We start from the raw sequence: 141,560 nt of genomic DNA, 5'->3' as shown, positions 1-141,560 counted from the left end.
CAGGTTTATCTATCATGTGCCAGACAGTGTCCTAGGGGCTGGGAATCCACATACGCCCTGTAGCTACCTGAGCTTCAGGCTGCACTGAGGTGGGGCGCCTCGCAGGCTCGGGGAGGAGCCGGCGAGTAACCCTTTCCCTTCCGCTCTCAGTGCTCTGCTACCTGCTTCCCAAGCCCACGGGGGCCTAGAAGTGGCTGTTTGGAAAGGCGGGAGAGAATTACTCCTGGACGTCTCTCCGACATTCACCTCCTCACCAGGTGAGTCAACGTAGAGGACAGTCGGCTGACCTGGGATCCCGTCTATTTAGCAGGTCCGTGCAAGGCAATCAGTTGACAGGGTGGAGACACCAAAATGACAAGAAGCTGATGAAAATGCCCATGGGGCAGGCGTAAGTAGTGGAAAGGCACACAGCCTAGGTGCATAGCAGGGAGGCTTAGTCATCGCAAGATGTTCACTCTCTTCTCTTTTTGCTGTTATTGAAGCAGTCACTTAAATACTATATACATATATATATATAAACACACATATTTTCTTAATCTCCAGACTGTTGGGATTTTTTTAAAGTGTTAATACATAAAGCAACAAGTCTTCAAACTTCTCCCCCCAAATGACTCATCTGCAGACAACTGAGGACAGCTGAATGGAGGCGTGAGCAACAGAACAGTTAGAAAACAATACACACAGGGCAGATTGTGTGGCTTTCACAGTCAGTGGCCTGGGAATTGAGAGAAGGGAGACGTGAATGTGGGCTGGGGCCAGGGAGAAGGTGGCAGGCATCAGGAGGTGACGGAGAAGAAGGGGTCACGACAGGGAAGGGGAGAACCACCGAGATGACGACGGCTGGGGTGCCCGCCCCGTCCGCTGCCCCGGAGGTCTGTGCAGGGGCAGGAAGGCCCTGCCGCTCCTCCTTGTCTGGGATCAGCCTGGGACAGGGCGGGCCCTGAGACACAGGCTGGGCCGCAGACCCCTAAGCAGAGCCAGGCACCCAGAGTCCAGGGGCGGAGTCTCGTCTGTCTCCTCACCTCCTTCCACCAGAGCCAGCTCTGCCATGTGGGCAGCTTACCAAGCGCAAGCCACACCGGGGTGACTGGGTGTGTGAGCCTCCTGGCTCCTTCAGCAGATATGATCTTGGAAAAAATGCAAGTCTGACCTTTGCATTACTTTCCTGCTTCAGAGCCTGCGGCGGCACAGAGCCGTAGCTCAGCACGCTGGGCGGATTCAGAGGCCAGGTGGCCTGGGTTCACAGCCTGGCCTTTATTCCGGGCCGGTTACCTAACTGTGCTGTGCCTCAGTTTCCCCACTTGTAAAAGGGGGATGATGATAGTAACCATACCCCCTCATAGGGTTGTTATGAGGATTCAGTGAGCCACTGTTGGTAAGTGCTTTGACCAGTGCTCCACCCGTGTTTGTAGAGAATCAACTCAAAATCCTGAAGGTGGCCCAGAGGCCCCCCGCGCCCCCACCCCCACTGCTCTCCAGTCTCACCACCTGGCCTGCCCTCCTCCTGTGCTTCGGCCCTCTTGAGCTTTGCCCCGCCTGCCCCTCCTCCCTCGTACCTTTACCTGGCTAATGACTCACCTCGCGAGTCTCAGGAGAAATGACACTGTCTCTTGGGGCTGTCCTTGGGCTCCCCTCGCCTGCCGGCTAAGTGAGCTCCCCCGTCCCATGCGCCGCCCCTGCTCCCCCCGCGCCCCACAGCAGGAAGCACATGATTGGTGGCAGCCACCAGGGCGGCAGGTCTGTGCCTCCGTGACTTGCCTGGGCAGCCCTGTGCTCAGTGCAGTGCTGGGTGGGTCAACTGGGCGCCAAGAGATGGACGACTGAATGGACAGAGAGACAAAGGGCAGATGGAGGAGTCACAGGCCAGCGCACAATGGCCACAGGACAGGGTGGACGGAGGCTGCTCCTCAGGATGGCTTCAGGCTCTGGCCGGGGTCCAGTCCCCAGCTGGCGGCACCCGTGACTGAGCTGGGAGGGGCTGGGAGCTCCAGGCAGCCCCTGATGGCCCTTCTTCCCCCGGTCCAGTCCAGCCCTATAAACAAGCTCTCCATTGCGCCAGAGGCCCGTGATTGAGAGGACCCAGTGAAGTAAGCTTTTGCAAAGGAAAGAGCCCTCTGAATGTGAACAATCCCCCGATTCATTTGGACCATTTCTCTTCGGGATTTCCTTCAACCCAGGATAAGCCCAGGTAAGAAATTTGGCAGCCTCATACACCTACACAAAAGAAATAAAAGTTTGTTCCATCAAAAGCCACCCCTGGACGAGAGGAGACGATGCCACCCTGCTCAGCTATTAATGTGTCATGAGGTGCCTGGGAACAGCGATGGCGCCAGCCACTGTTAATGAGCAAAGGGTCCCCAGCCACTGTCCCTGCTCCCAGATCTGAAACTCAGAGACAGGACTGGCCAGACTGATCACACAGCGCCACTTGACGCATCACACGCAGGTGAATTGCCGAAATGTGTTCAAACAGACGAAGTAGCAGCAGCTGCCACAGCTGCCACCCGAGCTTCCTGCCATAAAGGGGAAAAGGCAGCAGCTTGTCGCTTCTTGCGCCAGTGGATTTAGAACCCGGGACCAAACGAGAGATTAAAAAATATATACAGAAAACATTCAGGATGTCGATGAACCAGGAACCTAGCTCACTGGGCCAAAGTAGGCAGTCTTGGGTCTTTGATAGGCAGTTGTAGCTGCCAGCCAGGCAGTCCCTGCAGGGCCGGGGACAAGAGGGTCCATGTGAAGCTCAGCCTGGATGTGATGAGGAGGCAGGGACTCGGCAGCCCCTGCGTTCTCACAGGTCTGCCAGCCCAGACCCAGGGGTCCGCAGAGCTCCTGTGAGTAAAAGCACATCTAGCCAAATTAGCTAGTAGGTGCTCAGAAAATGCACGTTTCCCTTCCCCATCCTGAAGGCTAGGGACCCGGGTTGGTCAATTTCTACATGAGAGTCCCGATTTGCAAGTAACAGAAACTGATTCTAACTGACTTACCTATACGACCGTTACTTCTTACTGATTGTGAGGATAGCTGGTAAACCAGGTCGCCCACGCGGGCTGGCACTGGGGACGGTGTGCCACCCGAACTGCAACCAAAACCACACCACAGACTTCGCCGGGGCGGCCGGTCCCTGCTGCTTCTGCCGCTGGACTCCAGACATCGGTCCCAGCTCACTGGGTCCATGGGCACCGGACCCTGGACCCAGGACCCTGGACCCCGGACCCCGCGTTGGCTCCATAGTCTTTGGAACCCACAGCACCTTTGCCGCTGCCCCCAGAAAGTCTTCTTCACAACCCCTGCCTCTTGGAGTCACTTGCTCTAGATTCAAAGTCCCAAGCGGTGCCTGGCCAAGCCTGAGCCAGGGGCCAGGCCTTGCTACAAGGCCCGCTGGGGGCCGGTGTCTGGAAGGCACACTCCCCAGAGAGGAAGGGGGCTCCGCCTCCCTCTAAGACTCGCAGAGTAGGGAATTCCTCAGACAAACGCAGGGTGGGGGCTACAGGTGCAGGGCCTGAGGAGAGCCCATGCCCCCCACAGTTACACGTGGGCTTCCAGGCTGCGGGGCAGAGAAATGCAAAAGCCACGTAGGGGGCACGTGAAGGGTGAAGCCTGAGAAAAGCCTCGGCTTGGACCTCATCGTTCTCTCCCTGAGCAAAGGGTGGGGCTCACTGTCATGGACACCCGAACCTGGAAGTCTTGTTTCCACTTACCTGTGACCTCCTTCCAGACCCATGAATACCTCCCTCTTGTAGAAGACGCTGTTCCACCTCTTGATGGCATCGCGCTTTTAGACATAAATCACTTCATTTGTGTACATCTTGTGAAGCTCCCCCAGCATGGAAACAAAATCCTATTAATTAAATGGTTCACAAACATTTATTGAGTGTCTGTTAGACCTTGGGGAGGCTGAGGGGACGAGGCAGGGCCTGCGTCTTGGAGAAGAAGGGCATATCTGGTGCCCGGCATGCCTAGGTGTGGAGGCTTCCCAGAGGAGGTGGCCCTGTTTAAATGGGTCTCAAAGATTGAGATGGTCTTGGCCCGCGTGGGCGACCTGGTTTACCAGCTATCCTCACAATCAGTGACCCAGAGAGGGGATCGTGGGGACAGAGGCCAGGGGCATGAGAGGGCAGGATGTGTGTGCTAACAAAATGGGCAGGGCACTCGGCGTGTGTGTCTGTGTGTTGGGGGGGGGGGGGGGGCTCGGGCAAAAGAGGGACTACATTCCGAAGAGGCTTCAATGTCTTTTGAGGAGTGAGCGTTGGATTCTGAAATCATTGGAAATCATCAGACACTCTTTATTTTTGTTTTCTACTGTGGTAAAATAGACCTACAATTGACTGTTTTAACGAGCGCCCGGTTCAGCGGCATTAACTACATCCGCATCCGTGTACCCCCATCACCCCCATCCGCCTCCGAAGCCTTTTGATCTCCCCAGACCGGAGCTCTGCGCCCGTTAAGCAGCAACTAACACCCGCCCGTCCCCACAGCCCTGGCGACCGCCTTCTGTCTCTATCAACAGGTACTTTTAAGCAGGAGAAGGAGCTGATGGCATTTTCCAGAAGGCTCCCTCTGCCTACAATGCGAAGGATGGGTTAGAAAATTTGAGGTAGGAAGCGATTACAGAAAATTCCAGAAGAGCTGAGGAGGCCGACTCCAGGCAGTGGCGATCGTGGTGCTCCGGAGCGGGAGGGCTGAGAGAGTTTCAGAGAGACCGACTAGATGCATGAGTTCAGAGCTGCCCCAAATTACTCCAAGGCGTCTTTTTCTATTTTATTTTCTCTATATTGAGCCGCATGCCTCTGCTTGTATAAGGAAGACAGAAGATTTACTATCCTATACAACTGATTTTTTGATAATCCTCTGAGCCTATGGGCTCACAAATATTTCAAAATTACAGCTTATATAGACAGCAAGATACACCCCCACATCATTACTGTGGGATGTCAGAAATGACTGGGGCATAGATTGGAACATAACATTTTTCGATCCATTTTATAAAAGAGAAATAATTTACAAAGGTAGTTTATGGTCATTCAATGCACAGTGGCAATTCGGAACAGTTTCTGTGTGAGAAGAAATGATTGGAAGCCTGCGTTCGAAGGCCACTGACTACACCGAGGGGCTGGAGCGGATCCCGGCAAACCTGGGTCCCCACCCTGCCTGCCACGAGCAAGTCACTTAGCCCCCTGCGCCTCTGTGCGCTCCTCACCAAAGGGGCTGTTGATCCAGTGACCTGATCTGTGCGAAGCACGAGACGAGCGGGGGTGCTGAAGAGGGAGGGAGGAGTGGGAACACACACGATTGTAAACATATTTCATGTTTGCGGAAAGATCTGCAACTGGCATGTGACAGTCATTGAACCCACACTGTTTATCGGGCTTTGTCTGCATGTAACACATTTGTCCTCTGACACACCCATCAACCCTCTACCTCTTCCACTAACCAGTGGGGGCGTCAAGACACCCCACAGCCTAGGCCAGTTTTAGAGACGAGGAAGCTGACCTCAGACTGGTTAGTGTGAGGGCTGAGTCACCAGGCAGTTAGTGGCAGGACCAAGGCTAAAACCTGGGTCTCCAAATTTCCCAGGGCCGGGGCCCCACCCCCTCGCACTGGCTGTGCACGGCCAGCCCTTCGGGGCTGCCACGGCTGCTTATTCATGTAGGAACTGAAATGGGCTATGCAATGATACGCAGGGCAAAGAAATCCAGAATCTCGACTAAAGTTCAGAGAGTCCGTGAGACCCATGGCTTGTTGAGCAGACTCCCATTGTGGAAGCATGATTCTTCGTTTGGAAGAAAACGTGTTTGTGAGCGCAGGGGCCTCCTCCCAGGCTCCCGGGCAGCCCACTTCGAGGCGCCAGCCCATTGCTCAACAGCGGAGCCCGCTTGCGCACGACGCACCTGCAGGGGATTGACCTCTCTCCTGATTCTCCCATTGGCTCCGTGTCACTGAGTGAGCTCTTTCAGGCCCACACCTGTTCTTTTTCAAAGTCACCCTCAGACGCCATCGGTCCCATCAGCATTCTTGGCAGGTTGCGACCTTGTTGGTTTGCAGAGATAGTAAATATCGGGAGATTAGAGGCTGTGTGCTCCTGGCTTCTCTGGAATGTGCGGGGCCCTGCAACCAGGTGAGGGTTTCAGGGACAGAAGGAAGGGCTAGACAGTGGCTGGCGCTCGGGTAGGGTGCGTGAGAAGGCCATGCCTGGGCCAGTGGTCTCCGCTGGACAGCTTCATGCCTTGGACCCTCCTTAGCTGCTTTAATACCCGTCTCGCCTGCCGCCCGAGACTGTGACTGTCCCTTCCTGTCCCTCACCCATGCCTGTCCACCCCCACCCCGTCTTAGGCACCATCTTTTTACCTGGAAGCCAGCAGGCCGTCCCTCTGGCAGCCTGCGCGGGAGGCTTGGAGCCGGTCACGGATGCGCAGCCTTGCTGTGCGGGACAGTGGGAAGTGCCCACGTTTGAAGTCAGACTGACAAAACGCGAGTCTCAACTCTACGAGTTACTAGCTAGGTGACTTCGAGAAGGCCACCTGCCTCTTCTGAGCCCGGGTCATCACTATCCATTGTGGTGGCCACCTACTGCATGTGGCTAACACACTTGAGATGCGGCTGTCGGGACTGAGATGCACCGTGACCGCGAGATGCACGCGGGCTTTCCTTCCTCGCTGGGTCTCACAATAGCTGGGGACACTGGGCAGAGGGCCATTTTCCTGGCCGGCCCATTGCCCTCATGGGGACACAGATGTCAAGGAGGCCAGGCGGGTGCTGCACCTCCTCTGGCTACCGGCCTCACCCTGTACCCGGCGCACTTGTGGCGTGGCATGGGGACAGCGTTCCATCTGCCCACACTCGGCCCCGGGACCAGCGCTGGAGGGCAGCGGGCATAGACTGCACCGGCAGGAGTTCCAGCTCTGGCTCTGCCACCTGCATCCTGGGTGACCTTAGCCAGCTACCCCGTTGAAACCTGAACATCCCCCTCCCTGAAATGCGCTGGCCTCCGGAGCTGCTGGGCGTCACTCTCTGGGCTCCTTTTTCCCTTTTCTTGTTGGCATGGAGAGGCGCCGTTCCACTCTCTGCCTCTGCTGGCACATGGCCACCTTCTCCCTGGGAATTAGTCTTCACATGGCGTCCTTCCCTCTTATATGGATACGTGTCACATTGGATTAAGGGCCTGTCCTACCCCACGATAACCTAATTTTAATTAATTTTATCTAAAGTGACCCTCTTTCCAAATAAAGGCACATTCTGAGGTGCCGGGGGTTAGAGTTTCAACACATCTTTTCGGGCGACGTAATTCAACCCATAACACATCAAAGGAGCTGAGGTCAAGGTCTCCCGCTTGCCCCCTGGCGTGGCTGCTTCCCTCTGCCAGAAGCCACAGATTCCTCCTCTCTCAGCCGCTCTCTTCGAGGTTGGTAATCATTTTTTCCCTTTGTCCTGGAACTGCACCTATTTCTTACTGTTTTCTCTAATCCTTTGCCCACCCTTCTGTAAATAATTCTTGATTGAACTCTCCTCCCATTTCCCAACTTGTGTCTCTATTTCTGACACTGTACCTTGCTGTCCATCCGCCTATCCACCTGTCCGTCCATTCACCTATAGCCGTGCGCCCCCCCATCCGCCCATCTGCCCACCCATTCATCCATCCATTACCCGCTGATCCGTCCATTCATCCATTCATCCGCCCTCCCACTCACCCACTCATCCATTCATCATCCCTCCCTCCATCCACCTATCCATCTCCCCACTCATTCATCTGTCCATTCACTCTTCCGATCTGCGCGGTGCAGAGTTCATGGTGGGTGCTCGACACAGTCCGCCAACACTGAGCGTCTGCACTGTGGTCAGTGCTGAGTCCTGTGCCAGGAATGAAGTAAGTAAAACACAGTCCCTGTCCTCTCGAAGTTGGCGATATAATCCAGGGATAAAAATAAAGTACACACACCTCATTTCCTAAGAGCTCTCTGCTTCTAGTGGGAGAAAAAAAGGCTTGGAGAATTACTTGGAAAGATTTGGAGAGGACTTAGGAGGTGCATTTTGGGATCTGTTATTTTTAAAATTTGAAGTAGTTTGGGTCTGAAATGTTCTGTTTTTCTCCTAAGAGACAGAGACCAGAGTAAATAACCCACATGTCCCTCTGGAAGAGGCTTCCTAATGCCCAGCTGCCACCCAGTAATGTCCTGGGAGGGCAGGTCTCCCCGGGCCCCTGAGCCTGCCCTCTCTTCACTCTCTGGTCCACCCAGGAGGGAAGCAGTTCTGAGGTCACACACGGGAACAGGGGATGGGAGGCAGCCAGAGGCACTTTGCATTCATGGTGCAGCCCCTGCTATGGCTTCTTTGAACGGTCCCCCGGGTGACTTGTTAGGGGCTGAGCAGGTGGGACAGAGTCCCAGAAGCCCACCAAGGAGCTGAGCCTCCTCCCCAGAAGAGTCAAGTTGAGGCCCTTCAGTAGGCCTTGGCCAAGCGCCGACCCCCTGCCCCGCCCCAAGCAACAATTCACCCTGTCAGGCAAGGAGAGAAGACTCTAGCCCAGCCTAGCCTGGGTGCGGGAGGTGCACTGGCCGGTGGCCTCGTAACCCAGCTGTACTGAGAATGACGCACAGCAGGATCCAGGAGACTTGCCCAAGGTCCTGCAGCCAGTCAGCGGGCGTGAGCTGCAAGGTAGTGGTGAGATATGTTCAGTAAATAGATACATCAAGTGCCTACCATATGCCTGGAGGTCTCTGGGTGCTAGGTGCAATGGGTGGGGTGCAGAGAGGGAGCCTCTGACTTCAGAGACCTTCCCCTTGGGAGCAGGCAGTTGGAGGAAGGGTATCCAAAGACCCCCAGCTTCACCCTGCACAGGCTCCAAAAACTGCAAAAAACTGAGCTGGGTGTGTGCTCTCGCTGGGCACAGACCTTGCTCCATGATTCATTCCCTGTCCCTCTGGAGCCCAGCACAGTGAACTCTGCACCATCTAACGAATTCTGACCCGAAGATCCAGCCCTATAAAAATGGAGCTATGGGGAACAGCCTGCATGCAAAATGTTACAGCAATAAGCAATCAGCAAAACGACCCAGTAGAAAGGCAGCTAGCTCCCTCCCCGGTCCCTTCCTATCTCTATGGTGACCATTACCAGGACTGGTCAAGGTCAAACGGGTCAACTGAGCTACAATGAAATCTCCCAAGGACTTCGGCAGCTGCATCTTCGGTTTACACTACCGCGTGAAAATCTTTTGTATTTCAAATTATGAGTCTCTACGTACAATATCAAAGCTTTTCTGTTAATGCACAAATATAATAAAAACATTAACCACATTTTTGAGAAAGGAAAACAAACCATCCCTTTGCCATAAAACTGATTTAATTTTTGCCTCTTCCTTCCAGCCTTTGTCTATATGCATGAGCATTTTGAACTCGGTGGTAATCACAGGGAACATACAATTTTGTATTCTGCTTACAGAGCCTTTTTAAAAAAGCGTTTGTTCTTTCATATAGATTGTGTCCTTGGGGCCGATCTTTGTTGGCACATCAGTTTTCCTCTTAGGAGCACATCACTGAAAAGACAATGGGGGATGTTTTCATTGCTTGTGTTCGATGTCTGTGAAATGCTTTGTTTCTCAGAGCTCTGCAGACGACAGGGTGAGCACAAGAACAGAACAGAACAGACTTTTCATACAGATTATTTGTATTGTTATCTAAATGGAGTATTCTATCTGAACAGGAGGAAACCTCCCACATGAAGCGAATGGACACAGCGTTGTCGGTGAATCCAGCGCTTGTCTCTCCCTAGCTGTGTGACTGGCCTTGGGCCACTCACCTAATTCTCTAGTAGAGCAAGGAAAGCAGTGTCTATCCCATTGCACTGGGTGGGGCCACGTGAGATACAGACCGGACTCTGATCCTTAGCATGAGGTTTGCGTATATCACTGTGTATAACTGTAATGTGATATCCCCAGGTAATGCTGGGATTGACCTTGAACAAGTCTCTCTGAGCCTCAGTTTGTTCCTAAGTGCAATGGAGAATGAAATGAAACAATGAAATGGAACAACATGAATATCAAAGTGTTTTGTTAACTGAAATGTGTCTGTCCATCCACCCGGTCCTCATTCCCTCCATCTGCTGGTATCTGTTTGTCCTTGGCCCTAGAAGGAGAGGCGGGCACTCGGGGATGAGTTCTGGAGTATGTCCCACAGCTGGAACCACAGCAGCTACCAACAGCATGGGGCCAGCAGCTTCCAGGAACCCCCTCCCCAGCCCCAGCTCCAAGTGCTGGGGTCCTGCGCAGAGAGGCACCTCCCAGCCATCGCGGGGCCCTGCTCTCGTCCCAGGCCCTGTTCCCCAGGAGCTGGCGTGGACGGGCGGAGGGCTCCACCAACAGCCGGCATTTGGCAAAGCAGCAAGTGGGCGCACAGTGGGGTCCGGACACCGGTGAGGACAGCCCAGCCTAGCCTGGGTGCGGGAGGTGCACTGGCCACGGCTCTGCAAGTGTGGACCGGAGGTCACCTGCCCTGCCTCCTTCCTTTCCTCACCAAACTTTCACTTTCTTTCTTTCCTCCTCTCCCTCCCGTCTCTTCTGCCCTTCTTTCCTCCCTTATTTCACAATGTTTATTGCCACCAGACCCCATGGATACAACCTGCAAGCTACCCCCAGCCCCGCTCCCCACAGTCTGTAGCCTGGCGTAGGGGCTTGGTCCGCTTCACAATCCTAAAAGAGTTTTAGAAACTTGAAAAGAAAAAAAAAAAACAAACCTATAAAACAAAACAAAATCAATTGTCAAGTTTTGAGCCACCTCTCTTGCAAAAATGAACTTTTTATATGAATGGCGTCTGCTGGGAGAAGAAGCCAGGGGAAAGCCCACATTTACAGGTGGTCTCGGGCTTTGGAGAGAGAACCGCAGGTCTGAGCCCGGTCGCCTACCTGCTATCAACAGTAAACACAGCTCTCCGCCAGGCACACAGGCCCCTACCCCGTTGGGCTCGGCCCGGCCCCCACCTAGACAGCACCCACAGAGAGGCAGCCGGTGGCGCGCATCCCGTGGTCCCCTGGTCGGTAGTGGGTGGCCAGTGCCTTTCCCTTTAAAACCTTTCTCACTGAGGTGCCACCGAGACACTTCCAGCTGCCCCTCCTTTGTGACGCCCCCGGGCTCCCTGCTTCCCGGTGAGTGGGTGAGTGTCGGTTTCACGTTTCACGTTGGTGCAATTCCACACCTGCAGGCCTGGCTCCCCTCTGGGTCAGGCTCCTTGAAGGCAGGCACTGAGCAATGGGACGTAAAGAGACCTTGCCCTCGGCCGGTTCTGCCTCCATTCCCCCTTCTGCGGCAGCCTCTTAGGTTTGTGGGTCAAGATGCCCAGCCCTCCCCAAGCCCAACCCGTGGAAGCCCCTCCCCTGTTGTTTGCATGGGGGGCGTGGCAGAAATAAAACCGACTGGAGTGGGGGGGTTGTGAACAGCCTGTCCTTCGACTCCTCGGGGCCTGTCCTCCCTGAAGCTTGGTCTTTCAGCTCTTCCATCCGCTCTGGGAGGCACCGCACAGCTGAAGGGCGCTCCTGTTCCTTGCAGGCAAAGGCCCTCGACCGAGGGGCGGTGCCCCGTTCACCTCCATGGGAGCGGGTCCAGGACGCAGCCTGGCAAAAGCAGGGCTTGAGAATGTGGAACCTAGTGGAGTGGTGTTAACTCCCCCATGCAGTCTGGGAAGTGGGTGCCACACAGAGGGTCACCTGGGTGTCTTTGATGGAAGAAGCTTGCCACGGGCCCTCCCCAGTGCCCTGGGTCATAGACCTGCGGTTCCACATGAAGCTGCACAGAAACAAATAAGACCCTTGTAGCATTTTGAATGCTTGGCCCCTCCTTCCGATGAGGCATGGACCTAATCCCAAGGCCCCCTGGAATTCTGACCAAGCTTTCCCACTTCCAGTCTCCCCCAAAACACCATCTGCTTGATCTCCTGTCTGTCCGTTCAACTGCTTACCACCCAACTCTGCTCTCCTAGGCATACTCACAAACGCTAAGCAATACCGTTTGAGAATAGGAGCTGACAGAACGTACAGGCAGACTGGAAATCGGAAAGCACCTAGGGTTTTTTCAAACGGGGCTTTAGGAGGAAGGTCTTATGCAGGCAATGAAGCCATAGAGCCCCAACTGGGGGAGGCGGGAGGTCCCACACGATTTCTCCCTTTTCCATTGGAGATCCCTTTTCCATCAGCATTGATCCAGCCTTGCTCACGCATGAGCTGTTGACATTACCAGAGGAACACAAAACCTGTTTCCTTACTCGCAATCATCCCAACGCTTCTGGTGCCAGATGTGCCACCAACCAATTCTCCAACTCTCTGGACACCGAATGGGTGCCCTGCCGTTCAGCTCTGCATGGACTCTGTGCAGTGTGCGCTGACCCCACAGGGGAAGGGCTCCACCCGCACGAGACTGCCCCCGTGTCAGACATCTGTCTGACGTTGCTGCCAACAGGGGCTTCCCACAATCCTCTCCTCGGTGCGATCATTTTCAATAATGGCTCACAGAACTCAGGGAAACACGTGATCTGCTATATAACAGAGGACACAGATGAACAGACAGAAGAGGTACCTAGGGCAAGGTCCGGAAGGGTCCCAAATACAGGCACTGCTGTCCCCGTGGAGTCCGGGTGTGTCACCCTCCCAGAACATGGCTGGGTTCACCAAACAAGAAGCTGTCTGAATCCGAAGTTTAGGGATTTCTAGGGGTGCGTCACCATGTAGGAAGGATCTGTTATTAAAGGCCTCTTCTTCTCCCCAGAAGATGGGGGCGGGGTGCAAGGTTCTAATCATGACTCGGCCTTTCTGGTGACCAGCCCCTTATCTGAAGCCATCAGGGACCAACCAGGAGTCACCTCATTAGAACAAAAATGCTCCCGTCACCCAGGAGCCACCAAGGGACTTAGAGCCTTGTGTCCCGCGCTAGGGACAGAGACACCCATGCATGCACCCACACTTCACTGTCTTTTCTCCCAGGTTGTACCTTCTTCATTCCCTCACTTCTTCCTGAGACCTCCTCCCAAACAACCTGTACACAAACCTTTGTCACGGGCTCTTCTTCCGATGGAGCCCAAATAGACACCGCCCTCTTTCCCATCAATGGCGGCTAGTTTTGAGGTCTTCTTCTTTTTCTTTTTTGGCACGTCGGCCTCTCGGGCAGTACTGCGTGCTTTCTGTTGCACCATGTCTGTCACTGGGTGTGGCAGGAAGGGGACCTGCCAGTATTACACACCTCAGAATAGTAGAGGTCGACCTCGAGGGTTCAGCAGCCCCGCCCTGGCGTCTCCCTGTGCCCCTCTGCGGAGCCGCCTCCCTGCAGTCCTGCTCCACCAAGCCGAGCGTGTGGACCCCCCTGCAGGGAACACAGCGGTCCTTCAACAGCAGGGGGCGTGTCTGCCCCCCCCCCCTGCCACCCCGCCGTACGCGGCTCTCGAAGCAGCAGAAGTTGGTCCCCTTCAACCCTCCAGAGCCTGCATAGGTGAGTCATTTCTGCTGGGAGTGTGTACATGTTAAAGTCCTCACAGATGGAACACTTGGTATCACAAAAATAGAAGCTCATCAAAGGTGTGCTTTGCTCAGCTGGGTGGCTGTGAACCAATTCATATGAGGCTTAGCACCTTGTAATAGAAAAGCAGAGGGGAGTGTGTGGTGTGCAGGGGCGCGCGCGCACGCCCGTGTGTGTGTGTGTGTGTGTGTGTGTGTGTGTGTGTGTATGCTTGCGCGCACACCCAGGGCCTCTCCCCGTAGGTGGCAAAACTCACTACTTACTGGGTTTAATTCCCCTTCTGAGGAACCTTTCCCTTCTGGATTTCCACCGCCTACCCCCGCTATTTCCCCTCCTGCCTGAAGTGCCCCAGACGGAACATGTTAAGGCGGGAGGCGGCTTGAGCCATGAGGATGGCGTGGATTACGAGGGAGCAGACCCCACAGTGCACTGTGTGACCCTGCACCGGTCACCGGGCCACTGTGGGACCTATTTTTCTTATCGCGAAGTTGGGCATACTAAAAATATATGTCCTATATGCTTTGGCTTAACAAATCAAACAAGAGAACACATTAAGGAAAAAGAATATTGTAAACAGTCAATAAAGCCTTATAAAATGAAAGAGGGCATTTCTATGCTTCAGTGGGAATAGATTTTCACTTCTTCCTCGGAGAAGATTTGACAGAAAAAGAAAACAACAGAAGCAGACTCGGGCTGAAAGAAGATAAAAAGAGATTTATCGACCACACATTGAGTAGCTTTCAGACGAGCCAAGGGGCCGCCGAGCCAGGTGTGAAAATGGCCAGGGGTGACAAGCTCCGGGGCAGTGACGACAGTCATGGCCAAGGCCACACCACAGAACCGGGACACTGGCACCGCCACTTCTGAATGCTCTGCGGTGGCTTTGGCCCAGAAGGTTCCGCGGCCCCCAGCATCTGGTGCCTTCTGCCACCAGAGGGTTCTCAGCGCTTGCTGTGAACTGGGCTGGGGTGGGCATCTGCGAGGCAGGCCCCAGTCACCGCCTGGGCCCCCATGGGCTGGGGGAGGGTCCCGTACCCACGAGCAGGAGCAGCGGTGGATTGTGGGACTCCTGCAGACACTTGTCGAGGATCCACTGTGGCCCAGTGTCACGGTGGCGACTGGCAGCTAAGACACAGCTTCTGCTTTGAACCTAGAAAATATTGTATTTTGCTGTGTATAATGCACACCCATGTTTTTGGCCCACACTTTCAGGGAAAAAAATCGTTAATTTTTAAAATAAATTATTTATTTATATTTAGATACTTGTTTTTTGTATTATGAGGAAACTAGCATTTATTTTTGAACATATTATGGTACAAGAAATTTTATACAAAATGCAAGAACAGATACAAGGTATTTTAGGCACTACTCCTGTATAATGTGCATTGGGATTTTTCCCTCAAAAATGTGGGCAAAAAGCACACATTATTCACAGCAAAATACAGGTAAATCATGTAAATTATGGTATGCCACATGATGAAATAATTTGTAGCGACGATCTTTATAAAAAGGTGTGCGAATGCCTTTGGCATTCTGTTCATGAAAAGAAAAAGAAAAATACCGAATTGTTTGTATACTCAATTGCAAGAGTATAAAATTAGTCTGTGTATGGACTAATAGTCTGCGTAATACCAGAATGGAAAACGGCCGTTTCAGGATGAGGGTATTGGGATGATGGGTTTGTACGTATGCAGATGTCTATCTGGAGGGATCTTTTTGTCCTATATAAATAAAAACCTCCGTCTGGGTTCTCAGAAACACACATTCAAGGAGTGCCCCTGAATAGCTCAGTTGATGGCGTGGGTACAATTAATGGCAGCTAAATCCTCAGATCCCAATGCCAAGTCCAAAGGGCGAGAACCTCTGGAGGAATTGTTCAGGCAGGGGCATTCGTGGCTGCCACCTTCCGTGCTGGAGGGTGAGGAGGGCGAAGTCTGTGGGACGGGCCTTGCCGCGCCCTCGCTCAAGGCTGGTACACTTTGCTTTCCTGGGGTTGCTGCCAGCCTGCGTCGGACTGTCCGGTTTGATGGCAGACGGACAGGTCCTCCTTTGGGGCCATTAGCAAAACCTGAGGCTTCGGTGGAGGTCTTGAGACATCACCAGGCTGGGCTGCCTCCAGGTCACGGTGACTTGAGTCCAAGTGGCTTTTGATTTAGAAGGTGTAGATCTGACATGGCAATTAGCAAACGTGTACTGTCACGCCTCAACGGCTTTAACTCTCTAAGGTTTTATTTACTTGTGAATACAAAAGTAAATGTTTACTTAAAAAGTAAGCATTCTTTTAAAAAAAAGATTTTATTTACTTATTTTTAGAGAAAGGGGAAGGGAAGGAGAAAAAGAGGGAGAGAAACATCAGTGAGTGGTTGCCTCTCACATGTCCCCCACTGGGGACCTGGCCCACAACCCAGGCCTGTGCCTTGACTGGGAATGGAACTGGCAACCCCTTGGTTCACAGGCCCGCGCTCAGTCTACTGAGCCACACCAGCCAGGGCAAAAAGTAAACATTCTTATGCAGCTGAGTATACACTAAAAGAACATTCACAGAATTTTGAATGGTCCTGAAGACTCTGAAGTTGAAATGTCTTATTTTACAGAAGGAACTGTGAGGCGAAAGAAAGAAAGAAAGAAAGAAAGAAAGAAGGAAGGAAGGAAGGAAGGAAGGAAGGAAGGAAGGAAGGAAGGAAGGAAGGAAGGAAGGAAGGAAGGAAGGAAGGAAGGGGAGGGAGGGAAAGGAAGGAAGAAAGAAAGAAACTTTGAGCTCCTACGTGTGCTTCTGAGCCCCTCCGCCTAAGCCACCTGGACCCTCCGCCTCTGGGTGCCTGCTCACTGTGACGCCCCCTCCCACAGGCAGCCGCCCCGCCTTGCCCTGGCTCCCCGCTCAGCTTCCACGCCTTGACTTCAGATTTCTGACTCTTTCTGAGAGCGTCTCTCAAAGCCTCCTTGTTAGCACAGAGAGACACAAGTTTCCATGTTCTCGCCGTGACAGGTCTAAGGCACTGGGAGTCTTGAGTTAGAATTACTGCCCTGCCACTCTTTAATCCTTTGTAACACCCTCTGGGCAGCCCTAGCCTTGGGGACAGAGCCATTAGTTATTCTTTAGCCATGACACAAAGTAGCTGATGGGCTTCTCAGAGGCCCTGGCCATTTTTTTTTAAAGGACTGAGCACCATTGCAGCGGTCCAGCGAGTGGTCAACGCCACTACAGATGTTTGCTTCCAGAAGTGCCATTTCAGCGCAACTTCCCTAAAATGTGCTCATCGTATAAACTGAGGGACACAGGCATGTGGCACAGCGACCTGCGAAGGGCCTTCCTTAAGGACGGAGGAGAGAGGGCAGGGGCGGGCCTTTCATGGAGCCGCCTTAAGTATCTGAGTTTTGTTGAGAATACTTCATTCTTATCATTCAAATGCAATGAAATTATATTAACTCTGTAACTTGAGTTGGGGATGATCCGTTGATGTAATGTTATTGTTATGCTTTAATTTAATATTGAACCTCTTTGATTTTGTCATATGAATGAGTCAATATCATTTTTCTGGTTCAACCCATTTTTATGAAACCCTGGCGCTCCTGTCGACCCTTTGCCTGTGGGCCCCAACACACAAAATCGTCCCGCCTTTGGCCACAGTGACGACCTGGGCTTAGCGCTCAGCAGGTGTCCAAAGGCAGCCGGGAGAGCCTTTTAAGATCAGCACCGGGGGTGACAGACTATTTGAACTGAAAGTGCTCTTAAGGCCGATCACATCCAAGTCTCCAGTTTGGTAGGCAAGAGGGCTAAGGCCCAGAGGGAGCAGCGCCTTGCCATGTCATTGCTGCTGTCACCATTGTCACCAGCATCACCTACCATTCATCTAACACTGACCAAGGGCATGTATCTGGGGCTACAAAGAAGACGAGGCCTTGCCCTCAGAGTTCACAATCTGAGAGGCGGAGGGTCTCGCAAGGCGTTAGTGGCCCAGCTGCAACTAGAGCTCAGGTCCCTCTCCAGGCTCCCAGACCAGTGCTGGTCCCATTCCAGTGTGGCCTCTTCTATCATCACGGGCACGTGGAGGTGGCGTCCTTTGTGATCCAGCAGTTTGCACTACAGATCCTCATAGACAACGCGATGACAGCAATGATGGCCTTGGTTCAGCGGTCAGCACAGGTGTTGGGGTGCAGGTTTGGCTGGGTACCAGACAAGATGAGAAGAACACCTAGGGAAGGGCCTCAGAGGCCTGGCTTGGATCGAGTGTCCACATTTGGGCCAATCATCTGTGGCCAGGGGCGGAGTCAGCAAGAGCACGGAAGCTCCTGTAGGAATGAAGCGGTCGGTTGTGGTCAGAGGGGCAGTTTTCAAAAAGAGGGTGCTTTGCCTCAAAGGGGTAGAAGGTCCAAGCAGGCAAAGCAATACGCGTCCTCTACAATTGAAGAAGCTCATTCAAAAGGCACCAGGATGTTTGAAGAGGAGAGGGGTTCTGCCCTGGTGGGGATCAGGGCCAGCACCCTAGACGTGGCGTTCAGGACAGGAAGCAAAGGGGGTAGCGTTTGCAAAGGCCGAGGAGCAAGGAAGTGAAAGGCCAAGCGGCGACGGTGACGGGGAGGCAGTCCAGTGGGGCACCAGCGAGGGAGCCGGGAGCAGGGAAGGAGGCCGCCAGGTCCGAAGAGGAAGCCCAGGGGAGTGGATGCCGGGGTGTGAGCTTTCATTTGCGGCCACTGGCGGCCCCATACAGTACAGGGTGCCCCGCGAAATCTGAGTTCCAGATAAACAGCAAATAATATTTGCATGAACAGACACTGAACATTTTTCACCGGGTATCTGAAATTCCAATTTAACTGGGCATTTTGCATTTTTCTTTGCCAAATCTAGCGATCCTACCTGGGGAGCCAGCGGAGGGCTTTCAGCCAAGGCAAGCGTGAAGCTGTTGATTCAGTCCAAACTCCAGCACCTCTGCTGTCTAGAATCTTGGGCAATGGAAACTTAGGCTCTCTGCAGTGAGTCAGGCCCTGCCAGCCACTGAGTTCCCTTGAGTTCTCCTGGAAAAGCTGGCTCTCCGCTGTGGAGCGGAGCCGCCCTCCCTCCATGTCTTTGCGCTCTCGGCTCTGGCACATCCATCCTTTGTCACCGTGGTGACTCAGTTGGAGCCATAGAACTCGATTAGCCAGGTTCCCCACTCCCTGGAGGATGACTCAGGAGTCAGGCTCCCCGGGCTTGCTGACGTCACCCACGCTCCGGTCCCTCAGTTTGTACCAGGGGTATAAACACAGGCAGAGATTAACCAGAAAGAGTCACACATTAGCAAACGTGTCGCCTGCCCTTCTGTTGCCCACCCTTCCTCCGTGGCTGGGAGGTCCCAGGGCTGGCCTCAGGGAGCCGCGTGGCCCTCCGTGGCGGTGGGGGTGGGGCGAGCGAGGGAGTTCCTGGACAGCTGTGAAGAAAAATCTCATCAGCCTTCGCAGCCAGGCCCCTGGGGGAACTGTTAGGAGCACACCCAGGAGCACACACTCTCTCAGCAATTTTCACCTACCAGGGTATGGAGGCAGCTGGGAAAACACACCCTCTTCAAAGGCCTCGGCTTCTGGCTCCTTCTTCTCGGCCCTTCACACATTCCCCATCCTAGAAAAAATTTCTAAAAGCAAACCAAGGAGGAGATGGAATTTGGGATCTCGCTCAAACAATCCTAGAAGGTGCCAGAAGCAGCCAGAGGCTTCTTCCTCCACATGGACCGCGGCCTCAGCTGACTCCTCCTTCAGAACTCCTGCTGCCGGTGTGGGCAGCGGCCGTGCGCTCAGGCCCTGCCTGCAGCCATGCCCCTCCCTGCGGGCCACAGCCACTGAAGGTTCCTGGGGACCCCCAAGCACCCTACTTGCAGGTCGCCCTGCTCTGTACTCCTTCTTTCAGCCTGGGGTCCACCACCTGTCCCTACTGACCTTCAGACCTCAGCTCACGCATCAGCTCCTCCAAAAGGTGGGCTTCCTGCCCCCTTGCCTCCCCCTGGAAGGCCGTCCCCCCTTGGTCGCTCTTAGCACACTGTACCCAACCCGTTTATGTCCCTCTGTCTGAACTGTCTGAACTTGGGGCTGCTCCAGGTCAGTGCGTGTGACCTTTATCTCTGCTCTCGCAGAGCCTCGTAGAACGCGAAGTAGAAAACAGGCACTCAGCACCAACTGAGTAATTCCAGAAGGGTATAAAGTAAAAGATAAACATGCTCCCTCTTTCTTCTCAGCCCCACTCCTCAGAGGCGCTTCCGGACAGGTTCGCACACGTGCGCACAGGGCCCCGGGACCCGCCGTCCCAGGCTCCGCCTCTGTTCTTTGTCAGAGCCCCGGGGGACACCGCCTCCGGTCAGGCTGCGCAGCCCACCTGACCCTCCTGTCGGATGCACAATATACCGTCGTACAGGTACAGAGGGTGTATCTGTACGATCCTGCGTTCTTCAATGGTGAAACTCTCTTTTCCTTGGCATTTAAAACAAAGTCCCCCTTCTTACAGGCAGCTTTCTGTTCCTGTGCAGTCAGAATTGGAGGATGCATCCCTAGAAATGAAACTGTTAGGACACAGAAAAGATATTGCGACTTTGTCAAATGCTCTCCAAAAAGATGGCAACAAATTAAATTCCTATGTGTTAAATTCCAGTGTGTGTGAGCATGTTTTTCTAGAAGCCTGGGGAGTCCCCTCGGGCGGCCCTGCCGTTAGGCCTCGTCTGGGTCGGAGGCTGGAGGAATCTCTGGGACTGTGGCCAACGCCCAGGCCTCGGCATGTGGTAATACTGTGACCCCACAGGGCTCCTAGTTGTCCCTCACGGACGCCTCCTTCTCGGCCCACACAGGTCCTGGGCTGAGGCTGGCAATGGGGGAGAATGCCGCGTTCCTACATTCAAGCTGGGGCGAGGCAGCCCCCGGTGGGTGGGCGCCTGCCTAGGTCCGGCCGGCCCACCTGCCCCCACCACGGGGGGCTGCCTGCCGAGCTCTCCTCCTTCCCGGCGACCTCCCTCCTGCTCTGGTCGGCTCCAGCCACCCCTTCTTCATCTCCACAAGTGCTGTCACTCTGGTCTGAGCCCCCGCACCTGCCAGGGTCCCCCGCTCCTGCTGGCCAGACCTTCCCCAAGTGACCTGCCAATGACAATGCCGCACTGGGACTCTCCCCCAGATGTTGCCTGGCTCATACATTTTCTTCATGTGATGAAACTACCATTTAAGGAGCGTCTGCCATGTGCAAAACTCTGCTTGGAGCTTTCGCGTGTTATCTCCTTCATGAGTTACCAAGAAAGTTTTGAGAATGACACTGTACCCATGTACGGATGGTGACGCTGAGAGTCAGGGAGACTGAGTCAGCTGTCTGCGATTTCCTCGCCCTGAAGGAGTGGAGTCAGGACTCAGAGCCGATGGCTGTGCACCTGGACTCGCGAAGGCCCCTTCAGGCACAGAGCCCCACCTGCGAATGGCATTTCCTTCCAGAACCTGCTGTGGGCCTGCCCCCAGGAGCCAGGAGTTCAGGCTGCCTTTCCCAGCTCCCCCCGACACACAACAGTCCACAGCCACCCTGGATGCAGGGGACTTCCTTCGCCTCTGCCCCTACAGGTTTTACCAGTGTTGTCAACAAGGAGAGGGGAGAAGCAACTGGTTCTCCAGCCGCCCGCCCCAAAGTGGGAAAAGCCAGGCTGTTCGTCAGCCTGGAAAGAGAGGCTGCACCCCCGGGATGGGCACAACTGGGGAACCAGCTCTGTCCCCACCCCCTGCCCACCCCTGGGCCACCTGGCTCCTCCTGAAGGGACAAAAACAGGGAGATGCCAGAGACACGGGCCCAAGGAAGGGGACATTGCGCTGAGATAATGGGCTCTTTCCTTCTCTGTTTCATCTTAAAATACATCATTGATTGACATGCACGTGAAGGCGTTATCATAACGGATTCAAATACAGACATATGTAATAAACACTTGACGCTTCTAAGGAGAAACCATTAGTGGCATGGTATGCATCCTGTATATCACATATATTTTAACATAAATGTGATAATGTTGCATTACATAAAATATTATTGTCCCATAACTTTAAAATTTTTTAACGCATTAAATTTGACTTGGAAAAAATTCCATGTTGGAGTATACCGTTTTATTTCATTGTTTCTAATCGTTATGGCATATTTCATAGCAAGATTAACCATCATCTACAAAAACATAGATCAGCGCCTCTCAAGTTGTGGTCCTTGAACCCTTAAGGAGCCCCAAAACGCTTCAGGAGGTCCTTGAGGTCACAGCTGTTTTCATACTAATCCTGAGATGCTCTGCCTGTTTCTCCGCGCTGACGTCGTCCTGCCGTGCAGGAGGAAGGGTGGGTCGATGGCAGCCACGCTGCGACGGCCCCCGCCACCTGCACTCTCAGGGAGAAGCAAACAGCCAGCCTCACCCAGGGTTGCCGTGAGGAAGGGCAGGAGCAGCCCATCTCGTTAACCCCAGCCTTGAGCTACGGTGGCTGTCTGAAGACAGGCGCAGGTGTGGCCCAGGCGTCGGCTGAACTCGCTGCACTTCTTAGGGAACATCATTTTCACCTGTGAAGAACAACCAACGGGCAAGGGATGATTATTTGGACTTGGATACTTGACAAACTTTTCCACAAAAATGAGCAAGGTGAGCTTGTTGTTCCAAGGAAAACAACTCACAGTATGTGCTGCCGAGGAGAACATTCGAGTTTCCCAGGAAAAATTAGAATTTGGAAAGTTTGTATTTGCCACCTTAAGCTTGATCACCTCTCAGTACTTAAAGACTAATGAGATGTGTCTAAGATTAATGAGTGTGAGTTTTTAAAAAATATTGTATAATGAAATGTGTCAACATTCGGAAGGTCTGTATAACCCCGTGAACCAATATTTTCCAAACAACAAATGCATTATGTAATAAAATTGGGCATGGATAAAAGATCCATTCAGAGTACAAGATAGAACAATGCATTTTAATGTAACAGAATATAAAAAGTTTATTGCTAGGAATTCAGATTCCACATTGCAACTATCTTTGAGAAACTATCCCTTATCGAGGATTCAATTAACATCAAAGAAGAAAATCTCCAATTATCTGGAGAAGGGCTAATACAATGTTCCTCTCTCTTTAAACTACACCTGTGTGGGGTTAGCTGTCCTCTGGATACTTACCCCAAACTAGTGTGTCAAAAGGATGGGAAGCCGGGCGGTGGGAGAAGCCAGCTCCACTGTAAAACACTGATGCTCTGCTCCTTACGCTTTTTGAGTCTGAAATATATAATTAGTTTCCATAAAAATATACTATTTATGTTAACATGTAATAGGCAATTATTATTTTAAACTCATTAATACATAGATGTTTTATCAGTGTTAATTTCCAATCTACTGCATATCAATAGGACTAATCCACCTATTTAAAGCTCTGGGTCCTTGGATAATTTTTAAGAATGTTAATATGCCCTGAGACCGCAATGGCTGAAGTCTGATGCTGCAGATGGTGAGCTCTCAGACCTGGATTGGGGGCTAGCTGTCACCCTGGACCCCGCTTCGGCCAGAACAGGCGGCTCAAGGGTCGTTCAAGGACCAGCCGTCCATGTTCTCCGTGGCCCTGGGTTCGGCAGAGCCCGCCACTGCCCAGATACACACCTTCTCACCGGCTGTCTCTCAGGAAACCACATGAACAGGGTTGTTAAAATTAGATATAAAGTTCAGTCCCTAGGCTCTACATGAGGAGGGAAGAGAGCAGAGCACCTCAGTTTTGTAACACCCCTTTAAGTAACTCAGAAGCCCTGTTTTACGAACTTACATATTCCCCATGTTTTCTGGGGAGAAGCTTTCTCTAGCCTTGCGCCTCAGATCGGTGGTCCGTGGGCCCGGTGCAGGGCTGTTTCTGCAGCTTGTCAAACACGCAAAGTCACGCTCCTCACCCCAGGCCTATGACGCGAAAATATATGTTTTTAAGAAGATTCCCAGGTCATTTGTATGAAAGTTGTGAAGCACATTTTAGAATCTACAGTCTAAAATTCAAAAGGACTTCAAATTTCCAGAACGGTTGGCAGGTTATTGGGATCAATTCTCCTACTGACAGGAACTTTGATGTAAATAAGATGTATCTTCCTACAAGCAGTCCAGAGATTTCAAGACAGCAAGAAACCTCCACAATCAAAAAAAAGGGATCACTTGTTCACAGAGCTAAGCCTGAACTGCAGATCATTTTGCCCGAAGGTCATTTGCCAAGCCCAGAAAATTGTACTCCAGGTTTTGATCGATTCTTGTAGTGAGAGACACAGAATTAAAATCTGGAAGTGGAAAAGCCCCCATATCAGAAACTCTCAGGCTTTGAACTTAGTCACGTTCCCAGGTGCCTGAGGAAGGCATCTTTAGCGTGGAGAGCAAACTATTCCCACAAGGATTTTTCTAACCAGGGTGACCCGGACAGCCATAGGTAAGCCGGCTGTCACCGAAACGACCACGAGCAAGAAACACGCTGTGAGACAACTATGCGAACAATGTTAAACAAAATAAAGGCAGGTTTGACAATGTCCTCAGGGGACAGAGACCTATCAAGAGTCATACCGCCAGTTTGAAAAAGAACCTAATAGAACTTGTAGAAATTAAAAAAAAAACAAAACAATTAATTGAACTAAAAATCAAAAGGATGGGCTCCAGAGCAGAATGTAGGCAGCTGAGGAGAAAATCTGAGAATTGGAAGAGACGGTAGGAGACACTGTCTGGAATACAGTGTGGAAAGACGAAACGATGGGATATTCAGGTTGAAAAACATACGAGACAAAAAGTGAAAATGTCATATGTATATTTGGAACCCTAGAAAGAGAAGAGTAATACAATGTGGCAGAGGCAGTATTCGAAGAGTCAGTGGTTGAGCATTTTCGGGAACTAATAGAAGATACCAGTCTACAAATTTAAGAACCACAATGACTCCTGTGCTGGATAAATGAAATGGCATCTACATGTGGGGACAGTGTGGTGAGACTTCGCCACAAGTGATTGTCTTTAGCAGCTTGGGAGAGGGAAGTCACGTGAGCAAAGTGAGGTTGAGCGCAAAAGCCAGAAGACCATAGAATTCAAGATGCTGAAAATAATCGCCAACTTTGAATCCTACACTCCACAAAAATATCTTTCAAGAATCGGGACAGAGTGAAGGCAGTTTCAGACCAGGACAGACAGCGAACAGCCGGTCACACAAAGCCCTTTACTACAGGAAGTTCCAAAGGGTGCGCAGCGGGTGGAAGAAAGGTAATCCCAGCCGGAAAGGCTGAAGCCCAAGAAGAAAGGAGAAACAAAGAACCCAGAAAGGGCATGAATAAAGCTAAATGAACACAGGCTCTGTTAGGCAGTGACAGCGATGTCCTGCAGGGGTGAAAAAATAGAATTAAAACGCATGACAACAGTTGCATGTACGTTGAGAGCAAATAGAGTTCAAGGGAGGAGCAGGGCCCAGCACTGACGAACGCCGGTTGATCGGACACGGTTAAGCTAAGCGCATGTGGTCATTGCAAAAGTAAACTATGAATACATAAAACGGAAAGAGAGTATGTCACTGCGAAATGAATAGAGGAGAAGAATAAATGTCTGGGAAAGAACTCGTCTACAGGAAGGCAAGGCCTGAGAGGAGCAGCAGCAAAACGGGCAGGACAGTAGCCCTGAGAGAGGAGTGAACCGAGCTCTGCTGAGGGGACAGGCGAGTGCGGGAGGAGGGCCCAGGAAGCCCCGGCCGCCCGGGCGCCCCAGCTGGAGGCGGGTGAAGACAGGCCTCGAGGCGGAGGTCCGAGCATCGAGAGAGGAGCCCCTCCCGCACCTGGGGGCTTTCGTGAACCCAAGAAGGACAAGGCGTGGGGGTCCTGGGGCCGAGAGGTGGGGGGCCCAGAGGTGGTCCACCGAGAAGGTGGACCTCTGGGCCTCAGGCACAGGAGAGCGTGGGGGTCTTTAAAAGTGACGGCCAGAGTCGTGAGGCACCGCTCCAGAGTCCCCTAGCAAGTGACAGCTGGGAGACAGCAGGACAGGATGGTCATGTGGGTCCCCATGTCCCTGCCCTCAGGGTGCTTGCTCGGTGGGGTCTCTCCTGGCCAGGGGGCCCCGGGAGGGAGGCAGCCACGCGAGGAGGGGGCGCTCCGACGTTGGGCGCCTGCCGGGGGAAGGCGGTGAGTTCCGGCGCCCTTGATCCCCAGGAGCTCAGGCAGGCTCCGCGGCAGCCTCAGGACATGCAGACTGTCGGACTTTACCCTGCTCATTCCTGACGACAGAGAGGAATTTTGCGAAGGCCATACAGCCCCAGGGCATTTGGATTTTGTGATTCACCCAGACCTGTCCAGACCCACCTGGGAAAAGCCAGTGCGTCTGATCCCAGCCGATTCCTATCAGGAGCCCGGTGGTGCCACCAACCTCCTCACACAGCTGGGAAGGGCCACAGGGGCCTGAGCTGACGTATAGCCTCATTCCCACACAGACAGACAGGCGGACAGAAACATGGACACCAGCAAACTTAGGTCTCACACACAGACACACGAACACACAGATTTATGTGGGGCTTAGCCATGTAAGTACGTGCATGCTCACGTTTTAGTTTTACTCCCCACTCCCCATCCCCAACAGTCAGGTTTCAGCTACACTCAGACAGACAGACACACACACCCCAAGTTACGTGCACACACTCAAGCACACACCCTGCTGTTCCAACTCCCGGCCATCCAGGGGAGATGGGGGGCCAGCTAGGAGTGGCAGGCTCTGCTGACACCCAGGGAGGCGGGGGCCCTGAGCGGCAGGAGCGGCGGCTTCGCTGCTCCCCGCGGGCAGTCATGTGGAACAGACCGCGCTGAACCGCCCAGCAAGGAAGGCCTCCTCACCCCGGAGCTGTGCCCAGCCCGGGCCACGCCCAGCGGACGGGCAGCCGGCTGGTGCTGCCAAAGGTCAGGCTTAGGAGCTACAAGGACCAGGCCGCTGCCTGGAGCGGACGCTTCCCGCCCTCTCAGCCTCCGTCTCCTGGCCTGTAAAATGGGGCTGCCACCCCCACACGGTCGCTGTGAGGGTCCAGCGACGGGGCGTTCGTGAAGGCCAGGGCCCGGGGCGCGGTGGTTGTGCAACAGCTGCCGGCTCCCTTCCTTCCTGGCACCTGGCCTTCAAACTGCACCCTCTCGCCGGGGCCTTTAGGGCAAAGCATGGAGTCGAGGCCAGCAGGGGCCCCGCCTTTGACAAACAGGGGCTGACAGTCTTGTCACCCCCATCAGCTGTGTCTCCACGGGCTCCCCTCCCAGTCCCCTCCTGCGTTAGCCTCTGCGGTCCAGCTCAGAACGGCAGGGGCGGGGGGCCAGGCGCGGAGGCCAGAGGGGGCAGAGGCCAGCGCAGGCTGGTGTCTGGGAGGGGCAGACCAGCGGCAGGGCGCTGCAGGGCCCGCGCCCGGACGCCGAGAGACCCTGGCCTTGTCCCCCAGAGACCACGGGGTGGGGTGGACCTGCGGAATGAGGAGATGCCCGTGAGGCTCCGAGCCTGGGGCTCGAGAGACGCCGAACAAACAGCCGCTCCCGTCACTTCATTCCTTCTCTCTTCCTGACCCCTCGTGCCAGGGCTGTGACAGACTCAGGTGTCCCTTCTGCGACAAGGTCCTGGGACTGTTTCTTTCCATGTGACTTTTTTCTTTTAACCAAGGAAGAGCCTCCTGGAAGCTCTGCAGACCTTCTTCCATCCCTCAGTGGCCAGAACTGTGTCGCCGGCCCGCGCTGAGCAGCTGCAGGCCAGGGGAACGGAGTCGCTGCCGGCGTCCCGGTGTCCCGGTGCCGGGTGCTGACCACCGCCCCGAAGCCACACAGTCTGCCTCTGCCAGGAGGGAGGAGGAGGAGGTGCTGGCTGTTGGAAACAGGGTCTCCTAGCCACCCTGGACACCCTGTTCCTTCCAGAAAGCCCCCCAAGTTGGTGGCAGGCACGTTTATGTGTTGTCTCCATGGAATACCACGAAAAGCCCTAAACATCCGGATGTGAGGAATGGGCACCCCCCCAAAAAAGGAAGCTGCCAGTCTGCAGACCTCAGGCTTGTAAGCGATGAGCCCGAATCTGAGCCCAGGGCTGTCCCACCCGTGTGTCGGTGACGGTCCCCGCACCCCGCCACCACGCCCCCCAGGTGGGCGTGGCAGCCAGACAGGAGGCAGGCGGGCCAGACAGGGAGCCGGGACAGGATGGGCGAGGGGCCCGCGGGCCCGGGCCTGGGGCGGGCCCAGCTCTGCCACTCACCTGAAACGTCCCTCCTCTCAGCCTCAGTTTCCCCATCTGGAAAAAGGAGGGATTGGACTGTGAAATCCTTAATGTTCTTTCTGGCTCAAACATCCTTTCATCCAGTGCCTTCCACAAGAGCCTGGGCCCCAGGAAAAGAAAAAAAAAAAAAAAGCACTTCGGTGGCCTGTTCGCTTGGAGGCCCCGCGAGGACAGCTCAGAGCCTGGCTCCGCTATTTCGGGCTCATGAGTTCATCCCGAGGCCCGTGCCAGCCCCCGCGGCTTCTCATCTTTCCATCCCGGTCCCTGTGACAGAAGGACTAAAAATACCGAGCTCCCGCAGGCCCGCCACCCGGCGGCCGCCCTCCCTGGAACCTGTCCATTCGCCAGTTTTAGGTGCACCACGGATGAGAGCTGGAGACGAGCCACACTTGGCAGCCTGGGCTCCCAGCCGCCCGCTCCGGTTCATGGGTGCGGTCCAGTGGAAACAGCTCATTCCGGTTCTGCCACATCCATTCATTGTCCAGCACATTCCAGCCTTGTCGCCCTCCATCTGGCCTGTGAGGAGTGTCTGAGCCTCAGTTTCCTCATCGGGGAGACAAGGATGCTTCTCCCCAGTGTATCACTTTGCGAGCATGAAAGGGGAGGGCCTGGCCGGACAAGCCTGGCCCCGACCGCGGCCTGAGCGGCTCCTGCCCCTGCTTCCCCGGGGCCGCCCTCTCCGCTGGGCTCCTCCTGGTGACTCAGATCCCGTGGTCCTGCTGTCCCGCTCCGAGCCTGACCCAGTTTCACAGGGGCTGTGGAAAGAAAGCCCTTCCCCAGCTGGCTTCGTGACACAACCACAGATGACTCGTGCGTGGTCACCAAGGCGGGGGGCTCCCCTGGGCAGGATGGCAAGTCGCTGCTCAGTGCTCAGTGAAGGGCACACTCCCTCCCCGTTGTCCTTTCCCGCCGGAGCTGAAGGAAACTTTTCTTGAAGATTGGGTCTCCTGGAGCAGCCCGCCCCCACGGCAGACCCTAGGACAACAGCGAGCCTCACGCCAGCGAGGGCACAGAGAGGCTGCCGGTCACACCCTCCCCGAGGCAGCCTTGGCCCCGGCTGGCCTTGGCCCCCGGACTGCTTCCTGCGAGGGCCTGTCTCCTTTAGGGAGGGCGTTGGAGGGGAGGGTTTGATTTCAAATAGGGGTGTTAGAGAAGGTCGTGTTGAGAAGACGATGTTTGTGCAAAGACCAACGGTGATGAGGAGACTGAACGTTCTCACCACAGGGGCCCACGGGCCAGCGATGGAGCGCGACCGGCCACAGGGCGCCCGTCTGAGCAGGGGGTCACATGATCGGATGCGCGCATTACAGGCTCGTTCTGGCCCGTCTGCTGGGAGCAGCCTGGGGGTGGGGGTCGAGGGCAAAAGCAGGGAGACCAGGCAGGAGGTGTAACCCAGGCGGGAGCTGAGGGCGGCCTGGAAGTGGGGGTCAACTCCAGGTGCAAGTGGAAGGGCAGCCGACAGGGCTTGCTGATGGGCGCGGGGGGATAAGCTGGCCCTGTGCTAGACGGTTTGCAGACGCCCCTTTGTGATCCTGTGTCCGTCCTGTTTGACAGATGAGACACGGGCTCACGCAGTTTGACTGCTTGTCACGGGCTACACAGCAGGGCTTGTGAAGTGACCTCGGCCCAATTCCAGAGCCAAGTGCTCACCCTCGGCCCCTGGTCTCAGCCCTGCCAGCTTTCACATGCCAGGTAGATAAGAATTTAAAAAGACTGTTCATAAAACATATACACATACCTCCCCCGCAATACATGCACATGTACAAACCACACACCACATATATACATAATACATACACGCACCACATACCAATATACAACCATGGACACACACACCACATACCATATGCACAGCACACATACCTCACATCACATGCATATACACAACACGCACTAGACACTCACATCACTCGCCCGCACCGCACACGTGCACACCGCACACATCCGCGTAGTGTGAGCGTCTCGCAGGTGAACTTGGCATAGGATCTCGCGGTCCCAGCCCCATGTCTCGGCTCCCAGAAGCCACGGCCTTGGACTCACAGAAACCTGTTTGAACCCTGCCTCGGCCACGTGCCACCTGGGTGACCTGAGGCAAGTAATCAAGCCCCGCTGTGCTCCAGCTCCCTCCTGTGTAAAATGCGGCGACAACAGCCGCGCCAGGGCTGTGGCAGGGACGGGCGATGATGTCAAGGGCCAGAGGCTGCTCTTGGGCAGGTGCTGGCTTACACCTACCTCAGTTTCCCCATTTTGGGCCCTGACGACACCCCATGGGGGCTCTTCAGAAAGTCCCTGAGAACCCGGGGCCGATGTCAGGCCAGCCCACGAATCTGTCTGCGAGCTCCCAGGAGCTGTGTCTCCCTGTGAGACTCAGGCCCGTTCCCGCCCCTGAGGGTGGCCCTGGCTGCTGCCCTGTCCCCTCAGTCCTGGCCTGGACAAGGGACAAGGGCGCCCGTCAGACTCCGGGTCCCCAACCTCCCTTCCGAGCGGCCGCCGGGGCCAGAGCGACAACCCCTTTCATTGGGACCGTGCAGTGATTTTTCATCCCTTGGAGATGACTTGCTCAGCTTGAAAAGGAGATTAATTGGAAACACACATGTTTAGAGGACAAAGGTTTTGTTTAAAAACATTCCAGCTGAAAACCAGTTGTGGACAACGGTGGGAGCGCCCATTCCCCCTCGGCCGGGCAGCAGGTCCCGGCTGGCCGTGCCGGCCGGGTTTCTCCGGGCACGTTGGGCTTTCTCCTGCTCACACCTCAGGCGGGGTCTCCCGCGAGTCCAGCGGGGATGCTCATGAGCCCACACACGTGCACACGCACGTGCACACAGTGAGGTGAGTGCGCTTTTCCCGAACGCCTCAACACGCGTTTATTCGCTTGCAGGCGCACGCTCTCCGGCAGAAAGGGCGTTGGCCTCGCTGTACGAATATCTGATTTCAAATGTTTCCTCTGCCATGACATTTAAGGTCTCTGATAAGACAGTCGAATCCCTGTGCCTCCGTGTTGGCATTTAGCAAGTGACAATGGAGGGCTGTTCTAACTGTCAAATTGGACAAGCCATGCATGTGAGGACTTAGCCCAGACCAGGAGCAAATAAATAACTGCCCTGTTTGCATCTCTTCTGAGAAATGCATCAGCTAATAATCTTTTGGTTTGAGAATGTGTTTTGGAAACTGTTGGTCTAATGTATACTCGACACATCCACGCACAGATGTGTTCAGTAAACATTTACCCATCGCCTGCTCTGTGATGAGACACGACCTTGTGTGGAGGAGACAGGAGAGGCGCTGTCTCATGTTAGGGGGCTGGAGGTCTGGGGTGGCTGGGGGCAGACGAGGGAAGCACCTCCTGCTCAGCCCCCTGGTCCCACCCACCCACCCTTGGAGAGAGAGCCTGAGATGCCCTTCTGACCAGCCACCCCGCTTTACACTCCACATGGCCGCCTGTGCCTCACGGTAGAGCCCTGGCTGACCTCCGGCCCTGGGTGCTCTGGCCCATCGGCCCCTCCAGATCCACGTTTTACCTCTGCTTCCTCCCTGCTCCGTGCCCTCCAGCGAACCTTGCCTCTGGGACACACGCCCTCGTCTCTGCTCTCTGTCCCCTTTGTCTGAACTGCCCACCAGCTCGCAGACGGCCTGCTTGAACTCCTGCTGTCCTGCCTGTCCCCGTCCCTGAGACCCACCAGGAGGCACTGACGTCACCTTTGTTGCCAACACTTGTCTTGCCGGGAGGGCCCTCGGGGGCGGCGGCTGTATGTACTCCCTCCTGCAACCCCGGGGAGAGTCAGAGGCCGGGGCAGTCGCTCAAGAACTTCAAGTCGAATCGAGTATTTGTCCTAAGAAGTGTCCTTTGTTCATCGCTGACACATCTTACCAGTTTTGGTAAGAGAAACCATTCCCCAGAAACGCTGTGGAGGCAGGAGGACGCACATGGGGGCCCAGGATGAAGTCAGGCCCTCGGAGCCGCGGCGCCCTGGTGACCCCGGGCTGCCCAGAGCCAGGCCTGCGGGGCCCAAGTCGCCCACCCGGCCTCCTCTGCCCAGGTCCCCGGCCCTGCCTCTTCCAGTTCCACTTTTGTTTCTGCCTCTTGCTCATCGGGTCCTTTGGGCAAGTGCTCTCCATGATTTTGGAAAGAGGAAGGGGATCCGTTTCTGAAAGTGTGTCCTGATGTTCCCAGAGGTTTGCAGGCAGCGTCTCAGTGTTGTCTGAAACTTCCCAATGCAAAGGCTGCGGGGAAGCCTTTAATAAATGATAACAACAGCAGCCGTAATAAAAATGGTCAGCCACGGAGAGCCTCCTGGTGCGAGGCACAGGTGGGATCTCACACCCACCCGGCATTCGAGTTCCTACCCCCACCTTACGGTTGAGGAAACGGGGATGGCAGGGTTAAGGCCCAAAGTTATATAGTGTAGGGTCCCCAAGCATCGACGATGGGGCAGCCCCCACTGCTGCCCTGAAGTCCGCCTCCACGAGGCCACGAGCCCACGGCTGCCCCTCGCCAGCCTCTGAGCACGCAGGGGCGCCGGCGGCGGGAGAAGCAGGCCTCCTCGCCGGGCGGCTTCGGCTCGGGGTCCCCCACACACTGCGGAGCTCTCTCGGGGCCACACTGCACCCGCAGGGGTTGCCCCTCAGCCTCCCTCCTTCCCTCTCTGCTGACCCCAGGCTCGGACCTGCCTCCCCACCCCCATAGCTGTCCCTATAGCCCCAGCTCCTCTTTTCCTCACTGCCACTCCCTGAGACATCCCGTGCATGGCCCATCCCCCTCGGCTCCTGCTTCTGGAAGACCAGGGTGAACATAATCAGCGAGAACCCAGAGGCTGAGGGCCTGCTGGCTGCGTCCCGGGCTCAGCTCCATCCTCTCACTGGGACGTAACCCCAGTGGGCCCCTGGGACAGGCTCCAGTCCCAGACTCTTGCTCCCCTGGTGTTGGGCACGGTTTCTCCAGGCCACGAGGCCAGAGAAAGAAGCCGACAAATCCACTGATACACTGAGTTTATTAAGACATACAAGGCATGTCCTGGGTGGCAGGAAGATGTATAGATGTCATCATCACCATATGACCCCGAAGGGTCATGCAGGACAGGGCAGGACGGATAGGGGCTCTGGGGCGTGGTCCGCCCCTGATAAGGGGAAGGCGCCTAGCATGCTTGCCTGGGGCAGGCCAAGGGCTGGTTCCAGGAGCCGGTGAGTCTGGGCCTAGGGGAGGGTCGGCAGGTCTCAAAGGGGATCTAGGAGGCAATCTCTGTTCTGGCCCAGATTCAGCTGGATCCAGATCAAGGGTCCAGCTGCAGCCCAGCGGCATTCACGTCATGGAACAGCCTCCATGCCCGGGCATGGCCTCCGGCTAGGATCCGGCGATAGGATCTGAATGCGGGCGGTCTGAGGGGCTCCAGGGGTGTGCCCTGAATGGGAGGTGGGATGTGGTGGTCCATTGGGGACCCTGTGAGGCAGGTGACACCTTAGAGAGAGCCGAGCTATAGGACAGAAAGAGCCTGGGCCTCTGGCAGCTTTGCAGAACAGGGCCAAGCCTTCTGGGACTTGGACATGAGAGCCAGGACCTGTGTCCCATTTCAGTCGCTGTTACTTTGAGGGTCTGTTCCACTTACAGTTAAACCCAGTACCTGGACCGACTCAGCTTTCAGTCTAGGCTTTGTTGGCAGAGCTCTGGACATTAACAGGCCACTAGGGCCACATCACGGTGGAAGGCACCCGGCACGGCCTGGGGCCACGGACGGAAGGCAAGGAGCCCTGTGGGCGAGCGCCGAGGTGGAGGGGCCTCGCACGGCCCCCACCCCGAGAAGGCCTGAGGACGCAGCCGCTGTTGTTCCTATTGCTGTTGCCACTGTTTCACTGAGGCCGTTTAAGTGGGGACATGACAAGGCAAGCAGGTTCGCAGAGCCCCGTCTGCCACGGTCTGAGAGCCATGGGACAGCTTGCACCAGGGCAGAAAAATGCTTCCCTGAGCTGTGAGCACCAAGGGGACCAGATGGCAGGACAAAGCTCAGCCCCACATCGGCGTGGCGCGGGGGGGGGGGTGCTTCTGCAGCCCCACCGGAGAAGCCCTCCAGCCGGGTGGCGAGCACCACCCCGCCACGGCCCTGGAGGCCAGAAGGGACGCATTCTCGCGGCTGCCAGTCTCGTGGGAGGCATCATCCTGGGGGGCCCTGCCGACCCTGCTGCTGAGCCAGGAGAGCAGGATGGAAGCAGGGCCCCAGCCTGGTACTCAGGCAGCCCCCTTTCGACCCCTCCTGAGGGGCTCCTCACCGACCCCCAAGCCCTGCCGCTGTCACTGAGCTGTCCTCGCAGCCTTCCACCGCCCCCACTGCCAGCTCCTGCTCACGTAGCATACCAGCCCTTTGGCATCCGGTGCGGCTGGGCCTCCCCCACGGCCACCCCCGCGCGCTTCTGCCACTGCTGCCCTGGGGCCCGGCCCACAGGGCCTTCCCTAGACAGAAGGGAGCGCTCCGGTCTCCCGCAAAGTGCCTGCCTGCGGGGGCGGGGGGCGGGGGTGGTGACTTCCTCACGGGTGAACGGGGAGACTCAAGGCACTTGTCTGCCTGCCCCCTGTGAATGAAGGTGAGCGGCGCACCCACAGGCTCACGCAGAAAATGACAGGGAGTCATCCAGAGACACTCATGACAGAGGCGAGAACCGTCCCTGAGGAGAGGGGCTGCGGGGACCCCACTGACAGGTGACTTCGGGAAGCTGCGTGCCAGGAGGTGGCCCCGTCGACCGCGTCTGCTGTGACCGGGCGGAGCCTGCCTCTGGGACACAGTGTTATCGGCCCCGGCGCCCAGGGGGGCCTGTTACCTTAGCTAATGCTGCAGTGATTGTGCAGACGGGGAAACTGAGGCCCCAGGGCTGAAGAACTAAACCGTCCGGGTTCTAGGGGCAGAGTTTCTGGCTTCCTGCTCTGCCTTTCAAACTTTGCCACAAAACCGCATCCAAAGGATGTTAAAAAGGAAACATAAGCCCCCACTGAAGGCCATATAACTCCCCTCTGGCCCTCCCTCTCCTGCCCTTCAAGCCCTTCCTACCCAGGGGCTGGTACACTGTTTCTGTAAAGGGCCAGACAGTAAATATGCTTTGGGTGGTACATACAGCCTCTGTTGCCACTATTCAGCCCAGCGTTTGTATCGCAAGAGCCATCAGAGCCCAGAAGTAATGAATAGACAGGGCTGTGTTCCAATAAAACTTTATCAACACAACCAGGCAGGGGTCCATTTGGCAGGCGAGTTTGCTGCCTCTGGCCCTCCTAGTGCTAACGGGGTGACTGCCGGGTGATTAGACCCCAGGTCTCCGGCCTCCGGCTGTGTTTGCATTTGCTCACAACCATTAGTGAACACGCCCAGGAGCTGAGTCCTTGTTTGCCTACCGCCCTGTAGCCCCAGGCCTCCAGCCCCTGCCGGCCCACCCCAGAGTCCAAGGACAAGTTTCCTTGTCACCCAAACACTGCCCTTTCGGCCGCCGCAGACAAGAGGTTGGCCCACCCCTAGCCGGGCGCTGAGGATGCGATCACCCCACTCCTCCTCCAGCAATTGCCATGGCAACGTCTCTGCAGCCGCCTCCTCCTCCTCCGGCTCAGCGCTGAGGGGTGTGCTTGCTTGAAAATGAAGGCAGGGGGGCGAATCAATTTCACGAATCTTTAGAGCTGTCACTGGGCCCACGAGGCCGTGGAAGGAGTGGGAAGTAGCTCCAGGCCAATCATGATTATGCTAAAAGCAACACCGAGATCATTTCTTGGGTTTGCACGGAGCCCCCAGCCACCGCCTCAGCTTTTGTCTACTGTGTCGGGAACCGTTCCAGGTCCTGGGCTGTGACCGTGTGTGTTGAGTGACTGGACCCCACCTTAGACTCCCCTTCCCCTGGTAAAAATTTGCCCTTGTCGTCACCAGGGATGGCGGCCTCTCCATGACCCCCGCTGTCACCGCCACCGCCAGCCTGGGACCCCAGCCTCGGAGCCCTCGTGCCGCCCAGGGACCCTCCATTTCCCTCGATCAGCCGTCCTCCCGCTCCCCTCCGTGACTGCCTGAGACCTTCTCCTCCCCCCGAAACTCCACCGGCCCCTCCATCAGCCCCTCCCTCCCTCCCTCGCCCCCGCCCCCCGGCGTGGAGAACCCAGGAGCTCCAGGCCCCAGCCCCTCGCCCCGCACCGCCACCTCGTCCCCCTAAAAGACTCCCGCACTGGCATGCGCACATGCTGCCGCTTTTCAGATCCACACTCCGACCCAGCTTCGCCGCGTCCCTGAACTCCTGGCGCCTGTCCACTGTGTCCTCCCGAGCAGCACTTGGACGTCTAATGGGCATCTCGCCTTCGCCCTTCCAGGCCCCCACCCAGGCTCGCCTCGGGCCAGCAGCTGGGGTCCTCCCCGGCCCCCCCACTGCCACCCTCTGCCGTCACGTCCCTCCAGGAGAGCCGGTCACACAGGGGCCCAGGCCAAGGGCTGGCACTGGTGGCTGCTCTGCCAGCCCACCCACCCCTCCTTGGCGGAGGCACTGCCCCCTCAGCGGGCTTTTCCCAGCAGCCTCTGCAGCTGCGTCTCTGCCTGGCCCACGGTGCAGCCAGGCTTGAGGACCGCTGCGCTAGCCCCTGAGGGAAAGGCTCTGGGCCGAGTGACACACTTACTACAGTGAGAGTAGGTCTCACAGCTGCTCTTCAGACGCACGCTCAGTGCCCTTTCTAGCCCAGTGCTCTGCTGCCCCCACACTCCCCCCACAGGCCCCCTGGGAAGAGCCTGGCCCCCGGCCACATCACTGCGGTGCTAAGCATGGCGGGGGAACACATCACGCTCAGGAACACCTGGGGCAGAGTTCAGGCCAAACCGCCAGCAGGTTTGGAGTTCTGACGTCACCATGGCAGGATTCGCTAATTCCCAGACTTCGAAAGGCGTCATCACCCCGTTTGCCCCAGATCCTGCTGCCCACGTCCCGCACTGGCGAGGACGCTATCATCTCCACTAGGACGACCGGTCTGCAGGGCGTGTCGTGAGAGCACCACTGCGCACACGCTAAGGGAGGTCTCAGGACGGTGAGCAAGAGCAGCCTGCCCAGGTCGCAGGCCATGAGGGGGCGGGACCGGTCAGCTGAACCCAGGGCTGCTTCAAGCCCAAAGAGCGCGCTTCCTCCTGTTCCGCTCCCTTCTGGAGAGGCTCAGACCCTCAGCGTTTTGTCATCAGCCACTGTGTCCCCCACCTCGCCCCGGGCAGCCCTGGACATTCCTCTGGGGGCTTTGATCTTGCTCGCCCAGCAGCCATTGGCTGTGGCTGGATTGCGCTTCGGGGGCCCCCATAAGGTCTGTCCAGATCTGAGACTTGCGGCTGATCAACAACCAGCCTTGGTTCCAGAAATCTGCCTTCTTATCTCTGCAAGAGACTGGTCCAGCGGGAAGACTCTGGGTTTTAAAATCTTGACTTGCCTGGAGCCAAGCTCTGCTTTCATCATTGGGCAGAGAGTCATCGCTGAAGCTCCACACCAATGTTCTTCTCGAAATTGCATGTTTTACAAGAGCGGCTCTTGAAAACATATAATTCTGATGTTGTGAAACTGTTGCATCAACACCGAGTTTTGAAAACATGGAAAAGTTCACCCAGGGACCTGAGGGGGTTGTTATTGGAGGTGGTGACTGCCCAGAATACCATCTGCATGTGATGGAGAAGGAGACAGGCATTTGTGGGTTGATTTCTCAATAATATGGGAAGGCCGGTAATTGAAGGGTGGGACAGGGAGAAGAAAGGGAATCGATCTGGAGGCCCAGGTCACACCCGGCCACAGGCTGCTGAGCGGCGCAGGGCGACCTTCCGACTCACCAGCTTGGCCTCAGTGTTCTTGGCTGTAAAATGGGGGAGTCGGGCCAGATGTCCCCGCAGGGACCCAGGGTTACTGAGAGACCTGCCTGCTCTGGGCCCCCCTTTTCCCTCGTGGCTGAAGAAGGTATTGTTGAAGTAGACGGCTCAGGGCACAGCCGGTCTGGTCCTCAGGTGCCAGAACCCCGGGCCTTTTCTCGCTGCTGCTGGACAGTCCCCAGTCGGCAAGGGTGTGGCTGGGCATTCACCTCCAGTGCGGCACTCTTCCCGGCCAAGGGAGCAGGACTATTTCCTCGACTAACCGCACTCGGTGTGTGTCTTTCCGGTGCCAGAATAAAGAAGGATTTAAGGACGCTTCATTTTCTCCTTTCAGAGGCAGTCACGGTTTTACCACGTTATTCACCATAAACCAACTGAGCGATGGGGAAAGTGTGGGGCGCGGAGCAGGCTGGGTCGGATTCTTCCTCCTTTGCCTGAGAAAGAAGTGAGCCTGTGGGGTTCCCTGGGGCCGAGAGTCTGCCGGGCTGCCAGCTCTCTCCCCGCGCTGCTCCCAGCGACCTTCCTGTGCAGGCCGCAGCCGCTCTCGCCCTTCAGGCACCAGGCTATCTCGGGGACCCTGGGCCCCCCCGCAAACCAAGGCTCTCTCGTTTGGTTCCAGCCCAGCACAGGCTGACCGCCCCCGCCCGGGCTCCAGCGCCCTGGGTCTGCCGTGGAAGCAGCTTGCAGGGCAACCTCTGCCCCTTCACACAAGTCTGGGAATTGGTCCCAGCCAACAGTGTCCCTCCTGGTGTGGGCACAGGACTGGCCCTGCTGTGCACACACAGCCCATTCCTCGACCCCCTGCCTCTCCAGTGCCCGGCTTAGCGCCCTGGCCTCCAGGACCTGCCTCTGCCCTGCCCAGACTGGCAACTGGTCCCAAGCCCTCTCTGCGAACAGAGGCAGCCTTCTGCTGGGTAGCGTGGCTCCATGTTTTTCTACCGTGAGTGTTCTAACGTCTCCCTCCAGGGAGGCCAGGCCCTTCAGAGGGGGCACATGGCACATTCAGAAGAAGCTCCTCTGACCGCGGCTGGCCCCGGGCACCTTTTCTTGTCTGTGAGTCTTAGGATTAGTATCCTTCACTTTGGACCCTCCCAACCCTCTGCAGAAATCATTTATTTCTAAAGGGAAACAGGCATCTAGATGTACAAAATGCCTATGAATTACTGGATAAAAATGTATGACCAAACTGGCCAAAAGCTAGAAAAATGGTTAGAGGCTGAAAGTGAAGAAAGCAGAAACCCGGGGAGAAAACCCAAGGGCACGGAGGTGGGTTTGCCTGAACCGACCCTCCACGGCCTAGGATACTGGCCTTGCCTGGGTCGCAGAGCCAGGGCACTGGCCACACAGCCTGAGGCCCACTCAGGGAAGGGGGTTCACGTGGCTGAGGGTGGGTTGTGGTTCCCGTGATTCTGTGATTCCACACGTGTCCACGGCTCTACTCTGGGGCAGGCTGGGGACTGGGGTCCAAGCAGCTACAAATCTGGTAGGGAAGCCAGCTGTTTTCAACATCTGAAAACTTGCCTGGGTCCTTCTCTGGCTCGTGCCCGTTGACTGACAGCTGCCTTCTGTCCCCTCCTTTTGGCTGGAGCCTCCTGGCACGGCACTCCTGGCACGGCGCCCAGGCCCAGCGCTGCCTGGGGCCCCCCGTCAAGGCTGCCTCCCTGCGTCCCCTGGTTAGCTCAGGACACTCCCTCCGCCAGGGACGGCTGTCCCACGGCCCCATCCTTTCCTCCCCTTGGGACAGGGGGAAGGGGACTGGCAAAGGGGCCCAGGTAGGAGACAACACACATAAGTAACGGTTCTTCATATCTATTTCTCTTTTGATTTATTCATCAGGCCAGACTTTCACGCAGGCTTTATTACGCCCATTACCCAATAAACGAAGTCCCAGAGATTTGGGTAACTGGTTAGGATGATACAGGGAAAGAGGGTTCAAAACCAGAGGTCAGGCCCTGGTGACTCCGAAGTTCCGGGGCCTTCCCGCCCCACGTAGACTGGGAGCAGCTAAGTAAGAACGAGGGCCCGGAGGAAGGCGTCTTAGGAAGGGCCCCCTCGGGCACAGGGCAGAGGGACTGCCGAGGCCCTGCGGGGCACCTGGTCCGTCCAGCTCAGCCAGCCCACAGTGCAGAGCTGGACGATCTGCCTTTACGGAGCATTCAGCTAAAATGAAACGCGTGCAAAGAGAATGTAAAAGCTCCAGGACCACCCTCTCCCCGCCTTCCTCAGCAAACGTTTACTGAGCTGCGTCCTGGGCCCTGAGGCTGCCCACCCCAGTACCCGCCAGCTGCGGCGGAGGACGCAGCCCGGGAGCTGGGCTCCAGGCCAGGGTGGGACGGTGTCCGTAAAGACTGGGTGGAGAGGGGGACGGGACGGGTTCTTCAAAGGACACCATTGGGACAGTGCTGGTGGTGAAGGCTAATCTGGCTGAGGAGCCTGCTAAGGGCTGACCGCCGTGACCCGGGGGCGGTCGGCTCGCCTCAGAGATGCCAGCTGTGCTGCTCTGGGGTCAGTGGCGGGGGCGGGGGGTATCTAAGGGACCACTGGGGGCTGCTCTGTCCTTTCACCCACCAGCTGGCCTCCCCTTGACTCAGAGGACCTCTGCCCCCAGCCGTATCTGCACCGTGTCCGAGGTGACAGGCAGGCCTGTTTGCCCACAGCCGAGGCAGCCAGCCGGGCCTGAGCTCCAGGAGACCTGCCGTCTTTGTGAGGGGGGCGAGTTCTGCGGAAATTCGGGGCAGGGAGGGCGCATGTCCTCCCGAGACAAGGGGAAACCCCGGGGAGGCGGCTCCCGCAGGGAAGAGGCAATCCGCCAAGCTCTGGGCTTAGTGCTGAATGCGCTGCCCTTGAAGACAGAGCCTGGGACAGAGCTGAGCGGGGCCGTGGCTGACTCTTCTTCACCCCACACAGGTCCCGTTCCAGCTCCTGGGCTCCGCCCGGAGCCCCTGGAGAGGCTCTCAGTCAATGGGGTCACCGAGAACAAGAAACTTCAGGAAACAAGAACTTGAGCAACAGGGACGAGTCTGGTGCTACCACCCCCCAGCTGGGCAACCTCAGGCAAGTGTTTAAGGGCTCTGATCGCGAGCCTCCGCCCGAGTAGTGGGGCACCTCCCGGGGGAGCTGTGGGAATTGGACCGGACGATGCAAGTGGGGTGCCTTCTCAGACCCCCAGCCTCCGGGAAGCTGCCCATCGCACACAGGGAGGTACCCGCATACATCCACCGGGATGGCTCAGGTCAAAATGACTGACCCTCCAAAGCTGGCCAGGACGTGGGGCGAGTGGAAGCCTCCCACGTTGAATGGAGAAGGGGGGCTGCCACTTGGGAAGACAATGTAAGCAGTTAAACATCACCAGCCAAAACTCCACTTACAGAGAGTTCTCGGTAATGCAAACCAGTGTAGAGTGATGCGGGGGAAGGGAGGCGAGAGGGAAGGACACAGGGCAGGGGGAAGTTTGGGCTGATGGACACATAGGTGTAGACATATGTCAGACCTCAAATTGTGCCCTCTCTGCGCAGTTTATTGAATGTCATCTACATCTCAAAGATATTTAAAAAACAAAAAACTGTGGAGGCAATACAGAGCTGATTCTACACTGAAAAAGAAAAACCACAAACCAGAAAAAGGGCAGCATCTGGCCCACGCTGTTTGGTAGATGCTGATTGGTTGACACCATTCCTCGATTCTCACTACCTGCGTTCCTTCTTTCATCCCTCCCTCTCCGAGGAACTGGGGCAGAGGGGCCGCTCTCCAGGGATCCAGGGTTCGAGTCCTGGCGCCCACCTGCAGGAGCTCCCCTGAGGGCGGGAGCGCAGGGCGGGCCCTGCCCCCTGCCCCCGCCCCCTGCCAGCCTGGCTGCGCACAGCCTGACGGCCCTCCTCCCCGCCCCGGAAGAGCTGGCTCGGGCCTCCAGTTCGGTGCCCGGTGTGCCTCCCACAGCCGACTGGGAGCTCCTGGAAGGACGCTGCTCTGGTTCCTGGCTTCTCTCTGTATTCTGGGCACCCAGCACAGTGCCTGGCACAGAAGGGACGCTGAGAAAATGTATGGGGCCAGAAGTGAAAAAGAAACTGTGCTATGCTTGGTTCGTGTTATGGGTTGAACTGTGTCACCCCCCAAAAGATACATTATGAGCTAAATAGCGCTCCCACATGTATATGGTTAAGCCCCAACTCCTGGTATTTGGACACAGGGCCCTTAAAGAGGTGATTAAGTTGAAATGAGGCCGTTGCCGGGGGAGGTCCTACTCCGACCTGGCTGATGTCCCTATAAGAAGAGGAGATTAGGACACACAGAGAGCCACCAGGGATGGGTGCCCAGAGAAAAGACCAGGTGAGGACACAGGACGAGGAGGCCGTCTGCAAGCCAGGAAGAGAGGCCTTGGGAGAGTCCCAACCTGTCAGCCCTTTGATCTTGGACTTCCCACCTCCAGAACTGCGAGGCAATAAATGTCTATTGTCTGAGCCTCCCAGCCTGTGGAGTGTTGTTACTGCCGCCTGGGCAAACAAACAGAACGTTCCAGCACCTCCGTGTGTGACCTTCTGCGGAGATAGGGTCATTAGAGATGTTATTTGGTAAGAAGAGGTGATTAGGATGGGCGCTTTTGCCACAGGACTGGTGTCTTGACAAGAACGGGAAACCGGGACGCAGAGACATGCACTCAGGGAGGGCGCTGCGTCTGGGCGAGGCGAGGCCCTTCGTGGACTTCTGGCTTCCAGGACCCGGGACGACACATTTCTGTTGTTTCAAGCCGCCCAGTTCGTGGTGCTTTGTTACAGAAGCTCTGGAAAATCAATACAGTTGGGAAGATAAAAAAAATATTACTCGATAACAAATTTATCAAAGGCAGGGTGTTTCCGCCTGGGGCGGCACAAAGCTCTGGTGTCCCCAGGGGCTCCTGAGCCCCGGCTCTGCTCTCCCCCGTCTTTGTTCTCAGCAGCTACTGCCTCCCCCCCACACCCCCTGCCCCGGCTGCTGGCTGCCTCAGCTCTGCCCCTGCACTGGCCACTGCCCCAGAGCCATGCTCACCTGGGGACAGGTTCAGCAAGTGCTGCGGCTCCCCCCAAGTCCTCAGTCCGGGGCGGTGTCACCCAGACCCAGGCTGTACCCAGCCCTCAGCAGGTCCTGCGATGTCAAATTTTGGGCCCTTTCTGATATTTCTCAATTTGCCCACCCATAGGCGGCTTTCACTCTTTACCTCTGCTACTACCTGCTCAGCTCCACACCTGCTCAGACTGCAGCTGCCAGTGCGGAGAGGGCGAGGGCAGCGCAGAGGGCGTGAGCCCGACCCGGGCCTGCAGATGCTATGGCAGAGCCAGGGAGGGTAACCATGAGCCCCCTACTCCGGGCCCTGGGGAGGAGACGGGGACCGGCGGCTTGCCCACGGCCGCAGAGCTGCTTCCTGGCAGAGGGGCAGAGACAGGACTCACGCTCACACTGACCTTGTCTCCACAACAGTGCCTTTTCCCTTGTGGCCTCATGGTGACGTTCTCGAGCCAGTCACAGGCACGGGCCTAAAGTCTTGGGACTTGCACCAGGCCCCTGGTTCCTCCCCTCTGCAGCTGGTACAGGGGAACAGGGTGAACAACAGCAGACTCACAGCTACAGGGAAAGTGAAACCAACCTAGGTTTAAAATACAGCCCTGGCTGGTGTGGCTCAGTAGATTGAGTACTGGCCTGCAAATCAAAGGGTTCCTGGTTCGATTCCCGATTGGGGCACATGTTTGAGGGCCAGGTCCCCAGTAGTGGGCGCGTGAGAGGCAACCACACATTGATGTTTCCCTCTCTCTCTCCCTCCCTGCTCTCTAAAAATAAATACGGAAGTCTTTAAAAAAAAATAAAATACAGCACTTTGTTATCCCATTACCAACCTAAAGAACCTGTGCTCTGAAACCACCTTCATCAAGGCTGCCTGGTGCAGGGGGTCCCGGGGGGTCCCGGCGGGTCCTGGGGGGTCGGGAATCAGGGCAGGGAGAGTGGTCAGCAGAGCCCCTGGAAAAGAAGCAAGCAGGTCTGATCGCGTCCCTTCTGACCCCTGACCTGGCGTGTCTGCTCTTCTGAGACCCCTGCCACCTTCTACCCCTTACAAGACAGACCCATGCCCCACTGTCCTGACCAAAGGATAATTTTGTCCCCAGTATTTCAGGTTTGGGCTTGGGTGACTTCTCAGCCAGCCATTTAGGGCAAAAGGCGGCCATAGCTGTGAGCCACTCCTGCGGCTGAATGTGGGCATTTGCGTCAAAGAGGCGCCCTCCCCGCCAGTTCCAGGGGGGAACTGCAGGGACCCACAAGGCCTCCGTTTTGCGCCTGCAGCTCACAGCGCGCTCCCATGCGCGCGGCCTCGCCGGAAGGTCTGAGGGAGAACAGCTGACCGCAGCCTTCGTGTCAGAGACGGTGTCCTCGGGGTTCTCGGCATCAGCGGGGCCGCGGGCCCAGGGAGCAAGGCTTGCAACGCGTTCAGACTGGATCTGAGTTTTAATGACTCTCTTAGCTTACTGAAATACAACGTGTTGTGATGTGAGATCTAAGTCACAAACGTTATTACAGATTCTACCCCATTCTGTTGTGTTCCCCTCCCCCGATCCTGGCTAAGAGCTTGTCAGGGTTCAGCTATGGCCTTTCCATTAGAGGCCGAGGGAGGCCGGAGACTCATTGTCTCAATATCTGGAACTTTAGTAAAGCCTCAAACATAGATGGATAGAGGGATGAGAGAGAGAGAGAGAGAGAGAGAGAGAGAGAGAGATGATAAATTTTCCTTTTCCTAAAATTTTCTCCGTGTTCCTATTAACCTGATACTGTTTATTTTTAATTCGTTCATTCACCAAATGTACTCAGGTCCCATGTTGAGTGCGCAGTTAAAAGGCTCTGTCCGTCCTGTTCTGGGCACCCCCAGGCCAGGGGGGCTGCCAGGGCCCAGGCAGATGCCTAGCACATGACAGACTTCTGCAGTGACAGGGAAAGTGCAGAGACCCTGGAAGACGGGAGGAGGTCTGGGAGTGCAGAAGAGGGACACCCACTCCAGGCTGGGTGTAGCAGGGAAGGCTTCCTGGAGGAAGTGGCATCTACGTGAGAAGAGGAGAGAGGCAAGTGCAGGAGAGGAAAGCAGTCTGGGCAGCGCAGAGAGGCTGGAGTCAGGAGAGCACTGTGTAATCGAAGGAGGAGCTATTTGGTGAGCTGGCCCATAAGGCACACAGTGATGGCGGGGACAGGGAGCTTCCACCCTCTGCCGAGAGTCCTGTGTGGGAGCCACTGGGACTCTGAGCCGGGAGAACATTCTTATATTACCCATTACTTCTCCTAGGCACGAGTCACAGCTGTTATGAAACAATTACTGGTGTCGTTTGATATTTAGCATTTCCACTGAGACTAAGGTGTCTTCTTGTTCAATTCTATGATCCTCTAGGCTTAGAACAGAGCCTGGTCACAGCGTATGTTTAGAAAAAAGGGGGAAGGAAGGAAGGAAGGGAGGGAGGGAGGAAGGAAGTGAGGGAGGGAGGAAGGGATGGAGGAAGGAAGGGAAAAGCAGTGACAAGATCGGCTGTGTATTTGAGAAAAATCACTGTGGCACCAAATAGAGGAAAGATGGCAGAGGTTGTGGCTTGGGGTGGGAACTAGTTAGAATGCTATTGTCAACATCCAGGTGCAAAGTACGAGTGCTCTGAAGGAAGTAGCAGAGCGGGGAGGAAGGAACGCAGAGTTGAGAGGCCGAGGAGGTAAGATCCACGTGGCCTGGCGTCTGGGCGGGTGAGTGAGAAGCAGGGAATCACCGTGGGGCCCCTAACGCTCGGGCCCAGCGCTCAGTCTTCCTGAATCGGCCTGGTGGTACAGGAGACACGGGTCATTCCTAAAAGAACCCTCCTGTGCAGCCAGGACGAAGGACCGCAGACAGAGGAGGAGGGTTGGTGATGACGCCAAGGTGCTGGCTTTGGGAGCGAGAACACGGGAGGGAGAGACAGTTTGGGAGAGTCAGGAGAGAGAAGAAGTTCCTAAGACGACAAGCTGATGGTGTCGAAGGTACTCGAATTGAGAAAGAAAGATGTCAGGTGGTTCTTTGCTGTTTAAAGAGTAAAGGTGAGAAAAACAGAAAACCACTGGATGTTTATTGGGGAGTTAGAGAAAGGTACTGACTCTTTTGCTTCTGAAGAACGATTGTGTGGGACTAGGTTCAGAGGGGCCCTTTGGAAATTCTGTCTGCAAGGCAGCTCGCCCTCCGGCTGGGCACCAGGTGGTGGGAGGAGGGGCGTGGCATGAGCCGGGGTTTGCAGAAATTCACAGGCCATTTAGCAGGTGCTGGGGATGGAAACCCAGCCTCCTTTTGCCAAGTTTCTTCTCTGCACAACTGAACGATGCCCCAACTTCGTTTCATAGCAAATTTAATGGGCTCTGGCAGTGCTGATGCAACCTTTGTATTCTTCGTTCCTTGGACGATAAGCTTAGCCTGAGAGCCAAGGAGAAAGCCCGATGCTTGTTAAATACACCAGCACGGGCTGTCTGCTCCCCATCCTCCAGCCAGATGCTGCATTGAAGTCATCCAGCTCAGTAAGGCTGTCTGCGTCCAGACAATGGCAACTCACAGAAATCCAACCTCACACTGGCAGGGAGGGCCTTTGGTGGGCGACATTAATTGTGTTTGCACCGTGGACTGGGGTGCCTCTTTCATTCCTTTTGGAGAGCCTGGCTGAAGTTTCCCCCAGGCAGCATTTTCGGGGGGCTCCCAATACGGGAGGAGCCAGCCGTAATCTCAGCGGCTCCCTGGTCCAGCATCTGCACGCAGCGCACAGTCTGTCTTGTTTTTCCCAGCCTCCTGGCTCCAAGAGAATTGCAATGGTGGGCCAGCCTGAACTCTCACAGTGCTTCAAGCAGGCCGCTGGGCTGGATGCATGGGCCCCGGGACAGACAGAGCCCCACAACGGGAGGCTTCTGCCTGACTCTCCCCACCTCCTCAGGCTGGGATTTAAGGCTGTTGTTTTCCACTTGGAGTCCCGGGGATTGAGTTAATATTGCCAAAGACAGAGGAACAACGCACCAGAGAGCAACCCTGGATGTTTCCAGAAAGGTAGGCAGTGGGTATCTGGGCGGTGTGGTCCCAACATAGACGTCCCAGCCTGCTACTTCAGAAGACTTTGAGGGGTAGAGGCCTCTGGACACATCTCTCCCAGGCAACCTGGGTGGGCAGGAAAGGACCTTTAACTTTCAGGACTTGACTGTACCCTTTGGGAACAAAGCCCAAAGCCTTCAAGGGTCTCCATGACACCCGTTCAGTGAGGATGTCTAGTCTCAAACTTCCCAGTAAATTCGGTTCAACTCACATAAAATCGTCGAGGACCTGCTGGTGCCCGGTGGGAGGCGGGAGCGGGGAAAGGACGCATTCTGTCCCGTGGTCACTGACGTGCCAACCAGCCCTTGATTGAGTCCAGCTGTGTACCGGCTATTAGCTGGGGTCGAGGGTACAAAGAGGGACGGGGCGGTCCCTGCCTGCGGCTGCTCTCCTCCTGGGTAGGTAGACAGGGCTCCCAACTGAGCCACAGCCCATAGGGCGCTGGGGAGAGCGCTGGAGTGAGACTGGGTCAGGCCACCGGCCCTCAAAGCTTCACAGCGACCCGTTACCCTCAGCCAAAAGGCACGCGCTCCCCGGCCTGGCGCTTCAGCCCCGTGGCACGCCTACCCAGCCCCGACCTCGGTGCAGGCTCTCTCCGCACCCTCGCGAGCATCTCCTTAATGACATGGCCATCATCCCCATTTCATAGGTGAGGAAACTGAGGTACGAAGAGTTGGGAACTCACTTGTCTGCACATACAGCTAACGAAGGGCAGATCAAGGTCCAGCCCAGATGGTCTGACCACCCTCAGTTCAAAGCATGCCGGCCCCAGACCAGCAGCGGCAGCATTACCTGGGAGCTTGTTGGACATGCAGCAGCCCCGCCCCCGCCCCCCACACCTGCTGGACCAGGATGCGCATATAGACAAGGTGACCCTGAGCGGCACTGCGGACCCCAGGTCTCTCCTTCCCCGACCAGACCCAGCGCCTGCCAGCCCCGGGCGCCCACCCCTCTCGGCCTCCCCGTCCAGCTCTGAGGCATCACGTCCCCACGTCCCCACGTCCCCACGTCCCCACACTGCCTGCCTTCGGAGCCTGGGCTGCCCCCATTCAGGTCCTCAGTGCCTGGTTACTCACCAGCTTTGCCTTTTGTCTTTGTTTCTGACACTTCCCTCTTTGACTGATGGCCTGCAGGCAGCAGGGGTGAGGAGGGCCCCCCAGAGGAGCCAGCTGGTGCCCATTGTCACTGGCCACCCCTCACCCCAGTGCCGTTCAGGGTTGAGCCTGTGGGCAGAGCAGTGCCGGGAGCAGGGAGCAGACGGAGAGGGAGCAAGGCTGAGCCCTGTCCCTACACCATCCCCGGGACGTGACTTCCTTGTCTTCAGCTTCCTCCTCATCAGCTGGGGATCAGTGTGCAACCCACCAAGAGCTGTCGTGAACATGGGAGGAAATGCTGTGTGTCAGGAGAACTGAGCGTTTAGCCAGTTGATAATTCTGGACAGTCAGAGCCAGAACGTCCGTAAGAAACCGGTAACAGACGGGGACACTGAGGCCCGGCGGCACTATGTCCTGCACAAGGTCCCCCAGCCAGCTGTTGCAGAGCAAAGCGGACACCCCCGCTCCGGACGCTGTCCCTGGCCTCCCTACAGCTGCCAGGCTTCCTCAGGGAAACGGAGCCGGGTGACGCCCCCGGAGAATGGCTGCCGTGTTTGCGGATGAACCGTGGGCCCTGGGGGAGAACAAAGCGTGGCCAGGGGTTGCTGCATCCCCCACGGCGGGGACCTGACCTCCCGAGGAGAATGGGCCAGAGCCAGGCCACCTTCCTGTCGCTGGAGAAGGGCAGTAGAAGCAGCTGAGACTCTCGAATCCCTGACACCCACACAGGAGGACACACCCGCCGCCCGGACCTCTGGGGGAGACACACAGAGAGACAGAGAGACACGCACACCCGAAGAGGCACGGGCGCACAGATTCACGCCCACACACAGGACGCATGCGACAAACAATGATGCGTGGCTGGCAGGCTCCCAGGCCCCGGGGACCTGACTCAGAGGAGCGGGTCAGGCGTGGACACCTGTGCCTCCGCACACACACCTGTGCGTGCCGCTGCGGAGGCGTCTGTACACGCTGTCACTCTGGCCTGTGGGGAACAAGCAGGCACCTGGGTGAGCACGGAGTCTGGGCCTAAGGAGGTGCGTGGGTGCCCCCCACCCAAACGGGCAGCAGGAGAGCAAGGGACTGGCCTCCAGTTCGCTGAGCTCGGTGGTCCTGCGCGGGGGCGGTGCGTGTTGCCATGGAGATAGGAGCGGAGAGGCAGCGCTGGGAGGCCGGCTCCCGCGAGTGGGCGAGTGGGCGGTGGATGCACAGAACCCCAGACCCTGGGGAAGGAGGGAGGTCGCGCGCGTAGGCGGCTCTCCAGCGAAGGCCCGGTCCCTCCCCAGCTCGGGACCGGGGAAAGAGAAAGGGGAAAGCCTGGCGCCTGTGTCTCGGGTGGGCTGGGTCTGGCGGGAAGCGAAGGGCAGGAGCCCTGATCCTTCCCGGCTGGGCTGGGCTTTCCCAGTGGGGTCAGCCCGAAGCTGCTGCCCCTTCTTTGCCCAGCGAGCGCGTGAGGCGACGCTGGGACGGCTGGGTGCAGCTTTAAACCGGGCGGCAGCGAGAAGCCCGGCCAGAGCCACAGAAGGAGAAGGGCTGGCTCCGGGCTCCAAGGCCCTGGCACGCCGTTGCCATGGCAACCCCACGCCTTCCCTACGAAGCTAGAGTCCCTCGTGCGAGAACGATGTCAGAGATGCCAGGAAAGGGTAAACTCGGGAGGCTTCCTGGGCCGGGCCCTGGGGCAGCCAACAGGCCCCCCGGCAGGGCGAGGGAGCCATGTCCAACACTCCTGCCCTCCGTCGTTTATTCAACAGACTCTTCCCGGTCCTGCCAGGCCCTGGGCTGGGCCGTGGGGCTGCGGTACTTCACCGGGACGGTCCCCTCGGGGAGCTCCGAGTCGGGCCGGGGGGCAGCTGGAGACAGGGGCGTCAGCAATGACCCTTCGGAGGGTGAGGGTTTTCCCAGGGGAGCGGGAGCATGCTGCGCAGGTGCGGGGGCGGGGGCGGCTGGGGAGGCTTCCTAGAAGGGGGGGCATGCTTTCTGGCCTGAAGCAGGGAGGGCACTCCAGGCAAAGGAAACAGGCTCCTCCAGGCAGACAGGTGCCCAAGGGCCCCACTGGAGGTGAGGCAGGCCACGTGGGGCTGCTCAGGAGCCAGCTGCCTGCACTTAAACTGCAGCGGTGCCACTTCCAAGGCTGGTGACCTTGAACAGCAAGGCACGTCACTGCTTGGTGCCCAGTTTCTCACCTGGGAAATGGTGAGGAGAAAGAAGTGACAATGTATAAACCGTGCAGTTGTGCTGTTATTAATAAGAGCTGGTCCTCTTCCCACCCACCAAGGGCTCAGAGAAGGTGGCGGGGGGTGGTTGCCTGATCCTGGGGGCAGAGGGCCAGGGCAAGGAGAGGTGGGGCACGCGCCAGGCTCCTGCAGCCCAGTCCCCCGGCCCCTCCCGGTCTGCGGACGGAGCGCTGAGGCCCCAGGCGGGTGGTGCCTCTCCAGGACACAGCAGGCCGGGGCCGCGTGCCAGCGGGATCGATGCACATGAAATGAACGGCAGCTTGATGGCTGACCTGAATAAATAATTTATTTCTGGATGTTAATAATTTAAAAGCCTCCACTTCATCGTTGTCTCATCAAAAATAGAAACTGTCTTCTTTTTCATTCGAGATTTCTTTTTAAAGCCGTGTGCGGGAGCAGGGGCCGGAGCAAGGGCCTCTTACGGGTTTTGTGACAATGTCCCCCCGGGCAGGCCCAGAGCCTCTGGCTGGGGAAACTGCAAGTGGCTCTCACTTGGAGTCTCCTCCCTCCCTTCGCTTCGATCTGTGCTCAGCGGTCCCCGGAACCATGTGTGAGGGGACAGAAGCCACTGAGAGAGCTGGGCAAGACGCCCCAGACACAGTAGAAAGCAGGGGAGAGTCAGCATCTGCCCCTGCGCATCCACAGGCCTCCCTCCCCTCGCCCTCCTCACCATCCACATCCGGATGGCAGCCCCTCCTCTTGGACTTTTTGAGGGAATTCAACGAATCCATGTCCAGGGTGGTGCTGTCTGTGCCCAGACCTGACACACCGTCAGCCCATGACCTGTAGAAATGTCCACCCTTTGGCGACAAGCCCTAGAGAAAGGGGACGGAAGGGAAGAGCGCCAGGTGAGGGAAGCCTTCCCCCCGGGCAGCCTCGACTGGCTCCCTAAACCGGGGCCGCCAGGGCTGCCCCTCCCCTCCCCGCCCCCTTCCCTGCCACGGCCCCCACCTGTTCCTTTGTTATCTTCCAAAGACACAGCTTGCACGGGACTGGCTCCTTTTCCAGGGGACGCCCGCCAAGGAGAGGCCTCAGCCCTGGGTGGGAGCCCAGACGGACGGACGGACTCCCAGCCAGGCTCTCCCGCCCTCACCCAGTGTTTCCTGCGTGCCCGGCGACAGCTCGGGTTCTGGCCGCTCCCTGGAGCCTGCCCGCAGGGGAACCCGCCGCGCAGGGCCCCGCTCCCACACCGGAGAGTCCTCACATCAGGCCCACCCACGTCTCCCACCCTCGAAGCCCAGGCGCTGTCTTTAGCATCTGCATGTTCGTTGGGGCCAGTTACCTTGTCCTGAGCCTGTGTCTGGCCTTGAACCCATCAAGCTGTCCCGGCATGAGTCCCTGCTGCTTGTTCGGCTGTGTCTGCCATTACAAGAACCCCTCACAAAGCAACACCCCCCCCCAGCCCCCACCCAGGAGCTCTGCTGTCTTCAAAGCGCTCCTGAGCAAATGAGCCCCTGACTCCAAACAATTCTGGGAGGTAAATAATTAAGTAACCTACGCGAGACCACTGAGCTAGTCAGGGGCAGAACCAGGGAGGACAATGGAGGTGTGGGTCCCCACCAGGGGCTCCGCCCCCTTCCCACTGTCTCCTGCCTGCTTTGTCCTTAGACCTGGCAGCTCCGGGGAGGGGTTAGTTCCCCACTTTCTAGGCAAGAGAAGAGATGCACCCAAGGTTCTGGAACTAGGCATTGCCGTCCATGAGGGCTTCACGGTCATTCACTGGGGGCAAAGCCGTGGACACCCCTGTTTCTACCAGGAGAAGCCACGGCCAAGGCCGCCAGCCTGGCCCCAGGAAGTCACTTTCCCTACCCAAGAAGGCCCCACGCCCAGCACCTGCTGTATTCAGCTCCTTTAGGTTAAAGAAAAAAGAGGAAAAAAAAAAACCTCTCTCCTGAAAATGAGGTCAGGCTGTGAGTTGGTCTGAGTTTTCCTCCCCTGGACAGACGGCAGCACGGGAACCGGAGGCTCAACAACCAGGCAGTTTTACACCGAAGGCTGCAGCGCGTTGGCCCAAACTGGGATGCAGTTTGGATGCAGGGGTTGGATAAGAAGACAAGGGGCGTCGTTTCCAGTGTATTTAGGGGCACCAGCTGGCCCTTCCCCTGGGGGGCAGAACAGGAGAACTCAGAGAGGGAGGGGGCGGTCGGGCCGCAGGGGCGTACCTCCGAGAGCAGAGCGGAGCCAGGGCCCTGACGGAACCCCCAGCCTCAGAGCTCATGCCAGACAGGCAGGCAGGCGGAGGAGACCCCGGCGCCAGAGTGCGTTTCCCAGCCCCGGCCCGGCCGCTTTTCTCCGTCCTGCCACCTAGGGAGCCCTGCAGACTCCAGCTTTCCAGCACCTGGTGGACAGGGGAGGCCAGGGAAGGGGTGAGCCCAGGAGAGCGGGGACTCCTGGCCGATGACTCAGGCAGCCCCAGCACTATCCCCACTGCTGCGGGAGCCCACGCATGAGCCTCGCCCACCCATGGGGGTGACGGTCGCTGCGCTGGTTACTGTCACCAAGCCAGACCTGCAGTGATGCCAAACCCCTAAAAGGCAACCAGGCCTCCAGCCAAGTTCACATCCTGCGTTGCCAATAAGTGACGTGAACTTTGGACACGTTCGCTCTCCTGCCGGGCTTCCATTGCCTCATCTGCACAAAGAGGTGCGGTGCGTTCTCCTACTGGATCTGTAACAGCCCATTTCAAGCTCTCGGGCCACTCCTGTTGTTAGAAATAAGCAACCTCTTCCAATGGTGACATTCTCCCCGTTAAGCCTTCATAGGATCTAAAAGGAAAATCAGCCTGAAGAGCACGGAAATCCTGTTTTTACCAAATTTCCCCTGGGATATAAATAAGCAATTCTCAGCAGAAGGGGGCCCCCCGCACATGGCTTTGCCCTTCACACGGCAGCACACGTTTCTGTCCATAACGGATGTGACCCGCCAGGCAGGCAGTATTCCTGTTGACAGCTGTTGCCAAGGTAACGTCAAGCCAGGCTGCAAACAGGTAGAAACAGCTGGCTCTTCTTACGCACCTTGGAAATCACCAGGAAGCTGATGAGTTTTTCTTAGAATCACAGGTGGGAGCCGAGAAGGCTGACTCTTCTCTTCAAAGCTGCGCGCTGCCACGAATTGGCTGCATGGCTCAGGGCAGCCGCTTCCGCGGGTCCCCACCGCATCACAGGGCGGGAGCGGCAGGGCGGGGCGGGGCGGGGGTGGCGGCACAGGCCAGCTCTGTGTGGAAATCCCCGGGGCATTGGGGTGCTCCCCAGCGAAGAATGTCCTAAGCAGAATAGTGAATGTTAAAGAGAAATTAAAAACCAGGAGCAAGTGGTGGTAAAATCTTAACTCCCTTAAGTTAATCTATGAATTGATTGCTAAACTTTTAAAATCATGAATAGGTTTCTCTGGGGGCGTCACTGTCATCGTTTGAGGGTTTTGGTGTGAGTGTGGCACTGCTTTACACAAATAAAAATCCACGCAGGCAGAGAGTGAGGTGATTTTATGTGTTTCTTACAACCGCTCGTAGCACATAGAGATGGCCTTTATTGTTGAACACGTCGTTCTCTGGACTTGTCCAAGTTAAATAACAACTTAACAGTGGACCTTTTTCAAAATATAGTATTTATTGCATCTAATTCTAGAGGGTCCAATGAAGTAGATAGACTGTATTCATAATAATTACTTTTAAGTCACCTATATTTGAAGAACACTATTTAAAAAATTTTTTAATTATTTATTTTTAGATAGAAGGGAAGGGAGGGAGAAAAAGGAGAGGAACATCCATGTGTGGTTGTCTCTCACACGCCCTCTACTGGGGACCTGGCCCGCAATCCAGGCCTGCGCACCGACTGGGAATCGAACCGGTGACCCTCTGGTTCGCAAGCCAGCACTCAATCCACTGAGCCACACCAGGCAGGGCTGAAGAACACGATCTTAAGAAATACAATTTTATCAAACTTCAATAAATGAAAGTGTAGTATCAATTAAATGACTGTAATTAAACTAAACACATTAATCAAAATTACTTTTAAGAGAGAAAGGGGGCAACCGGCAGCTGTCTGGGCTGCAGGGCTGGCTGCTCTGCCCCCTCGAAGACGCCCCACACGACCGGCCGCTGAGCCCTCCCGGCTGGGGACCCGGTGACCCCAGGCCTCCGGGGCCTCCAGCCTCCGCCCAGGCTGCGCGTGGGTGAGAGGCCACTGGGGAGGAGCTGGAACTCACCCTGCCAGTGGGGCCCTCCCCGTTTTCTCACTTGTTGAGCTTCCTCTCCATGGGAAGAGCTGTTGACCTTTCTAGAAGGAGGTGGTCTGTTCCTTCTCCGGATCTTGGCCCTCTTCCTGTAGCTGAGGGGGCTGGAAGCCACCCTGCAACAAAAGGGACTGTCTGCCATTTTAGTCCCCAAAAAAGGTGGGGAGAGAGGAGCCCACTGTGATGGGGGGCAGTGAGCGGAGGAGACGGGAACCAGAAAGGCGCAAAGGGCTGGCGGTGGGAGGCAGGGCTCCACACAGAACGTGTCTGTGTGGCTCAGGAAGCTTCTCTGGGGAGAAGCGCAGAGAAGGGCTGAAGCTTCTGCGGGAGGACCACCCTGAGGCTCTTGGGAGCCGGGGAAGCTTGGCAGGGCCGTGAGCCTTCTCAGGCCTCGGAGCTGGGGGACCCCAGCCATGGGACCGTGCCTCCGGGGGGCCCTCCCGGCACCTGGTTCACACCCCCAAGAAGGTGGGCTGACGGTGGGTGCTCTCAGCGTGGCGAGGACAGAACTTCCGCCACCCCTCCAGGCCCCGTGGACATATCAAGCGGTTGCAGACCTCTGGGCCCCGGGGGAAGTGAGGACCCTCCCCAAGAGGGGAAATCCTGCCCCTCCCCGACGCCCCAGGATGGCTCCGCTGTTTCACGGCTGAACAGGGGTTTTCCTAATCCCTTCTGCACTGGGCCCTGCTTCCTCCTCAAAAACAAGTCACCAGACCAGCCCAGCTGTGGCCGGGCCCCACGTAACCTCACTGGAGGGCTGGCAAGCGTCCCAGTTAAAAATAACCTGCAGCGCCTCATGGGACAGGGCCAAGGGCCCCTCCCAGGGCAGGCTCCGCGCAGCCTGGCACCCCGGGAGCCCTCGGACGACAGGGAGCCTGATGGCTGTCACCCCCGGGCTCCCCAGGGCCGGAGGCTGCTCTCAGTCAACCCCGCGACAGCTCCGTGAGGGGCGCCGTCACCGCATCACTGTACAAAAGAGGAGGCTCCCACACATGGGCTCACCCACCCGCCCACGGCCGCACAGCAGAGCGGGGGGGGGGGGGGGGGGGGGGGCCAGACTCCACCTCCGAAGGCCTGGCCTCGTCTGTTGCCCCAGCTGTTGCCTCTCCTCCTTCAGAGCCAGGAAGTCGGTGAGGGGTTGGACTTCCCCTGGGCCAGGGACCTCTCAGCCTCGTCCTCCACACCTGCAAAGTCAGGTTAGAGGCCCAGGAGATGGAGGCGGGAGTGGCGATCCTTTGTGAAATCTAGTTTGTGAGCTTGACCTAAAGTTTTAAATGTTTAGCCCTGGCTGGTGTGGCTCAGTGGACTAAGCACTGGCCTGCAAACCAAAGGGTCGCCAGTTTGAGTCCCAGTCAGGGCACAGGCCTGGGTTGTGGGCCAGGTCTTCAGGAGGGGGCGTGTGAGAGGCCACCACATGTTGATGTTCCTCTCCTCTTTCTCCCTCCCTTCCCCTCTCTCAAAAAATAAATAAAATCTTTTTTAAAAACTTTTAAATATTTAGACACAGATTCAGGGGTCCTCCAGCTGCCTCGGGCCCTGCCGGCGCAGGGCGGGAACTGCCCAGGCATGTCGTCTGGAACCGGCGGCCCCAGGACGCGAGCAGCCGGTCCCCTTTGCCGGAGCGCCCCCCGCCAGCCGTCGGCCTGGCCAGCTCCGATTTCCCCATCAAGTCTCAGCTCAGAGTCCTGACACCTCTGGGCCGACGGGGGGCTTCAGGGGCCTCCGCACACCCTCCGCTCCCAGCACCAGCTGCTCGGCGTGGCTGGGACGGTGGAGACCTGGCTGACCGCGGGAGTCAGGAGGCTCTGACCCCGGTCGGCACCACTCCCCGCCCCGAATTCCCAGGTCCCGGCACCGGGAAGCCTCGGTGGGCACGGGCACCACCTGCTCTTCAATTGCCGCCTGAGACCCGTTGCTGAAGACACTCTGGCCTCTCGTACCGGGTTGCCCGCGAATCACCGGGGCTCCTGCCGCGGGCAGGTGCTGATGCTGCGGGGCTGGGGCGGGACCTGAGGGTCTGCACGGCCAGCTGGCTCTCTGCCCCGCTACCGCCCGTGATACCCACGCTGATGGTCACGATCCACACTCTTCAGTAGTGGGGCTTGAGAGTTCATCAGCTTCCCAGGAGACGAGTCCTGTAGATGTGTTGCCTGCAGCCTGCCCTAACACGTGACGCCTGAGCTCCCCCCGCGGAGCCCCCACCTCACTCTGGGGTCCTGGTCCCTTTCCTCCTCCATCTTTCCCCCTAAGCCGCGAGCTCTCAGAAACGGGCTCGCTCTCCCTTTCTGATCCCCAGCTCAGCCCCTGGCTCACAGTAAGTGCCTAACTGACTTAACACCCACAGGTTCCATTAGAAATGGGGGTGGGGTGGGAGTGGGTCGCGGGGTGTGCAAAGGGAAAGCGGTTCCAGATCTTGCCACCAGAGGGCAGTGCACACACTAGCTGGAGAAAGGGAAGTGGACGGCTCCCTGGGTGTCCCCTGTCCAGGCTGGAGACAGAGGAAGGCCAGGGGGAGCAGCTGGGCCCCTCCCCTGCCTCCTGCCCATTCCAGCCCAGCTCCAGGTCCTCCTTTCCTCTCCCTTCCCTCATCCTGCCTTCTCTCCTCCCACCCCCCCACACCCCCCACCCCCCCGCTCCCCTCCCAGCGCCCGGGGTCAACCTTGACTTTGCGCGACCCTGGGCCAGGCACCTTCCCTCTCCGCGCCCCGCTCTCCTCCTCTGCACAGCGGGAAGCGATGATGACGCCCTGCCCTCAGGCTCGCCCTGGCTGGGGACCTGGGGCCCCTGGTGAGGGCCACACTCCCCTCAGCAGGACCTTCCTGCTCTCAGGGAGGCGACCAGGCTGTGGCAGAGGCAGGCTCAGGTGCCTGCTCCACATGCGTCCTGCCCCGTCCGTGGGGGACGCGGCCTCCAGGCCGCCGGGTCCGTGGGCGGGGCGGGCTGGCTGGCCCGGCTGGCCTGGGGCGGCCGCTCCCTCTCTGGCCCGGCTGCTGCTGCAGCCGCTTGTGCTGGGATGTCCGCAGGACGTCAGCAGGGCCCACTCCGTTCACGAACAGGTGAGCAGGCGGCAGAGGAAGGACGGGTGGGTTCTGGAGGAAGGACATTCACGCATTTCTCCAGAGCCTGAGCAGCAAAGGGCTTTGTGTCCTCATTCCCAGGAGGACCCCGAAGCGCCCTGTGCCCTTGGAGCCTGGCTCCAGTCGCTCATTCGAGCGCCTGTCTTCCTCTGAGCCTCCTTGTGCATTTGGATTCCCCACGGGCCGTGGTCCTGAAAGACCCTGGCCCAGGCTGTCCTGGGGACCGGGGGTTAGGGTGCTGTGAGCAGCGGGGGCTTCTCCTCATGCCAGGTCATCTGCAGCGCTGGCCGCCCCACTCCAGAGCCAGCCAGAGGGGACGCTGAGATGCTCCAGACCCCAGGGAACTGAGGGCTATGTGACAACCACAGCCAGGCCACCAAGCTGGGGCCAGAGCCCAGGCACCTCCTAAGTTCCTCCCTCCTCTCAGGCTCTGCGGCCTCCGGAGAAAGGGTTTCTGGGCGGGCCGGAAATGGGGTGCGTCATGACCGTGGGTCTCAGTCCCCTGCCGAGCTCTGGGCTTTCTCACAGCGAGGCCAGTTCCCCTGACGCTGGCTTCCACCTGTGGGGACTTGCCCGTCCTGACCCAGATTTCCAGGCCACTCTGTCAACACCTCTGGGCAGGGCAGAGCACAGCTTCTCCAAAGCCCACACAGGACCCACGACCGAGCTCACAGGGACCCCACCTGCCGTGGGAGGACGTCCTCCTACACCAGAAGCCCAGCTGCACGTGGGCCCGAGGGCTGCGCTGGGGTCTGCCTCTGCCTGGTCCAGCCCGCCCCCCAAGGCTGGCCTCAGGGTCACGGTGATGGACCCGACACCGGACACTTGACACTCGGTGCCTCCGAAGGGGTGGAGGGTGGGCAGACCCCAATGGAGGGCGCACCCACGGGTCTGGGTCTTCTTTGTGACTCTGCCCCAGTCCCGGGCACTGCAAGCCCCGCCCCCAACCCCCACGTGGCCTCGACATCCTGCCCTGGCTGGGGCCCCAGTGGCTGGGCCTCCGCGAGGAGCTGCGGGCTCAGGAGCTGCCGAGGCCGTGGGGACCCACAGGCCTCAGAGCACAGGAGTGGGGCGAGATGACACATTGCCCTCGCCCGCCCTCCCGGAAATGTGGCCTCAGCTCCACTCCTGACGCCTCAGTTCCTTGGAAGAGACGGGAAAAGGGGGCTCAGGCACTGGGGAACCACCCTGGCTGGCGGCCCCCTGCAGGGCTTTCTCTGGGCGCTGTCAGTGTGGCGTCCGGCCGCAGGTGTAGAGAGCGCGCCTGGCGCACACGCCCCACGTAAGGGAGGGCTGATCGTAAAGGTCCTCAAAAATACAAGTTAACGTTCCCTCACCGGCGGACGGCGCGACTCCCAAGAGCCGAAAGCCTCCCAAACCGGCCTCAGACTCGCCCTGACCACGCCCCCCCCATGACTTTGGCCTTAATCATCTCCACCCTCCAGTAAATCCTACCTCGAGGACACTTGCGATCTGTGGGCGAGAATCGGGGGTGCTCTGGGGGCAGACAGGGACAGAGGCTGCCTGGACCGGCCAGCAACGCTGAGAGGGCAGGACCAGGCTGCCCAGCCCCAGGGCAGGGGAGGGGTAACCGGTGTCTCAGCCGGGGTGGCCCCCAGGGCTCTCTGGAAAGGCACAGAGCAAACCAGCAGCAACTGAAGTGGTCGCTGGGCGCCTGGCCACACCCACCGGGGGAGGCGGCTCACAGGGAGGGGCCGGGAAGACAGGCGAAGCTGAGAGGACAGGCCGTCACAGGGCTGAGTGGGGGGCGCAGGCCCACTCACATGTGTGTGCACACGCACGCCGCACGGTGACCCGGCTGTGTCCCCAGCTTCCCACCCCCTGTGGGTCTCCATTTGCTCTTCTTGCGTTATGACCACCTGTTCTCTGTGTATGAGCTTCTCATGGGCACAGGTGCGTCACTCAGTGACGAATCTCCTGGTGCGGTTCAGGTGCCCGTAGAAGCTCCCTGTGGGGGCAGGGGCGGGCGACGAGATGAGGGTGGGCCCAGTAGAGGCCGCGGTGGCCGCCTCTCTGACCCGGGCCAGGCCCCGTAGGGACACTCATCACAGTGGCTGGAAACAACTCTGTAACAGAAGCTTCGCGTCACCTCGTCGCTAGCAGAGCGACCAGGGTCAGGGACCTGCCTCCTCACTTCCAACTGGAGCATCGGGGAGACTGGGTTTGAATGTGTGGCAAGTGGGTTTCTTTTCCATCTCGGCGAACAATCTTGTGGTCTTTGCCACGCGGCAAGTTGCATGTTTATGTTTCAGAGTTCATGTAACTGAATTCCACAGCAGCTACCAGGGCCCCTGCCCCGACGTGGGGTGTCGGGGTGCCCATGTGTTTCCTTCCCTCACCTCCCCTTGCCCTCCGTGCAGAGCGAAGCAGCCGACCAGGAGGCCAGCATCTGGGGCTGGCCCGTCTGTTGGGGCGCCATGCGACCACGTCACTTGTCTCCCCCAGCCTCAGTTTTCCCTTCAGCTAACTATACCTGCCTCCCTGGGTTTTTGTGAGAATTAAATGAGTTTATGTTGGTTCCCACATTTCCAACTGTGAGAAAATTCAAAAATGTATTGAAGGCTGATGAAGCCACAGAATAAACACAGGCTTTCCCAAAGAGGCAAAGATTTGAAGAAATGTTTTTTTTGGGGGGGAGTGTATATGTGTTCTAACGATATTTTATTTACAGAAACAGGTGGTGAGCAGATTTGTTCTGTTTTCTGTAGTGCGCTGACCCCTGGCATCCACGAATCAATCTGGCCTATTTTCACAGAAGAAATATTAGTTCACATTAAAACAAACACAACATATAACAGAGATTATTTTAAAACCCAAGAATTTTAAAGATCGAAAATTGAGACTTCAGAGAAATTGTAAATCTGAAACGCGGCTTCAGGCTCCGGCCGTGAGCCCAGCGCAGCTCAGCTCCTTCCCTCTTGGGGGCTGAACTTGCCCCCCCCAAGGCGTGTGCTGGTCTTAACCCCTCACACCTGTGAATGAGGGCCGGGCTGTTGCTGGTGGGGTCGCATTACGATGAGGTCATTAGGGTGGGCCTGATCCAATACGCCTGGTGACCTTCTAAGGAGAGGAAAAGCCATTTGAAGACAGAAACGCATGGAGGGGGGGCGGGGGGCGGCACGAGGCCCAGGTTGGAGGGATGCATCTCAAAGCCACACCAGGAGCTGCAAGAGGAAAGAAGAGTCTCAGAGGAGGCCCTGCCAGCACCCTGACCTTGGACGCAGCCTCCAGAGCGGTGAGGGAGTAGGTGTCTGTTGTTTTAAGCCACCCAGTCCCTGGGACTTCATTACAACGGCCGTAGGAAGGGAACACACTGCCTGACTCACAAAGGCGGGAAGCCCTGTGGTTGGCTGGGGGAGCGGGGGGCAGCTCAGTCGGGCTTTGTCCTCGGGTGCCCGGCCGTGAGGCCGCAAGCGGCACGCAGCCCATGGGCTCAGAGCAGGTGCTGACTGGACTCAGGGCCTCCACGGCCCCAGCCACTGGGCCTGGAGCTAGAGGAGGGGGCTCCAGATCAGAGCAGGGAGGTGTCAGTGGCCGGAGGGAGATCTGAGAGAGGGGACACTAGGCATCAGGGGGAGCAGCGCCTGGGGGTGAGGGGGTATGTCTTCCACCCCCTCCTGATGGGGGCCCAAGGTGCTCTGAGACAGATGCCCCTCACCGCTGGGGCTGCTGGCCACGCGGGCCTCGCCCTGCCCTGCAGAAAGCTCTGGGAATGGCCGAGCACATCTGGGGCTCAGGCAGGAAGCCCCCCTGCCCGCTGGAGAAGGGCATGGAGCAGCTGGGTGCAGCCCTGTCCACACCGCCTCCCCTGGAGCAGCTGGGGGACTGAGGTGGGCACATGGCAGGACGGCGTGTCCACACCAGGGCCCCCGAGACACTTGGGGCGTGCTGGCCTCCCCACCCCTTGGTCGCCACCCTCTCAAAGGATACTGACCTTGTGCAGCTTAGGCAGATCTGGCAGCTCCCGGGTCAGGGCCACGTCCTGACTGAGCAGGAGGCTCCGGCGCTGTGGGAGGGGACCGCGCCCCCTGCCGCTGACCATCACCGGTGGCAAAGCACAGCACGAGTGTCGTGGCAAGGGCGTCCGGGGACCAGTGGGGAGCCCCCCCAGGCAGGGCTGAAGGCACATTCCTGGAGAGGACGCACAGCTGCCCTTCCAGCAAAGGACGTTCACAGACGCCGCTTCGTGAGCACCTGTTAAGTGCCAGCAGTTACTGTCCGTACCTCCAGGTCCTAGGGAACCTCCATGACATGCCTTACGCTCTTCTTAACCATGAAAACCTGAGGCCCCGGGAGATCAAGAGGGAGCCTGTGACGGCACAGCGGATCAGACGGACCCAGGACCCCTGACACCCAAGCTCGTCCCTGTCTCCTACCTCCCTGCACCTGGGCAGGGCAAAACGCAGCTACAGCCCCAGAGGGTGGGACCCAGGGACAGGGAGGGAGGAACGTAAGGGCCTGCAGGAGTGGGGCCCTGGGCGCCCCGGTGGCCTGTCCCGGGCCGGTGGGACGTCAAGACAGGAGGACTGGGACGGTGGGGGCTTCCCACCCAAGCTTTGGAATGGGCTGCAGCCAGACGGTCGGGCCGGCGTCCCGTGCGATGGAGGCCTGAGGCCACGAGGTGGCGCCCTCGCCCCTGCGTCGGGGCCAGCGCGGTGGCAGGGGATTCGCCGGGGGACTGGAGAGCCTGGAAGCTGACAGGGCTTCCACCAGGGGGCGCCCTGGTGCCCTTCCCAGCGTCGGGGCTCAGAAGCCCGGCGCAGGGGGAAGGACCCCCCCGCCGGGAGGGAGCCCCTGGGGAACCTGGGGGAGAGAAGGAGGGTTTGTGAGACAGTTCCCAACCCTGCTGGGCCCGGCCGGGTTTGGGAAAAGTCCTAGCGTGCATCTGTCGCCATGATAGCCCGTTCCTGTCGGTTCGCCCATCCCAACACTTCCGTCCAGGGAATACGCGTGGGGCCTGTGGGCCCCGCTGGAGGGAGAGGGTCCCGGGGAGGTGGGCCTCGCGTGCCCCGGGACGGAACTTGTTTAGCAGAGACAACGCAGGAGAGAAGCCGTGTCCTTGGCGGGGCCCCTGGGCAAGGAAGTGGAGCAGAGCGGGGTGTCACCAGAGAGGGCACCTGTGCTCTGTGCGCGGACGCCTCTGCCCGGGGTCTACACTGTCTGGCTCTTCGTCCTCCCCTGATGGCCGCACAAGGGCACCTTCTCCCAAACCAATGTCCTGCGCCACCCTTCACCCCAGGCTCAGTCTCCCTGTCCAAGTGCGGCCTCTCCAAGTCCCATCCTTCAAAGCTCTGCTGAGACTCGAGGTCGCAAGCCAGCCTGCACCACTGTATTAGCCGGCTGGGTGTGTTTACGCAGCGCTATACCTACGGTAACAGCAGGCATCTCAGCAGAGCCTTCTGCTTTCGGTGTCTTAGTCCAAAGGAGTGACCCATAGTGACATTTCAGGCAGGGTGGCGGGTGGGCCTCTCTGTGGGGGTGACCAAGTATGGGAGGCAGGAGCCTTCTCACATCATCTCAGAGAAATAGCGCCACTGCAAGACCCAGCGAGATCAGCTACCCCCAGCCCTGGACTCCTCCCTGGTTCCCATGGCCAGCTCCTGCGCGGTTCACAGGGACACCGCGCTGACCGGCTGGCCTAGAATGGGCACTTAGCTCAGCCCTGACCTAGATCCCTGCCAGCAGGTGGAAACCGGTTATAGTTTGAACCTTTACACATATCAAACATGTTCAACTCCAGTCATAGAAAGAGAAATACAAATTGCAACTACACTGAAACACCATTTTCACCCACTGGAATTGGCAAAAATGCAAAAGCTTGACCAGACGCTGCGTCGGAGAGGCTGCGGAAAAGCTGGCATTCTCACACGCCGCTGGCGGGGGTCGGCGCGGCGAAGCCCTCGGGGATGATGTGCCAAAACTGAACAAAACGAAATCTGTAGGTAGCTCCTGCCCCAGCAATCCCATTTCTAGGAATTTATCCCGAAGATGTATTTCCAACAATATGAAAGTACGTAGGCACCTGGTTGTTCACTGCCGCATCCGCGCCCATAATCAGAGACTTCATCAATTAGATGTGGGAAATCCACCAGCGGGGCACCAGGCAGCTGTGAGAAGAACGGGCGTGAACTCTGGGAACTGTTACGGAATGATTTCCAGGGCATATCATTAAGTAAAAGAGATAAAGTGCATATGTGGTATGCTATACTCTGTGTAAGAAATAGAAATAAAATATTACAAATGTGCTTATTTGGGGGAGGGGGGAAGAAACAAACACAAGAAGGGTAAACTTGAAACTCACAAAACCAATTACCTCAAAGTGTGAGTAGGAGTGGAGTGGAAGCGAAGGGAGAGAAGGTGTTTCTCTGACTGGGCCTTTTTCTGCAGCTTTGACCAGCTTGGAGCCTTGTGAACGTGTTCCATGTTCTGGGAATACAATGCAATAGTGTCTATGGGGAGCTCAACCCTAAAAGTGAATCAAGCCCGTACAGATGAACTGAGCTATGTGCCAAATGGATAACGTAAGTGCACTGGAAAAAAGAGGAAAAAAGAACGAATTCAGGTAGCTTTGGTTTGACTTTATTCCCTCAGTCTAAACGCAAAGAAACAAAACCCCTGCAAAAAAAGCGCTATAACTTTACTTCGCAATGTTGCGCGTGGTAGAGATACACATGTAACAATCCTGATACAATTTTTGTGAGTCGTAAGACTGAGAAAATGAGCAAACACAGGGATATTGTGAGCAGCCAGACTGGTCACCGCAGGAGCACGGAGACGTGAGTGAGAAGTGGGCACAGTGCGTGAGTCCGTTCCCCAGGGCGCCTGTAACGAAGCATCGCAGACTCGATGCCTTAAACAGCAGGAATGTGCTGTCTGGGTGCTGGAGGGTGTAAGTCCAAGAGCGAGGTGTCGGCAAGGTCGGCCCCCAAGGCCGGGAGGGAGCCTCTCTCCCAGGCTTCCCCCGGCTTCCGGTGGATCGCCAGCACCGCGACCCGGGCTTCCCTGAAGCCGGGCCCTCGTTTCTCCGTCTTCGCGTGGCACTCTCCCTGCCCCTGCGTCATAGTCCTCCCTGGGCAACTGAGGGTTCCCAGGGCTGGGAAAGGAGACGCACAAGATGAACCTGGGCCTTTCTCCTCAGCCTGAAAGTAAGGATGCAACACAGGGACGTGCCAACGGGACCAAGGACGCCGAGCAAGTCCACCTGAAGAGGGCAGTCCTGACCAAATCTGGGACAATTTACGCATCAAAAAAAAAATGATGGTAGTAATGGATTATAACACATTGACTCAAAAAGTATGCGTGAGCCATACTGAGTCTAACAATGAAGCAAACATACAAAGTAAGTTGGGAGACAAGAGAAACCTGTTCTTTACAATCAAGAGACAACAAATGTGGAAGGGATGAGGGTTAGAACACAAATGCTTTGCGACCATCATCGAACAACTGAGTCAAACAAAAATGCTGAAACCATCGAGTGAGAGATTGTTGAGTGACCAGAGAGTTACGGTGTCAAAGTATCTCCGCCGAGAACAAGGAACTACAAAGAGGAAAAGGAGGGATATCTAGAGCGGAGAAACCTGGAGGGCACCCCCTTCCCCAAGTGATTAAAGCCAACACCAGCGACGGGACCAGCTGACACCCCACGTCTCCTGGTGTGAAGCGCCCAGATGCACAGTCATTCCTGCCAAAATCACATAATCGGAAGCAAATCTCCAGGAAACCAGCCAACGAGCACAAACCGAGAGACGTTCTCAAAACAGCGGGTGTGCCTTCTTCAAAGGTGTCAGGGTGATGGAACACAAAGAAAAGATGAGAAACTTCCAGATTAAAGGAATGGGATTTTATTTTTTTTACAGGGCCTTATAAATTTACCCTAAAATCTACATAGAAGTAAAAAAAAAAAAAAATCCTTAAACAGGTAAGTCACCTTTACAAAAGGGAAGCAAAGCAGAAGATCCGCCCTCAGAAATTCAGACAGACACAAAGCCGTATTTGGTGACTTAACGTGAGATAATTTGGCATTGCTAATCAATAGGGAGAAGATGAATTTTCTTTTTAGGTACCTGGTATTGGGAAAACTGGTTCACTGTATGGAAAAAATTAAACTTGTTCCTTACCTAACACCATTAATCTATTCCAAAGATACACTAGCATTTTATAGACAAGAAATCCAAAGGCAAGCCAATGTTCTCTGTTACATTCATCAGTAACCAGAGCGAAGGAACCCCAAACCAAACCCGTCAGTTTCCTTCACCAACGGGCTGGCTCACCGGCAGGCGGGGGAGGGGCAGGACAGGGGCAGGGGCAGGGGGTGGGGGCGGGGAGGAAGGCAGGCTGACTCCCGCTGTCCTCTGCAGAGATCTGCAAATTCTTCACCTGGTCCCTAACCTACTCCGGTGCATGACCAGGCAAGTCCACCCCTGGACACCCACAGGGTGCTCTGTGAGGCCTTGTCTGTGTGGCGGTCCTGGCGAATATCAGACCAGATTCACAAGGAAGCAATGAAGACCGCAGAGCAGGCTACAGGCATTCACGTTCAAGGTGAAGATGTTCCCACGGGGACACTGTCACCATTAATAAGGATAATGACTGTGATTAATGAAAGCAATCACAGGTGTTTTTAATAAGGATAATAACTGCAATTAATGAAAACAATCAAATGTGTATATATTCATGAGTTTATAACAATACCAAAAAAACTCAACAAAAAAGTACCAATTATGTCCAGACAATAACTAGGAAACCACTTTATTATTCTGACAGCAGATAAATGAGGAGGAAGAATCAAGCATTTATCCTGCTTTTCTGACATGAATTGGACCTGTACCCGAGAGTTGAACCAAATAGGTGCTGAAGAGACATCTCTATGCATAGTCCAACTAACAGACAAAGGAGGAATGAGAAAAATGCAACTGTCCCTGTCACGGAAATTTGTCCCCTTAAAATTCCCATGTTGTAGACCTACCACCACAGTGTGACTGCGTTTGGAGACAGAGCCTTTCAGGGGGGAATTAGGGTTACATGAGGCCGCAAGGCTGGGCCTGAGCAGGTGTCCCGCTCCGGAGAGGAAGAGACACCCGAAGTCTCCCCCCGCCTCACTCTGCTCGGGGAGGGAGGCCCTGCAAGGACACAGCGAGAAGACAACCGCCCGCGTCCCGAGGAGAGAGGCCACGCCAGGAGCCAGTGGGTCTCTGTTGTGTGAGGCACGTGGTCTGTGCCACTCCGGCCTCGCAGTCTGGGCAGACTGTCACAAGCACCATCTTGCGACCCTTAATGAGCTGCAGACCTGGGCCACGATCACCGATGGCTGATGACACCGCCAAAGAGAGGGCAGACCCACGTACCTCCTAACGTGCTGCCTAGGAAGTCCGCCTGCCAAAACGAAGCGCACAGAGAGCAACCCTGAGTCCGGTCCCACCTGCAGCGCCAGCGAGTGATTCATAACGCACGCGATCCCAGGGGGAGAGGACCCGCTTAGCCCGCCTCACGGGATGCAGTCAGGAAAACCCGGACAGTCGCTGGGAAGTTTGACAGTGTCTGGTTTCTTCAGCAAAGACAGTACAAGGAAAACAAAATGGAGGAAGTGCCTACAGATGACGAGAGATGGAAGACACAGCCACCTCAGTGCGTGGACCACACTTGGATCTCAAGAAAACAAACAAACTTTAGCAAAGAGTATTTTAAAACAATCGGGGAAGTATGAACACTGACTTGGTTTTTAATAATATTAAGGAATTATTTTTAATTTTGTTTATGTGTGATAATGATCTTAGAATTATTTTTTCTAAAGAGTCTTTATCTTTTAGAGATACATGTTGAAGTACTTCCAGATGAATAATATGTCTGGGATTTGGTTCATAATTATCCAGAGGGTTAAAAAATGGGAGGAGGAACAGAAAAACAAGACTGACCAGAACTAGTAATAGCTGATTTGAGTTTTTGGAGTACTTAGTATCTTAAAAAGTGGTAAACAAAATGAGGTGTTTTTTTTTTAGTTGATCTCTCTTAGGTACATTGAAACACACATATATATACAAGGCGGGACCCCAAAAAACTGGAATTATCTTCTGGAGGGTGGATTCCTTGTAGTACAGGCTTCCCCAGCTAGGGTAGTGTTCCAGGAACCCACCTGTATCAGTGCACTAGCGGGCGTTGTTGTGAGAGGCTGTGTTCCACCTCAGTGAAATTTTTTTGAAGACTCTTTCAACACGTTTGCTCATTTCATGATGGGTGCTTCACAAGCGCACCTGCCCGCACCATGCCCAGTGTTCAGCAGTTGTTGGCTAAAAACAACATGACCCCCGTGCCCCACCTTCCCTGATATCCACCTGATCCCGCCCCTCAGCCACTTGTTTCCCTAGACGAAAAAAGTCCTCAAAGGGAGACATTTTGCCAATGTGAAAGAGGCAAAGCAAAAAAACAGCAGAAGCACTAAAAGGCATCAAAATCAATGAGTTCAAAAACTGTTTTGAGCAGCCGAAAAAACGTCTCGGTAGGTGTATTGCATCACATGGAGAGGACTTGGAAAGTTACTGAAGTTTAAGTGTGTAAGAATAAACACAACTTTTTATTAATAAATTCTGGGGGTTTGGGGAACCTCCCTTGTATACAAAAAACCCACACGTTTTACCAGGACACAAACTGATACACTTCTAATAAGTGAAGAGCAGTTGTTGGGGGGAGAAGCAGGGAATGGGAAAAAAGGGGACTCATTAATTACTTAGATAAAGCAGGAGAGGGCCTTTGTCAAGACCAGAGATGCCTGCCAACCAGGCTGAGGAGTGTGCTCAGCACCCTCCTCTGTGCAGGAGCGCCAGGAAGGCGACAAGCTGGGAGACGGAAAAGCACGAGGATGCACCCAAGGTCGTTGTGGCTCCACTACCTTTTTTTTTTTGGTCTAAAAAACGGTCTAGAGCTCTGGCAACACGGGGCACACTCCACCCTTCCTTCTCGGGCCAGCAGACCTCCCTGCTCGGGTCTGTCCGCCTGGCTTGGCTCCCCTGGTCACGATTTTCGCAGCCGCCTCCAGCTGTGCAGAGCTGGGACAGCCAGTCAAGTGCCGGGCCTGGACAGGCGGCTGGCTCTGTCCCCCGTGGGGATCGGGGCTCAGGGCAGGAAGGCTGCCGTGTGCACAGCGGCGTCTGCAGCCCCCCGCGGAGGGCCAGCCGCACCACCAGGCCCTGCGGAGGGGCTGGAGCCGGAGGACTTCCTGCTTCCCCAGAGCGGAGCTCCGTTGAACCGAGCAATGCGCATGTATCTCTAAATCCAGTGTAGCCAACTGTCCCTCGGTAGCACGAGCCCTGGACTGGCCACGTCCCCCGCTGGGGCATGGCCCACACACTGGCTCGGTTCTGGGTCTCCTCGTGAAGAGAGGGGACAATAAGCGACCTCTGCCCAGGGAAGCAAAGCTGAGCCCTCTTTAGCGTACGTGTGGCCCTGGCCTGTAATTTCCTGCTTAATAGCACCGAGGAGCACCCCGGACTGTGTGGGTCCACTCATTGCTGAGCTGGTGGCGCGGCGGCTCCTTAGGCCCCAAGTCCTGGGGACAGTGCCGCAAAATCAAATCAAGGTAAAAATTACAGGCTCGCTGGAGCACAGGCCTGGATTAAACCCCCATTTGCTCGTAACATTTCAGGACACAGAGAGGTTTTTGATGTTCTTCTGGAACTGCTGGAGGGTTTAAGTCACTGCGTCACCTGCGGTAGATAGTTTGGGGGGACTGAACCTCAGCCTCGCGGGGGAATCAGACACAGCGTTTGTCTGAACAGCCCTTGACAGTTTACAGAGCATATCCCCTTTGTCTCAGTTAATCCTTGCCACAGCCCTGGGAGGAGTCAGAAGCTCAGGGAGGGAAGGAAGGGGCTTTGTCCTGCACACACAAGCCAGGGAGAGGAGAGGCCACCAGACCCGGCCACCTCCACACGCAGAGCTCTGCCAGCTGGGGACGCCCACAGACACTTCCCTTATTAGGAGACACAGGCCGCAGGGTTTATGGTGGAGATACTCCTGTGTATGAAAGATCTTGGAGGAGTTAGCATTTGAGACAGATCTTAAAGATTGTTTTCCCTTCTACCATTTGAACAGGTCAGTGTAGGAGATTTGGAAAGTATAATAAAATGCAAAAAAAGAAAGATGATAATCCCAGCGCACAGGTGCTGCTGCTATAAATCATTCACACTGTTTCTGCCAGTTTTTTTCTTTCCACTTTTCTTTAGTTGAAATCATTTACTCTAGATAGTTTTGAATTGTTTTTTTTCTTTAACTTATATTTTACCACAATCACTGTGAATGGGTTGGACGCCAGCAGGAAGTGAGGGGATGGGACTGGGGCACTCGGGACGGAGCGCAGCTGGGAAGGGTGTGGGTGCGGGAACGCAGGGCGGACCAGGAAACGGTGAGTAACTGGCTGAGGGCTAGCCTGTCCCTCTCTGACGGCTGAGATTTAGCAAGGAGTCTCGAAACACATCTAATGTCAGCTGGTGGAGAGCCTTGAATGACATGCTAAGGAATTCGTAGCTTATTCTGTTCTCGTGAGAGAATAACGCACCTGACATCGTACATGTTTAGAAAAATACAAATGACAACATACATTTAGAATAATTTGTAATCGAACTGCCCAGATATAATTGCAGTTAATGTTTTGAGATGTGTATAACCTTTCAAATTTTTCTGTACCAATATTTCTTATTTTCCTCTCGAATGGGGACATAAAACATAGGTCCTTTTCTAACCTGATTCTAAGTCCATTAACATTTTTCTTGGCCCTCCTTGCCTCGCTCCTTCCCTCCCTCCATCTTTCCCTCTCTCTTCCTCAAATACACACACATGTGCACACACAGAATTATGAAACAGGGATACATTTAATGAATATGAGCAATGACTGTATTCTGAAAACTATTAAAAAAATCATGGAGAGAAATTAAAGGTAAGTATAGATGGTGAGCTAGACCATACTCAAGGGCTTGCAGATTCAATATTGTTAAAATGCCAATTCTCCTCCTAGATTTATCTACACATTTAACACAATGGCATTCAAAATATTAGCAGTTATTTTGAAAAATTTAGTATGTCAACTTTGAGATTTATGTGGAAATACAAAGCATATAGAATAGACAAAACAAGACTGGAAATGAGTTGGAGGACTGACCCTGTGCTTGCGAGACCTACCCTAAAGCTGACAGTGACCAGGCAGGACAGTGTCCCAGTAACGGTCGGCGCACAGACCGATGGAGCAGAATAGAGAGTCCATACACAGGCCCTCGCCTAGGAATGGGCGACTGATATTTTAGCAAAGGTGCCAAGACAATTAAATGGGGGAAGGATAATTTTTTCAATAAAAGGTGCTGGAATGAGTTGGCTAGATGCACAAAAGTGAGCTAAAACTATAAACCTCCTAAAAACAACAACAACAACAACAAACAACAGGAGACAATCTTAGTGACCTTGGGTTAGGCAAGGATTTTAAAACCAGAACACGAATTACGTGGCCCGTCCTGGCCACGGGGCGGTCACAGCGAGGACTCATCTCGCCAGGGCTTTGCGGCCTGTGGTCCGGGCTCCACTCCGGTGGCTGCATTCCTGGAAGGGAAGGCAGAGCGTGGCCTGGTTTGCCCCAAGACTGGAAACAGATAAGCCAGCTCTCAACAGGTTCTGCAGCTTGCCTGAGATCTTATCACACTTGAGAGTTTGGGAAACTCCTGAGTTCTTGAAGCCAAGCTCTGAGTCCCTCACACGAATCTTAGGAGGTTGTCTGCTTCTGTTTAATTGGGGCTGTACCTCCTGGCCGCTGATGTCCTTCGATGGGGCAACTTTGTGTCCAGAGGACTCGATTCATTCCCTAAGGAACCTTATGAGGCGCTTGCTCTGTTTGCAGAGAGAGTGCGCTCTTCCAAGCAGGCAGAATGCAGTTAAGATCCCTCCTCAGCCTCTTGATGGCCATATCACCTGATTTGGCCTCCCGAGCCTCAGCTGCCCTTCCCTTGAGAGGAGAGGAGGGTTACCTCCCAGCTCAATGACCAGATGGCCTGGGTGATGGCCCTGGTCCAGGGCCGGACGTGCTTTGTGCCCAGCAAGCGTCCGCCCCGTGACCCCCTCTCCAGGACTCTGCAAACCACAGGGCCCTCGGGCCTCAGTTACGGGCGCACAGGCTGCGGGCCAGCCCTGCAGCCCTCCGAGGGCCCACCCAGCAGAGCGGCGCCCTGCGCGCTCTCACCTCTGGCGGAAGTGCTCTGCAGACGCAGGGAGGAAGGAGTCTCGTGTGTGAGAGGGTCAGGGATGGCACTTGCTTTCTGGAGTATCCCTGTGCTTTGTGATTAGCATTTAATAGGTTCCCAGAAAGCTTTGAAGATAATAATATGCCTCTCTTCCCTTTTGGCTGATGATCTGGGAGCAATACACTTACGTCTGTAATGATATTCGTAGGCTCTCGCAAGGAGTCGAGACTTGCTCTTATCTTTAAAAATAACTTAGAACCCTAGTTATAAAAATTAAAGCCGCAGAGAGGAGTGGTGCTGGGCCGTATCCTTGGCAACGTCTCCTCCTCAAGCTCTGCCTGTTTCACGAGATGAATGGAGGGACGATGTGGTGAATTAAGCCTCATGGCAATTGTGGCATCTGCAGCTCCCTTTACTGTGTGCGCAGCTTGACAAAGCCTTTGCACAGCCAATACCCTCTTTGTACCTCACGGTCTCAGAAGGAGTTTTGGTGACTTATCCTCTCTGTCCTGCACATGAGAAAGCTGAGACTCGGAGGAGTGGCTTGTCCAGGTCACAAAACCAGCAGGTAAGTTTCAGCGCCAGAGTTCAGTCTATGGTCCCGCTGGCACAGCATGTTCTGTTGCCTCCCTGAAATATTGAGCTATTTGCACACTTAGTAGAACCCCTTTCACTGAACGTGTAACTGAGCTGCCCTGGGCTCCAAGGAGGAGGCAGTGGGGCCCGAATGAAGGTGGCCGCACCCTGCAGACCAGGGCCCCAGCCCCGGGGAGGGGTGGCCACATTCCTGGAATTTCCGCAGCCTGGTTGCATGAGAATAACGCAGCCCCTAGGGGCAGCCCCGTCAGGGGCCGATCTGTCCCTCTGACCCACTCAAGGACTTTCTCCTGCAACTCCCCCCTCTCAGTAACTGGTACCTCATTTCCGTTAGCTTGCAAGTATGTAGCAATAGTTCACATTTTTGACCTTCTCCGTATCTCCTTTCACTATTGCCCAGTTCTCTGCCCTTTCTTTCAGTGAAACTCTTACGGGCGTGGTCTTTACTCGCTGTCCTGCCCGGAACCCTCTCCTGCGGACCGCGCGTCCTCACCACCTCACGGGATCACCTGGGCCCCGGCCTGCTTCCCACGGAGACCTGTGCTCCGCTCGCCCAGCTCTTTCCAGCATTCGCCGTTTCTTCTTCCTGGAAGCCTTCTTCACGTGGCCCTGGTCACCACGCTGCTATCTCTCGTCCTTCCACGTAGCTGCTCCGTCTCCCCCGCTGCCTTTACCAGACGGCCCGCCCGCCCTGGCTCCTGCATGAGCAGGCCGGGCCCGGGGCCCAGCTCCCTCCTCTCCTCCCAATCTGTTCTCACTCCTCAGCTGTCCTCATCACTCCCAGGACTTTAAGTCCCTTTTTTACTTGGTGACCCACAAATTCACATCTCTAGCCAGACATCTTGAATTCCAGGCTCATTTGTCTGACTTCCTATCCATTATCTCCTCTGGTATTTTTAACATGCACATCAAACTTGACAGGTCCCTACCCTGATTTCTACCCCCCACACTTGCTCACAACCGCCTCACGGAACCACCCGCCCCGTCCCCCCCACCCCCCGGCCCGCCGCACTCTGTTAGTCTTGACTCCTCTTTTTCTCACAGTTATGCCCAATCTAGTGTTGGCTCCACCTTCAAAGGCCAAAAAGTGCATATGTTTTTTTTCCATAAAATAAAAGACATTTTTAATTTTCACCAATGACTTTATTGATTTGGATATTTGAGTATGTTGGTTATGTCCTGTGTGGTATAACGTTGACTGTTCTCAGATAACATCTCGATTTGATCGCTATTAACTCCAACTGGTCTACCCGACCGTGGAGCATCATCCAGCAAGAAATCTCTACCATGAAACTTCACAAGCCACTTCTCACACGTTCGATCAGTCACAGCACCTTCTCCATACACTGCACAAATTTCAGTTGCATTTTTACCTTTCTTGAAATAATAAAGCATAATATGCTGGGAATGTTGCATATTTTCTTCCATCTTCAATATTAAATGGCTACACAAAAATTCACCAATTTTGATGTTTTTTTAAATGCATGCCGATATGACAGTGTCACAATACAATCTAACAAAATTGTTTCGAGCGAAGGTAAAGACAACTAAGTGCTACGACAGCCATCTTTGGTTGGAATAAAACCAAACATTTTGGCCAACCCAATATACCTATTTCTCCCTGTGCCTGTGTCCACGGGCTCCACTCCCAGCTCGTCATTGTAACTCCACCCTTGTTCCCTGTGACCTGCTCCCCACACAGAGGCCTGCGTGTTACTCTGAATCATACATTAGATCAAGTCACTCCTCTGTTCAGTGACTAAAATCCTTTAGTGACCTCTCAACACACTTAGAATTATTAATAAATTGAAGTGCCTAACCATGGCCTCAGAAGGGGCATTTGAAATTTAGATGTAAATAAATTTAAAATATATTCTCTTCTATTTTCCAAATAAACCTAAGTGTATCTATTTATCTACAGCATAAAACTGCTTATAAAATGATGCGAGCTGTCACTAAGAGCACTCATCAAGCCAGCCTAATCATTTCTAAGTCGTTTGTTGGTTTTCAGAAATTACTAGAGTGATCTTTCGATGGATACGTTCTCACTAATGAAATAGCGTGCCTTTTGGAGCTATGATTTGACAGAAGGAAACACAACCAACTCTCCCAATAACTTCCTCATCAAATCAGTTGCCACTGGTAGAGTCAAAATAGAGAACTCCTCCTGGTAACAATATTGTTTTGAGTGATGAATTGTCTCTTAGCCTGAATTAGGAGCAATCCTGTGCAAATGCCCTCTGCTTCCTACAGCCGTGGAGGGGCTTACGCGGCCATCGCCCTCCAGGCCCAGTCACAGCAGCCTCTGGGACGCGCCACCGTGAACGAGGCCGAGCCCGGCCCCTCCTGAGGCGGTCACGGCGGGGAGCCACCGCTGTGCCGCTGTGCCTGCTCGGCCAGGCTGCTCGGTTCTGAAACCCCGGCTTGGCGGCTGCAGCGGCTTCCAAAGGCGGTCCTTTGGGTCGGTTTCCTTGCCTGTCAATGGGGCCGATGATGATCGCACTACTCAAGTGAGTTACCGCGTTTAGGACAGCGCTTGGCTCGGACGATGCTCGCTGTGCCTTAGCTCTCTCTGTGCTAAGGAAACCAGCGTTGTTAGTGCCCTTGGCCGGAAGGCGTGGCGGGGGGGGCGCGGGGGGGAGCGTTTAACAACTGGGTCCCCGAATTGGAAGCGCAGCTCAGTGGGAACGGTGCACACGGCGAGCGCGCTGCCGACCTCGGCCCCTCCTCCCGCCGTCCTCTCTCCGCCCACGTTCGCCCTTCCAGCAGGGCGGCGCTCCCGAGAAAGGCAGCTGCATGGAGGCTGGGGACCGGCTGGGTGTGGACATGGGGTCCCCCGTGACCTGGACGAGAATGGCTTCAGGGTTGGGAGTGAAAGCCGCACAGCGCAGGTTCAACAGGGAATGGTGGAGATTCTTTATTTCTTATGAATATGTCTTTTGTTGTTTATGTGTATTGTGAGTATCTTCTCCCAGTTTTTAGTTTACCTTAACAGTGTGTGTGTGTGTGTGTGTGTGTGTGTGTGTGTTTAATCCTCATCTGAGGACATGCTCACTGATTTCAGACAGAGGGGAAGGAAGGGAGAGAGGGAGAGAGAGGGAGGGAAACATCCATCAGTTGCCACCTGTGCACACCCCGGCCGGGGGGAACACACCCGTACCCCAGGCCTGTGCCCTGACCAGGAATTGAACCCTTGACCCTTCGTTTTATGGGATAACACTCCAACCAAATGAGCCACACTGGACAATGTTTTTTGATGAACTTTAGAAAGGTCTTCACTTTAATGAAGTCCAAAGTAACAATCTTATTCCACAGACAGTGCTTCTTTATGACATTTTTAGGAAATTTATCCTATCCTGAGTCACAAAGATATTTACCTATTTTTTTCCTAGAAACTTTGTGGCTTTACCTATCATATGTAGGTTTTGTGTATGGTGTGAAATAAAGGTTGATAATTTTTTTCCTATGAATACCCAGAATCATTTATTGTAAAACAATCCTTTTCCCCAATGAATTTTTGTCGAACCTTTGTTGCAAACAGTTTACCTTATATGTATTTATTTATAGGTCAATTTCTGGATTTTGTCTTCAGTACCATTGATCTTTTGGTCTATCTTTGTACCTGCCACACTATCTAGATTTGATTTGTTGTTGCTGTTTAATGTTAAATCAACTTTGTATTCCTAGAGTAAACCCAACTTGGTTTCAATTTATTATCCTATTTATATATTGTTGAATGCAACAAAGGAGTTGCATTCAATTTGCTGATATTTTGTTTGAAACTTTTGCATCTATGTTTTTGAGAGAAAATGGACTTTAGTAGAATTTACCAACTTTATGCCATTTCAGACTGGAGTTTTCTTTGTGAGATGGTTTTTATTTATAGAGTTGATTCCTTAAGTAGAGACAGGATTATTCAGAGGTTCTATTTCTTCTTACACACTTTTTGATAACTTGTGTTTTCCTAGGAATTTATCTAGCTCTTCAAAATTTTCAAATTTCTTGGCCTAGAGTCACTGGCAAAATTGTGTAGCAGTGAGTGCTGCACCCGCCACTTCGGAAGCGCTTGGGCATGACAGGGTGGGGGAGGGGGTCCTCGCTCTCGTTAGGTCCTCCTGTTGTTAGGCTGGAGGGTACATAAATCTCTTTCTGATTCACACAGTCTTTCTTTAGGTATGTTAATACCTTCAACCAGGCTTTGGTGTTAAATCAAATCTTGGCCCAGAGGCTCTCAGCCCCTTTAGAGGCGTATTATCTCTGTTCTAATTTTACTTCTCTGTTTTCTCTTCTTGGGGTTGCCTCACACCACCTGTACGCAGCTGAACCGCTTTCCAGAAATATCCTCCACTCCCACCCTGTTCGCTCTGACCTGCAGCCAGGCACACGGTTCACTCACTGAGCCCTTTGGCCACGGCCAGTTCCCTTCACCAAGAGGCTGCCGCTCGATCTGACAGGCCCCGGGCGGCCTCTGGGTGGAGCTGTGAGAAATGCATTTGAAAGCCTCTGCCCCGACACCCCTCTGAGTCCTACAGGCCAAGGACACCTCTCCCCCAAGGAGGCGGACTTGGCTCCTAACACTCAATTTTCTGTTAAGGAATAGCTGGCAAATCTGACTCATTCCTGTATAACCACATGTCCAAAGTCTCAGATGCCAATATGTCCTCTATTTAAAATACTTTGCATATACACAAAAATCTTACCAAGTCACTCATCCATTCCACAAATGCTCATCGGTTGCACCCCGGGAGCTCAGCACGGCTCCGGGCCCTGGGTCTCTAGCAGTGAACAGGAAGACCAAAATCCCTGGTGTCACGGAGCTCTTTTAGTTCAATACACAAACTCCTATTTAGTTGGACATTCAGTGCTGCCCCTTTCTCATGTTTCAACATTTAAAATCAGGGCTAGAAAATAAAAGGCTTATGATCAGCCGTTCAAAGGACACCTCTCGGGGCTCTGAAGATGGGTAAGGTTTTCTGGAAAGAGTCTGTGGTCACACAGAGCCAAGCCTGGTAAGCGGCACAGGTGATGCGAGTGGCGAAGGGCATTTGCCTAGAGCCGTGATAAAATAACGAGGCTGGCCGAGCCGCTGGATGGGGCCTCTCGAAGGCGGGGACTCCGTCCTGTTCATCCTTCATTTCCCAGTTGTGGGCACACTGCCTGGTATAGAGGTTAATGACTTTCTGAAATCCACGGGTTGACGAGTGAATAAGGAGTGAGTGGATAGAGCCCCTCCCTTGGTGATCTCATCTAGTCTCCTTAAATACCATCTCAACAGAGATAACTCCCAATTGTACAGCTCCTAGTCCTGAATCTGATTCCTAGATCCAGTTGCCTTCTCATCCTATCTGGCTGTCCTCTAGATATCATGAGCGTAAATACGTTCAAAATCAAATTTGTGATTCCTCCTCTCAACTCTCGACTCCCAAACTGCTCCACCCCCTCAGTCTGCCCCCACCCAGTCAGGGATGGCCTCACCCTTCCAGTGGCCCAGGGCGAAAACCTTGAAGTCATCCTAGACTCCTTTCTTTCTCTTACTGCCTACTTCTTGTCCTTCAAAATAGCCTTATGGCTCTATCTTCAGAATCTGTATTTCCAGATTCTGTCTACTGACCACTGTCTCCGCCGCTTTTACCGGGTTCAAGCTCCCATTAGAACTCGTTTGTGTTACATAGGGAGTCTCCTGACTTGTCTCCCAACTTCTACTTTTGCCCCCTAGCAGCCAGACTCCCCAAACAGCCAGACTCAGCTGTTAAACATAAGTCAGATCCTGTAAGTCTTCCAATGACTTCCCCAGTTTCTCCAAGTCAAAGCCGTAAAACATATTTTGCCCAACCACATTTTCCACTCTCCCTTCAGCTCATTGTTCCGGCCACAGCCTAACCTCCTTGCTGATCCTTAAATGACAGGGCGCCAGGCTCAGGACTCAGGGCCTTTGTTCCTACTGTTCCCGCTGCCTGGAATGATATCCTCAACATGCCTCTTGCTTCCTTGTCTCAAAGGTCACCTTCTTAGTGAGACCTTTCCTCACCCCTCCATTAAAAACGGAAACCGCCCTAGAGCTCCCCTTCTCCTCTCCTGCTTTTCTGCTTGACACTCATCACCGTTGATCATACCATGTATTTCCTTATTTATTGTTGCCTCTCCCCACCAGAATATAACCTCCATGACGAGTAAACGAAAAGGCACCTTTGTTTACTTTGTTCACTGCTGAATTCTCAGAACCTAAAACAGCGCCCGCTTAACGACTAAATCAGGGGATTGAACCTGCGCGGTGAAGGAACAAGAAAAGCTAAATTTGTGAGCCCTTCCTTGAGGCTCAGTTAGAAGGGGCTCCCGGGCAATAGCTAACTTTTACAGAGGAGGAAACTGAGGCACAAGGAAGGAGAAGAGCCGTGATTAGAATACCAGGTCTAACCCCGCAACCCGCATTATTTCCCCGGAACCCCGGGCCCTTCCTGGGCTATTAAAAGCCGGTACGGAGCGGAGAGCTCGCCCTCAGCCTGAATCAGGAGGCGGGTCTCGGAATTAACGGCGCTCAGAACACAGCGTGATGGGATCAGCTCGATGTCCGGCACGGCCCACCTTCTTACTGGTGCTTAGATTGCTTGACTTGGGAAAGGATGCTGTCCGGGCAGAGGACGCAGGGTTTGCGAGCCTCGGCCGGGAGCGAACGGATGCTCCCCGACGGCCGCACGGGCCCGGAACCCAAAGCCAGGGTGTCGGTTTCCGCCCGGAAGGCTGCTGCCGCCGCTCCCGGAAGCTGCGCTCGCTGCCCGGGTAACGGGCCCCGGGGCGTAGACGGCAGTAGCGTCGTCATGGACCTGGAGGAGGCGGTGAGTGGGCGTGTGAGCGGGCGTTCTGGGGAAAGAGGCCAGAGTTTCTGGCCCGATGAGGGTGTGGGTGAGGGGAGGCTGGAGTGACAGCCCCTCAGGCTGTGCTTCAGGAGGAGGGTGGAGTTGTGGATTTGGTCGGTGTGTCCACCCACGTGGCTCATCCTCTCTGGACCGGGCCCCCCGAAAGTTCCCTTGGATGCTGGGGTGGGCGAGGGAAGGCCCGGGTTGGAACCAGAATGCCCCCAAGTAACCCCGGCCGGTCTCCCTGGGAATCCAGACGGGGGCTTGGGGACGCTCCACGTAATGACAGTTGCCAATACAACGTTAATGAACACTGGGCCAGCTTGCCAAAATAAATTTGACGTTCCTTTTTGACATACTGCATACAGTGCCGCACTCTTTGATGGTATTCGGGTATTCTGTAATTAGATCAACGGTAAAGAGCTGGGCACTGATTTAGTGAGTCTAGGTGTGTATGGAACGAGGAGGTCGCGCTCACTGTAGACGCTGGATAGGTGTTGATGCAGTGATAGACGGGTGTCGTCTGTGATGCTGGGTGAGGACACTGGCCGTTAGAACTCGCCCTTAGCCTGTACCTGCCCTCAGGAGGGATCCTGCCTGTTTTGCTCTCCGTTGAATCCTCATCGCCTAGTTAAGCGCTAGTACATAAGAGAGTTGATACTCTATTTTGCTGAATGAGTAAATCGGAACTTGAAACAGCTGTAATGAAAAGCTGGCTTCTTTGCAGTGAGTCTGTCTTTAGCGTCCGGGAAGAAGTGTCACGTGGATGGCATGCTGTTTCTATGTTTTAAGTCTTCTCCGTACTGAAATCGCGTCACCTTTTTTCATCACAGCATTTTCAAGGAGTTTTTCTACTCCTCTTTTTTTTCTTTTTCTATTTTATCCCTACTACCTTTTCTTCATTATTTTCCATCACACATTGCATATTTTAGAAACTTTTGCTTAATAGGCTAATTCCATTTCAAACTGCTCAAGAAACTGTACTGCTATTCTCACTTATAGATAATCTCATATATTTTCTATTTTCTATGATTTTGAACAAATTGTCAGGGTAAAACTGCAGGTAACCATCCTGTAGAACTGCAGGGTTTAGGCGCACTGTACTAAACGTGGTTTTCCTCTTCTGCAGAAAGAGTTCAGAGAACGCTGTACTCAGTGTGATGCTGTGTCCTGGGGTCTTACTGATGAAGGCAAATATTATTGTACTTCTTGCCACAATGTCACAGAAGTAAGTAACAGATGTCATCTATGAATTTGCTTATTTCTTTAAAATTGCACTGTCAACCGGATATGTGGTGAAGAATTGATCTATTTTTATCAGCCTTGCAATACCCAAATTCCAAGGATGTAAGTGGTCTTCGAGGGCTAAAGAGATGAAGGAATTTGTAAATCAAATTTAGGGTGAGTTCTTGCAATTATGTTGAGCCGTATAGATAAACGATTTCCTGATTCTGACTGTGTAGTCTAAGGGGAGATAATTAAAATTGTACTTAGAAGATGATGCATTTCATTTTATTAGTTACACTTATGAGTTTTTAATGTGTTGTGGTAGCTTAGTGGTTTAGAAGATGAAACGTTAGCAAGATTGAGGATTGTTGGGAGTATTGGAAATACGCTTTATTATTATTTTATTTTTTACAGTACCTTACAAATTGCCAACGTTTTCTTGCCTGTTATTTGATTTCCTCCTCGTAACAACCTGTGAGGTATGCTATTGTCCCCACCTGTAGATGGGGCGAGGAGGGCTCACCAGGCGAGTGAGCGTGCCAAAGACACAAGTATGAAGTGTTTCTTTGAGCCAGGACTTGAACCTGAGTCCTCTGACCCCAGTGTTCGCTTTACCCCAGCACAGCTGCCTCCTGAAATAGAGATTGTCGTAGTGTCCTGCATGGCCTTGGTGAATGAGGCTCCCTTTACACTGGGAGCACTCGGCCCTGCCCCAGCCACATACCGTCAGGGCAGCACGACCCAAGTAACCAAGGGTGTGGACAGCCTGCTGTTGGACAGTCGAAAAATGCCAGGACACTTCTCTCTGCAAAAGGATTTGCTCAAAAGTTTGCAGAGCCAGGAAGGAGCTGCTACCACCTTCACCACATCGGCTTAAGAAAGTGCATTTGGGACAGATAAAAGTAACTGTAGATGTGTGCTTCTGGCCAAGATGGAGTATTAGGTTCAGATTTACCTTCCCACCCTAAACAACTGAAAACCTGGAAAAAAATATATCAAACAACTAAAAAAAAAATTTTTTTTTTCCTTTGAAAAAAGTAGTTAGTTTAGCTTGCCGCTCAATCACACGTGAGCTTTTCCATGAAACAATCATTGCTCTGCCCTCTGCAGTGGCAGTTTCTTGGGTCTCCTTCCACTTAGTCACATGGACTATTTAAAAGATAAGTGCTCCTCTGATGACATGTTGGGGCAATGGACGTGTTCATTGTCTTGACCGTCGTGATGGTTTTGGACACCCCCTCCGCCCCGCAAATGGTTTTCCTCCACAATCACGTGCCACTCGCCCCTCTCCGCGTCTCACGTGCCCTGCGCCCGCACAGCCGTGAACGGGTGCCCAGTGTGTACCCGGACTGCTTGCCTTTAACGCATTAACAGATGAGGTCAGATGCTGTTTTTGTAGAAATTAGGCTGTTAACTAACTGCTTCTTTTCTGTCTTTGATAACATTTTCATTTGTTTCTGTCTGATAAAATCTGCTACAGTCATTTTTTAAAACTATTTTATTTATTTAGGGAGAGGGGAAGGGAGGGAGGAAAAGAGGGAGAGGAAACACAAGAGATACATCGATCAGTTGCCTGCATGCCCCAAGCAGGGGCCCAGCCTGCAACCCAGGCATGTGCCCCGACCAGGAATCGAACCAGAGACACCCCCGGTTCACAGGCTGGCACTTGATCCACTGAGTCACACCAGCCAGGGCCAATTTTTGTAACTTGAAAGATCCTAATAACACTACCTGGTTCCACATTTGAAAGACTATCAACCTGAATGGAATAACTTGTCAAGAATATAGCATCCTTTTTTTTTTTTTAAGATATTTTTATTTCTTTTTAGAGAGAGGGGAAAGAAGGGAGAAAGAGAGAGAAACATCAGTGTGTGAGAGAAGCATCGATTGATTGCCTTCAGTACGTGCCCCAAGTGGGGACTGAACCCACAACCCAGGCATGTGCCCTGGCTGGGAATTGAACCAGCAAACTTCCAATTTGTGGGATGATGGTCTAACCAACTGAGGCACACTTGTTAGGGCAAGAATGTAGCATTCTTGAAAGTAAGCAAAATATTTATACAGGCCAAGCTCTTCACTCGGTGCCTCCCATGTGATAGGCAAACTGCGTGTTGTCCAGCCTCAGTGGTGCCTCTGGGTTCCCGGCCCCCGGCACGGTCTTTGTGGAGTGCGCTGTGTGACAGGTGCTGCCCGGGGTGTCCCGCGGGAGTGGAGGCGCTGAAATCCGGTGGGCGGGGATGGTTCACAAGACGGCTGTCCCCCCCCCACAAAGGGTGGCGGTTGCGGCGCAACTCTCCGCTTCCCTGCCCCTTTCACTGCCCTCCATCTACCCTGGGTTTTAGTCTCGAGCCCCGGACGCTGTCTGGGAGGGGCCTTCTGAATGGGAACGGAGTGAAAAGTTTCTTGTGGTGCCTTTTATTCGGAAAAACTTTCTCGGGGCTTAAGTATGTCCAGTTTGTGTGACGTAGTCTTGCAAGTATTTTATGTGTATTTAATAAAGGTACAGGCTAGAACCGTGTGAGTTTAATAGATTTTTATGATTATAAGAGCAACTTCGTTGTAGAAAATTTGGAAATTATGAAGATGAAAGTTAAAATCACCAATAATCTCAACACACAACATTTCAATGCTTCCCATTTAGTCTCTTCCTCTCTTTTTTTTTAACGTATGGGAAGGGAAAGGGGATGTCAGCGAGTGTTACTGAATCTTCTGTCTTGATAAATTAAGGATGTTCGTTCTAAACTTTTGTGGACACTTAAATCTCTAAATTAAGAGGAACATACAGATGTTCCCTGCTGCTGGGTCGCTGTGCTAGTCTGACCGCACATCTGGAAGTGTCATTTCTGTCCAGGGCCCGCGTGGCCCAGCCTCGGCTTGATGTTCATCTGTGATGATTGCAAGTCGTTCCGATTCTTCAAACCCAAGTGCCATAAAAACTTTAAAAAGAAGTGCAGTCCTTGCAAGGTCAAGTGGATTAAAGCATTCTGCAAAACAGCTGATAAAGAGCTTACGTGGGTGATCCATTCGAATTTGAAAAACACCTAGAAATGAGCGCATCACACACCAGCTAGAGCTGTGGAATAAAGCTGTTGATGCAGTGAAGACAGTCAAAGGTGCCAAACAGAAACACCAAGCTAGATTTGTAGTAAACAGGTTGAAGAAAAGCAAATAACTACAGAAAGTTCAAGACATCAGAGGTGCTAAGCAAAACATTGTTCTCACTCTGGGCCCCTTTGCATGCAAAAGAAAACTCTGGAAAGCAAAATGCTTCAGAAACCACAGCAGGATGTGGGCATGGAAGCTGTCTCTGACCATCTTACTGTCTCACCGTTTCTATGAGTGCGTTGGAAGGACCTCCTTTAGCCTGGGAGGTTTCTCTCCTCCTCTTTCTCCCTCCTTCCCCCCTCTTCTCCAAAAGTAAATAAAATCTTTAAAAAGCATCTCCTCTAGAGATGTAGAACATCTAAATTATTGATGTACTTTTGACATAAGGTGATTCAAATGAAAAGGTTTCTAAAAATATATTTCTTCTACATTGCTCTTTGCAAAACATCAGGTATTATGGATGCTAGAGTATATCTCAGTGTTAAATCATGAAAATTTTGGAAATGCAGAGGTGAAGAGTAGACGTGAAGCGGTCATGCCGCTTGGATAATGGTGCCTGGCAGCGCTGATAACTAAAGCCAGCGTTTCAGGGCTAGGGATGTATCAGGTAACAGTTTCTTTGTAGTAAAAACATTCCCTTACTAATGTTATAGAAAGGGGAATATGATAAGGAATTAACAACCTGAATGAAAATTAGTATCAGATACTAATGTCTTTTGTTGTTACTTCAGTATTTTTTGTTTTGGTTTATTAACATCTTAGAAGAACGTAATGGCCTCCTATTTGAAGCCCAGCTCTCTTGGGCTATTTTGAGCTGGTTTTACTGTTTGGCTGGGCAGCGGCGGATGCTGGGGTCAGAGCCAAGTAGTCTGTTCCTAACGTGGTCCTCTGCTCTAGAAATGCCACTTCGGAGGCGGTTCTAACTTGACATTCCTGAGAACAAGCTTATTTTTCCAGCTCAGTCACAGTGTAGAAGAGGAATCCAGTGCCTTTAAAATTTTTTTGTGTGGTTTTCTTTTAAAGAGCTAATTGCTTTTGGGAAATCAGGTTTATGGGTAGACTGTCTATTATTTGCACATAAAATCATTTCTAAGGTTAAGTGCCAACATACTATTTAAAGGTACTAAACAAAGATATGAAGTAGTGATTACATGGAAGAAAATAACTTCACCTGCAAGTACTGCTGAAGTAGGAGCTATATTTAAAGGAAAATATATACTTAATCGTGTTTCTATATTTTTACATTGTTTAAAAGAATATTAAGAGTATTAAGGAGCTCAATTTTTAGGATAGAATTTAGATTACAATTATTAGGGTTATATAATTATATAGTAATGGCTAAATTTTAATTTCAGCGTTAGTAAAAAAGTGGACAGGTCACCAGACCTGCTGTTAGAAAACCTGAATTACAGTGTGGATTTGCCATTGTGTTCTTATTTGTAAAATATGACTCATTTGTAAATAATATTATTGATGTAACAATAAGGGGAAATATGTGTACAATCAAAGACATTTATAAAATTTTTTAAAAAGACTCAATATTTGTGTGTGTGTGTGTGTGTGTAAGAGAGAGAGAGAGAGAGAGAGAGAGAGAGAGAGACTGCCAGAATCTTAGGTACCACCCCTGAGAGCACTTGGAATTGGAGACTTCGGGATGAATTGTAGTCACCATTTAGTCTTTACAAAATTCTATAAATGTGATTAAAATAAAAGGTAGTGCTTTTATAATTTCATAAATAAAACTGTTTTAGAGCATTATTCAAACACAGAGAAGTGGACGTGTGGCTTAGGCATTGCTGAATACAATAAATAGAGAAATTATTTTAATGCAAAGTGTGTTTTGAGTACAGAAAGAAGTAAATATATTTGACTTTAGGTTTCATCTGAAACAGTTAAAAAGTGATTTGAAATAAAAGTTTATTCATTTGATAGACATTTATTCAGTGTTTACTATATTCCAGGTACTGTTTTAGGTACTGATTAATTCTGAATGAGAAAATAAGAAAAACATGCATCAGAATGTTCGGATTTCTATAATTTTCCCAAAATGTTACCATTATTGATTCTGGCACTCAGAGTTTGGTTCATTATACTTCCAGAACATGCTTTAGGGAGATGTAAAGCTATCTTTTTAATGATACATTTCTGTTTTCTGCAGAGATCTAAGGAAGTTTTAAACACTGAGACTATTCCTAATACTAAAATACAAGCCATCAACCGGGGACTTAAAAGAAAAAAAAAGCTCGGTAAGCTCGCTCTTCATAGGTGTTTAGCATTCTTCAGTCATGGTTTTCACCTTCATGGGTTGAGGATGTGGAATGGCATATTAAACAGATTCTATAGAAGTTGCCAGAATTCTAATCAGATAATACAGAGTGGAATTAAAGCACGTAATTATCGATGTAAAATTGGAGGCAAATGTCTTCAAGCAGGTCCTTTTTCATCCTCACATTGTCAAGTTGCTTTTCCAGTGGAACAACTACTATTAAAAAAAAAAAAGATAACAAAAGGAGTGTATTTCTTCATCTGTTGGCATATATTTTTCTGTTCTATATTTATCATCTATTATGAATATGATTTTCCATCCTTTAAAGGAAAATGCTTATTTTCTGAAATGATTCAGCTAGAATTGTCAGGTTAGGCGAGCTGAACCTGATATTCCACTTTGAGAAATCCATTTCTCACCATGAATTTTGAACACGCCCTTTTAAAGTGGGGATGATTATTTTGCCTCGGTGTGGGCAAGGCGGGTGTGTTTGAAAGGTGATCTGTGCCTCTCGCCCCGCGAGTGCAGGCAGCGAGCTGCCCCTGAGCAGAGCCCGAGGTCGGGCCCATCTGGTGCTTTTTACTTCGGTGGCTAATTCCTAGCACCGGCCTCCCAGGTTTGAAGCCGGGCTAATACTGTCGGCTCCTTCTGCGGGAGGAGCTTTGAGGACACGCCTGGAATAAATGTGCACAGACGTCGGTGAGCTGGGACACGCTGACACTCGCAGGTGCATGACAGAGAGAATGCCGAAATGCTGACTTGTGTTCCCGTTCCACCTTGAAGAGTGCCGGTTTTTATTATGCTAAAACCTGACCGATTTTAATTAAATTTTATCACGGTGACACCTGATTAACATGGACTTGGCCTATGTACATAATTTAAATGTATAGTTTAAACTTAAATTGCCACAGGAACTTCAGGTGCTTCAGATGAGATGTCAAGTGTCTTATATTCAACCTCTTTGACCTTAGTTTCTTCATTGGTGAAGTGAACATGGTAATACCATTGTTCTGTGAAATAGGAGCCCAGACCCCGAAGTTAGCACAGGAAGAGCGGTGTGCAGGGAGGAGGGCACACGCGTAGGCCAAAGAGCTGAACCCCCTCACCTTCACCTTGAGGGGCGCATCACAGTCACAGGCTTCCCGTTAGCTGTGGACAACCTGGGGCCCTCCCCAGAGACTGGGTTGGTCAGCTGGAGCGCGGGCACCCTGTGTGGCACAGGTCGGGGGTGGTCGCGGCCCTGTGACGTTCCACTGGGAAAGGGCCTGTTGGAGTCACAGCAAGAGGCTTCGGAAGCTGAGTGTGAAAAGGCTGATAACCTTTCCAAGAAGCACAGCCTCTGTCCCTCAGGGAGGGGTGAAACACAGGGATCTAAACGGACTTTTGCACTGTCTTTAATGGGCAGTTCTGTGTAACCGTGTAGGTCCATCTGCCGCGGCGGCAGATTGCTTCCCGGTCTCTCAGGGTGCCTTTGGGGGTTGACTGAGGCAGCCTGTTTACGGTACCCCACACCGCCTGACGCAGGCACAGCCCCGTGAGTGTGCTGCTTCCTGTCGCTTTCTCCCTGTGACCTAGAGCCGTCTTGAGAAAAGCAGAGTGGCACCGAGGGCTTTGTTTTGGCATCTCCTTTCTGCCCTCTCCGGGGCGCTGGACCACCACCTCCTGGCTTTTGTTCATCCGCTTTTGTTTCCGCTCACCGTCCCCTGGCTCTGTGAGTCGGAGCGGCGGCGGCGGGGCGCTGAGAGCGCCCCCGTTCAGAATCCTGCCGGGCGCCGCTCAGACAGTGTGCATTTTGAAAACTTATCTTTTTTTAACGTGGTGACTTTATTTTTCTGCTTTCTACATTAATATTTCAGAAAAATGATCATTTAAAATAAAAAATCTGATTAATTAGAAACATAATGTTTAGCTTTAGCATTTGTGTACAAATTTGCCACATTGCAAACGAGGATATAAGAATGGAAACCCTATTCAGGGATACAAAACAATTCCAGTCGCTATGCCTAAGACACGACTGTAACTGCGTCATTGCGTACGGTGCGTAAGCCAGGAATGCAGATGTCTGAAACATGTTCTTCGTCATTTAGAGAAAGGCTGGGACTGGTATGTGTGCGAAGGTTTTCAGCACATACTTTACCAACAAGCAGAAGCCTTAAAGACCCTTGGAGTGAGCCCAGAATTAAAGGTGAGTCCATTGGTGTCTAGATGTTAGACTTACGTTTTCTTGCTTGGAGAACAGTAAGATTGAGAGGCAAACTAAGGAGAAAAGTAGAGTCATCAGTCATAACACTAGGGCTATTGAAAGAATCATTTTTCTGATATTTTTGCTTTACTCCAACTCCCAGAGTGAGTTCTATAGGATGTAAATAAGCTATATATCTAAAAATAAAAAGGCTTCAGTCATCAGATATCCAGGAGACATGGGCTTAAATAAGTAAAGCAAGCCCCTGGGCAGCCTCACCGGAGCCTTTGCTGTGTCAACGCGCCTGTTCAGCTAGCGCAGTCGCGGCTGCAGGAGAGAAGCCCTCGGTGGGTGTAGCGTCCGTCAGGACTTGGGCTCCAGGGTGCACTTTGGGGAGCGACCCGTTGAAACAGTGGCTCTCACACTTGATTTTGTGTCGGGGTCACACCGAGGGCTTGTGAGAACAGAGATTGCGGGAGCCCGTTCCAGAGTTTCTGACTCAGTGGGTCTCAAGCAGGGCCCAAGAATTTGCATGTCCAACAGGTGCCCAGGTGACCCTCTTCCTGCTCGTCTGGGGGCCATGCTTGGACTTCGTTGCCCCTCAGGAGCATCCCTGCTGTAATTTGAGTTTCGTATTTCCTCATCTAGTTGAAGGCATTTCAAGAATCCGTTCAAAACCAGTTATTTAGCAGCAATGGTTATTGTACACTTGCCTCATGCCCATCATTGGAAACCAAGTGCTAAGAGACCAGCCTCGCTGGGGGGAGGGGCTTCGGTATTGGGGAGTGAATACACACAAAGTCATGTGATGGTATGTTCGTAAGTGACATTAAGGGCAGAAAGAGCGGGGAGGGAGATCAAGGTGGACTGAAGTGGCCAAGGAAAGATTTGTGGGGCCTTTGCTGTTCAGGCTGAGACGGAATGAGCACTAGACCCTGCATGGCCAAAGGGGATGCTGGGCCTCACGGCATGCATGGTATAGTATGGCCTGGTGGGGCAGGGCAGGGCATGGCGTTACAGGGATTGAAAGCACGCAAACATGCACCACCAGAGGCGTGCGCATGACAGTGCGTCCGGTGACCGCTGGCTCAGGAAGGAGGGCGTGAACGCACGTGGGTGGAGGGCGGACGCACAGCACGGGGGGTTCTGTGGCTGACACGTGCCAGCCTGAGTGGCCACATGTTTCCCTTACGCCTCAGGGTCAAGTTCTGCACAACCTTTGGCGGCGCTACCTGCAGAAGAGCAAGCAGGCGTACTGCAGGAACCCGGTTCGCGCCCGCAGGAGGACAGCGGCGGTGAGTCCCGTGCGGGCGGGGGGCGGGCAGCCTCGCCTGCGTCCGTGGTGCCCGTCCGAGTGTTCAGTGAGGGGCTCTCTGTCGTAGTCCAGCGGGACGTGTCCCCATCTAGACGTGGAATTCATAAGTGGTGGAAACAGAGAAATGTATGGTTATGTTCTAAACAGAAGCTTAAGGAGTTTCTGTAATGGTACTGTTTTCCCTTTTGCTTGGAATACCTACCTACTTGACATTTCAAGATTCAGCTCGCTTACCATCTCTTCTCAGAAGCCTGTGTGTGAAGAAAAATAAATCTTGGCGCCTCACAACGCACACTCCCCCCCACCAAACCCTCAGAGCAGCTATGTTTTTAGCGGTTTGCTTTTCACTGCTTTCTAAATGTGACATGGTCCATCTTACTTGGGATGGGGGAGGAGCCCACCGCTAAGAAAGGCAGGTTTGATAAACGTCGACGTGTTTGATGTGGGACGCTCCTTCTCCAGGGCTGATGAGAGATTCCGAATTGACTTGACACTCTGTGCTGAGGGCGTGGAAACATGGCCCCGTGTTTCCGTGTTTGGTTGGGGATGCGGAGGTTCCACCTGCAGAGTTTAGCGACTCGGGACCGAGGAACCAGGCCTGGGTGAGGGGAGCGGGTCTAAACTTGGGAAGTTTGAGAGCAGCCAAGTTCCACCAGACACAGTGACGCAAGTGTGAGGGTCCTACGGCGTTAGTGTCGGGGCCCCTTTAAAATGTGAGGTGATGCATTTCAGTCAACCGCAGAGAAAGGGCTTGAATTTAGTGGGAAAGACAACACTCTATAATCACAGAGTTATGGAATACTGTCCCTGGTTCGGGAGGCAGGAACTTCTCAAGGAAAGACGATGCTGAGGGGTTCTAAGGTGGCCTCCGACCGAGGAAAAGGACAGGAGCATCCCAGCCGTCAAGAACCTGATGCTGAAAATCAAACAGCTGCGGTGTTTGCTGGTTACATGCGTGCACTGGGGTTCTGCCTGGCATGTAGAAAATTTGAATCAGAACCTGGGATTTCCTCTGAGATTGAGATTTTAATATTTTTAAGTTAGCTTAAGATACTAAAAAAGGTTTTGTTGACTTAAGTAAATACCCACCCAAATAATGTTAGCATCACACTGAAATCTTGTTGGTGAATAAGTAATAAGCAACATTTTAAGCTGATAAGGAATTGGTAATATAATTTCTATCAAAAGAGTACAGCTATACTCTTATTTTAGAAGGAAAAAAGAACAAGTACTTTTAAATTAGAAGCTTAGTCTCAAATATTCAGTAAATATTTTCTTGCTTTGAATATAACTGTTTTAAGAAAGGTAAGAGGTCTGCATCTGAAACCTGGCTCTACTACTTAAAAAAAATTTTTTTAAATCTTTACCCAAGGATACGTTTATTGATTTCAGAGCGAGAGGAAGGGAGATAGAGAAAAACATCGATATGATAGAGAAACATTGACTTGTTGCCTCTTGTACCTACCCCAACTGGGGATCGAACCCATGACCTGGGTACACACCCTGATTAGGCTTGAACCCACAGCCTAGGTGTGCGCCCTGACAGGGCCAAACCCAAGACTTTGGTCTTTGGGACAACGTTCCACTCAACTGAGCCACCCACCAGGGCCTGGCTCCACTGCTTTTGACTGCTTGTGTGATCTTGGATAAAATAAATTACTTAAAACTTAACATAAAAAGCAAACAAACAAGCTAGTACATAAATCAGGGTGAGGGATGAGAAGATGGGGAGGCAGTGAAGGGCGCTCTTTGACATGGAGTGGGCGGGGGAGGCGCCCCTGGGCAGGGTCTTGAGGAGGTGGGTGAGGGAGCCCAGCCGGCCTGCAGAGCTTCGGGTCGGGCCCAGGGCCACCGCGCCAGAGCCCACGTCTTAGCCCAGCTCCTGGGGGCTTTCTGCGCGCGCCAGGTGAGAGTGATAGTCGCTGGGCCTGGCGGTCAGCATGGAGGTGAGAACGGGTAGGATTCTAGGTCACCTCTGCATAGAGCCACCAGAATTTCCAGATGGATGGGACGCAGGGTGTGAGAGACAGAGAGAGGAGTCACCAAGGGTGACTCTTAGGGATTTGGGCCTGAGCAGCTGGCCATCTGAGCAGCTGAGGAAGGCGTGGCCATCACCGAGATAACAGGTGGGACGGGAGGGTCGGCGGTCCAGCCGGGGACGGTGAAGCGTGAGAGGGCCCGCACATCCAAGAGGAGCCGTCAGGCACTAACTAGACACCCAAGCCCGCAGTGCAGGGGCGGGGCTGGGCAGGAAGCACATGCTTGGAGGCCGCAGGCCTTAGCACCCTCTCCCACCCCATAATGCCATCGTTTGCCGGAGGCGCCGTCCCTGCGGACTTGAAAACAGTGCAGTAGACAATATGAAAACTGCAAGACCGGATGGCATGGCAGAGAAGTGAAGACGGAGAAGTCCAGGGACCGAGCTCTGGGCCGGTCTAGGGGGAAGATGACTGGGGTACCCAGGGCACCTGCAAAGAAGTCTGAGGAACAGCTGTTGGCCCAGGAGGAAGACGGAGCGCCTGTGGGGGTCATCTGGAGCGCACGGAACAAAGCAGTTCAGGAAGGGGAGCGAGCAGCTTGAGAAATGCTGCCCCGGTCACGAGGACGAGCGAGAAGTCGATGGCTGGAACGGAGGGACCCAGCTTTCTTGGGAGGGAGCTTTAAGGTCGACGGGGGGCAGAGGCAGTGGGGGCAGAGGCAGTGGGGGCCGCGGCCCTGCACAGCCCCGTCTGGGCACCCTGCTGCAAAGGAGGAGGTGTTGCCGGCACAGAGGAAGAAACTGGCTCAGACGGGAGCACCAGGGAGCACCAGGCGAGGCAGACATGCACCTGCATGGGCCTGTGGACGTGTCCTTCCGACGCGCCTTCCCGGCCAGGCTGCGCTCACCTGCACTGGCCCGTGCACCTTGCATCTCAGGTGCCAGCCTGTAAAGGGCGATGTGTGGGTGTGCTTACCAGTGGCCCCTTCTTGTGAGTTTGCCATTAAGATTGTATTTATTTTTTAGAGACAGGGGAGGGAGAAAGAGAAGGATAGAAACATCCATCAGTTACCTCTCATGCGCCCCAAACCGATGATCTGGCCCGTGACCCAGGCATGTGCCCTGAACAGGAATTGAACCGGTGACCTTTCGGTTCACAGGCTGACGCTTGACCCACTGAGCCGCACCAGCCAGGCCTCTTGCAAGTCTTCTTACCATGAGTCTTGCCTCTTCTCATTAAGATCCAGGTTTGCGGCCTGCAAGGCTGAGGGCAGGGCTTCTTTCCTGTGATCGAGTCCTCCAAGATTCATGTTGGCTTGTGAGGCCTTCAGGTCGGCTACTAGCCCACCTTTCTTAGGGACACGTTCCCCAGCATTTCAACAATGGGGGGAGATGCATCTGTAACGGTGCACCAGGTGGCGTCATTGTGAGAGGCTGTGTTCACCTTCAGTGAATTGTTTTTGACTCTTTCAATGCATTTGCCCATTTCATGGTGGATGATTTAGGTGCACCTGCCCACACTGTGCTGCGTGTTCAGCAGTTCTGACCAAAAACGGTGGAACCCCTGTGCCCTACCCTCCCTAGTCACCTGATATTGCCCTGAGCAACTTTTTTTTTGTAGTTTCCCTGGATGAAAAAAGTCCTCAAAGGGAAATGCTTTGCTGATGTGGAAGAAGTGAAACAAAAAACAGCAGGAGCACTAAAAGGCATCAGAACCGATGTGTTCATACACTGTTCTGAGCAGTAGGGAAAACAGCTCGATAGATGTATTGCATCACATGGAGAGGACTTGGAAGGTGAAGTTTAAACAATCAAGAATAAATACACAACTTTTAATAGATTCCGGTGTGGGTTTTTTTTTTCATCCCCCTGATACATGTGTGAAGAATTAAACAAGGGTACGAGATCGAATACCCTTGTCAATTAAGTGTTTTAAGCAGTAAGTGCCACAGGAGTTAAAAGATGAGCCATCTCCGAAGCAGAGCCGCTGGAAAGGCGGGGTGACAGCGTCAATGGAGAGCAGAGAGGAGCAGCGGGAAGGGCGGCCCAGGCAGCAGACGAGGGTTGGCAAAGACGCACAGCACAGGAGCAGGTGGACTCAGGAGAGAGGGGTGGACAGGGTGCGTGGAGGCGGCGTTGGCGCGGTGCTTCTGTAGGTGTAGATGCTGGAGCGACAGGAGAGGCGGTCATCCAGGGGGAAGGAAGCCTGGGTGTCCACCCTCACCCCGTCATCGCGGCTCTTCTCTCAGTGGTGCTGGGGGAGCTGCCCCGGGGCCCGGCCTAGGTGCCGGCCTTGGGGCTGAGGGGTCCGCCCGGCAGACAGGGCAGAGGTCTCGAGTGGATGGCGTTTGTGACGGCCAGGAACGTTTGAGTTCATGAAAGTGAATTGCGGTTTTAAATTCCTCTGCAGTAACTTTGTTTATATTATTTTGCAAATAGGCCTTGGAAGACAATCCAAGTCATTCAGACTGGGACAGTGAGCCTGAGCTGCTCAGCGACTTCAGCTGCCCCTCCATCGCCGGCAGTGCGGCGGAGTCTCAGCCTGATGTCCGCGCTCGGAAGCCTTTCCCCACCGGCAGAGCATCACAGTCAGGTAAAGAGGAGGCTCGGCCCGCCTGGAACTTGAGAGCTGGTAATGCCCCTTAGAAATGCACCTTGGTAATGCACCTTAGAAATAATGTCGTCCAGTCCCTTTGTGTCCCAAGGAAAGGAAGCTGGCCTAATAAAATCATATGGCCAAGGGAAAGGTAAATTAAGCAAAACCTTGGTGTGATTTCTAAGAGGGTACGTTGTCTCTACGTGCACGTTTTCGTGTGATGTTTAAAGGGAGCGAACAGTAAGTTGATCCAGAAGGGAGGAGGCCAACCCAGTGAGGACCATACACGGTATGTGTGCGGGCGCGGGCTCGCGGAAGGAAAGCTGCAGCAGAGAGGCCATGGGACTCGGCCACGCGGTAAAAGGCAGGCGGGAGTCGAAGGCGATCTGCCCGGTTTCTCAGCATAGACCGGAGCAAGCTGAATAAAACCATGTTACATGTGTGTCCGTGTGTCTTATTTTCTGATTTAGTTCCATAACTTGAAATAGATAACGATTCTATTGAAGGTATAGATACAGACCTTCCCAAGGCAACTATCGATGATTTTAGTTGTTTCCGAACTTCAGTTAAAAAACAACATGATGGAAAACAGACCCCAAAAGACAGACGCGGCTTCGTGCCGGAGCGCTAGTGTCGGACGTGTGCTGACAGAGTTCCCCGGGAGGTGGCTTCCCCACCCTCTGGGGCTAGACTTTGTTAAAATCTGGGTTAAGTGTGGTTCTATAACATTTTCAACAAAATACTTCTTGTATGGACTCCTTTGCAAGCCCCTTGCCTTTCAAAGATGAAAATACGCTTTTAACAGCATATCTGCATGTCTTGCTAGACTGCACTGTGGCACAGAATCAGATGAATTACTTTTCTGTCCAAAAAACTAAAGAACGACTCGCAGCCTAAGTGGGCAGCAGTGACTCTCTGGAGCTCCCTCTCTGTGCTTCCGGCGAGCCTGACCCCACACTGTCCCTGGGGGCTGCAGCTCCGAAACCATTGGGCCTTTAAAGCGTCGTGATGGGTTGACGGGTCACCTAGGTGTAGTTTTTGTGCGCTTTATACCAAGCTGTGTCCTCAGAGCTTTATTTTAGTTTTTCCATTAAAAGTAACAATTAATGTAACTCCTTTTGCAAAGCTATAAAATACAGATAGTCACGAAGGAAATAAAATCGGCTGCCCTTGTACCACCCACAGACAACCGCTGCCTCTGCCGGAGTCATTCCAGAAAGTTCCTACTTCATCAATGGAGAGAAAGGGAGTTGTGTTATTTTTTTTTTTGCCAAAAAAGTGAACTATTTCTTCCTTCATTACATTTTTAAATCCAAATTCTACATGCATGTAATTCAAATATATTTATAAGGTTTGTTATAAAAAAGTTATAAAAATAAAGAAACTGTCGTCCGCTGTTCTCCCTGAACGGCCCGTCTGCCAGAGGCCCCCTCGTCGGTCCTGCTGCTGCCGAGCTCGGGCTCTGCGCTTCCCGTGGGGGCCCTTGGCCGGCGAGCTCCCCGTGGGAGGCGAGGTCTCGCTCCTCCACCGAGCCCCAGGCCCTCCTCCCACGAGTCACCAGCACACAGTTTTGCATGTTTCATCCTGTGTCTTCCCAGTATAATTATAATTTTTACTAGATCAGTATTTAGTGCCTAAATTATTATAAGGACTGAGTCACAGAACTTACCATGTTATATTTTCTATATACCCTTTGGTTTTTCTAGTGTAGGTGGTCATTTTTTCTTTGTTTAGTTTTCTATTTATTTGCTACTATTCTGTAATTAATTACTAACAGAACGCAACCCCCTCCCACCCCCCCCAATTTCTGAAAGAATCTCTCAATGCCTTAGGTGTCCTGCAGTTTCACCTTCTGGAAGACAGCGTCCCTGCCTGCTCCGGCCTAGGCTGGGGCTCTCTGGGCCTGCGACCGGCTGTCTGTGGCCTCTCCGGACCGTTCTGTCGCCTCTCCCGTTGTCAATCCCTGTGTCCTTGATCCCACTTCATCTCCTTTTCTGTTTACTTCCTCACTTTTGTGACGCTTCTTGTTTTGCTGAGGACAAGAATCCAATCCTCCCTCCTGATTTGACTGTTTTGATCTCTACTTTTAATACGGTCATGTGCTGCATAGTAACATTTGGATGAACGGGGGACTGTGTGTACATCGCGGGCCCATAAAATTGCAGTGGATTGCAAGTGAAAGGTTTGCAGTGTTGACAAGAAAGGCTGGACCCAACTCTGGTCCTGAACTGATGTCTAGCTCTGGGTGGTTAAGTGGAGGAGGCGGCCCAGCACACCTTGCCCTGCGCCAGCAGAGGCTGAGACCAGGGGCTGGGAGGCAGGCGAGGAGGGGTTGGGGGAGGGGGACCCCCCCTCCACCCCACATGTGCACTCTGCACGCAGGCTCCCTTCCCTTCCCTGCGTTTCTCTCTCTCCCTTTCATTATTTGTTGTCTCAGACTTCAGTCTTCCTGGGTCTCTTTTGATCTTGCCCGCCCTCTCTCCCCTCTGGATGCCCTCTCCCCTCTCTCCCTCCTCCCGAGGTCAGCCCCCTCCGTGGGCGCCTCCCCCTGCCCCCAGCGCCCCTAGGTGTGTAGCGGGCTCAGCCGCCATCTGGGTTTGTGTGAATACACTCGATGACGGTCACAGGAGGATGAGTTTCTCAGAGCCACCCTTCTTAAGCGGCATGTGACTGTATTAGAAGCCTGCTTCGAATGTCTGCTGAGCCTAAGATGGCCAGTCCTGTTTACTAGTGGAGGCTAAAACGTTGATTTAAAACTTTGTCCCCATGGGGAGCCTTGTCATCCCTGCTCCGCAGGAGAGAGGCCTAGCTGGGCTGTTTTCTTAGTGAGCCTCTAGCATTGTTGTCTTGGAATCTTTTTACCCTGGAGCTGATCAGATTTTCCAGAGAAATCTCTGTGAGTCTTCTGGCTGGAGGGTGTATCCTGGCTGTTCTGGGAAGTGGGCAGAAGAATCGCCCTGGGCGGAGTGGGGTGGTCTCAGGCTGCTCCGTCTGTGAACTTTCACTTCCGCCTCCTGTTTTCAGTAGATACCCTGACTCAACAGTGCATGTGACCAAGGACCCCTGTTCCAGAGACCCTTAAAAAAAAAAAAATGTATTGATTGATTTTAGAGAGAAGTGGGGAGGCAGGGAGAGGGGAAAAAAACATCGATTTGTTGTTCCACATAATTAGAGCTTCATTGGTCAATTCTTGTATGTGCCCTGACGGGGGGTCAACCTGCAACTTTAGCCCGCCAGACAATGCTGACCAGCTGAGACGTCCAGCCAGGACCAGAGAACCTCCCTTTTAGTCTCTCTAGAGGAGACACTTCCAGTTTCCTGCCAGGACTGGGGAGGGGCAGTCGTTGGGCTGCTTGGAGCTGGGGCAGGAATCTGAGTGTCTAACTGCTTCTTAACCAGATGCTCAGGCGCTCCTCCGGGGTCCGCTGTTCTTGTCCAGCCTGCAGGGGAGCCACGTCTCGCCGCCTCCTGGGCCGCCTGCCTAGGCCTCCAAGGCAGAATGGGTCAGTTCTGGCTCTCCCTGCCGCTCGCTCTGCGTCCAGCTTTCTTGGGACCGCCAAGGGCGGAGCGGCCTGTCCGGGTGCTTCCCAGCTCTCACACTTCCGTTGCTCTTGTCGCCTTTTCTGTGTTATTTGTTCTTGGGTTTATATCTTCTGAAATTACCTTTGTAATTGCAGTGAGGCAGAGCAGAGACTAAAGTGTGTTTTCAACCTGCCATGTTACCTGGAAGGTCTGCATTTGTATGTATACATATATACACACATATGTATATATTTTTATATATACTTCAACATAATATTTTATGGAAATCTGTGTTTGTGTATATATGTTTGAAAACAGTCATCCTCAAACTTCAGCATCCGTCAGATCACCTGCAGGGCTTGTTGAAACACAGATGCATCCTGGCCTGTGTGGCTCAGGGGCTGAGCGCTGGTCTGAGAACCAAGGGGTCGCCAGTTCGGTTCCCGGTCAGGGCACATGCCTGGGTTGTGGGCCAGGCCCCCAGCTGAGGGCGTGTGAGAAGCAACCACACATTGATGCTTCTCTCCCTCTTTTTCTCCCTCCCTCTCCCTCTCTCTAGAAATGAATAAATAAAATATTTTTTTAAAAAAGAGAGAACCCAGATGGGTCCAGCTCTTGTCAGTTCCTGGGGATCCCAACACAGCTGGCCCAGGGACGGTGCTTTGAGAACCACAGATACATATAAAACCCTGTGGAAGTTGTTATGTAGTTCTCCACGGTGTGGTGATAGTTAACTAAATTTCTAACCTGTCACTGAGGTTAATTTTCCCCAATAATAAGCAGGGTTGCCACAGCACACCTTGACCCTGAATCTTCGCATGTTTTAAAAATCACTTCACTAGGAATGAAAATCCTAGAAGCACAACTGTGAGATCTGTTTGTCACCAAGTGTTTATTGGGCTCCCGCTCTGTGCCCAGGCCCGTTCCGGGCGCTGGGGACACACGGGCGGGCGGGCTGTCTGCCTTCAAGGCACTGAGATTGCAGCGGGCGGGGCTGGACACAGCGCACATGTGGACGAGGACAGCTCAGTGGGCGACAGATGCTGTCTGGGAAGGGCCCGCGGGGTTTGGGCCAGGGATTTTGAGGAATCCCTGAACGTGGAGGGGCTTGTCTAGGAAAGGTTTCTGTTGGAGTCCCTCAGGGTCATTCCTGGCCCTGCGTTCTCACGTGCGCCCTCCCCCGGGCTTTAAGTGCCGCCTGTGCCCCGGTGACCCTGCACTGCCTGCCTCCAGCCCGGCCTTTCCCCTGAACGACGGGCCTTTACATTCAGTCACCTACTCAGCATTTCCGGTTGTATATTTAATAACGTGTTGCACTCACCATGTGCACTTCCGATACCTGGATTAATCTCGCCCAGCCCCTCTTGGTAAATGGCATCTCTCTCCCTGTTCCTCGGGCCGAAGCCTTCGAGACCTACTTCCCTTCCCTGTCTCTCTCATTGTCCCTATCCAGTCCCTTGGGAAGTCCTCGGACTCCGTCACTGCGCTCAGACCCGCAGGGATGCTCCAAGCCAGGGCCGCTCCAGGCCAGGGCCGCCCTCGCCACCCCCGGGTGCGGCTGTCCTGTGCCCACTCTGCCCCCCAGGACGCCACCCTTCCTTCCTACAGCAGCCACCGGGACCTCATGAAATCAGAAATGGAGCACCGTGCTCTCTACTTTAAGCTCCCTGAACCTTCTCCTCATCCTGTCACAGAATAAAGCCCGCAGTGCAAACTGGGGCCTGCGGAGCCTTACACACTGCTTTCTCACGCTCCCTGTGCTGTGGGCCGCTTTCCTGCCCCTGTGAAGCACTCCCCGCGCTGGCTGCCTTGCCGATGCGCATGGGGCCTCCCTGAGATCCCGAGGCCTCTCTGCACCCGCTTGGGTCTGCTCAGACGCCACCTTCCCTAAGCGGCTTTTCTGGGCACCTGTGTTAGCCGCCTGCCCCTTCCCGCCCCGCTGCTGCCCTTGCACACCCCCACGTTGCCCTGTTTCCACGTAACGCTGCCGTCTGTCAGTTGTACGGTTTTTTTGGCTCATTGACTGTCCCCCATTACTGGAATGTGGGTTCCGAGAGCGGTGACTCACCCTCCGGTGTCATTTCCCCAGACCTCGATGAGTGGCACCGAGAACGAGGAGAGCAAGGGTTGAGCGAGTGAGCGAGGACAAGCCAGTGCCACAGCGGAGGCTGGGGCTGCGAGATGGTGCCGCCCAACTCACGCCTGCAGAGCCCCTCGGAGGGGACAGGCGGGATGGGGCCTGGGCCACGGAGTTTCACGCTGCTGCTTTGCTTTGTGATTGTGTGTCCTTTCATTGGTTTGAAGAAGCGTTCGTCTTCACTGGAAACAAAACTCACCAGGTCAAATCCCTTTTTAGTATCCAAGGCCATTCAGCTCCCACAAAGAACCAACAATGACATTTCTGGCCAGTTTCTTCTTAAACTATCACGGCTTTATTGCCAAACTGCTCTTTATGAAGATTTTATCAGTTACAACCTGATTTTAACATACCTAATGTGCTTCTTTGGATTTTATTGTTTTTCTTTGGTTGTCCGCGCTAGTTGCACTTTTAAACATCTCCGTTTCTCCCCTAAGATATGTCCTCCGCGTGCTCTGGCTCTCTGGATGGCGTCGAGTATTCGCTCCGGAAGGAGAAGGGGACCGTGAAGATGACCGTGCCCGGGACGCTGGCCCTCTGCGCGCTGTCGCTGCTGTGGCAGCGAGAGGCCCTTGCCCTCTCAGACCTCCTGAGGTGAGCCGAGGATCTGTGCGAACCAGGGATGGGGGGCGTTTTGCATTTTACAAGGAGGCTTCCGTCGAGGAGGGGACTGGATGGAGTGGGTCGCCTGAGTTCGAGTTCCGAAAGGCCGTCCTCCCTGGGCTCGTAACTCACCTCTTTGGTTTCCTTATTTATACAGTGGAAATAATAGTACTTGCCTTCCTTGGGGTGTTGGAGAATTAATTACCCGCTGTGAGTAACATGCTTTGAAGATGAAAAGTGACATTGAAGTAGTAGTATTGGTGTTTTTTATTCCTAAGGGAGAAGATGAACAGATGACCTTTACATTGGCAAATGGTTATTCATGTAGTTAACAAAAGCATATGCTCGTGTGGTTGAGAGCTAAGATACAGATTGTCTCTGCTTATAAGATAAAATTGAAGACAAAAGTATTGGAAGAATCTGCTATGTAGATAGTCAGCATATTTTCAAGATAATCTACAGGGCTTTTTTTGGTTAATGCACAAATTACGGCATTGTGTGTAAGAATTCCTCATTAAATAGAAGATGTGCCAAAATCATTAATGTGTTCATTTCTCCCTTGCTTTATGTATTCTAATGAATAGCATGTGGGTTTAATCAGTGTGTAGAGTGATTTTAAGAACATAGATTTAGAACCACACTCCTGGGTTCAAATCCTGTCTCTGCCATTTGTATGTTATGTGACCTTGAGTAAGTTTTAATTTGAATTTAATTTCTCTCAACCTGTGTTCTTACTGGTAAAACAGAGATAATAACATCTACCTTGGGGGGCTGTAACTGCTTTCAGTAATTATCACCGCGTGAGAAGCGCTCTGAGCCGAGCCTGGCACATCATAAGAACCTAGTGCTGGTCGTTATTGTTTCTGTCGTCGTCTTCCTCCTCCCTTTTTTCTCCTCCTCCTCTGCCTCCTTCTTCACCATCATCATCATTACTGGCACTGGGCCCTTTGATTAAATAAAATGCCTCCAGTAAAAGATGATAGTGCCTTTGAATTTGGCCCCGTCCACAAATAACAAGGCTCGTCTCTGATGTGATTAACTGGGTGCAGATCGCCCGTGATTCAGTGAAGTTTACTGTCATGTTAAAAACCCCGTCTTGCTCCTCATACCCTCACTGGGTGACCTCATCCTCTCTCCCAAGGCTGTAATTACGCTCTCTGCGGTGATGACTCCCCAGTTAATCCCTCCAGCCCAGACTTGCCCACGCAGGGCAGGACCCACGTAGTCACAGATACAGTGCGACTGCCGCCGACGCCCCTCGCGGGTCTTCACAGTATCGCCACATGGGCATGACCCGAAGAGGGTTGTCCTCTGCCCCTTAGTCCAGCTCCTTCCCTGGCGCGTTCTTTCTTCCTAGATACGGTGCCCTCGGTTGCTTCCTGTTCAGGAGGCTCAGAGCCCCCCGACCCTTTCCTCTCTCTGCCCGCGCAGTTAGGCAGGTGTCCTGTCAGTCCTGCAGGCAGAGCAGTTCTCGAAAGCCCCCCTCTCCCCTCGTTGCCCCGTCTCTGCCTTCACCTGGCTTCCTCCCCCGCTCCCGGGTGAGCCCGCTGCCTGCAGTCCTGGGTGCCACTTTATCCCTTCTTCTCCGTAACAGAGGGGTCGCACAGAAACGGCAGTCTAGTCATGTCGCTAGCGCTGGATGGGGGGCGGCCACCCTCCCTGGGGCAGTCTGTGGGGATAACGGACTCCCCTAGGAATCTAACCAGACGGGGAAATACTTACCCGCACTTCTCAGGGGGGATATTGTATGTGGTTGGAAGACAGGGGGTAGGGTCCTGCACCGCGTCTCCTTCTCTCGCTCCCCCCCCCTCTCCTGCGCTCTCTCCCGCCCTCCTCCCCTCCTCCCTCGCTTCTCCCTCCAAGGGGGTCTGCAGGACCTTCAAGGAGGCTAGATCTGGTGAGCAGGAGGGCTTTTATTTGCTTTCTGCGCACTCACTGCTGTGAACCAGCTTGCCTGCTGGGAGTGATGGAAGAGAGTGTCCCCTTCCTCTGCCTCTCTTGGAGAAAGAGTTCTAAGACCAGGTTCTCAGGGTGTGGTCCCTGACCCTCGGTATCACCTGGGAACTTGTCAGAGGCAAGTCCTTGGGCCCAGTTGGACCTTCTGAACCAGAAACTGGCAAGGGGCTGGTAACCCCTGTTTTCATAAGCTCTCCAGGAGATTCCTGTGCATGCTAACTTGGGAACTACTGCCCAACTTTGGAAAAATAGGTGGAGAGCATTGATTTGAAGCGACTCCGTGGTTGGCCTGGCCGCACTACCCTTGTGTCTCGTCCTGGTCCTGCCTGTCACGCCCCCGTTTCTGTCCTCTGGCAGCAGCCACAGGCCTTAGGGTAGATTCATAATCCTTAGAACTGCCTACCTAGCAATGACAGTAATAAATAACAATAGCCAGCGTGTAGCCATTCCATACCTGTCTGCTGAATATTGCCTATACACAGGTGTTGTTCATGAGATACAGTTGTGAACCACATGGCGCAAGTCCCTGCCCTCATGAAGTTCAAGAGCAGAGGAGGAAACAGATGAGCAGCAAATACACAATTATGTAAATGAATGACTGAACAGGAAGTGCTGTGCAGAAGATCGAAGTCGGGGATGTGGAGAACGGCTGGAGGGCTACATTCGGCTGCTCCCTAGGGGGCTCTCACTGAGAGGGCGGATTTAGGCTGCATTTGGAATGGAACCTGAGCCAGCAGGTGCATGTTGGAAGGACGAGCATCCCAGGCGGAGGGAGGTTCCCAGCGCCACGGCCTACAGCGAGGGCGGGCTGCGTGTGATCCAGGGGCAGAGGAGGCGAGTGTGGCGGAGGAAGCGACTTGGAAGGAATCAGAGGGGGAGGGCGGGGAGCCAATACGCAGGGGCCAGATACAGGGCTCCGCAAGCCAGGCTAGGAGCTTAGATTTTTTAAAATTGAGATAAAATTCATATACAATAAAATTCACCCTTTTAAAATGCAATTCAGTGGTTTTCAGTATATTCACAAGGCTGTGCAACTGTCTCTCTCTGTTCCCCTGACATCGTCGTCGCTCGAGAAGGACACGCGTGCTCACTAGGAGTGTGACCGTGCGCGCCCCAGGAGAGTGAGCGGGAGAGACAGACGTGGGCCTCGAGGCTGCTGAGGGAGCGCGGAGTCCAGGACGGGCGGGTGGAAACAGCGGGGCCGCAGGGGCCGCGCTGCACTTGCGGTGGTGGCTGCGGCTGGGGTGAGGGGAACAGAAACAGAGCCAGGTTGGTGGGTTCAGGGCATGTTTGCAAGTAGACGCGACCTAATGCTGATGCAGCGCTTCTTACGTGATCTGTGATGAAGAGCCAACTTGTTAAATTTCTAATCTGTCACACACAGGTTGAAACTTTGAAAAACATAATAGAATTATAAAGTGTCTCCGGAGGACGGGGCTAGGGCAGCGTCTGCTGGCCGGGCGGGCCTTTCAGCCTGGGCCGCGCCTATGCCAGCTGCCCGGGTGGGTCCAGAGACCCACTCGAGAGTCCTGAGCAAGGGGAATAGACCGTTCAGAACTTTGACTGGATAAGCATAGACTTTGTGTAAACGGAAATTCAAAAAGGAAAACAATGCTTTGGAAAGAGATGAAGAGCAGCAATATTTTAAAATGGTGAACATTGTTAAAACGCTAGGTGCCCAAGACCTGCTGTGCAGACGTCTTTCTCCCCTGGCAGGCTTCTTGCGCCTTCTGCAGCCCCCGAAGCGCCGTGTGCCCACGGGGCACTGCGCACGTCTGTGCTGACTCACCCCCACGCCGCCTGTCTGGCCTGCCTGGGTCCAGGCGGCAGCACTGGTGCTCGTGTGTGCACACGCGCGTATATGTAAAAAAAATCAAATGGAGCCAATGACTAAATAAAGTATGAGTATGTTAATATCATGGAATACCAGGCAGCTATCAAAGTGAAACGGATGTAATACATCCTGTATAAAGTAATATAAAATAATATTGAACCAAAAAATGAGTTCCAAAATAATATGAACACTGACTACTATCCACAGATGCTTGTGTACAAGTTAAAGTAATGAGAACCTAGGTGGGTTGCCCCAGAGGACTGTTCTAATGAACCCATTTCATTATTAAGTTTCATAAAACATCGTTTTTACATAAAATATTTACTTTAATTCTCAACTTTCCATAAGACTAAAAATTTGAAGAAATCATTTTAAATTTGGAATTAAAGTTGAATCGATATAAGTCTTTAACCAGTAGCTCTACCAAAAACAGAGGCAAAATATTTTGTATACTAACTTATTCTTGTCTTTATCTTATTTTCCTTAATAATTTTTAATGTAAAAGTCTAATGTCTATGTGTATATAGGTGTGTGTGTGTATACATGCATATATATATACCCCCATTCCTCATTCTCTTATCTTTCCCTACTTTATTTTCCTTCATGGTATTTTTTTCTACCCAGCATGCCATACTTTCCATGTATCTGTTTTGTTGGCCATCTTTCTCTTTTCGCCAGAATGGAAACTCCTTAGGAACAAGAATACTTTCCTGTTTTGTTCACTGCTCTGTCTCCACAGCCCAGAGTAGTGCTGGGTATATATGTAGCACTCAATTAATTTCTGTCGAATTAATGAATTAATTGTAAATAAATATGTATGTGTACTTATTTTATATATGTGCTATTTTCTTCAAACTCAATAATTTACACAAATTTGATCCGCTGCTATGTACCAGCCATTGGGATGGAGTGGTAAGCAAATGGGCAAGGTCCCCTCCCTGAATTGTTCTTATAATGACAGTCGTCTACCATGCAGGCGCTGGGGACTGAAGGGTAGACGAGGGAGGTGTTCTCACAAGGAAGCGGGTCCTAGGAGGTCTCCCTGAAGAAGTGATTTGAAGATGAGGCAGAGGTCACTGCGTGAGGGAGACGGGGAGAGGCAAGGCCGTGCCCGCGAGCCGTGCAGAGAACTCACAGGGAGGATTCACCCTTCCCAGAAAGGGTCCATCTGACTACAGAGGTCAGAAGCATGAGACCTTCAGATAACCAACAAAACGGTTTCTCCGCACACGGATGGAGAATAATAGAATCATCCTAAAAAATAGGATAACAACACACGCGGCCAGTTCTTACCTCGTCTTTGAAGTACAGCACGTTCAGCCCTTCCGTCGCTTTGCTGAATCAGTCCCTATTGCCTGTTGAAGCTCTTTCTCTTTAACCACGCAGGCTTGTCGAAGAGGGCCACATTCCTTACGTGAATGCTTTCCAGCACTTTCCGGAAGAGATGAAGCTGTACGGGCGTGACAAAGGGATCTTCACGGTGGAGGTCAGTTTGTCCCCTACCTTGGGAGCCGCCGAGAAGCCCCGGGCACGGTGTGGGGACGCGCGGTCCTTGTCCAACCTCGTACTTGGTGTTAAGAGTTTCAAAAATGTCATCTAGTTTACATTCTGGCCAAATATGGAACACCAGTCATAATTTAATGAAGAGTAGAGTCGTTATTTTTTATTGTCCTTATGTGGCTTCTTTTAATTCCTTAGGTTAGCCTCAAAATATAGCTAAGTGTGAGATGTGTGCATAGCAGAAAGGTATGTTGTTGATAGTAAACTTGAAAAGCTTTATCTCGGGAACTTTAAATAATTTTAAATGTTCTGAAAAATGTTTTTTGTTGTTATTTGTGCACTCTGTCACTTTGGCAAAAATAAAAGGAAGATATTATCCTGTGTCAAGAGGCACTGTTTTCAGTCCTTTGCGGGCATTGGCCTTTGTCTAGATCTGTGGCCCGCTGTCCCCCGTGGAAGGGCTTCTGTCCTCGCATTAGGAGGCTTTGTCGCCATTTATAGCGCTCAAAGCTTGTCTTCCCTTTGTTCATCATCGGAAGGTTTTCAATGTACTAAATCTTATGAATATTAAACATTATCTTTCACTTGCCCACTTAAGAAGTTATTTTCATAAGCCTTCCTAGTGTTCACAACCTTTACATTGTTTGCGGTTTAATTTGTGATCCTTACTAAGCCCCGTATGATAATTATGGTTCACTTTATCCCAACTTTACCTGCGAGCAGACACCTCACAAAGGGAGAATGAGGTGCCGAGGGCGTGCGGCGGCAGTCCCGGCCTCAGAGCTGCCACACTGGAGGCCTTATGCTCGGTGTGTCATCTCCCGCTCTCTTGCCTGCCAGCCTTCTGTCCTCGCCCCCCGAGTTCTTCAGGACACTTAGACAGGCGCTGTGAAAGCTACAGCACTGTAGCGCGCTAACTCTAAGTACTGAGCCAGAGGGCAACAGGTGGCTGGAAACACAGGTAAGTAAGTTTGCAACGTGCCATAACATTTTACACCTGAGGTTATTAAATATTAGCAGCATTTTGCATTGAATTAGAATGTTGGTTGCTGTGAACGATGTAGAGACCATTTGACTTCTTCAGCAGTGGCTCTGCCCTCAGAACAATTTGTGCCGGTGCAGTTGCCATAGATTCAGAGGATGCGGAGCTGGCTGGGATGTGGGTGCGCAGCGCTGCTTCCTCGTAGTCCCTGTGAATTTACACCCAGGAGAGATGAGACAGGTTCCAAGGTGCCTGCCCTTGCCCATCCGTGGGCAGCACGAGGAAGGAGGGCAGAGCTGCAGCCACCACTTGACCTGGAAAAAACAAGAAATAATAGTAGTGGGAGGGCTTATTAGGTACCGGGCCACGTTTCCGAGACTTCATAAGCTCATCCATTATTCATACCAACCCTGTGAAGTATGTGGTAGTGTTATTTCCCCTATTTTACAGACGAGGAAACCAAGACAGAGCTGTTACGCAATGGGCCTGGTATTCTCACTCTGAACGTAGTCCAGCACAGCCTTGCAGCCTGAGATTAGAAGGCAGCAGAAAAGAGGGACTGCACCAGCCGTGAGAATGGGGTGCGGGGTGCGGGGTGCGGGCTGGGCAGGGAGCAGCGGGGCAGGAAGTGGGAGTGGGCTGCGGAGGCGATAAAGGGCCTTCCAGACTGGTTACTGAAGCCAAGGGCTGGTGGCCCCGTGGCGGAGATGGCAGCCGGGACCAGAAAGCTTGGGGCAGAGGACCAGCTGGAGGGCGGTCCCAGGAGTGATGACGGGGACAGCGGGTGTGTGTCTGGCTGGTGTCCTAGAGCAACCTCCCCGAAGGGTGGACCATCATAGAACGGCAAGCTGGTCTGTCGCTCAGCCTGGGCAGGGCTGCGGCCGTTGATTTAAAGGACCAGAGCCCGGCTGCTGTGCTCAGGGCACTGAGCTCTGGCCCGCGAAGTGGAGGCCACCAGTTCGATTCCCAGTCAGGGCACAGGCCTGGGTTGCAGGCCAGGCCCCCAGGCCCCCAGGTCCCCGGGTCCCCAGCTGGGGGCGTGCGAGAGGGAACTGATCGATATATCTGTCCTACATCGATATTGTTCTTCGTCTCTTTCTCCCTCTCTCTAAAAATAAATAAATAACATTTAAAAAAAAATCAAAAAACAGAAAAACAAAGGCCAGAGACTCACGACACATCCTGCTTTTCCAGCTGGGGCTCCAGGCCCCGGCTGCGTGTCAGAGACGTGGTGGAACTTAGGAAGGATCGGGGAGGAAACACGGAGGCAGAGGGTGCGCCCGATGCCGCCGGAGCCCTTGCTCATCTGGGAAAAGAGCAGCCTGAGTCCTTAGTTTCAGAACAGCCTGGACCGAAGGCGGATGGATCTTTTATGTTTCCAGATGGCTCAGCAAGACAAAAAGTCCAGACGCTGCTGATGCTGTCCTGACACTGTCCCCTGGAAGTTCCTCCTAAAATAATTGGCTTTAAAATCTATATAATTTATTAATTAGTCATTTTAAATTTAGCGGCTAAAATGTTTATGGCTAGACATCTGAGCCTTGTTTAAATGTTCTGCTGAAAGGGAAAGACTTTTGGCTCAATAATTGTAGGGGAGTGTCTTTACATTTGTTCAGTTTTCTGAGGGGAGCCAATGGAACTGAGGTATGTGTGTGATGAAAGTATTTTTTAAAAGGTAAGCTTGTGATGAGGAAAATTAGGAATCCTAGCTACCTCTGGAGGGGGTGCTGAGGGAGAGACAGGGGCGGTGTGCCCTGGTAGGTGAGGCGGAGCTGGTAAGTTCCTGTTCCTAAGTCAGGCGCAGTGCCTAGGTATTCATTCTGCTGTCATGCTTCATAGCTTGCAGAAATGTTACATGTGTTCTTTTTGTATTTTTCAAGATTTTAAAGGCAGCTAGAGGATGACTAAATTGAATTTATAAAACAGGAGTAAAAGTTAAAAGGTAATGCCTGGGTTTCTGTATATGTGTCTTGCATCCCCAGTGACTTGTGGGAGGCAGGACCATATTTAATGCTTCTGTTGTGTTATCCGTAGCACCTAATGCAACTAGACATGGTAAGGACTCAGTCTGTGTGTATTCTTAACATTATCTGAAATAGCTTTAAAAAAATGAGTAAGTTTGAATACTTTATTTTTAGGAGATCTCAAATTAATCTGTTGGGGAGTTTTTCCACCTGAGCAGGACACTTCCAGACTGCTTCTGATGTATTTCTTACATAGTATATCAGGAGTCCATTAAGTAGAGGCATTTGATCAACAAAATAAAAAGACATTCTATTAAAATTTTAGTGATAAATATGTGAGGGATATATTTTCTGCTTATGAGCAAGGATATTTAAAAAGGCAAATTATGGGTATGTTGGTATCACTAATGAAAACCAGTATGTGAGATAAATAATTATCAGTTAATTTGTACTCTTTACCAATATACTGAACCCAACGGTGAATTATTTCGGTCAGAAAACATTTGTTTGAGGTTGCACAGATGATGATTCTTTTAGGGGAATCAGCTCACATTTGCTAAGTGGAACCAGCGACTTAATGTGGATTGCCTGTGATCTAGTCCGACCCGGGGCCAGTGCCGCCCGGCAGCCAGCGGGTTCCGTCTGTGGGGAGAGGACGGGACTCGGGCAGGGGGCTCATCTAAAGAAAATCAAGTCTCGACAAAACTACAGCTGCTGCAAAAATAAGCACACAACCCTTCCTAGAGCAAAGAGAGTTACTTGGGGATTATCTGCTCTTCTGGACACCAGCTTTGAATCTTTAGTAAAGATATGTGGTGTTTGAACAGAGCTACGCAACGGTCAGCAGAATATTGGGAGAACAGAGGCCTCTTAAAGAAGGACTCCAGTAGGTTTCCCTAGCTCATCCTGAGGCCAAAACGAATCACTATGTCCCTGCAGCTGGCAAGTCTTTATGGTCTTCAGTTCATGTGTTTGTGTTTTTTCGTGAGACTTGTCTGTCGGCACAAGCTGACAATGTTTCTGAAATGGTCCCACCCCCAGGACCAAGAGTACATTTCACAGAAAGTAATGTGTGTGCTACAGACTCCCAGTAGACTCAACTTTGAACATAAAGAAGTATTTATTTTTGTCACTACCTGGTAGGTTTAAAACCATTGAGATAAATCTAGTGGGCTGAAAATGCAGGGTGAACTGCTTTGTGAATTATAACACGAGGAATTTATTTTATCCTTCCTCCACAAATAACAGATTACAGTGCTTTACTTCCGACATTACTCGTATTCCTTATTAATTATTCTTTGTAATAGGAAGTCTTACTCTAACTTTGGATCAGCAGGTGCATGGAGCCCTAGCTGCTTCCCAGCTGAGCCTTTGCTGTGGAACAACAGTAAGGGGGCGGGCGAGGCCCTGCGCTTTTTTTTTAATAGCTAAGCAGGAAGCGCGCCTCTGACAGGGCATTGTAATCAGGTTTATCACAAGAGCCTGCTGTTGTGTAACAGAAACTCTAGCTTGTCCTTACCTGTCTGAAGGCATTGCTTCATGAAGGAAAATAAACTCACGGAAATATTTGTGAAATTCAGTGAAATGCTTTCCCAAGCACTCCGTTTTCAATGCACGCCAGGACAGCTTATTGTAGCCTCATCGTCTTTTTAAAAACATCGGAACCAAGAAAAGCCCTCTGTGTCCTCGTTTACCTTTTGGACACATCTTCAGCCACAGCTCGTCACAGTCCACATTCCCTCCCGCCTGTCCCCACGTTTTTTTCAAGAAAAGGGGGGAAGGTTTAGATGCCTTCAGATGACTGTTTGTTTAATTGACAGGCAGCTTTTCTTCATTGTGTGCTTTGCCTTTGCTCACAAAAGTGCATTCACTCTTCCATAGTATGTTGAAACTTTTAAATGGAAACGGCTTTTCGGGAACAAAGGAAGCATTTTGCTCCCTCCTTCCATGTCTCACCTCCTTCGCTAAGTCTTGGCTTCTTCAGCAGCTCGGCCTCCACCGCCAACGACAAAAGGTGCGATTGTTCCTGGAGATGGCGGCGGAGATAGTGCCCCGGGGTTTTGTGTGTGTGGGCTGCTGGGGACTGGTTTTCTTCTGGTTTGGTTTTATTTTGTTTTTGTTATTCCAGAAAGTTGAGCGCTGCTTAAAAAACAAACAAAAAAAAAAAAAGAGAGAGAGAGAGCGCACAAGATCTTTGAAGACCCTTAACCCTTTACCCTAGGTGGATGCTTTCTCTCCCTAAGTTGCTCTGTTAGTATTTCAGTGAGCCCCTCTGTCCCAGTAAAAACAAATGTGACAAAGCTCATTTGACACATCAGAGAATGGAACACGGGGTACAGAGGGGTACAGAGGGTGTTGACGTGGCTGGCTCTCTTTCTCCGAGCGGGTCCCCTGCCGTCACTCTGCCACAAGAGCGAAGCTCAGGAGAGGAGACTAGCGCACAAATTAAGTTGTAGTGTTTTTCTGAGCTGTAATACCCAACTCCAGGCAGATAGCCTGCCTTTTCTTTCTTTTTTGTCTTTTTTTTTTTCTTTTCCTTTCTTAATTTAAAGATAACCTCCTTCTTCATATGCCTTTGCAGCTTCTGCTGGTGCATTTTTGACTTCAGCTTCTGGAGCGTGGTACAGATTCAAAATATTATTTTCTTCTAGCAAAACCCTGGTTGTTCATCTGGTAAAATAAACTGAAGATCTGGTTTCTTTCAGGACACCCTTCCTACAGAGAGTACCAAATAGTCCATCGCTGCTTGAACCAAAGCTGAGTTTAGACACACTTGTCTCTATTCCAGATACAGTTTGTTCTGCCGATTTCTGCTACTTCTCTCTTTTTGGCCTTGATTTGCTTTATTTGTATATGTTTTCAACCCACAGACCAATTGCACAGATCACTGTAACACACATGTTAGTCTCCCACGGCCCTCAGCAGTGTTTCCAAATCCTCTCAAGAAGGTGTTTCGTCACCTGTCCCCAGACTCCGCAAGAGGGACACAGAGGACACTGGAAGGTCACTCCGACGCACTTCTCCAGTGTTTTTCTGAACGTTGATCAACAACATTCTGATCTTCTCTCTGAATGAGTGAAAAGAAAAGGCGTAGCGCTGGTTCAGCCAAACCCACTGAGTGGCACTTTGCCACGGTGACTCATTTTGCCTTGGAGCAGTCTTACCCCTCTGTGGGAAACTAGGTCCCTGTCTCGGGGGGAGGGGGGACGAAAAAGCCTCCTGCAGAGCCGTCAGTCACTCCTCAAGCAGCCCAGGTGACATCCTCACTGGGTCAAGTTTCAGTACGCACTGAGCCTTCAAACTTTACTCTGGATTTGTTCACCGACTTACTCTGTCGGCCACATGTAGCCCTTGGATTGTTTGTGCAATCTTTTGGAACAATCATCATCTGACAGGTTTGACATCTACCTGGGGGGATGAAGGCGTGCGTCACAATGACAGGTGTTCTCGGTGTCCCTCACCCCCGCCCCGCCCATCCAGCACCTCTGCTGCCCGGCCGCAGGAACGTGCGCCTCTTCTAACTGCAAGAAAAGTGAGGCTGGGAAGCCACTGCATCCTATTTTACTTTACTTTCATTTCCTTCTATTTTATTTTTGCATAAGAATATCCTGGAGAGCTTGTTTGAAGGACAGGCTGTTAGACCCAGTGCCGGAGACTGACCCGGGGAGTGTGGTGTGGGATCCAGGAACATGCATTTTTAACGAGCACCTTGCAAATGATTCTGATAGAGAAGCAGCGTAGACTAGTCTTATCTCTCTGCCTCTTTTATTATTCCAGCTTGTTCCACAAAATATTTGAGCAGAGTTAGACTGACTAGCAGAGTGCCAACGTCCAGTTTAAAGCAGGTGTCACTGCGCCGTGCTGCACGCGGAGAGCCTGCCAGGGGCCCCGGCAGACCTCTCCTGCCACGCCCCCCACGTCGCTCTGTGCGTGAGCGCATCTTCTAAAAGCAAAAATAAGATAACACAAACACAGTCGTTCAATGTTTCCTGCGCATGATTCTGTGATAGCTGTCCGTGTTTTGGGATCTTGTCAAAGTTCAAGCCTGATCCCCCTCTCTGGGAGGAGGACAGTGGGACAGAAGCACACGCGCTCTGCGGGGGTCTTCGCCTCGGAACCCGGTTGCATGACACGCGCTCGGCCGTCCGCCAAGGCCTGGCTGCGATGCGGGGCCGGCTTGGCCGGCCTGGGAGCGGCTATGGGGGGAGGACAGTCCATAGCCACACCGCGGAGGGACAACGGGGCCACCAGGGCCAGGGATAGCGGAGGAGGAAGGAAGGTTCTGAGCCTGTGGGGGCGCCCCTGGGGCAGACACGGGGGCCGCGGGGCGTCCAGTCAGAGCGCCTACCCCAGCCGAGGCCTAAGGACCGCTTCCGGCTCGGTAGTGGGGCCAGTGAGTAGTAATGCAGCCTCATCTCTGGCCAGAGAGGCCCCGAGCGAGAGATTGGCAGGTGGTGCTTAACACTTGCTATTGCTCTGTGTGTTCTGTCTTCTGGGAAAGGCACTCTGCCTTGGCGTTCTAGATTTAATAGTTCAGTAATTTCACTGCCTCCCCCACAAATGTATGCCTCCGTTGTGAAGATATTTTATATAAGTTAGATATTAGCAAGTATTATAGATTTTAAATGTTTGTGCATTTTATATATGTTGAATTTAAAAATTTTTTTCTTTGCTTTTTTCCTTTTTTTAATTAAATGTATTGGGGTGACTTTGGCTCATAAGGCCATGTGCGTTTCGAGTGGACGTTTCTATGACACATCTGTAAATTGCACTGTGTGCCCGCCGCCCGAAGTCAGATCATCTTCCATCACCTCTTACTCGGCCCCGTTACCCTTTGCTGCCCCCGGCCCTCCCTCTGGCGACCACCACGCTGTTGTCTGTGTCCATGCGTCTCGGCTTTATATCCCCACATGTGAGTGCAGCCACGTGGTTCTCAGCTTTTTTGGACTTGTTTTGCTCAGAAGGCTGTCACAAACGGCAGTGTTCCGTCCTCTCTCCTGGCTGAGGGGTGCTCCGTTTTACGCACGCACCACGCCTGCCCACCTACCCAGCCCTCTATCCAAGGGCGCTTCTGTGTCCCCGCGCCTCAGCTGCTGTGAACAGGGCTGCAATGACCGTAAGGGGCGAATGTCTTTGCGAATAAGTTTTTGAGTTTGCTGGGTAGACACCCAGAAGAGGGGGCGCTGCGCCACATGGTAATCCCATTCTCAGCGTTTTGAGGAACTGCCCTCCTGTCTCCCACTGTAGTGGCTGTGCCGGCTTGCGTTCCCACAAGCAGTGAATGAGGGTCTGCTTTCCTCCACAACCTCCCCAGCACTGTGGGTCGTAGCCATTCTAACAGGTGGGAGGCGGCGTCGCACTGCGGTGTTGATTCGCATCTCCCTAATGCCAGTGAAGCTGAGCATCTTTTCATGTATCTGTTGGCCATTTGTATGTCTTCTTGAGAGAAGTGTCTGCCCATTTCATTGGAGTGTTTGTTTGCTGTTGATTTGTATGAATTCTTTATATATTTTGGACATTAACCCTTTGTTGGAGCTGTTGTTTGTAATTATCACCTCCCGTTTAGTTGGTTGCCTTATGTTGAAATTTTTAAATCTTCAGCTTTATTATTCTAATTATGATATCTCTAATATATTTGGGTATTTTTTCCGTTAGATAACATGTAGGTTCCTTCTTTATAATTTCTTAAAATTGTGGTAAAGTATACATAACATAAAACTTAGCCTTTAAGCCAGTTTTAGATGTGCAGGGCAGTAGAATTAGATGCATTTGCACTGCGCACGCATCGCCGCTATCCGCCTCCAAAGCATTTCACCTTCCCAGACGTCAGGCCCATCCTGCGAAGCGCGTCGGCTCCGCTCGTTTCTGCGGATGGACGCTCTTCTGTTGTGTAGGTAGACCGCCCCTGTTTATCCATCCATTCATGGGTACTGGTGTTGCTTCCACCCTACGGCTGTCAGGAATAAAGCTGCTGTGAATGTGTACGAGGGTCAGTTTGAGTCACAGCGGACCCTGTGGACATTACATAACCCAGCTGAATGAGTGAGCCGCAGGCCCGAAGGCGGGTGAGGGCCGCCCCGGGAGAGCGGTTAGCGCGGCGCTGCGGGCCCAGGCGGGCCGCGGCTTTACCTGTTCCCCAGGACCGCCTGCGCCCGGCGAGAAGTCACGGTTTCACTGTGTCGTGGGTAAGGCCGGTGAGGGTTTTATGAGTCAAGCAGAATTTTAGTGGCTTTCTAATTTGGTATTATTACTAATTATAACTGCTAAGTTAGAATGATAGGGATGCGTCGTTTTTCCCTTTCACGCTTTTCTCCACGTTCCCAATTTCATTCAATGAGTACATGGTACTTTAAAATCAGAAAATATTTTAAAAACTAGCTTATGTTGAGAAAATTGCTACCCTGAGTATCTGTCTTTTATTCCAGTCTTGGCCTACCTACGAGGATATCTATAAAAAAATGATCGAAGTTGCCATATTTTTGGACCTGCCTCGTTTCCCGGACATAACTGAAGAGTGCTACCTTCATCCGAACATCCTGTGTAGGAAGTACCTCATGGAAGTCAACCTCCCTGGTAAGCGAGGGGCATTTGTCTTTGAGGACGAGTTTACCGACCACAGTCCTACTGAGCAAAACGCGGAGCCCCCTCAGATCGCAGGCTCGTGGAGCCACCCAGCAGGGGCCAGAGCAACATGAAGCTTAACAGGGCAATTCCTTCTTAAGGTATTTCAGGCCATGTAAAATGGTGAAAAGGGCACTGTCCGGAAACAAAGAGTTCTCTTTCGGTGTGAGGGCCATGCTTGAGAGCATGTATTTGGTTTTTGCTGAGTGCAAGTAAAGTAACAAATGTTTCGGTGTGTGTGTATCAATGACCCAGGTGTGCCCCCCAACTTCCTCATTTGCATGAAGCATGATTATTACATCATGATTTCTAATTTTTAAAAATCCCAAGAGCTAATTTATGGTAACATTTTTATTGTTTGGAAATATAATGCTATTTCCAGTCCCTAAAACAAATGGAGATCCAAGTCTGGTTGGAGCACATGAACTCTTGAAGGCAATGAAACAGAGAATATGAAAAGAGCCTCACTAGGCCTTGAAGACACAGGCTGCCCAGTGGAATTTGCTGCTGGAATCCATTCTTGACTTTCTGGCTAAACTAGAAATGTAAGAAGTTCAGGACTTTCATTTTTAATAGAAAATGCAAATATGGTGTGACTATACTATTGCTAAAGCAATACCAAAAGTGTGATTAGCCCTGGCTGGTGTGACTTAGTGGACTGAGTGCCAACCTGCAAACCAGAGGATCACTGGTTCGATTCCCAGTCAGGGCACAGGCCTGGATTGTGGGCCAGGTCCCCAGTTGTGGGCATGTGAGAGGCAACCACACATTGATGTTTCTCTCCCTTTCTTTCCCCCTCCCTTAGTCTCTCTCAAAATAAATAGATAAAATCTTTAAAGAACATGTTGCTACAGTTTGAATTAAGAACTCATTCCCTTGTTTAAAAAAAGTGATTAAAATATTTTTAATAGAAAAGGAAAATAAATGTATGAGAAAAGCAGTATGTAAAGCTGTATAGTATAATTTTAACTATAAAGTAAGTATAAATATGTAGTAACATGCAGACATGTAAACATGAAGTCTATAATTTAAGGAACAAAAACAATTTAAACTTTGAAAATATATTTAATAAGCAAAGGAGTGTATGTCTCTTCCAGAGATTTCAGAAGTCACTCTCTATTTGATTAAGATTCCAGGATTTGGAAAGTCAGATTTCTGCATCAGACATATTGCGTGGAGCAGAATTACTGTTTCAGATGTTACTTTTTTTAAATTTACTTCTTTGATGGCTCTTTCAAAGATCGCAAGTTCCTGTGTTCTCTCATGCACTCCCAAGCCTTGGACTTACAAAGGGGGCGCCGGGCGGGGAAGGCGTGGCAGGGGTCACCAAAGCGCACGGGTGCAGCCGGTCTGTGGCAGACGCCGGGCCCCATTGCGCACTGCAGTGTTCCGGCCAGCGGGTGTGTCTAGCACTGTTCTCACCTAACTCTCCGGAGAGTGACAAAGAGAATTAAACTCACTGCAATAGGCAGAGAGGTATTACTACCACCTGATGTTTATTAAGTGTTGTTTGGGAGGCAGTATTACAAAGAATTGAGGTACAGACATTTCATTGCTCACAAACTGCTCAATAGAAAAAAAAAAATGTGTCCATGTTGTTGACCTTATTTATAATACAAGAAATCGGAAGCAACTTAAATATCTAACAGGAAGGTAATGGTTAAATAAACAGTGGTATGTATACCCAGGGAAACAGTATGCAGCTTTTAAAATCATGTTTGTGAAAAGTTCAGAAAAGCATGGAAAGTATTTATGTTACAGCAAAAAGTAAGATAAGCCAAAGTACAAAATTGCAATATATAAATAACCATAGCTACATAAAATGAAAATATTGATAAAAATTAGAGAAGTAAATCTACCAAAATATTAAAATGGTATTTCCAAGTCATGGCAACATATTTTTTCCTCCCTTCCACCTTCTGTGTTTTATGAATGTCCTCTGTCGAGGTTGTTTTGCTTCATAGTGGGAGGAGGGTAGAACAACAAACAAAATAGATCTACAAATAAAGATGTGCTTGTCCCTGCACCTTAAGGTTGAGATTCTAAAATGTGCATCGGTTTGCACACCACCCACGAGATTGTGGGGAGACTTTTGGGGTGTCGCCATTTTCAGACATGCAGCTCTTGCCACCCACAGTGCCACAGAGAGGAGACCCTTGCTGCTGGCACATGGACAGCCCTCGCGGGGTTCCCAGGAAGCTGGGAGGAGTTGTAAACAGGCCGTGGCAACAAGTGCCCCTCTCCAGGGCCTTTCTGTGTGACCACGTGGCCTCCGGAGCTCGGCCAGAGGCTTTTACCCAGCCTGTCACCCATGCCCCTGCTGAGCAAGCGCTGACTTCCGATGGCTTTGAATGAGCTCGGGGCTCCGCATCCTGGGACTGGCACGCCTGCCAGGGAGAATTCCTGGCAGCTTTCACAATCAGATGCGGAGGCAGTTTGTGGGGCACTTGAGTGTTTGAACACCATGTATGTCACCTCATTTATAGAGGAGACCCAGCAGGGCCCAGTGACCCCTGGCTGGTAGGAGGCAGAGCGCAGACCTGCAGCCCGGCCCTCCCGTCCCGAGCCAGTGTCCTGCCTTGCATCCGCTTCAGGAGCCCACGCCTTACTTTTTCTCTGCCGTCTCCACTTCCTTTCTCACAAGTCCTTCCACTCGCTGTTTTTTTTCAGTACTCTGTACTTTTGTGTAAGAGGACAACAGTTCAAGATATTAATTTAAAAGAAATAGAGGAGACCGTTTTCAAGAAATGTCATTGTTTATAATGATAACACTACTTTGGTTTCCATTTTTAATGACCCGGGGAAGAGACTACATATAGCCTCTATAACCCAGTGCAGATCATCCGTAACATTTTAGCGCGTGCATTTTGCAGTGAAACTTTCCATGTTTTACGTGTGTGCTCGAAGGCAGGAGTCCGCCGGGGTTTTTGTCTTTCTGATTTCCTTCGTCACAGCCTAGTCCTCTACCCAGTGTGCTCGGGAAGTGCTTGTTGAATGGAGCTTAATGTTGTATCTCCTGATCATTTTGCACTTGAATGAAGTCTACAAATATTCAGATGGAATCTGGAAGTTGAAATAATCTTAACAATAATAAGTCCAAATTCTCTGCTGCACAGACTTCATGACCTGGCCTGCCTGCCTCTCCTCAGGCAACGCCAGAGCCCCGGGTTGAGCCATTGCAAGTTCCCTGAAGCGCCATCTCCTGTGTCACAGTCCTGATCATACTGACCTCTAGTTGTTTAAATGTCACTAACCAAGGACCTCCTTGAGGACAAGGGCTGTGTCTTTAACTCTAACACCCAGAACATAGTAGTTACTCAATATGCACGTTCTGAAAGAGTGAGTAAAGGCCGAGTCAAGACGTTAGCCAAGTTATTAAAACCCAGGAGACGTATAAAAATACTTTGGTACCTATTTGAATTGTTATATATGTTCTATTTCTGTGTGAACAAAGCATTTTTTTAATCAGTGGAAATTTTTTACTTAAATGTTAGGAGAGAATTGTTTTGTATTTTACCTATTCTTCACCATAAACATGGAAGTCGCACCGATTATGTGCAGGTTCAGAAGACAAATAAGACCGAATCTGCCCTCAAGCTGAAGAGGGAGACGGAAGTAGGCCCCTAGCCGAGTGTGTGTTTGGGGGTTGGGGGGGTGGGGGAGTGCCAGAGAGCTGTGCCCTTGGTCAGAGGAGGGCTGAGCAAAGAAGGCTGCTGGCGTCCCGCAAGTGTCCTTGGAAGGCACGATTGCTGTCATCGAGTCTGTCCGCTGGGTGAGAGGCCACCCAACTGAGCTTGAAATGAGAAACGAGGAAAAGAAATTGGCTTTCTGGGCAGAGAGGCAAGAATCACTGTGTGAAGCAGAGAGGCTAGTGAGCCCAGGGCCCATTGGGGAAGGGCAGAGCTCTGCTGGGGCTGGGAGCGAGGGCTGCGTGGGTCGGCTAGAGCGGGACAGTGGGGAGGGATCGATCACAGCAGGACCGGCCGGAGGGGGGAAGCCCGGGAGGGGGCGAGTGAGGGTAGATCGGAGAGTGGCGGGCAGAACAGCCCCGGGGCTGTAAGCCAGGCACAGGCTTAGGCGCTCTAGGTCAGGCATTTGTCAAATCTCCACAGTGACACAGGTGAGGGAGGCACCGTTGTCACTCCTGCTTGATGCAGACGAAGGGAGCTGTGGCCCAGAAAGGCCACATAATGCGCACACGGTCACAGAGCTAGCGCGGGACTCGGTTCCCTAGTCTCCCCGCCCCCACTGTACCGTATGCTGCACTAAGGAAGCGGAGTGGCTAGAACATGGTGACTGCTTGTAGGAGAGTCAGTTGCATGCGATACAACTGATAATGCACTCACGAATAATAGCTCTTCTACTCGAAATCAGTTAAAATAGAATGTGGTGTGTCTTAAGTACTTAGGTTAGTGAGTAAAGAAATCTGTGTCGTAATTTAGAGTGTTCAGTGTATATTCTCTCATAATACCCTTTTTAATTTATCCTCACCTCTTCAACTGTAACCCACTTGACAAATGAAGAAGCTGAGGTTAAGTGACTCTAACCCAGAGTCACAAAGATAATGCCTGGGAAGTCTAAGCATAGGCCCTGCGTTTTCTGGTTCCGAGTCCACGGTATCCAGACTGCGTAACAGACCGCAGCCCCTGCGGAGCATGCGGCGCCTTTGGGAAAGCTGCGTGTGTCGCTGAGCGCACACGGCGCCGTCCCGTGCGCCCACCGAGGGCGCGCCCGCCAGCGAGCGTGCGCTCCGAGAGGCCCTGGTCGCGCTGGGGTCCGTTCAGGGAAGTGCTGGCCGCCGTGGAGGCGCCGGCGAGGGACGTGCACCAGCCCGCAGACACGCGCCTGTGGCTGCGTGTCAGGTGCCGAGCCGGGTCTCACAAGCGGCAGGCATTCCGGGGGCCAGAAGAGGGGAAGACGCGCCTTGTCAAGACCCTCGCGTCAGCCCGTCTGTTTCCCTGCGGTGGCGGACGTGCGTCTCGGGCTCCCGCACCGCGCCGTGCTTTGCGCCGAAGACCGTCTTGCGGGTGTGCACTCCAGCTGGTCAGAGAGCTTACTCGTGTTTTACTCTTTTGTTTTTTTCCCCTAAACAGATGAAATGTACAATTTCACCTGCCAGGTGGTAAAAATGGCCGGAATAGGAGAAGTGGATTTTCTGACATTTGATCCTATAGCTAAAAAGAAAAACACTGTTAAATATGATATTCAGGCTGTCGCTGTCATTGTCATAGTGTTGAAGCTGCTCTTTCTATTGGATGACAATTTAGAATGGTAAGTATATATCAATTTTATGACGAAAAATTGTATAGTTTTTACCTCATTATTCAGAGCGAAGGACTCCATGTGTTATCTCGCTAGAAAATGGAAACGCTCGGCTGTTACAGAGCGTTGACGAGCGGCCACAGTTACTTCTTACGTAACGTTTTGACTCAGCTAGTTGGCAGAGTTTATTCTACCTTAGTAAGTTGTTTGTATCATGTTTTTTTCCTCTTTGTCAGGTAGGTACATGTGTTTCTCATTATTCCACTGATTCCTGGGTTTTGAGGTATCATCCACAAGCCCTAAAGAAGTAGTGCTTTATCTATATGCCTTAAGGCTCCTGGTGCCATGTGTCTCAAAGCATATTTTGGAAAGTAAAGGAATTTTAAAATGTCACCCCTCCCAGACACCAACAAAGCGAGGCAGTCCCTTCTGTCTCGGTGACTGCTTCTCCACTAAAGTGCCCATCAGTGTCAGGGACTGTTATATACTTTTCTTTCAGGGTAAAATTCAAAATGTCACTGTCTTCAAGTAAGTGATTTCTAAATAAATTGACTTGTTTATTGGTATCTCCAGGTCTTTGTCTACTATTGCGGAGAAATATAATGAAGAGAAAAAAGAAGGTACTTAATTTTTTTATCAATCAAAGTCAAAGATAATGGGTTAAAAGATGCAATAAATGTAGGGAAGATACGTTGACAATGCACATGTACACATATACATACACATCTCTCTACATTATACCTTGTACCAGGATTATTTTTGCCTATAGCTGCCGCATTGTGTTCCAGGCCACCCGAGCCCTCGGCGACGCCCCGCCGCGCGTGGAGGCCCGCCGCTTCCTCAGCCCTGGCGCCTCCCCCGCCTCGCTAGCCCGTGACTTACGGGCCGTCTCGTGGCTGGGCCGTCTGTTGTAATGCCTTCAGCCTTTGCACGTACTGGTTCTTCCACCTGAAATGCTCTTTCCTTCTCATCCACCCCGCTCCTTCAGTCCCCAGCAAGTCTGTCTTCAGTCTTCGAGATGCAACATAAGTACCTTCTCTTCACACCTCCTCCCCACCACCTCTTTCCAAATCAGGGCTGCTCGCTGCTGCCCCAGTGGCTCCTGTCCAGACTTCCAGCAGACGCCTGGCACGGGGTTACAGCCAGAGGCCCAAGCGTGCCTGTCTCTGTTAGCCTGGCAGTGTCGGTGCCGTGCACAGAGGAGCAGATGTGAGCAGTTGGCCTTCCACCATCTCCCTCCTCTGGTCGGCCTGCCTTTCTTCCAGCCCCTCATCCTGTGGGCCTCTTTCTGCTTCCCCTTCATCCCGTTGCCCTCCCCCCTCCCACCTCCCGTGTAGAGTGAGGAGTGACTGCTGGACCACGTGCTGCCCTGTAAGCTCTCACCTGGGCCTCCGGGACCCACCCCCACTGTCCCATCAGGCCACTCTCTCGCCTACCCCATGGGCTTTGGATTAGGATCAGGGAGAACTGGAATAGGAGCTGATGAAACTGGAAGCCTGAATTCAGCTACTGCAGTGTCGTTTCCCACATTTATCTGTCCCTTGTCCCTTCCCTCGTGTCCTCCCAGCCATACGGGGGCATGTGAGCCAGGCCCTGTGCGGGGGCTGGGCTGGGAGGAAGAGGCCTGCCTGCACGGTGGCAAACAAAACTCGTCGTCCGTTCTCTGGGAGGCAGCAGTCAAGCCTGGAGAAACAGACGTGCAGTATAAAAAGACAGTTTCGGTGTAAGCTGGCTGGGGCTAGATGCTCTGAGGAGGAGTACTCGGGAGGGTTTCTCAGGAGTCGCGTTAGAGGCCAGAGACAGTGACTCCATCCATGACTTCCAGGGGCTGTTACGTAAATGGTTAATTACGTCAATGAATGAAGATTCAGATGAACAATATACATTATTATAATGTGGCTTCCTTGGTTAATAATCATGGGTTTCATTTTTTTCTTTTTCAGCTAAGCCATGGTTTGATTTCAGAAAATGGTACCAAGTTATGAAGAAATCCTTTGATGAGAAAAAACAAAAATGGGAGGAAGCCAGAGCCAAGTATGTTACCTCTTTTAGTTTTAGAGTCACAGGCTCATTTCCAGATCTGTTACTTTACATTTGAAAGCTGAAGTGTCATCAGTATAGACTCAATCAGTATTTTGACTGTTTTTTTTAGAAATATTAGCCACTATATTTTCTAAATAACTGTTTTCCTTAATGGGACTTTTTTCCTTAATGGGAATGTTCTCTCAAAATAAAAATCCCTATAAAAATCAAAACAAAGGAAAGTAGAAAGAGAATGTATTCAATTCAGTCATTGCCAATGTTTGACTTGGAACTCACTCATTCTGGTGTGGGTCCATCGCGGTAAAGTGGCAAGGGCGTAGACTTAGTGCTGGATTTGAATCCTGACGGTCTTACGGGCCAGGTGCATGACCGCGGGCCACACGATCACTTTAACCTCTTAGCCTCGAGGCACTGAAATTTAGTTTGCTCATAAATTCTCAGAGATACTATATCTTATATAATATAGAGTACATTTCTATTGATCTCTGATTTGAACAGTTTCATCTGTTTTTAGAACTTTGAGTCTCAATGAGACTTTGAAGGAAGAGTTAGTATTTCTATTATTTATATATATTTATAATAATGCTCATTTGATCAAATAATTTAAATCCTTTAGTAAAGTCAAGGTTGCTCAAAGTAGTTAATAACTCATGCAGTTCTAGTTTTCTTATGAATAGAAATAATAATGCCTGTTTTACACTCTTAAGAACTTAAGTCCAGTTTTCATGGACAGAACTAGGTTTTTCCCTGTGAGATGTGAAGTGAATAGAGAAACAAGCTTCCAGGGATGAAGGAGGCACAGTGGCGAGAAGGGTCCTTGTCAAAAAGGGAGAAGAGTAACAGTTCCCCATCCCGGTCCAGATGCAGCAACAGAGGCCGAAGCAGAGGCGAGAGGTGGGAGGCGACCCGTCCTCCAGCCTGTGGCCCCTAGGAAACCGGGCTCCTCTGCTCCCTGACTCTTTCCCAGCACACAGCACTTGGTGGCACCTGTAGGAAACATTAGGGCTGTGCTGTGTGTCTGTTTTTTGTAGGTTTTGTAGTTTGGGAAAGAGGTCAACACAGTAAACTCTGAAGGAGAAGCATGACCAGAGTGCTGTTACTCTAGGTTGTCTTTCCTTCTTCTTGGCATGACGTCCCTCCCTCCCACCCCAGGGACTACTGGGTTGGCCAAAGGAGTCTGTGTGGTTTTTTCTGTAAAATAAAAGTCATCGTTTTCATTTTCACCAATAACTTTATTGATTTGGATACTTTGAGTATGTCGGCTATCTCCCCCTTGGTGAACATTGATTCTTCCCAAGTAATGTCTCGATTTGATCGCTATCAATTTCAACTGGTCCACCTGACCGTGGAGCATTGTCCAGTGAGAAATCTCCAGCACAAAACTTTGCAGACCATTTTTGACACATTCAATCAGTTACAGCACCTTCTCCATACACTGTGCAAATCTTTGCATTTCAGTTGTATTTTTACCTTTCTTAAAATAGTAAAGCATAATGTGCCAAAAATGTTGCTTATTTTCTTCTGTCTTCAATATTAAAATGGTTGCACAAAAATGCACCAGTTTTGATTTTTTTTTTAAATGCACACTGATGTGACAGCTGTCATAATACCATCTAACAAAATTGTTTCAAGTGAAGGTCAAGACAACTAAGGGCTGCTAGAGCCACCGCCCAGAAAAACCCGAGTGAACTTTTTGGCCGGCCCACAGTAACACCCCCCCCCCCCACCCCCCCGCCCTGCCCCGCTGACTGACTGGGCCTTCACAAGGGGTGTGGGCTTAGAACTGCTTCGTGTAGGCAGCTTTTTGTTTCTTTTGCTTTTGGGAATTTATTTATTATTTGAGATTTTTTTTACCTTGAATATGTTGTGACTTATTATTAAGAAAATAAATAACAAAAAAGGTATTTGAAAGAATCACAAAATCATTTACTGCAAGAGTAAATGACAGGCTCCCTGCTGCGTCCTGCGGTGCAGCTCACTCGGACTCAGGTCGCACGGTGTCTTCCGAAAGCCTGTCCCCTGTGAGCATTGGTCACGGCTCCACTGCTCCCTGATGACTCGGCAAGGTTTGCTTCTGTTCTTAATACTTTAAATTGCCATGAGAATTCAAGTAAAAAGTTAACATCTTTGTTTTATATAAAGTCAAGATTTTGTGGATTTCAGCAAATCTTTTGGATATTCTTGAGAAAACTCAATTTTTAAATGGGTGAAAATGATCATTTGCAATCATATTACTAAAATACTTATTTTCGTATGTATTTTATTTTTTAGCATTAAAAAAAGAATAGAAATTACCTATTATTGAATACTATAAATTAAAAAAAATAAGAATATATGAATTTCTGGCTTTCTGTTGTTTATCAGCCTTTTTTTTCTTTTCTTTTTGGTAGAAAATACACAAATATTTGTTGAGTGTCTACCAGCCAGACACTTTGTCAAGCACTGGATAATAATTACTTCTAACCATTGTATAGGATTTAAAGAACCAGTACAAACATTATCTCCGTTTTTCCTCACAACAACCCCGTACAGGAAGACAGATTTAGAGATCTTGCGCTCATTTGTTTGTTCCGATATCCACCCGTTAGTCCTTCAACAGTTATGTAGAGGAGTCCTTGCCGTTTCCTGCCAATGCTGGGGACGTGGAGGCGGAGGCGACGTGGAGAAGGGCAAGGCGCCTCTGCCTCTGGGAACCTCCGAGCCTGTGGAGGGCGAGGGCCAGGCCTCAGGCCTGGGGAAGCAGGACAGCCAGGCCCTCGGGCACAGCCCCGCCTGCCGCTCCGCCCTCAGAATAAGCCCTTGGGTCAAGAAGGGGCAGTTCTCACTTTTCACTGTAAATTAGGAAAACTCTCCACTTTAGGAAATTCAGTTAATTAAAATGAGACTAAAAATGAACAGTAAGTGTTACCTTGGTTCCAGAGCAGCAGTCTGCTTGGCAGTGTAGCAAGTTTCTTGTTCGAGTTGAGAACTAGAAATAGAGCCTGTCACTTCCCTTTGGCCTGAGTCTAGGCCGGTCGCCCCCAGTCCGGAAGAACCCCACATGACTCTTGCCGTTTGCGCTGGAGGGGGCGCTGTGTAGACTTTGCAGAGCGCTGCAGGATCTCCGTGTTGCAGTGGAGCCGCCCTGGCTGGACTCCCCCAGGAGAGGCCAGGCAAAGCCTCTCCTGCCGGGCCTGGGTCGTGCTGGAGCCCAGACCTTTCCTCCTCGTGCCCACCGGGGGCAGGGTGGGTTTCCAGGCAGGAAGGGACAGGAGACTGGCACTCGCTGTTCATGCTGTCTGCTTATCAGAATCAGAAGAGCCACTAACTTAATCTTCAGCCAAAGGGAAGCTGGGCGAAGGCAAGGAGAAGCCGTCGTCCGTAGGCAGCGTCCCCCAGGAGGACAGGCGGCAGCAGAATGGCCCGGGGAGGGGACCGTGGCTGCGTGCTGCACGTCATCAGTAGCTGCTTCAGGCTCTGGCATCCGGCAGGCTCTCGGGGGGACACACTGTGCAGGTGGCTTGTTCTCTGCTTCGGCGCTGCCGGCTCACCACCAGGTTATGCGCGCCCTAGGCACGTGTCACTAGGTTATTATAAGCCAGAGCTTTGACACTGCATTTCAGAAATTTCAGACATTGTTTCAGAGAAACTTCTCTGAAATGGGTTTAGGTCCATTTCTTCTCATCCTGCTCCAACCGTGTTTTGCCTTGTATAGGTACGTGTGGAAAAGCGAAAAGCCGCTCTACCACTCCTCCATCGACAAGTCAGTGGTGTATAAGAGAAGGGGTGAGTTGCGTTTTCTCTTCTTAACAACACTGTTGTTAAAAGAACTAAGTATCTTGACTTGAAAAGTGAATGCATGAGTGATGTTTTCTCTTTTACCAAGTGTTCCAATGCACATCCAAAGACACATCATCCTCTGCAAGAAATCTCCATAGGGCCCTGGCTGGGTGGCTCAGTTGATTGGAATGTCATCTGTACACCTAAAGGTTATGGGTTCGGTCCCTAGTCAGGGCACATATCTAGGTTGCAGCGGGGGGGTTTGTTTGTTTTTTAAGATTTTATTTATTTATTTTTAGACACGGGGAGGGGAGCAGAAAGAGAGGGAGAGAAGCATCAACGTGTGGTTGCCTCTTGTGTGCCCCCTACTGGGGACCTGGTCTGCAACCCAGGCCTGTGACCTGACTGGGAATCGAACCCACAACCCTTCGGTTCGCAGGCCAGCGCTCAGTCCACTGAGCCACACCAGCCAGGGCAGGTTGCAGGTTTGATCTCCAGTTGAGGTGCATATGGGAGGCAACTGATTGATATTTCTCTCTCTCATCAGTGTTTCTTTTCCTCTTTCTCATCAGTGTTTCTTTTCCTCTCTCTCCCTTTCTCTAAAATCAATAAATATACCTTGCAGTGAGGATTAAGAAAAGGGAAAAAAAGAAATCTCCATAGGAATCTATTTCAGGGACATGCCTTTACACCAAACAGAGCTAGAGTTCCCACCAAAATCTAATACCCTATATTCCCATGACTCTCAGAACTCTCTGTTTGGAGAATTGCCTTTAGGTTGTCTTATTTATTTTTTTAAACGTGGTAAAATATACATAACATAAAATTGACTATTTTAGCTTTTTTTAAGTAGTTCCCTTACACTTCCTCTCATCTAGTTTTGGTCTCCCCTAATGTCATTGTCTTACACTCCCACAATGCATTTGTCATACTAACAGACCAACATTGAGTGATACATTGCTGTCAAGTAAACCACAGTCTTTATCAGGATTTAACATTAGTTTTTATTTCCTCCCTTTTGTTTTTTCCTCTACTTCCAGAAATGGTGGTCAATCTACAGAAACAGTTTAGCACATTGGCTGATTCGACACCAACTGTTGCAAAAAGAAGTGCTTCGAGTTTTCAGTTCAGCTGGACTGAGGGAGACCCGGCTGGAACCTGCTTCCACGGACACAGCCTCCAGGGGGCCCTGGAGAAGCGAGGACCATCGCTGACGACCAGGAACCCGCTGTACTGGCTCAGCACGCAGAAGTTCTGCAAAAGGTGCGTGCTACCGGCAGAATCGGAGGGCGGGAAATGTGGCCGGAGCTCTGGTTTGCCCTGGAGGAGCAGTCGTTTCTAATTTTAAAAAGTCATGTACAATTTAAAGGAGTTGGCTACGATGAGAGCCAGATAGGGTGTTGGAAATAGAAGAATGTGAGCTTTTAATCAAGAAAATCGCAATTATACGTGGAGTCTCATTTAAGAGTTTTAGGCGTGAGAGGTACCTTATTGTGATAATCTGTAAATGCACTGATTCACCACGTTGTGCACATAAAACTTTTATGTCAATAATATCTCAGCTGGAAAAAAGTTTTAGATTATAAAGACTTGTCATTATGAAAAGTCTCTTTTTACTGATCTGGTTCCCACGTTGACACAGGACCTGTCTATAAGGCAGTTTCCCCCGGGAGCTGGGAGGAGGCACTAATGTTTCCGGCTCTCGTGCCCCGGCTCTGCCGCTCGCTGGGTGTGCGCAAGTTACCCACCGTCCCCGCCACCCTGTCGCCTGGCTGTGGAAATGGGGTGGAGCACTGCCCTTCCTGCTCTTGGCGCCACCTCCGGGGCTCCATCCCAGTCGGGGGAGAGCCGGCCAGCCCCGCTGTCCTCTGGCCTCCTTGACAGCCGACCCCCCCCCCCCACCCCGTGCTCACTGTCCCCATCCACGGCGGGCGCCTAGCGCTTGCTCGGATCTGTGGCCTGCACGCCCCATGCGGGCCTTTGCGCGGGTGGTGCCCTCAGCTGGGTGCTCTCCCCGGCATATCCACATGGGCTCACTTCTGTCGGGTTTTTGTCCACATTTCACTTCCTCCGGGAGGCCTTTTCTTTCACACCTCCCTAAGCCCCATCGCTCTCTACCTGCCTTGCCTGTTTTTCCTTAATAGCTGTCGTCACTATCGAATATACTAAAGTATATTTATTTTGCATATTTGCCTCCTCACACTGGAATGTAAGGTCCTTTAGCTGGGACACTGTCTTATTTAATGAAAAAATTAAACCCAGAGGCTAGAACAGGGCCTAGCTGCTCACCAAGTATCTGGTGAGTGAATGAATGGAAAATAGAAGCCACCTCTAGGTTTCTTATGAGGGTAAAGGGAGACTTTGGTATCTGTCACATAGTAAATAATAAATGGTAACCATGGTCATGATCATTTTAATCAAAACTAACCTTCTATTATAATAGCATTTTACTACCCGAGTTGTGTCTCAGGATAGTAAGATGATAAAATGAAGTTACTGTATCAAAATTAACTGTTCGGAATTGCGGGGCCGAGTCCAGCGTGACTGAGGAGTGGGCCTGACTTGACAGCAGCGGCAACCGAAGGCCGATCCCAGCCCACAGCGCGCGCGGCGCAAGGCTCGCTCCTTCCTTGCGGGGTCTGAGCAGCTTCCCCAGGCTGGGCGCCCGCACGGCAACCCGGCCAGCGAGGAGCATCGCCTGCGCGCGAGAGAGACGGTGCTGCTGCCTGGGCCCACGGTCGGGCCTGTGACCCAGCAGGAGCTCACACCCGGGTGCCTTTCAGGTGGCCCTTCTCATTACCTTTAAACTGCAGTGAAAAAACAAGACTCGGATGGGTCACATGCCAAGTCGCAACGCACCAGAGACCACCGAAACACCGGCCGCGTCTCCAGGGCTCTGTACTTGCGCGCGGAGTGGACACTGCTTTCGTGCGCGTTGCGCCTCCGTGGGAGGACGGCTGCGCCCCCGCAGCGCCCGCCCCCGCAAACCCAGGCCTGCCTGCGTCCTGCCACCTGTGCTGCTGGCGGAGATGCGCCCGCCCTCACCGCCCCCGCCCGCACTCACTGCGGGGCCTGGCGGAGCAAAGACTGGCGCTCGGCCGCGGTCCCCGCCCAGCAGAGCGCTAGGCCGCAAAACCCGCCCAGTCGCCCTGGGGTGGCTTCCTGAGCGGACCGTAAGGACGGAACCGTTACGCGGAACCGTTACACGGGACCGTTATGCAGAACCGCTACGCAGAACCGTTACGCGGGGCTGTGACTGACTCAGCTCAGAAGCTCAAGGCCTGCCGCGGCTGGTAATCTGTAAGCCTCTGCGTATCTCAGCAGCGGGAGGAACCGCTTTCCCTGTGGTCTCTGGGGAAGGGAACGGAACGGTGCTTCTGCCCTGGCTGTGGCGGCATTTTACCTGAAAGAATCGCTCTTACCACGGCTGGAATTAGAAGTTAGAAAAGAAGGAAAGCGAGAGACCACCGCTTTGTGAGCATGCCTGTATATAGAGTGGCTTGTGTTTTATTTCTATTCGATCAGCCCCGTGAACAAAACGCTAAGGCTTTTGAATTTCCTACTATGGAACATAGGGTACGGGCCTTATTGCATGTTATATAAATAGCTTTAAGATTTAAAGTGAAAACAAAAAATCAGTTTTAAAGGAGTATAGGGGAAATGAACATTTTCGAGGCCTTGCTATGCGCCCTGCGTCCATTGAGTTAAGGCCTTAATGTGCACCACACTCAGTCCGGGGGGGTGGGCGCCGCTGTTCCGGCCCGTGTCACAGACGGGGGCACCGAGAGTGGCTGGCCCGCGGCGCAGCCAACCGGCTGCAGAGTGTTCCTGGCAAATAGGAAAACTCGGGCATGGAGGACCGTGTACGGCAGAGAAAGCATAATATCTAAAAGTCGATATTCTCTCTCGGTTGCCTACTTGTTTTTTAAACATTTTATTATGGAAAATGCCAGGTCTTCTTTCAAAAGAGAGGTGGAATGTGCCTGTCACTCAGCCTCAACAGCTGTCAGCCAGGCGAGGCTGCGCCAGAGCCCCACCCGGCCCCCACCCTGCCCCCGAGACTGTTTGGAAGTAAATTCCCAAAGCAAAATGTGTTTAAAGCAAAGCCATACCATTAGACATTTTTTAAAAATCCTAATAATAATGTGTTAATATTATCTAACATGGAGTCGTTACCTTTTAAATTTTCCTGTCATGTACTCTTTAAAATAATTCAGAATCCAAATGAGATTCACACATTGTAAGCGGCTAAGTCCATAAACTCCTCCTGTATCTCCTTCACCCCCTTGCAGTGACCTTGTGGAGCAGTCCAGGTCCCGCGTCCGCACAGTTTGCCTGGCCAGTTAGTTGATACCGCAGTCCCGTGGAGGTCTCCACCTCAGTGTAGATAGGTTATCACAGATGACAACTAGGGTTAGAGATTTGATGGTAGTTAGGGATTTGATTAGATTCAGGTTCTACGACTTTTAAATAAGTGAAATTTCTTTGAAAACTCTCCCCATAATACGTACAGGATAGAAAGCTACGTGATCAAGTCTGGGGTCTTATTTTGCGTGGCAGATTGGGGAGTGTTTGTTTTCTTTTGTTTGTCTTAAAAATAGGCCCCGAATCTCTGCCTGTGAGCTTCTGTTTGCCCGGATCACAGTGCAAAGTGGGGGCCCTCCTGAGGGGCAGGACCTGCGGGCCAGGACTGCGTGACCCAGCGCCTGGCACCTCCTGCGTGTCTCTGTGCGGTGCCCACAGGCCAAGCTGAAGGATTTCCCTTTGTAAAATTAAGGAGTTTTACCAAATTGTTTTAACTTTCTTTTCGGTTCAGATTACGATGTAAGCCTAAATATGTGTACTTGTTCAGTTATTTGGGAGATGGCAAGGGGTAGATGCACACTTCTCTAGATGGACATTTAAAGGTAACATCTTCCTTTTTCTTCCCTTCTAGCTACTGTAAGCATGTGACGACCTATGAAGAATCAAATTTTTCCCTGAGTTACCAATTTATACTAAATCTCTTCTCCTTCCTGCTAAGAATAAATGCCTATTTCCTCCATGAAGAAGTGAGCTTAATTGAAAAGAGACTTTTTAAAACAAAGTACAGTCAAGCAAAAAAGAAATCTTCAAGATCCAGGAAAGTGAAAAAATGACAAACTTTCTTGGGAAAATATTTCACTAGTGACAGTAATGGCAAACTGTAACATAACATTCTAGAGAATTATGGAAAATAGAATTTTTTGCATATGTGTCCATGCATAGACATGCATACATATATATATGTATCAATTGTGCTTATAAAGTGTATATTGGAAAACAAGTGAGCTTGGAATGTATTTTTTAAATTACAAATATTCTTTGAGAAAATTAAAACAATAGTGTTATATAAGTGGTAGCCAGAAATTTGTATTCATTGTGATTTAGAGCTAAATTTGCTTTTTAAACTAGACACTTCCTTACTCTTTGTGCCCCAAAGTAAATCCCAGCTGGGTCAAAGATCAAAACACTGGAATCTTTTACAAGTATTACAAGAAGGCGCGTATGAATGCTTTGATGATCTTGCAGCAGAGGAGGACTTTGTAGACATTCCTGAGAGCCAGAGACGCTAAGGGGAAGAGTGATAATGGGACCACGAAGTCAAAGGTACATGGGGAACTGGAAAAAGACGTTTGTATCATTTGATGGACGAAGGAATCATTCCCTTAATGGATCAAAAGCCCTTTTAAAACAATAGGAGAATGACAAGCTGAGTAAGAGATGTGAAAAGCTAGCTTTTTGAAAACGGACATGCAAAGCCCAAGCCAAAACACATGCAAGATACTCAGCCTCACTCAAACCGAAGACATGCACAAAGAGAGGGCCTCCCCGAGCGGGGACTGGTAAAAATTGTGGGACTTAGCGTGCCCGAGAGGACGTTAGAGAAACAGGCATTTGTATTCCGTTTGTTCGTTCACGGAGACCCGCGGAGTGGCTTCTGCGTTCCGGCTGGTCTTGTGCCGAGAGGCAGCGCAAACGAGCCCCCCCACCCCCCACCCCCGGCCTTTAAGAATCCTCGGCTCGGGGGCAGGCAGGTGGGAAGCACATGCGTATATGGTACCTGGGGGAACGAGGTGCCGCGCAGCAGCGCCCAGGTAAGGGCTGAGCGGCGGGGCGGGCCATGTCGTGTGAAGGGCGCCCGTGGAGGGGACACGGAGCTGTGCCCCACTGGCCTGCAGCGCCGTGGGCCACCCCGGGACCCCGCGGAGCGTGTGCACCGCGACGAGGCCAGCGCTGCGGCTTCCGTCCCGAGATGTCATGGGAAGCCATTGGCGATTTAAAACAACGCAGCGACCCAACCTATGACCTAAAAGGACCGCTGGTCTGGTGAACAGACCGAAGAGGTGGAGGGGCCGCCTCGGCGGCAGGGCTGCGCGGGCGCCGGGGGCGACGGTGGCGACAGCAGGCGCCAGACTGCGGTGCCGGGAGGCGGTCCCGCCCCAGGCGCGGCCCAAGTTGGGGACTAGCGAGGACTCGGCAGCCGGGTTGACGCCACCAGGACTGTCAGCTCCAGGCCAGAAGGGCTGTTTAAGCGTCTGCAGCGCCAGTGTGGTGCCCAATCACGGCAGAAGGCCGGAGGGGGCTGCGGGCGTTGCAGATGGGCTCAGCCGATCCCAGGGAGGCATCCGGGGGCAGGGGCGGGGGTGGGGTAGGGGTAGGGGGCAGGGCCCCAGTGTTTCTGCTCCTTTCGGTGGAGGTCATGCGTTATTGTGCCGGTAGAGCTACTTGGGGTATTTGCTGATTTGGGTGGAGTCTCTTTTATGAACAAACCGTATTTTATTTTTTGATACTAAATTCCACACCACCGCACGGAAACATAATTGTACCATTTAGGCGACCACCCTAAAGGGAAATAAAACCAAGTGAGTGATGACGTGGTCTCAGATCAAGTAGCTATTGTAATGGTGCAAAATCAGAGACTTCTAGGGGCTGAAAATGGAATGCAGCAGATGCTTTTGGGGGAAGAAAAGAGCCCTTAAATTGCCTCTCAGGGATTAGTCTAAGCACAGAGCTGTGCAAATGCAGCATGTCGGCGCAGAAATTGAGTTAAATTGTGAGGTTTAGTGACCCTAGTGTCAAATTGGGGTCATCCCACCACTATGCAAAACACAGGCGTGAAACATTTGTTAAGCACCTCTCTTACACAGAGTATCGTATGGGTTTTCTCATTTAATATAGCCAGATCAATCTCAACAACTGTAGCAATTCAAGGTTTAGTCACAGTAGGTGACTAAACACAGTGTTAAAAAAATTTTAAGTAAAAAAATTAGTGAGTGTACAACAGGAGTCTTTTCCCATGAGAATACAAAACTTTGGCCCAAATACTTCATTAATCTACAGGGATCGCATACATTTTGAACATAGTTTTGTTGGGGTTTTTCCTCTCTCTCTCTTAATCCTTCAAAAAAAAAAAAAATGCAGGTTTCTGTAGGCAGTTTGGGATTCCATGTTAGACTCAAAGCAAAGGGAGTGCCTTCTTTCTACCTGCCAGCCCTGGCCCCTTTCCCAGCAGGTCAGTCAGCGCGATTACAGGATGTAATGATGGTGAGTTAGCAGGGCGCTGAGGCCCCGGCGCCTTATCTTCCTGATTCGGGGGGGTGAGGCGGGTGGCAGGCCTGTCATCGCCACGCAGAACTGGAGCCTTTCAACGCCCAAAGAAGGGAGGGGAGCCCAGGGCAGGGGGTGTGCCTGCAGTTCTCTGTTCTCTCGGGGGTTTTATTTCTTCCATTGGCACAAAGCCACCCGGGGGGGAAAATTGGCATCAGCTCAACCCCATGCACATGTACACGGGAACACTCATTGCTGGAAGAAGGGAAGGAGCGTGCTTTCAGAACCCTAAGGAAAGCCTTGGGTAGAATTTGCCAAGTGTGGCGCCTGGGAAGGCTGGGTGAGTTGTTCCATATCGCAGAGAGAGAGAGAAGTGTGTATTTTTATCCTGAGTAGGTAGCCAGGCGGGTTTTTGGATCTAAAATGCCCCCGCAGCCTTGAAAGCTGGATAAGTCCACGCCATGTGAAGCCTCTCAGCAACCGGCTTCACGAAGTTCTTGGTTTGTGCCCCTGCGTTGTGCGCCCGTGTGAAGTGTTCGAGCGTAAAGCGGTCCTCGTGCCAGATGTAGCTGATAACACGCCAGGCCTCGAGAGGAGCTCACAAAAGAGTTCTTTTATTGACTTTATTAATGAGGAGCCTGGTGCTCCAGCTCCTTAGCCTTTTGCCCTTCTGCGACAATTACTTCCTTCTGGAACAATTAGTGCATGTTTTGTGGATATTTGCCTCCAACGGGGTGACTCACAGGTATTCCCAAAGGAATTTTAAGTTAAACTATCACTTAAATGTAATTACCTTTTGCCACCATTGTTGTCCACATTAATTCAGATTAAGCAGTCAAGTTAAACATTGCCTACAATGAAAAAGGTGGTCTCTGAATTTCAAAACTCCCATGGTGAACAGGAGGAGAAATGTGTTCTTAACCATATTAGAGGTGAAGAAAATGTTGCAGAACACGTTTACTTGATTTTAGCTTTCTCTCCTTCAAAATTCACACCGCAGTAAAAGTCTCCCTGGGAAGGCCTCCTGGGCTTGGGAGCCCTTGTCCGCTGGGCAGCCCCCTGCCCGCCCGGGGCCCTCCCCTCTGCTCCCCACAGCGCCGTCTGCAGTGTCCGCCCTCCACGCCCCGCGGCCTCTCCACAGACTTTCCCCAGGGACCTACATCAGAAACACAGCGGTGCCCCTCAACACTCTACGGGGGCGGGGGGCTCCCCTGCCCGCCCCTCCTCACCAAGGCTTGGGGACCAGAGTGGGTGGGGTGGCTGGAGCCTGCCCTGCACCGCGTGGCCCCTTCACGCCCACCCACCCCCTACCCCGCCGCGCACAGAGGGTGGGGCGCCCGGCTGCTGCCTGCAGCCTCCCAGCTCCCCAGCGTCCCCGCCCGGCCTGGTTTCGGGGTTCGCACAGATGGCCTGTGCCTGTGCCCTGTTTCCCTGACACCCAGCGAGTCTTTGAGGCCGGGACCACTCCTCGGGGCTCCGCATGGAGCCCTGCATCCAGCAGGTGCTCAGGAGCTGCCTTTGATGACAGCAGTGATGATAAAAAGGGAAGACAGGGCAAAGACTGTCCTACTTCGCATATCAGACACTGCAGGGCAACGATGGCTATTTAATGAGAACCCGTTTATCTGCCTTCCAGATGTTGGTCATGACTATCCAATTGGAGCACTTTTAAAACAGGAGGGGGAGTGGGCGTAACTCTTGCCCCTGACAGACCTGTGGCTTCCCCAGGCCCCTTCACCGTGTGCGGGGCGCCGTTCTGGGCCCGGACGTAGATCGCCTCTTGTCCCCTGAACGACCCTGTGATGTGGTTCTGTGCCATTTTACAAATAAGGACACCGAGACCCCCTGACCCCAGGCAGTCTGGGCCCCCAGCGTCGGTGGTTTTCACCAGTTTGCGGCCTCTCAGAGGCCTTGACCTCTCAGAGGCCTCCACCCCAAACCTGTTTGTCCTCTGCGCACGCTGTCTCTCATTTCAGCACCGTTTGCCTAATCACCCAAGCTATAAATCGCAGGCCCCTCTCTACCTGTCACCCCCAACAGCTTATCTGTCACTCACCCTGACAGCTCCACTGCCAGGTGCCCCTTGGCAGGTCTCCAGTCCTCTGTGGGCACAGCTACTGCGCAGCTCGGGCCTCGTCATCTCCCTCCTGGTGCGTGGCAGGAGCGCTCTCCTTCCCAAGCACGCGTCCCTCCTCAGCCAGGAATTTTCCCACAAATAGAGCTAATAGCCACACGAGGCTCAAAATCCTTCCGTGGCTCCTGGCCACCAACAGCCAAGGGCTTGGCCGGGAAGGTCACCTCGCCTACCCCTGCTTCCTCCATCTCAGGCAAGGGGCTCCTGAACAAGCCATGACACCGTGACTGCAGGGCCTTTGCCCGTGCCGTGCTTCCGTCGGAAAGGCCCTCGCTCCTCTCAGGGGAGCCCGCACTCTCCCTCTGTGACCCTGCTCGGACGCCCTCCCCTCCACCTCAGCCCCCAGGCAGACCCATCATCCCAAAGCACACGGCACACACCCACCCGCTCCGGGGCCTGGGCAGCCGGGGCCGCTGCGCCGCCCCCGGTCAGCTGGTCGCGCCCACAGTGCCGGGCCGTGGTTCAGCTGTGTATGCACACACCTGGCGGGGGGGGCGGATTTTCAGGTTAAGAAGCATGAGACTTTATAGGAAAAATAGAATTCACAAAGATAAAATAACACAGGCAACATGCCAAAGAGGAAGCGCATCTGGGGCATTTTGGACGTCTAACCTGTAATAACCAGGTTTGTTGATTTTCACCCACCACGTGGCTCATCAGCAACTTTGCAGGACCTCTCTCCTGTGCATCTTCGGTGAGCTGCTCAGACATTCGTCCGGCTTTATGAAGGATCAGAAACATACTAAGAGGCACTTTTGTGCTTTGCCTGGTCCTCTGGCTGTAGTTGAAAGTCTGATTTGCAGTCTCGGCATCTGCACCTGCTGATCCCTGCAGTGTGGCCCGGGGGAGAGACACTTGGAGTTGGGGGGACCCCTGGGGAGCTGTTGTAAAAGGCCTGGAGGTCACCTAAGTAAATAATGCGCACCCACCTCCAGTTCCAAAGGAATGCAGCTGTACTCGAGCTGCTCACTTGGGACCAAAGACGCACCAGTCCCCTGCCCTCGTGAAAAGCAGTCCCGCAAGAGGAAAAGCTACTTCCGCTGCTTTTCTGCCTCGATGCCTGTCGCAAAATTCTCCTGATTTGTCCCTTCCTCTCTTCTGACCACCAGCTTCTCCCTTTCCAATCATCGTCCACAGGAGTAATTCAAAACAACACGTGAGTCAAAAAATACTTGAATTCCAAGTGAAGGAAACTCTCTGCTGGGCGAGGATGGCTATAATGAGAGGCCAGTTTGGGACAAATGACTTAAATCCCTCTTTTGCTGGTTTCCTGTCTATAAAGTGAGGATAACAACTTAACGATTTTAAGTGGACACTATTTTACAGTGAAGATGTTTCACCACTAGTCCCATTTTCTTGAAAGAGGAGGCTGTGCGGGCAGAGCCCTGGCCTCCCAGCTCCCGCATCGTGCGGGGTGTTTTCCAAGGGCGGCGACGGCCTTGCCCTGCCCCACTGTCACAGGAGAGTTCATCGGAGGTGGAGGCCAGGGTGCAGGGCCGAGGACCTTCTGGCAGCCGTGTTGCAACTGTCGAGCCTTGACTGGTTGATGGATCTACAGTGAAGCCACAGGAGAAGAATGTGAGAAGGCTATGTGCCAGCGAGAGGGCGCCGCCCACCTGGGCATCGCTGCCTCCGCCTCCATTCAATCCGCGCTGTCTGGGTGCATCCCAGGCCCTCGGCAAGCCTCACCCGACACCGCCATCGCCCTGGCGTGACAGGCAGGTGTGGTGGGGAAGGGGCGAGGCCTTCACAAGCGACTGCGCTCGTGACGAGGCCACTGAAGACCCTTGAAACTGGGGCGCATGCTAATGGAAGCGAGACCGCGGAGAGTCCTGTTCTCTGCGTCTGAGAATCAGGCCAGAGAACAATCTAATGCCATCTCCCGGGGCAGATGTTGTCACTAGGAAGCCATAGCCCTGGCTCTGCTGCAAGCAAAGCACCTGGGCTGCTCTATCGGGGGGCCACAGGCAGAAACACTCACGTATGGGCAGTGCCACCGCTCAGGAACATGTGGGGTTCGGAAAACAAGAGTCTGGGATCACATCCTGAATTTACCAGCTGTGAGGCTTTGGTCATTTGATCTCTCAGGACCTTGATTCTTCGTCTACAAGATGGGAGTAACCCTGTCTACCTCACAGGTTGTTTTAAGAACCAAAGGAGCTCAGATAGATACATGGTCGAAGGAAGGTTCATGTCATTACCACCCGGAGGAACAGCCATGACTGAGCCTCTATAACATGCTCATCCCTGTGCTAAATGAGGGATTTTTTTTAAAAAATATGAGACATAATTGCTCTTCCTTAGAGTAAGGAAAAATGGAGAAGTGAAGCATTTAATATTTACTGAGCTCCAACAGGTCTGGCATTGTTTGAGACATTTCATGAAACAAAACAAAACTCACAAACAAACAAATCCATTGCTGGTGGGAGTTACTGTCCCGTCGTTCCTAGCTGAGGAGACTGAGGCGCAGAGGCTGGGAGGCACAGGTGGAGATGCCACACTGTCCCCTCCGCACCCCGTCCCTCCGGAGCGGAAGGCTTTCATCCGGCAGCCGGCCCTGCCCGTGGCGCAAGGCCCAGCGGCTGTGGCGAGCTGGGCCGGACGGCCGTGGCGGTCAGGTGTGGAGGCCACTCTCTGCTGGCTCCCCTTCAGTTCAGGCTGTTGCATCAGGGTGCAGTCCCTGCCGACGGCCGCTCAGGGTAGGGTTGGGTCACGTGCCAACGGAGGAGCACGCAGAGGAATCGGACGGGGCTCCAGTGATCTCTGAAGAGGACAGAGGCCTAGTGCAGTGTGAGGCTCGACTCCGCTGTCTCGGTTAGCGCCGCAGAACTTGGACTCGGCGTCCTCGATCACCGATGAGGAAACGGGGGCAGGCGGAGGAGTGGACTGCCTACGGCGGAGACGGAAGGCAGACCTGAGGTTTGACCCTAGGCCCCGCTGGCTGCAAGTCGTTCTCCCAAATCACACAGAATAGAATTAACTGAGAGGCAGAGCCACTTGTGACAAGGGGTTTAATGAAGGGCTTGCCAAGCGTGAGGGGTGGGCGGTTGGGGGGGCGGGCAACTCGATGGGGAGGGAAGGGGTCCTGGCAGAGAAGGCATCGGGGGTTGGCCGCGTGAGAAGGTGCAGGAGGGGTGGTGAGTGGGCAGGAGGAAGCGCAAGCAGCCAGGGCCCTGGGACTGCGGATGCATTCGGGGGACCCTGACGGGGCCCGGGGCGCTGGGGGCTTCTCGCCGGGCCATCAGTTTGGAAATGCATGTTGGGGCCAGATCGAGAAGGAACGTGGATGCCAGGCTATGGAGCTTTAGTCTGTAAACCGTGGCAGTTAACATCAGAGCCACTCTTAGCAACCATTCTTGCAGCCGTGGGACATTGGACCTGGAAGGGACCAGATGGCTTGTCCAACTTCCTCCTCCTCCTGAGGCCCAGAGAGAAGTGACTCAGCGGAGGCCACGCTGAGGGTCAGTGGAGCCCGGGCTAGAATCCAGGTCTGTGTCTGTCTGTATGCACACCCCTTGCCTCTGTCCTTCCACAGTCTGCAAGAACCGCGTGGGCCCTGCTGGAGAGGCGGCCGCAACCAGTCCCTGCTCTGGTGAGGGGGTGGCCCTTTGGGCAAACGGATACCCCGCCCCGTCGGTAGGCGTCTCAGTGGGACAGCCTTTGGGGAAACCGTTTGGTGGGATCTATAAAAGCTGCACCTGTGTGTACCTGTTTCACGGTTCCAGGGCTTACCCTCTGGTCATCCTCGGTCACGTGTGCCAAGGGTGCGGTCAGGGGACAGCTGTCGCAGGGAGTTTGTAATTGCAAGAAGCTGGGGAGCAGGACCCTCCTTGCTCACCAGTAGGGTCTAGTTAAGTGGTCATACACCAACACAAAACGGACACGCAGCCGCTTTTTTAGGTACGGTCCTTGTTTTTGCGCTGGTGTGGGAAATGTTTAAGACACAGGAAGTGAAGCGAGCAAGCCAAGAGGTGCAGTACGAACCCCATTTGCGTAAGGAAAGAAAACACGTGTGTGCTTGTGGATACATGGGAACTATCTGGAAAGACACACACGCTGTTAACACCGGTTGTCTAGGGAAAGGGGAGGGTGGCAGGGAGAGGCCTGCTGCTCTACACCACGCATGTTTTTAAATTTCTTGCTTTCTTGTCTGTCTTCCTTTTCTCCCCTTCTCCCTCTTGCTGTTTGCTTTTTTTTTAAAAAAGGGAAAAAAGGAAAAAACTATGAGCATGTATTATTTTTATAATTTAAAAAATAATAAAGTAAAAGATAATGGCAACAGCTCATAGGATGGATTTTAAGTTCTGTTTATAGAGCACTTAGAGACATTCTAAATAAGCCTATATTCATCTTTACAAGATAGACTGATTTTTTTTTTTAATGAATACACATAAAGTCTCATAACCTTGGGTCCTTACAGGTCTGAATTTGGGTTTTATGGTCTGATATTTATTCATTCGTCCCATATTTATTTTGTGCCTGGGTGTATCAGGCATGAGGTCGTTGGCCTTCTGCAGCGAGAAGGTCATGTAAGTCACTCCCAGGTATTTACGGAAGGGAGGGGAGGCAGGCAGAACAGATGCCTGCAGAGGAATGCGTCCCCTCAGTAGACACAAACTGGGTGTGTTCTGTGTGTGGACCAGGCAGCTGGGACGGCCCTATGAGAGCGATACAATCCCTGCCTCCCCTGAAGAGTGCCCGCTATAGTGGAGACCGGCGCACAGCAAATCGCTGTCAGCAGCAGGATGTGGCAAAGGCGGGATGCACAGGACACTTAAGGCAGCCCAGAGGGTCTGGGGGAATGGGGAGTCCTGCGGAGTCTGGGAGGTTGAATGGAGCCTGAGGAGCAGGGAAAGGGGGAGCAGGGGCGGGGGCGGGAGGTGCTCAGCCCTGAGCAGCTCCAGGAGGAGCAGAATTGCGAAGGGCAGCTTGAGCTGTTGGTTTGCAGGCCCCGCGAAGGAACTGAACTTCATCTTGGAGGGGGGGCATGACCTAAAGCCTGCGATTCAGGAAGGTCGCTCTGGCCACACCTAGAACTGGGCTGGAGGAAGAGGGGGGAAAGCATCGCTTCCCGGCGGGCACTTCGGCAGGACAGCTCTGATGATTCGTGCTGTGCCTGTGGACCACTTAACATTTTTCTTAGAAGAGATCATTTAGAAATATAACTTATTTACACAAACAAAAAGAAAAAACAGCGAAAAAGAAAAAGAACAGACTCCACGCTCTGGCGTTGTACCCAGGCTTGGGGGTAGGAACTGAAAATGGCAGGCGGGGACAGTAAGGAGGACGCTGATTTAGGTCCCAAGGGGCCAGGAGAGTGGGGAGCTGTCGGGGTGGGGGAGGAAGAGCTGAAGCTGAATAAAGGCCCCTGTGGCCTCCACGTTGCTAAATCCGCCCTCCGTTGGCCTCCAGGCAGCACGTGACCTGTTGACCCCACCTTCCCCGGTCTGGCCTTCCTCTCTAGGCTTCCATTTTCCTCCTGCATGGGCGAGTCCCCCTTTCCACCTCCGCGGCTGGGTCCCCCTCTCCCAGCCTCTCTGTGCCGGCGGCGCTGGCCCTGCCCTGGCCTCCCTCCCCATTTCCAGGCTGTCAGTGCGGTCTCTGTGCAGACATCTTCCCTGCCCTCCCGGCTCATAGTCAACAGTCTACTGATACCTCTGCTTGGATCGCTAACAAAAATCCTGAATTGATGTCCAAAACGGGGCTCCTGACCGCCCCTAGCCCTACGCCGGTCGTCTTCCCACCCCAAGGATGGCCAGTCGTTCCCTCCGGCTTCCAGCCGGAAACCTTGCAGCCGCCCGGACTCTCTTGCTTTTCTCGCATTCCATCTCCAGTTTTCAGGATCTCTTACTGGTTCTACCTTCAGAAGAGATCCAGAGTTTGACCACTTCTCCCCGCTCCCTTTTCCCACCCCAGGCCAAGCTACCATCATCTTTGGCCTTTGTCCGCCCACCACCCAGCAGCCAGACTATTTAAGACACGAGTGAGCTCACATCGCTGCCTGAATCCAAACCCTCCAATGCTTCCCCACCTCACTCAGTAAAAACCGAAGT

General features: G+C 52.8%; 1 protein-coding gene and 1 long non-coding RNA gene across 2 annotated transcripts; one reads left to right on the top strand and one right to left on the bottom strand.

The window, feature by feature from the left end:
* Positions 1–21,608: 21,608 nt before the first annotated feature.
* LOC129065347 (uncharacterized) lies at positions 21,609–27,811 on the bottom strand. The gene is made up of 3 exons (XR_008528581.1): positions 27,685–27,811; positions 22,615–22,710; positions 21,609–22,014 (listed from the first exon to the last, which is right to left on the bottom strand). It is a non-coding gene; the product is annotated as an uncharacterized LOC129065347 (long non-coding RNA).
* A 51,062-nt stretch (positions 27,812–78,873) lies between these two features.
* TAF1B (TATA-box binding protein associated factor, RNA polymerase I subunit B) lies at positions 78,874–131,113 on the top strand. The gene is made up of 15 exons (XM_054569789.1): positions 78,874–78,931; positions 80,082–80,180; positions 85,443–85,530; positions 87,638–87,735; positions 88,932–89,027; positions 93,465–93,618; positions 99,718–99,874; positions 105,060–105,159; positions 114,545–114,692; positions 119,834–120,011; positions 120,576–120,622; positions 121,946–122,036; positions 125,740–125,810; positions 126,845–127,067; positions 130,741–131,113. The coding sequence occupies exons 1-15, from the start codon at positions 78,914–78,916 to the stop codon at positions 130,940–130,942; spliced, it is 1,770 nt and encodes a 589-aa protein (XP_054425764.1). The 5' UTR covers positions 78,874–78,913; the 3' UTR covers positions 130,943–131,113.
* Positions 131,114–141,560: the final 10,447 nt, after the last annotated feature.

The sequence above is a fragment of the Pteronotus mesoamericanus genome, unplaced genomic scaffold (genome assembly GCF_021234165.1).
Source record: "Pteronotus mesoamericanus isolate MK-2021 breed Mesoamerican mustached bat unplaced genomic scaffold, CSHL_Meso_final contig_101, whole genome shotgun sequence".
Classification (NCBI taxonomy): Eukaryota; Metazoa; Chordata; class Mammalia; order Chiroptera; family Mormoopidae; genus Pteronotus; species Pteronotus mesoamericanus.
This window is presented reverse-complemented; position numbering and strand designations above follow the sequence as displayed.

Excerpts from the sequence above, each read along its gene's own strand:
- TAF1B (XM_054569789.1), top strand. Across the intron at positions 99,875-105,059 it reads GCCCTCTCAGACCTCCTGAG|GCTTGTCGAAGAGGGCCACA; the intron begins GTGAGCCGAGGA and ends TTAACCACGCAG. Across the intron at positions 120,012-120,575 it reads TTGGATGACAATTTAGAATG|GTCTTTGTCTACTATTGCGG; the intron begins GTAAGTATATAT and ends TGGTATCTCCAG.